Below are 114,742 nucleotides of genomic sequence, written 5' to 3'. Positions count from 1 at the left end.
CCTCCTCTCCAGTCAAGTTACTCTGCTTTCTTTTTCTGGAACTTCTGTTATTTGGATAGAAGCTTCTTTGTTAATTTGGTGTTATTAAAAATAGCTATTTTGCATCTTATTTTCATCTCTCTTTTTTTTGCTTTGCTTTCTTGTGTGTTTTTTGTTGTTTTTTGTTTTGGATTTTTTTTTAACATTATTCTCTATGCCTTCTTTTGAGCTTTTCATTTACTGTATTTTATTCTTAATCTCTCAGCTTCCTTTTATTATCTGATTGTTTTCTCTTATGGCACCTTGCCAGTTTTCACAGATGCTATATTATTTCTTAGCTCTCTGAGGATATTAAAGACAAAGTTTTATTTTATTTTGTTTTCTGAGGATAGCTTCCATTTCCTCAAGTTGCATTTTTTTGATGATTTGTTTTCTGTTTTTCTCCCTCTCTGACTTTCGTTTTAGAACAGTAGAGAATTTCCTCAAATACCTTGTGATCTTTTGCAGTTCATTCATACTGAAAGTTGGGGAGTGAATGGGAAGTTCTAGGGTCTAGTGGGACATGTATACTGTGGGGTGACCTGACTCGGCAGTTTTATTGGGAAGCGCCCAACATCAACATCCACATCCTTAGGCTGAGTAGATTCTCCAGTGAATGATCTTCTGTCTGGTGAGTTTAAGTCAGCTCTCAGGGTTCTAGAAGCTAGTGGAGACAAAACTGTAATCTGACAGTCTGTACTTTATGTATTCCCCATCTTCCCTTCCAGGGCTGTTGCCCTCAGTGCTGCCTGGTCCCCTCACCTCCTTCCCCGATTCGAGTTGCTCTGTTACCCTTTCTGGAGAATAAACCTTCAGTTTGGGGCTGGAACAGATGAGGGTCATTGACGCAGGTGAGTAGAAGAGAGGGGATTTTTTTATCCAACTACTTCCTAAATTTTCAGAATCTTGCTATTTTCACTGTACTCCCCAGCCCATCACCTTCACTTGCAGAGGTATGTGGAATTCACTGGCTTGGTCATTTGGAGATGCTTAGATTCAAGTCACTTTTCTCCTTTCAATAGAGAAATAGACTTTCTCTATTGCCAGGTTAGGATTTAGTTTTTTCAGATTTGCTAAATTGGTTACCATCGATCCATATGCGTTATGGTTTCCAAAAGTACGCTGTTCTTTTCTCCCCTAACATTCTCTTTTTCTGTGCGTTTAAGGCTTTGAAAAACCATGTTAGTGCATTTCAGGAGAGAGAGACGTCGGGCAAATCAAGTGTTCAGTTAACCATCTTTACTTAAATGTGTGTTATATTATTCTTTATGTCTTTTTGTGCCAGAAAGTTTTCATAATTTAAATTAATTAGAAGAATTTTCTGCTCTGAAATAGGTACATTCAGAATAAAGCTGGTGGTTGATTATAGCTAAGGGGATTGATCCCAAGAATGACAGGCACTGTATTGTCCGCAGAACCCTAAGGAACCAGCTTTCTCTACTACACAGAGAAATTACATTTCTCCTGACCTCAAAGGAAATTGCTATCCCTTTCTTGGTAAATGTAAATAAAAAAATACTTCTGGCTTGTTTCTTGCTACATATTGTACTTTTTTTTTTTTTAGCATAGATTTGAATAGTGATTTAGTAAATTGGAAATTAAGGAACAATAAAAAAATAACCCCCAAAACTCACATTTTAAATTTCCAGAATTAATGACTGGTTCAAAACGATTTCCTAGGCCCACAGATTTGTATTTTAACTTTCCTACAAATGAATAGCTATCTCAGAACACTTTCAGGCACTAGATCTTTCCATCAGGTCAGAGGGCAACATGACGCAGCTCATAGAAAGCGAGTGCTTGTGGGGTGATGTCAAAAGCCTCAGGGAGAGTCTGCAAGTCTGAGAGGGGCTTTATTCATCCCAGTCAAACTCAAGGGTCCCAAGCAGTCACCACTCAAGAGACAAGGGAATGCAAGGTCTAATTTCAGTGTGCTCCTTGATCTTCAAGAGTAACTGCCGGTAACTCCACTTAGAGGCTCATCTGCCAGATTTGGTGAAAATTTGCACTTACGGTCAAAGCTGCTGGTTTGGTTAGTCTGCTGGACGACGTTAAACCCAGCCTGTCCTGGGAGGTTGGGTGGGGCCCCTTCGCACTAGCTCATTCCCTTTGCCTTTGATGTGATTTGCCCTGGAGCTCTTCACCTCTGTATTTATGGTTAAGAGCAGACCACTTCTCTTGGAACTGTGTTTTTGGAGTCAGCCAAGGGCAACAGGACTCTTTGCATGCTTTTAATTATAGGCTGTTTTTAATGTTTTCTTCTGCACTCCTATATTTCACTGTTAGTCAGTTTTGCTATACTTTTCTCTCTTTCCCCTCTGCTGCTCTAAAGTCATTTAATTTCAGAAGGAATCCTGCCTTATATTAATGACCAGTGGAGTGAAAACAATAACTTCTGGAATTTTTATTTACAAATGTGAATTAAATGGACAAGAAGGAATCAATTTCAGTTGCTTGAAATAGAATATATTTGTTGGGAAAGGTTGGTGCGATGGAGGAGGTAAACAAAAACTGGGTGGCTTGACTAACTTTCCATAGTTTTCTTCTAGAGAAGTTATTTCTAAGTGAAGAGCAGTTTTGTCTTTAGGCTTATTCATTTATTTTATTTAACATGTACTTAAATAAGACCTCCTAGTGCCAAGCTTTAAGGAATTTATAAGTATGAGCTCATTTAATCCTAACAATCTTATGAGATATCTTTAATTTTATCCACATTTTATAAAGGATAAAAAATGAGGCACAGAGAAGTTAACTAATGTCCTTAAGGTTGCACAGCTGGCAAGTGGCAGGGCTGAGATTTAGCTCCAGGTGGTCCTCTGCTCCAAAGTCTGTGCTCTTCTTTTTCTAAAATACTGAAACCATACCTTGTTACCTACAGGTGTGTTCTGCTTGTAGAAATTAAACAAGGAAGGAAGAAAGGAAGGGAGAGAGGGGGAGACAAAAGGTGTGGAGAAGGAGGAAGGACAGAGTGAAAAAGAATCATAAATGACAATGATTAGTCACTTTCATCACTACATCACAAGCTGGGTTTATTTAATTCAGTACCATACATTTAGAGTACATGCCATTTGAAAATGCTTCCAAGGTAATCTTCTATATGCTGCGAAGCCAAGTGTACCTGTACTTGAAAACACTGAAATAGTGCATTCCAATCTGAATCTGCTTTAAATCAAACGTTTCAATTTTCTAAGTAGACAAGGATTGTAGGGGAATAAAGAGATTATTTCATCATACTTTTCAGAGTATTCAGAAGATTCACAATAACTGGCTAGGGAGAATATGGGTATCAAAAGGAAGATTTCAATTTCTACTGTGTTCCTAAAAATTGTATTTTCAAATGTAGATTCAATAACTGAGTTTTAACTTTTGCATAAATTGATTAGATAGATATTAGAAAGATGTATGTTTTTTGGGCAAATACAGCTCTCCCACAGCATACAGATATTCTTAAGCATGTGATTATGAAATATATGATGAAATTGGAGATGTATTTTAATCGCGCGCGCGTGTGTGTGTGTGTGTGTGTGTGTGTTGCAGGGGCAGAAGTCTAGAGGGTGATGTCAGGACACAGAGGAAATAAGACTTCAGAAGTGAGCTGAAAGAGTGGGATCCAAAGAGTGATTGTGTGTCAAGCAATCTGAGGAAATATAAGACAGGAGGAGATAAAAATATTTACATTACACAGTTAATGATTCAAAATGTCATACCTAAACATTCATTTGGTTGACTGAATTTGCTTCCTAGTAAATTAATTTGATGAGTTGAAACAGCTCTGCTTTGGAGCATCACATAATGAAATGCATTGGCCTTTCACCCTCTCTCTGCTCTAGTCCTGCTCAGAATGGCACATCTCCATTTGTTTCTTTAGAGCCTGGATGCATTATTTCTTTACGGTGGTTTAAACTTTGTGTCTTGGCTCCACTAAGAGTATCTTGATGCAGTTCTCTCTTATATAAATACTCTTCCCCCCAATTTTTGCTTTGTTTTAGTTACTCTCCATGTTCCTATAATTCTTACCACATGGAGCAAAACATTTCAACACTATTTATTCAGAATGGAGGCCCTCATTTTGTTCTTTCTTTTGTTGGAGCTCAAAATAAGAAAGTGACAATATTTCAAAAATGGTTTTATATTAAAGAAAAATGTGTGCTGTATCCAGCTCAAAAGAGGAAATCTTGTCAGGTTTTTGACTAACTTAATTTGATTCTTCTTCTAATGCTCCCTGAGTTACTTAAATCACTAAAATGCAAGCTCCATGAGGGAATGGATTTTTTTTTTTTTAAATGGGGCTTTTTCAGCAATATCTCCAGCATCTAGAAGTGTAGGCACACAATAGGTTCTCAAAAGTATAATGAATAAATGAATAAAATAACATCCTGGAATGCAATCTAAATAAAAAATTCACAAATTTCAAATTAAAAAAATATTTAAAGGGATTAATCCCAACAAACTAAGGACATATTCTTTCATAGGGTTGTGTAACCATGATGATTTCTTAGAAAGGTTTTGTTTCACAATACATGTGAAAATTTTATGTGTGCTTGTTTAGACGTTCTCATGAACACCAGCTGCTCTGATAATTTTTAATCATTGCTAAAAATCCAGAAACTTGTAAATTCTAGTGACTATTGACAAAAGGCTGAGTAAAAAAAAACCAAACTTCTCCATTAGAGAATGTATGCTGTGAACATTTCTTTCTATTAAATATTTGAGTAGCATTTCTTAATTTTAAAATGTTCCTTCCGTAAAAATCACAATATTCTTTTTTTTTTTTTTTTTGCGGTCCGCGAACCTCTCACTGTTGTGGCCTCTCCCGTTACAGAGCACAGGCTCCGGACGCGCAGGCTCAGCGTCCATGGCTCACGGGCCTAGCCGCTCCGCGGCATGTTAGGTTCTTTTTTTTTTTAAATCACAATATTCTTAAACTTTCTGATTTTTCTGGTGCTCCCCAACCTAAAATTTCTCCTATAGATGGAAATCTTTCTTCTAACCAAAACTTCATAGAAGACTCTTCACAAGTCTGATGTCATATATCATATATACCTTAAATTTTGTCTTCATCTTTAACTTTCCTTTTCAGGCCGGGTCTTTAAATAAACTCAACTCCTACAATCATCTCTTTGCACCAGCTCATGTTAGCTGGGCAGAGCTGTCTTGCATCATCTAGTTAAGTTTCTGTTTTCTGTTGGAACATTCCAAGCTTCGGCTCTCCTGGTTTAGAAGCTCTGTTGTGAAATACCGCCAACTAGCCAAGTCGGGGAAATGGCTCTAACTGATGGAGAGTCACCTTAAAATGGGTGATCCAACAGAGGTGGCGATCATGTGGGCTGAAGCCATGAGACTGATGTTGGCAGGACTCTGGTATGCCCCTTGTCACCCTTGTCCTTTTTTACACATTTCTCACTCTTCTGACTCACTCAGTGGGATTCGGTCTGTTGCTTTTTCTAATTTCTCTTTTTGCATTCTTGGCCACCAAAGAAACATACAGCATTCACACCACCTTAGACAAACACTTTTCAGGTAATTCCTTCATATAAAAGGTAATTCAGAATTGACAATAAATATGCTTTAAGAAGTGGCTACCGTATAGTCTAACAGTTTGCCTAACTTTGCCCCCCTCAGATAACATGCATTTTATCACATGGTGTTTGCTGTTGTTCACAGTGAATCAAATTAAAATTAATATTCTTTACTTGGGAGTACTTATTATTTCCTTGGGGGAATATATTGTTACAGGAATATCTGCAAGACTGAATAAAAACATCATTTTTAAATAGGAATGGGGACTTCCCTGGTGGTCCAGTGGTTAAGACTTTGCCTTCCAATGCAGGGGGTGCGGGTTCGATCCCTGGTCCGGGAGTTAAGATCCCACATGCCTCATGGCCAAAAAACCAAAACATAAAACAGAAGCAGTATTGTGACAAATTCAATAAAAGCTTTAAAAATGGTCCACATCAAAAAAAAAAACTTAAAAAAAAATAAAAGAGGAAGAGGAAGGAAAAATAGAGCAGGAGATGGTCTGTCTGGATGATATTTGGCCTCTTCTCTGTAGGAGGCAGATCAAATTGATCCCACAGGTCAGGTCAAACCCCTTTCCGGGAATATTTAGGCCTCCTAAATATTCTTCACACAAAAAAACCTACCTTACAAAGGAATATTTTAAAAAATATTTTCAAATCAAAACATTGGTTATGCTAGTGAAAAAAGATTTTTAACAATATTGGAGATATAGAAATGACACTTTGATTTCTCTGGTTTATATCCCAAATCATGATTTTTTTAAAAACTCCCTTAGGTTTTTTTCCCCTGACTTAACAGTCCTGCAGTATAAGTAGCAATAATAAAACATTATTTGTCAGTTCTTCCTTAAAAAGAAAATAAATTTTCTTTTTAAAATTAGGTTTTCAAACTATTTTACACCCACTAACTGGTTAATGTTTGTATCATGGTCTAAATTACCTAAAAGCCTTCACTCCCTAATGTCACTAGGGGTCATAGAATTAACCTACAATTTGAAAAACAAAATGTGATCATGGCAATTTTCTCTATAACTTTTTGCTGCTGTGAATTCTAAACACTGATTATATACTTGAGGAAGAGAGATTACTCATTTTTTTTCTAAGTTATTCCCTACAAGACACCAACTCTCATTTTATATCACATGAAGTTTAAATTTGCAACATGTTTAGTTTTTCTCTCCTAACACCTGAAAAGTGGAGGAAAAAAATGGATTGACAATTACCATTCTGCCTAACAAGATTAACTGAGTGACTTTAAGTTGTGTCTGAGTGTACGTGTGGAGAGAGAGAGAGGAGAGAGTATAAAAGAGAAATACTATTTTAAAAAGATGACTTACTTTCTTCAATTTCATTCAAAATTTCACTTCCCCTCTTCACCCTCACCATGAATTTTTAACATTAAATTTTTATATGTTCCATTGCCATTGAACCAATCTTAGTATATAGACACTCCTCAAGGAACTCAGTAACCACATACAGTTTTAGAAACTTGTGTCAAGAAAGCTCCAAATATTTGTAGCAAATTGATTACCTGTGAGTTTTTGTTTATTTTATTTATATTCAATAAAAATACTACCAGTAGAGTTGTTTGATAAGAGATGTAAAAAAAATACATACCTGGCAGGGGAGGTACCATGATCTCGAAGGTAGTTTTCCCAGGGGGAGGTTTATCCATTGCCCTTTGGATGTGCTGACCCGTGTGATTTCCCCAAGTGTGGGAAACTTGACTGCATAATTTGTAGCATTTGGGGGACTGTGTTTATGGTTTCCACAGAAAAACAAAGAGGTGTAAAGAAGTTTCTAAGACATGTAACAGTTTATGGTTATTAATAAATATTTAATATTATAAGAAATTTCTTCCTTTACAGTTGAGAGAAGATCCTGTTGTCTTTGCTTTTATAGAAGTTGAAAAACGTTTTTCCCCCAGTTTCCTTCAAATAGGGAGAAAAAAAACACTGACTTCATAAAGTTACTCTAAAGATTAAATGTGACAATTCATGTAACATGCCTGCGTCACTTTAATAAACATATTGGTATTATTGTGATGATCGTTATGATTATTATGATTTTACTTCTAAGGCTATCAATACTTGGCTCTCCCCATATCCTCATTTTAACAGTTATTCTTTATTCTTTTGGTGTGTCAAGCTCACTGTTGGCATTAGTTTTACCAAATATTAACTTCCATAAACACATGGGAAGGTGAAGAGTAGAGATGAAGAGGTCGTGAATACAGGGAAATTCTCCTCAAGTGTAGGGCTCCCTAGAAATTACCCTCTGGTCATACTCCTGTGTTCTCATTAATATTAATGGTTTTACTCCTAAGGCTTTTGTGTAATGGCCTGGGGTTTTGATAGGCTCTTTTTGGGCAAACTCTGCTGTAAGTGAGGTGATTGACCAGCAGTTATCTAGTCAATTAACAGTGACAGTCAACCTGATTATTTGTTTTATTTGTTTAATTACCTAAAGAAAAAAAAGATGCCTTTTGAAGACCAAATTGTGTTTATGTAAGGCTAAGTCGATTAATCTTTAATTTCTAAGTTAATTAATCTTTAATTTCTTTAACTTCTAATTTGGATATTTAAATGTGGAAATTTCCAAAGAACTGAGACTAGAGCTTAGATTTAAAAATGAAAAGAAATAAAATCTTGCAGCATAGGAAATAAACACACACATTTTTCCTTTTTTATTCAAGAATTGATTAGAGAGCTTCAAAACCTAGTTTAACACTCATTCCCAGACTATGTCTTATATTTGCCAGTTTCCACATGGAAAAATAATTGCTAATTATTCCAGTTTTGCGTTTAAGGGAACCTCTTTTCATTATTTATTATGCTTAGTAATGATTGTAATTACTTTCATTATTTTTTTATTTATTATGTTTTAGGCTGCTTTGGGTCTTATTTGCAGCACGCGGGGTCTTCATTGTGGCATGCAGGATCTTTCGTCGCGGTGGCACCCAGGCTTCTCTTTAGCTGTGGCTTGCGGGCTCCAGGGCGCGTGAGCTCAGTAGTTGTGGCGCGCGGGCTTGGGATCTTAGTTCCCCTACCAGGGATGGAACCCGAGTCCCCTGCATTGGAAGGTGGATTCTTTACCACTGGACCACCAGGGAAGTCCCCCATTATGTTTTTTAATAATTACATTTTTATATTTCTAGTCTTTATGTTTTTTCATTATAGTATAGATTTCTTTAATTTTTTTCCAAAACCTCATATGGAATTTTGGAATCAAGTAGTACTCAATCGTCTCATTCATATTCAGTTTTTGAACTTGATGCTGGTTGCTCATTTCGACTAAGTACGTAGACTTTTCTTGAAATTGATGGTTATAGAAGCATAAGCCCATAGAAGCACAAGCATTTAAAATACCAAATCTACTGTATAACCAGAAGGGTAATATCTAAGGAGAATATTACTGTACTCACAATGACTTCTTTCTCCCAACATGTTCACAGAGGTTAAAATTTGGTAAACCAATACCAGTGGTGGACATGAGACATCCAAAAGAATAACTGTTAAGAGGAGGATGTGGGAAGAGCCAAACATTGTTAATTTTGTCAGGCAACCACCTTTCCTGCTTGTATCTATTAAAAAATTGTAACTTTGAATAACAATTCACTTCTCTCTAGGACTTGCTAGCTGCAGCTGCAAGATGAGAGTATGGACTGCAGGGTCCTTGAGGTTCCTTTCAAGGCAAGTCCTAGGATATTCCTAGGACTAACTCAGCACATTTTAGCACCCCTCATTTCTCCTCCCATAATCACTGACAGCTTCAGTTGCTTCACTGCCACAGAAACTAAATTTAGAGAACATGGTTATTTTTCTTCCTCTAAAGATCACTCTGATAAAGAGCACAATTCCGGGGTCTATTGCTCTCATCAACGCCCAAACAACTTTTTAAAAAGGCTTTACAATGCTATAGGCTGAGTGCTGGTATAAATCAATTTCTTCCCTACCACGGTATTGATACACATCGTAGTTACGGAAATTCTAACTAGTGATAAAAAATAAAACAGTATTATTTTTTTCCTCTAAGAAAATTTTACTACTTTTTCTAGTTGAAACAGTTTGATTTCAGAGCACGGTTTATAGATAATACCGAAGTGCAGGTTTTACACAGAGAAAGTGGTTTGCTTGTTGTTATCTTCATATGGAGGGATTTTCAAGGCCAACTGGCACATATTTTCAAAGTAACCTCAAGAACTCAGTTAAGCCCATTTCAGTTTTTTAATAATAAAAATAAATGCACTTCTTCGTCTGTGCCACCATCATCATTGGTATCATCCGTTATTAAAATAAGGAGTATAATATTGGACTAATAGCGGATCACGGCATCTGGCTCGTGTGAAAATTAACAGCCCAGCTGAAAGTTTCATGATGATGATCTGGTAGCTTTAAAAATTACTTTTTTTTTTAGTGGATATGAGGTGAGAGCTAAGGAAAGTATGTAGTCAAAAAAAAAAAAGAAGAAAGTAACCAAAGTTCTATTTTTGGCTTTTCTGCCACTGACTCACAGTATTAACTTGAACCAGTGGCCAACTTTCGTCTACTAACTAAGCCTATCCACACAAGAGGCTTAGTTAACAGATGAAATGAGAAATGCTTCAGCTTCCCTCTTTGAATGCTGGAGAACTGCTGAGATCACTTATATAAATATTTTTCTTTGAGCTCCCTAGAAGACAGGAACTTTATAAATATTTAGTTTTATTGTTGCACCTTAGGTACAAGTAGACTGGAAATTATACTCCCATACTTAAGTAAGAAATAACCTATTTCAGATAATCCTGGTTCATACCAAGGACTTTGCATTGGCTTGTTAGGGTCTCTTGAGCTTTCTTTTTTTCCAACCTCCTCCGCCCTTGCAGTTGACAAACGTGGAAATATAAATAAACCTTCCACAGCAGCGAGGGTTCCAAGGTAAGGAAGCCCAGCATGGATGCAGACACGCTGGCTGATGGCAAGCTGTGTATCAGAATGGGTAAGGATTCAAAATACACATCACATTTAGAATTCCTGATTGAAAAGTGTGAAAAAATGATTCATTTTTTTAAGAATGAGTAATTTGGTTGAATGTTCTGAACTCAAGAAGGACCTCACTGAATCTCTAGTTTTGTATTTTGTTTCTTTTTTAGATACATGTGTAGAGAAGAAACCTAAAAAATGTGATTGTAACCAGCAGGTTTAGAGTCACTCTGTTTATTTCAAGAGGAGTTTTACAAAAGTAATTCACCTGTTACTTTGCAAATTCTTATTCAACAGGCTCTTCCTTCAAGGTTTTAATGGCACTAGGTTCTGGAATGATGTTCTCGGAATTCATACAAGTGTTATTTTTGGATGGTGGAATTTCAGGTGATTTTTTAAGTTTACTTTCTTATTCATACTTTTTGCATTTCCTGATCATTTGCTTTAAATAAGGAGCAACTATCATTTTTACAAAAACAATAGTTAAAAAAGTAAATTTGAAACCTCTTGCCACTGATATCATTCTCTTCTCGGCTCTATACCCTGAGTTTTTAATGGACCTGTGATTTCTTCCTGCTTTCCTTACAGATTTAAGACAAGCAGTTGTACAGTAATTAATTTCCCAGCTGGGAAACTGCGACTTGATGCAACTGAGAGGGGAGATGGTATTGATCTAGGAAACTCAGGCAGCTTGTAAAGCACACTTAGATAAAATTGTCTCTTTTGTCTTCATTTACTGGGGTGATTCAAGCCAAGGCAGAATGGGTCTCTTGAGGATGAATTATGCTAATGATGTTCTGTTTGTTGACCTAATCTCAATACGATTATATTAGTTTTAATAGTTCTTAAGCACTCAGGGTGTTTTGGATGCAATGCCAGTTACAGATAAGCAAAGGGCAATAACTTCACCCTCAACATGCTGACTTTATGAAAGAATAAAGACCATTTAAGACTTTCTCTTTTGTGTATCCATGTATGGTCTCCTTTTCTATTTTTGCCTCAATACCAGGGCAGAGCAGAACATTCAATCATATCTGGGGGCCAAGCTTTCCCTTCACAGCCCATCTTTGTTAAGAGGATGCTTCCGGGAGGATCTGAAAATGCATCTATTTATTCTTCCTACAAGTATTTATTAAGCACTATTGCATGTTCAGCCATATTCTAGGCAATGTGCTAGAACAAGGAACCAGAATCTGTTCCTGACTTAAAAGGCTCCTGGAGGAAAACAAGCATATGGACAGACACTGAAATGTTAGGGGCGCCATCATGAGGTCTGGACAGAACATTCCATGGGCATGGGTACCACTGTGGAGGGGTCAGTGCAATCTGACGGACACGTGGGAAGAAGGATCAGAAAATACTTCGAAGAATGGAGGGAAGAAAAGGCAAGTGTGGCAGAGTGTGAGCAATCTGAAAAGGCACAGTGATGGGAAACAGCAGGGCTCTCTTTTGAGGATTCTAGAGGCAGCTTTTATGTGTCCGGTTGGAAGTGGGTGAGTGACATGGCAGTGATGGAAGGTAAAGCTAGAACAGTAAACAGGGGTCAGATTCCAGATGTGAATTTGGGATTTATATAACAAACCCCAGGAAGCAGATGTAACCATGTATTCCAGGCTCCTCTATGCTAGGGATAAAAGTGGGGTCACAAAACAGGACGTTTGCCTTTGATCACTCTGCAGTAATGTAACTCCCCTGAAATGCCTGTGCCTCACATGGTATCAAGACCCACTCTTCTTGGCCTCCATGTCCACCATTTTGTTCCCCTCTCTCCACATTCCCTTTCTCTTCCTGGCCAGAGCAACAGCAGTAGCCATGCCCCTGTGCTTGTATAAATGCAGTTCTAAGGATGCGATTCTTAGTTTGCTGAAGTTGATGTCTGCCCAGGGAGCCCTGTGGTGGCTGGTAGTTCATACTCTCAATGCCTCAGTTCTTTAAAGGCTTCACAGGCTCTTTTATTTCTTGCCTTATCCCAAGGTTTCAACATTGCTCTACTCTGATGGTGGTCTGTTGTCATTGACTAAACCTGTAGACTTCAGTCCCCTCTCTGCTTGGGATGAGTCCCTTCTCAAGCAACTCCCTGAACTCCCTGGTAAACAGATCCGGTGGAAGGTTGCTTTCCAGAATTAGTCAAATATGCCCGAATCTTTGGGAGAGCACAGTTTTGATGCATGGTGGCAACTCTGGAAAAGTTATGGGAAAAGGAATGGCAAGAGAAAATAGGAGCAGGAAAAAACAGGCTGAAACGTGACTCGAAGAGAGAGAATTAATATAAGCAGCTTGTGTGGAGCCTCCAAATCCAAAGGAAATAGTACATATTTGTAGTATTCTTCTTACCCATATTTTTTTAATCTGATATCCTCTTATTTTTATATTTTGTATTATTTGTATTTTATAAGCCACCTTAGAACTCTTTTGAAACATGGCAAAATATAAATAAATGAATAAATAAAGAAGGTAATTTGCAGTTGCCACACGGGATCATTAGCATTCTGAAGACAGGAGTGATGTGGGCAAAGGTAGAGACAAAAACACTTTTTGATAAACATGACTAGGGCCAGAACTTGAAAGAGCAGGAAACGAGGATATCAAATTAAAATCTAACTCCCAAATGATGCTTCAACCCTGACCTATTTGCTGATGGCAGAGTGGTTTGGCAGAATTTTGTCCCCTCAAGACCAAACCAAATCAAACAAAAACTAGGCAGAAGGAGGCAAGCCTGAAGGTGCTGACTCCTGCCGTCAGGAACCAGATCTCCCCAGACTCAATGAAAGGGTGAGAGAGATGCGCTAGACGAGGTGAACCGTGTTGCCGGCGGGGTAGAGGCATCGCTGTGTACAATGGTTTCGGAAAATCGACAGCAGCGAATACCGAAATATTAAGCGGTTAACCCTGGACGGGACTTTCTCTTACTTGCCCTCCAGCAAACCCAGCGTTATCCCTTTGATTACTCGGGTCCTCCCCTCCTCGGTTAAGCTAAACTTACCCTGTGTCGGCAATTCCTTATTCTTTCCCCTGGGATCCCCACCCCCTGGTCCCCAAGACGTGCTCACTCTTCCCGCTCCTTTTCCCTCTGCCCCCGACCCCCTTGCCTCGGCTTCCACCTCCTTCTTTCTCCTTCCAGGACATCCGTCGCTCCGCTCCCCACTGAATCCCACCTCGGGGACCAAAGCAGGGGCGCGGGGTGGCAGATGGATGGGCGGCAAGGGCGGGACGCAGCTGGAATCGGCGGGACCCGGGCCGACGGGCTGGCGGGCCGCCCGGGCCTGGGAGGGAGAGCGGGACGGTCCGGCCCCTCCCGGCGGGCGGGACGGGGGGCGGTGCCCAGCCGCCGGCTCTCGGCCGCCGCTCGGCGTGCGCCCACCGCGTTCCAGGCGGCGGGAACCCAGGTGCCGCCAGGCGGGACGCGCCCGAGGATGTGCCGCTGGCCGCTGCTCCTGCTGTGCGGCCTGCTGCCCGGCGCGGCGGCGGGGGGCTCGGGCCGGCCCTTCCCGCACTGCACCCTCCTCGACTCGGAGGGCAAGTACTGGCTGAGCTGGGGCCCGCGGGGCAGCCGGCTAGCCTTCCGCCTCGAGGTGCGCACCGCCGGCTACGTGGGCTTCGGCTTCTCGCCCACCGGGACCATGGCCGCGGCCGACATCGTCGTGGGCGGCGTGCTCCGCGGGCGGCCCTACCTCCAGGTAAGCGCGTCCCCTCTCGGAGCCGCCCCGCCGCGCCCCGGCCGGTCCCGACCCCGGGCCACCCGGCTTTCCCTCCGTCCGAGACTGGACGCCGTCGCGCCCCGCCGCCCCGCCGCCCCGCCGCCCCTGCCCGGCACCCGTTTGCCTTCGCCGTCCGCTCCTGTAGCCTCCGGCGCCCAGGTTTCACCGCTGAGCACGGTGACCCCCAGCTTTTCGTCTCTGAGCACTTTCCTGTCCCCAGCGCCCCATTTAATACATCCCCCAGGTACACACCTGCCACGCACCCCCCCTTCATCCCTCACAGGAAAGGAGAGGGACCCCGGCTTTGGGGGCCTAACGAGACAGCTCTCAGGGTTGAAGGGACCAGAGAGCCGTAGCATTTGCTGTCTTGCTATCGAGGGTCGGGGATCTCAGAACTTCCCACATCTCGGCTATTCTGAAGCCTCCTGGCTCGCGGGCTGGGTCAGCTACCTTACCCGAGAGATGAATGAAAGGTCCCCAAGAATCTCTAGGAGTTTGCTATTCTGAGAGCCGTTTAGGAAGCCGCAAAACCTCCAAAACCTGGAGTCCCCAGGCAAAACCCCCTATTAAGTGGCAAAACTTTTCACTTACTTTAATAGCAAACAAAATCAATTTGACAGCTACAGTTTTGCTTTGAAAGAGCCCGAGTAGAGTCGTTGCCTGTTCACAGATGTTTTTATGAATAGGAAATTTTTTTTTTTAAATTATGAGATGACCAGAATGATTAGGTAGGTAAGTTTTCTGGACATCTTTGTTCGATCTTGACCGACATTTGGACACTTCTCCACGACGACATAACATCGTGGTAAATATAGTGTTGCTTATCAAAGTTCATCCAAAAATGCTGACCATTGCCAAAAGTCTCTTGATGCAGATGAAAACTAGTTGCTCTGGCATTGTGTTAAGGTTTTGATGATGTTAAAATCGATGTGCACGATGGATTTCAAAGAGCATTTCTCAGTAATTTTATTTCTGACTTCTAAGTTTGATTTCCACAACATTCTGCAATTGATTTTGAACGCTAATTTTGGCATTGGCCTTTTAACTCCGGCTAGAAATTAAAAAAAAATGACAGCAATAAAAACTTTAAAACCATTCTGTTGTCTATATTTTCATAAATTAGTCCTTTCCTCCCCAAAATAAGGACAACTCCAAGAAAGTAAAGTTATATGAGGATTACACTCTGTTGAAGTCATTGATGTATAAATTTTCTCCTTCTGGAGCATCTCAGACATTAAATTTGTAAACCAAGAATTTGACCCCAAACACAGGCCTCACTAGCTGAATAACTTAGCTCTCTTCTGATATGAAGTAGACAATACCTTATTTAAACACCTGTTGAGCCACATCTTTTTGTTCGTTTGTCTGTTTGGTTTTTTAGGGTGGGGAGAGTCAAATGCCCCTTAACTATCCTTGCAAGTTTTGTTGAAGGGCGCAAGTCTTACTATAGTGATATCATAAAACAGAGCATGTATACTTTAAAAGATAACTTGATATTGATTTCCCCAGAAGAGTAGCAGTTCTAGAAAGCCCATCCAATTTGATATCAAATGAAAGACTAAGAGTAGAATTGTTTCAACATGCCATAATGGGCACACCACTAACACAGGGTTTGTTAACTACAGTATTTTCACACTGCTGGTGGTTCTTCATAAAGATCACATAAGAATTAATTAAGTGCTCTTTAGATGGGTTTTGAAACATAGAACTTTTCTTAAAGTGATTACTGAACACATATCACTATGAAATAAGCCTTGGAAATGGATCCTTTCCCAACATATTTAATGAGCACGAAGTAGGACTTTCCCCTGTTTTTATTCCTAAGGAGATGAAATCTTTATTTTCATGTATGAAGGATCACCATTTTCATAGTTGACTGACATCCTTTACTATTCCATGTTTTTAAGCATCCCATTCATTTTAGGACATATAATATACAATAAAAATTATGCTTATCAGTTAAGGAGAAAGAAAATTTATTAAAAACTTCTTCAATAAAATGAAAGACCCCAGACACTAAAAATAAAAAGAAATGTATCAGTTCCAGCTGGATAATCCAGGCTGGGTGATTCCATTTCCCAACTCTTGAAATTGTATCTTCCCCCTAGAAACTATTGATTTGAGATTCTTCATGCAATGGTGTGATAAGGGTATCCTCAGCAACTATACCAAAAAGTAAATAGGGTTGTTAAACATTGTGTATGTGATTCCACTAGTAGACTGAATTTTGTGTAATTTTACTCCCAATAAGAACAAATTTTGGGGCTTCCCTGGTGGCGCAGTGGTTGAGAGTCCGCCTGCCGATGCAGGGGACACGGGTTCGTGCCCCGGTCCGGGAAGATCCCGCATGCTGCAGAGCGGCTGGGCCCGTGAGCCATGGCCGCTGAGCCTGCGCGTCCGGAGCCTGTGCTCCGCAACGGGAGAGGCCACAACAGTGAGAGGCCCACGTACCGCAAAAAAAAAAAAAAAAACAAATTTTGCATGAAACAATACAACAAAAAGCATTGGCTTCTGGGGCACAATGTAGGATGGCATCAGAGTGTATGATAACAACCTAAGTTGACATCCTAGTCACCTCCCCTTGTGGCTATTTTCTATATATTTTATTTCATCCTTTATTATTTAATTAAAAAAAACTTGACCTTTACATATTTTTTATTCTTTTAGTATTATGACTTTTAATAATGATGATTATTAAACTCAGTTTATTATTAAACTGGTGACCTTAAACTCCTCTTTTCAATAGAATGTTAACTCCTGGATAACTATTTAAGAATAAATCCTAACCAGCCAGGCAGAGAATTGTCGTTGAAACAGATGTCATAAACCCAAACTCATGTAGAGGTCAAGCAGCAAATGTAAGAGTGACAAGTCTTGAGTGGAACAGGCAGGATTGTAATGCAGCAGAGTAGAGGGGAGAGAAGAAACCCAAGTTTTTGCATGTGAATTACTGTTATGTAGAAATGCAAATCGAGTACTGCCAGATCTTCCGTTTGTTTTTGTTTTTTTGAGAGAAGAAACTTTTTTAAAAAATTTATTTATTTAACTTATTTATTCTTGGCTGCGGTCTTCATTGCTGCGCGTGGACTTTCTCTAGTTGCAGTGAGCGGGGGCTGCTCTTCCTTGAGGTACGCAGGCTTCTTATTGTGGTGGCTTTTCTTGTTGCGCAACCCGGGCTCTAGGCGCGCGGGCTTCAGTAGTTGTAGCATGCAGACTCAGTTGTTGTGGCTCACGGGCTCTAGAGCGCAGGTTCAGTAGTTGTGGCGCATGGGCTTAGCTGCTCCGCGGCATGTGGGATCTTCCCGGACCACGGCTTGAACCTGTGTCCCCTGCATTGGCAGGCAGATTCTTAACCCCTGCACCACCAGGGAAGTCCCAAGAGAAGAAAGATTTTTAGTCTGTGTGTGTGTATAAGTAAAACCTTCTGATTGGTAAATAGCCACAATTCAAAGTTGTACAAAGCACCCTGTAGTGCGCACGTACATACACAATTTCAGTTGAGATATATCCCATGGACAGCTTCATCTGGGACCAAGAGGAAAAGAAGCTAAAGTGAATAAAGAATCAACCCAAATTATGAAAATCCAGAAAAGGCAGAGAGGCAGGTCCCATTTCTCTTCAGGCCAGATTTATTCTGTGTCAAGAAACGTCCAGCGGGGACCTTGCCCCTTCTTTTGGTTGTCTGTCATTGTGTAACGAAGCACCCCGTACCACAGTGGCTTATTTTGCTCACAAAGCTGCAATCCGAGCAGGACTTGGTGGTGACAGGTCTTCTTTGCTCCACATGGTGTCAGCTCCAAGGTGAGTGCTTGAGTCACCTGGAGGCTCTCTCACTGGTTTGTCTGACAGGCAATGGATGCTGGCTATTGGCTGGACCTCCGCCGGTACTGTGTCGGGAACGTGGCCTCTCCATGTAGCTGCCTGGCTTCCTCCCAGCAGAGTGGCTGGGTCCCAAGAGTGAACATCTGGAGAGGCCCAGGTGGAAACTGGATGGCCCTTTATAATTTAGCCATGGAATGACGGACTGTGTCTTCTGCTGTAGTCACAGCCCCACTGGATTGAAGAGAGAATGTAGATGCCACCTCAACCTCATGCTGGGAGGAGGTCACATGGGAGGGGAAGATATTAGTGTGGCCATCTTCGGAAAGTCCACGCAGCCACACCCATCATCACCAACTTGCCAGTTCCCTTCCACCACCGCTTCTGAGTACCTGTCACCATGTAGTCACCCTCTCTTGACACTGCTCGGTTTGGGAGGCAAGTGCTTACTTTTTCACCTCTTTCCTTACCCCCCCCTTCACACACACACACACACACACACGCGCGCGTGCGTGACTCACAAGAAGTTAGTGAATGGTTAGCCTCCCAGTCTCCATTCCTCCCACTCCTCCCCCCAGAAAAAGAGTTCTAAACCTCCACAAACCCACATTTTTCAGTGGTTGCCCATCACTAATTCAGGGCTGGACCCAATGAGACTGTCTCCGGAGGGCAGCGCGACATTTGCTTGTAGAGTCGTGGAGTGAAAAATCAGATTTTGATTTCCTTGCCTCAAGGCAGTATACTGGCTTGGACATCCTTAAAACCACACCCAGAGATGAGGTATTGTGGAAATTTGCCCTGCCCGTTTTGTAACCCTCCGACCCCGTCTGGAGATATTTCTTCAAATGTTGTATAACCAGGTACCATCAAAATGGTAAAGAAAAGAGAGAAACGCGGTTGTGAAGTAGAGCCCGTCCCAGTGTGCCCTGTTGGGTAAGTTGCTCTGGATCGGGTTACACTTGGGGACACATTACCCCTGGGATGCTGCTGAGGTCAGTTTCAGAGACAGTGTGTTTCACAGAACAGCCAGGGCTGGGGGTGGGAAGCGGTCTTTCCTCTTGCCTCGGCTTTGGAAAGCCTCACTATTTTGTCTCAATGAATTAACTCAACTCTCACTTCCCTGATGCACTCAGATTCGTGTCCTTTCCTTGTACTTTGCCCCTTTTTGACACAGAGTGATCCCACCCCGACCCAAGCCACTTAGCAACTGTGAGTCTCCATTTGGGGGAAGTAATCCGGGTTGATGAATGCCTAGCTTGTGTGAGTTGGAGAAGAGGGCAGCATTGTCAGATGTGCCTGTTGAATTTGCACAAAAATGGATTCACTCTTCCTTTGGGGGTGTAAATCGCTGGGGAATGGAGGCTGAAACCTATGTCATCATTTGTTACAGCCTTGCTGGTTGGCCCTCGCTAGGACTGAAACTTTTCTGTGATGAGAAGGAAGTCTTCAGCAGCGGGGTAATTGCTGCAGGGCTGCTCCCTGAGGAAATGTTCGGAAATTATGCTGTGATTTGAAATCACAGAGAACAGTGAGCATTCTTTGTGGTTAAGGATGTGCTCCTTTTAAGTGCACCGGGGCCAACGGCAACAAAGAAATGTTTGGAAAGCAAATTGAAAAGCTGTAAGGGAAAGGCGAAGAGAGTGTGCAACCCTGACACAGCTCAGCTGGAGCTTTGTTAAGAGATATTTATAAATCTTCAAATTATGTCCTCTCCCCCCCCACCATCAATTTCCAGATGATGAAGGGACCTCTCCAAGCTTCATGCTTTGTGCATTAGTAATAAGTACACATGCACCAATGTAAGCTGGAACAGCAACACACCAGGATACTCTTCAGCTGTGTGGTTCTCCCTGGAAGAGCAGATGATTTCATAGCGCCAGCCTGAGGAAAGGGCAGAGTAAGAGCGAAGAGAACAGTGCACCTGAATTGACCATCAAGGTTTAAGACTTCAGGCAACCAACAGCCTATTTCTGGATTCTTGGAAGGAGAGGCAAGAATCCACTTCAAAGAAAGTGAACGGTGGTTTATTAATTCATCATTTGTAATAGAGCCTTATTAAAATAAAGTTGCTGGCAAAAGGAATGAATTCATTATATATCATGTTTCTGGAAATGTTTGATCCATATGTAAAAACAAAAAACAAAAAACACCTCTGTCTATGGATGCCTCACAATGCTGCTTATTGTAACTTTTTTTTCTTTCTTTTCTTTTCTTTTCTTTTCTTTTATTTTTTTTTGGCAGTACGCGGGCCTCTCCCGTTGCGGAGCACAGGCTCCGGACGCGCAAGCTCAGCGGCCATGGCTCACGGGCCCAGCCGCTCCGCGGCACGTGGGATCTTCCCGGACCGGGACACGAATCCGTGTCCCCTGCATCGGCAGGCGGACTCTCAACCACTGCGCCACAGGGGAAGCCCTGCTTATTGTAACTTTTAAAAAATAATTAGTACAGAACTTTTTTTTTGTGGTAAATATTTTTTGTTTATTGAAGTATAGTTGATTTACAATATTGTGTTAGTTTCAGGTGTAAAGGGATGCAGTTATATATACATTCTTTTTTTATATTCTTTTCCATTATGGTTTATCACAGGATATTGAATATGGTTCCCTGTGCTCTACAGTAGGACCTTGTTGTTTATCCATCCTGTCTATAATGGTTTACACCTGCTGACCCCAGCCTCCCACTCCATCCCTCCCTGCAACCCCCCCCCACCTTGGCAACCATAAGTCTGTTCTCTGTGTCCATGAGTCTGTTTCTGTTTTGTAGGTAAGTTCGTTTGTGTCATATTTTAGATGCCACATAAAAGTGGTATCATATGGTATTTGTCTTTGTCTGACTTACTTTACTTTGTATGATAATCTCTGGGTTCATCCATGTTGCTGCAGTTGGCATTATTTCATTCATTTTTAAGGCCGAGTAATATTCCATTGTATCTGTATATACCACATTTTCTTTATCCATTCATCTGTCAATGGATATTTAGGTTGCTTCCATGTCTTGGCTATTGTAAATGGTGCTGCTATGAACACAGGGGCGCATGTATCTTTTCAAATTATAGTTTTGTCCGGGTATATGCTCAGGAGTGGGATTGCTGGATCATATGGTAGTTCTATTTTTAGTTGTTTAAGGATCCTCCGTACTGTTCTCCATAATGGCTGCACCAACTTACATCCCCACCAACAGTGTAGGAGGGTTCCCTTTTCTCCACACCCTCTCCAGCATGTTATTTGTAGACGTTTTAACGATGGCCATTCTGACGGGTGTGAGGTGGTAGCTCATGGTAGTTTTGATTTGCATTTCTCTAGGAATTAGTGACGTTGAGCATCTTTTCACGTGCCTGTTGGCCATCTGTATGTCTTCTTTGGAGAAATGTCTATTTAGGTCTTCTGCCCATTTTTTGATTGGGATGTTTGTTTTGTTGTTGGTGGCAGTATGATTAAAAATTGAGCTGTAACCCAAGTGAACTCTTTGGGGTCCTCAAAAAAATGTTCAGATTGTACAGGGGTCCCGAGATGGAAATGCTGGCATGTCACTGGTGTCTGTCAGTCAGGCAAGGGATGCGTGATGAGCCGAGTGGCTCATCCAGTGAAAGTGCCCCACGCACAGTTCAGTTCAACCTCTTTTTCCCCTATTGTTATTTTTTTCCTTTGTGTGGGTTCCCGGGAGTGGAGTTTCCAGATTAAGAAGCAAAAAGGCTTTGGAAGCTCCCCACTCCAACTTATAATTACATATTTAAACATTTTTAAATTTTATTTTAATTTTTTTCTGGCCATGCTGCAGAGCTTATGGGATCTTAGTTCCCCAATCGGGGATTGAATCCGGGCCCTCAGCAGTGAAAGCACCGAGTCCTAACCACTGGACCGCCAGGGAATTCCCTAAACATTTTTTTTTAAACTGTGGTAAATTATATGTAACATAAAATTTACTGTCTTAACCATTTTTAATCGTATCTTCCCAAACTGAAACTCTGTCCCCATTAACCACTCAGCCCCCCATCCCCCTCCCCAGCCCCAGGCAACCACGAACCCATGCTCTGTGTCTGTGGATCTGCCAGTTCTGGACGTTTCCCATCAATGGGATCACACACTCTGTGTCTGGCTTCTCTCACTGAGCATCGTGTTCTCAGGGTCCATCCGTGTGGTAGCAAGGGTCAGGGCTTCACCCTTTTCGTGGCTGAGGGACGTCCCCGTGTGTGGAGGGACATGGTGTGTTTCTCCATCATCTGGTGATGGACACTAAGGCTGTTTCCACCTTCTGTGCTGCTGTGCACACACACGTACAGGTTCGCTTTGGACGTTTGTAGGTTTGTGTTGCTAAGCCCCTTCCCCTGGCTGGTCCCCACTGGCATGCTCTTCAGCAAAACTGCCTCATCGATCCCAGGTCCCGAGGATGATCGTGTTGCTGAACGAGCGGGAAGGGCTGCATGTGTTTGGGTTCCTGTAGGTTCTTTCCCTTCTGCTCCCGCTGACCACTTACTCTTCCAGGGCCACGGTGGTGAAGACTAGGTCCTCGGCGGGTGCCCCCCGCACGTCTTCCAGGATCTGCTCCACCGTGGGGGGCGCCAGGCGGGTGGGCAGCACCACGCGCTTCTTGGCCTTGGGGCCCATCCCTGGCGGCAAGACTTCAGCCACAACCGCGGCCCAGTGGCCACTAGTACAGAACTTTTAAACACAGAATATTTCTCCAGGAAACCTCGTCCCAATCTATGTCTTTTTAACTTGTTAAATTTTAAAATAGACTGGGAAAAAAAAGCTTCACATTAGGACAACATACAGCACACACATAAGCAGAGAATTCTACAAAAATAAAAATAACTTCAAATATATCACTTTTTGTTAACTGTAAAAATGGGATTATATATGGGCGCTGTGCAAATAATGTATAGACCAAATTTAATTTCCTACTGAGGTCTTTTGTCGTCATCGAATGTAGCCAAAAATTATGAGAAAATCTTTAAACAATGTTTGCTTTTACAAGTTAAATGTTGATGTTTTGGGCATTTACTTGCTGCTCGTAAGAGCTCAGAGTTCAGTTGATTCCCCTTAAATTTCCTAAACCACCCCCGCCCCAATTTTACGGTTAAGAAACTAGGCCTTAGGTACCTATTAAACGACTTGTTGGAGGCCATACAGATCAGTAGCCTGGATTCATTTCCTCTCAGTCCTGGTTTGGTGGTCTTTCTTCTCCTACAAGCAACTGGTAGCTTACATAAAAACATATTAACAGTTTTCTTCCTCAATAGTGAAAAACATGTTAATAAAATGCATTTTTAAGAAGTGATAAAATCATAGTATCTCTCTCACTACTTTTGTTGTACTATGAATGTCATAGATATACATTTCTATGATGTGATTTTTCATTCATGGAGTTCTTGGGTTGTTTTTCGGCTGTGTAGGGTCTCAGTTGCGGCATGCGGAGTCTTCGTTGAGGTGTGTGGGATCTTTCGTTGGGGTAGCGGGCTTCTCTCTAGTTGTGACGTGCGGGTTTTCTCTTCTCTAGTTGTGGCGCACAGGCTCCAGGGTGCGTGGGCTCTGTAGTTGGTGGCACGTGGGCTCTAGTTGAGGTGCACGGGCTTAGTTGGCCCGCAGCGTGTGGGATATTAGTTCCCTGACCAGGGATGGAACCCTTGTCCCCTGCACTGGAAGGCGGATTCTTTACCACTGGACCACCAGGGAAGTCCCTCGTGGAGTTCTTAATATATGCCATACCTTATGATAAGTCCTTAAAGTGTGTTATCTCATGTAATTCTCACAATAGCCCTATAAGGTCAATATCTTATTTCTCCCATTTTGTAGATGTATAAGCCTGAGGCTCCAGGCCACACAGCATGAGAATCATTTGGGACTTGCATATGACTGTTTTAGTAAAGTACTCACTGATAGGCAGAGAATGTTAGAATGTTCATTCGTTCACTTGACCAATATTTATGGAAGGTTTATTGAACAGTTCTAGATGCTGGGGATATAGCATTTAGTGGGAGGAAATCAGTGGTATCAGGGGGTTCACATTTTGATGGGGGATAAACAAATAAACAAGCAACAAAAATATCAGAAAGTGGTAACTGCTGTGCAGAGAATTAAAATAGGGTGATGTGATAAGGAACAACAGTGTGGCTGTTTTAGACTGGGATGCTTAGAATCAAAACACGAAGGAAAACAAATATCCCAAGTTTAAAGGTTGTCTTTCAAGATTAACCATAGTGTTTACAATTCAAAATATCATATACTACGAAGAAGATTATCTGGCATGGGCATCAAAGGACTCAGTAGACCTTGAATATAGGAGACTGCCTACCTGGAGGAAATATAATTAACGTGTCTGAACCGCATGAGCTCTCTTTTCCATTTCTGTGGCATTGTCACACAGATGTTTAGTAAGCTCAACTAGAGTCTTTCAGGCTTTGATCTAGAGACTCGGTGATTTTATTTTATTTTATTATTTTTTTTTGCGGTACGCGGGCCTCTCACTGCCGTGGCCTCTTCCGTTGCGGAGCACAGGCTCCGGACGCGCAAGCTCAGCGGCCATGGCTCACGGGCCCAGCCGCTCTGCGGCATGTGGGATCTTCCCGGACCGGGGCACGAACCCGTGTCCCCTGCATCGGCAGGCGGACTCTCAACCACTGCGCCACCAGGGAAGCCCAGACTCAGTGATTTTATAGGAGTTTCTTTCTTAATACCAGGTATGAATGTTTTTCTCTTATACTCTGTGTTCTTTCTCGTCTTCAATAATACGAGAGAGCTAAAGGACTTTGAGAAGCTAGAGCAACAAAACCACACGCGTCTGGGGAAGATTTCCATCTTTCAGGCAATTTTTAGACTAAAACTTGGAAGTCTCAGTTTCTTAGATACAACTAAATTGCTACCATTTTTCCCCCTGCAAACTTCGTGCACAGAAACCCACTCATACAAGGAAGTTCTTGGTAGATGAAACCGTGTAGAAGCAAGGCCTCTGGTACTTTGGACATCCAGATCCCTTTGGGCAGGGCCAAGTTGGATCTGTGCTACGGTGGACTGGAATCCAGTGGTGAGCAGCCAGAGCTAATGGAAGACTGAGAACTGGGAAAGACACTTCCTTCATCAGAAATTCCCAAATTTGCGCATTAGAATCACCAGGGCATCTTTTAAAACTTTCACCATCCAGGCAACCCCCATCCCTCCTAATACCCATTAAATCACAATCTCTGTGGGGTGGTGGACACAGGCATTAATATATTTTAAAGTTTCTTAATTGACTCTGTGAAGGCAATTCTGAAATGTGCAGACGAGTTCGGGAACTACTGACCTTATGTGGTTAGGCTCTTTGATCAGAATCGGGTGACCCCTGTGTGGTCCACCTATAGAAGCTTGGAAGGTTCCAGGCACCGGGCATGGGGACGCATAGCAGGATTCTGGACAAAGCAATTCAGAGTGACCACTTGATGTTTGAAGCAAGGGCAAACATATGCTTAGATAGTTAAGATGATTTTGTAAAGTAGAAAAATAAAGTGGGTTTTTCTAGAATTGAAACACTTCTGAAATGTTCAACAGATTTGGTGATACTCCTAAGTATTTTCTCGAAAGTACATGCTGAAACGAGAGCAGCAATGGAAGAACTGTGGGTAGTGGTGTATTTTAAAACATGCTGAGCCAGAAATCTCCCTCCTCCTCATAGCCCTCTACCATTCCTACACACCTTTTGTCAGTCGGTACTAGCTGCTGTATTTCTAAGCAACAGGAATATCTGCCCACACAGAGTCTAAAATTCATAAGTTATATATGGCCACAGGGCATTAAAGGAATATTAATAAATGAAAGTCTTAGATAATTTCTCAGCCTGTTCAAGAGGCGTGTTCTGCTCTAAAATCTTTTTTTAGAATTACCAGTGACAAAATGGACTCCCTTTGTATTTGGAAAAATTCTGAAGTGTCTTTCTAGTTACGTAAATAGATCTTCTTTTCCTTCCCTCCTTCATTTTCCACGGTTGCTAATAAGAAGTGAAATGCCCTAAAGCTATAGTTGCAGTAGGGGGAGGAGGAGAAGAAGCAGGAGTGGTGGATGATTCGTGTTTTATTAGGGTGGGGCTGCAACAGTTACAGGTGGGTGAGAATGGCCGTGCTGCCGCAGGCTTCCTGAGGGACCAGGAAAGAGTCCATGTGCCTGGCGGGCCCTCAAGAAATACCTGCTGAGCAGCTAAAAGCAGGAAGCCCTGCTCTGAATCCCAGCACTGCTCGCTACTTACTCCTTGTGTGGCCCTTGGCAAACTCCTTAACATCTCTAAAGTGACAGTTCCCTTTATGAAGAAGGGAATTATATCTAACGCATGGGGCTTTTGTGAGGATTAAATGAAATAGGCATGTAAAGCTCTTAGCAGAGTATGTGGCACATTAAAAGTACTCAATAAATACAAGGTATTATTATAATGAGTCGCTCAGTGAAATATCAGAATTGTCAGATGATTACATGGAGAGAAACGTCCCAGATTTTCAACTTGGGGAAAAATATCTACTGAAGGAGTAGATGGGGGAGATTCATAGTAATTTTTTTTTTTTTTTGTGGTACACGGGCCTCTCACTGTTGTGGCCTCTCCCGTTGCGGAGCACAGGCTCCGGACGCGCAGGCTCAGCGGCCATGGCTCACGGGCCCAGCCGCTCTGCGGCATGTGGGATCTTCCCAGACCGGGGCACGAACCCGTGTCCCCTGCATCGGCAGGCGGACTCTCAACCACTGCGCCACCAGGGAAGCCCGATAGTAATTTTTGAGGAAATTCAAGGACAAACTTTAAGCAACTGGTTTGTGAATGCTTGGCCCTAAGCAATTGGTTTGTGACTAGAGGTCAGCATGGTTTCAATAAACACAAGTTATACTCACAAGACTGCATTTGCTTTTGCATTTGGTTTGCTGAACCAACCTGTAGTTGTGGTAATAAATCAATGGTGTGTCTGAATGATTCTAAAGTAATTGGCAGGTCTCTTAGGATGTCACAACATGTTGATAACAGACTGCCTACATTAGTCCACAGAATAAGGACTCAAAAGATAGTGATATATGGGGAGGGGGAAGGGTGAGCTGTGACAGGGCGAGAGAGAGGCATGGACATATATACACTACCAAACGTAAGGTAGATAGCTAGTGGGAAGCAGCCGCATGACACAGGGATATCGGCTTGGTGCTTTGTAACCTCCTGGAGGGGTGGGATAGGGAGGGTGGGAGGGAGGGAGACGCAAGAGGGAAGAGATATGGGAACATATGTATATGTATAACTGATTCACTTTGTTATAAAGCAGAAACTAACACACCATTGTAAAGTAATTATACCCCAATAAAGATGTTTAAAAAATTAATTTAAAAATTCAACTACAAAAAAAAAAGAAAAAGACAGACCTACTAGAGAATGGACTTGAGGATATGGGGAGGGGGAAGGGTAAGCTGTGACAAATCGAGAGAGAGGCATGGACATATATACACTACGAAACATAGGGTAGATAGGTAGTGGGAAGCAGCCGCATGGCACAGGGATATCGGCTCGGTGCTTTGTGACCGCCTGGAGGGGTGGGATAGGGAGGGTGGGAGGGAAGGAGACGCAAGAGGGAAGAGATATGGGAACATATGTATATGTATAACTGATTCACTTTGTTATAAAGCAGAAACTAACACACCATTGTAAAGTAATTATACCCCAATAAAGATGTTTAAAAAATTAATTTAAAAATTCAACTACAAAAAAAAAAGAAAAAGACAGACCTACTAGAGAATGGACTTGAGGATATGGGGAGGGGGAAGGGTAAGCTGTGACAAATCGAGAGAGAGGCATGGACATATATACACTACGAAACATAGGGTAGATAGGTAGTGGGAAGCAGCCGCATGGCACAGGGATATCGGCTCGGTGCTTTGTGACCGCCTGGAGGGGTGGGATAGGGAGGGTGGGAGGGAAGGAGACGCAAGAGGGAAGAGATATGGGAACATATGTATATGTATAATTCACTGATTCACTTTGTTATAAAGCAGAAACTAACACACCATTGTAAAGCAATTATACTCCAATAAACTTGTAAAAAATAAAAGGATAGTGGTATATTAAAATAACGGAAGGAAACTAAAAGTTAAAAATTCACTGAGAATACAAATAAAGTTAAACGCTTGGTTTAAAGATTAGTTGTGTATGTACAAAATGTGTAAAATTGGACTTAATTGGAATTCATATGAAAAAGGTCTAAATACTAGTTCTTCTTAAGCTCAAAAGATGTGCTTGTTGAACACAAATATGCAATATTAGCCTATAAACTCTACGTTTACATCAAGGGAAGTAATACTGACATTGTAATCTGTACTAGGTTAACCGTAACAGAAGATACCTTCTTGAATAACTTCTTTAAAGGATGTGTGGGTGAACTGGATCATTCTAAAGGAGAAGTCCAAGGATGATTGAAATCTCTGGAAATTGGGGTACTTGAGTAATGGGAGACCACTGGCAATGTTTGCTTGGAAAAAGAACAATTAGAAAAGACATGATCATTGCCCGTGAAATAGTGGACAGTCTTCCTCAAGAAATATGGATTAGATGCTACCTATTAGGTTCCAGAAGGAAGAAAAAAGACCCAATTAGTATACTCTATTTTAGGTTAGTGTAAGAAATACATTTCTGACCATCAGAGGTGTTAAAATTGAATGAGTTGCCTTGTGAGATTGTAAACTCATGAGCTTTGTCACTGGAGATATTGAATACTGTGTGATCCTCTCTTAAAAACATTTTTGAGAGAAATCCTCTCGATAGGAGCTAGGCTTAGGTATCCTTCAGGCTGTCTTCCAACTTGAGTGTGATGCTGAAAAGAAATTTACTCCACAATCTTGCTTTTAGGTTATTCTAGAAATTAACAGAAGGGAAGACATTAGCAACTATGAAACTGTCTATGTTGTTTTTTAACCTGCCTCAAGAAGGTCTGCTGTCTCTGCAGATAGCTATGCATTGAATCTTTATATTAGTTGTGAGAGTATTTCATTTCTTTCCCTACTATATATTTCAGTATATTTGAATTATATTAGTGAATATATGTTAATCATATATAGTGAATATGTATTAGTTTTGAAATGTCTTATGACTTGTATATACTCAAAAGAATTTGGAGGGCTTCAGGAGCCTTTATATTCAAGGCTGAATAAAAGTTGGTAAGTTTCGGAAGCTTGGTTGATGCATTTTTTTGATCTAAGAGCAGTCTACATATTCTCTGCCTCCTGACCTTCTCACCTGGATGTCTAGGTAGCATCTTAAATCTGCTTCTTCCCCAGCCTTCCCCATCTCAGTAAACGACACCTCTGGGTACCTCCGGTCAAAAATTAGGGGTCATCCTTGTTTCTTCTCCTTCCTTCTTCCCACATATAAAACCCACCTCTTCAGATTCTATTGACTCTTCCTCCAAACTAAATCTAAAACCTCCCACATCCCTTCAGTTTTACTACTACCACTCAAGCTTGAACCCCTGGGACCACTGTGTGACTCCTGTCTTCTGATCATGGCTCTTCGTTTTTCTTCTTTTCATTCTCCACACGGTAGCCACAGTAATACACACACACACACACACACACACACACACACACGTATATATATATTTTCATATCAATCAGAATATGTCTCTTTCTGCTTCAAGCTCAAATAACTTCTATATAAGTTTAGTATTAAATCTGAACTCCCTATACTGACCCATAAGGCGTTCACAGCATCTGGGGCCTCATGTGATCTCTGTTGACCTCATTTTTCTGTTCCGGGCACTACAGTTCAGTCACCCTGGTTTTTATTTGCTTCACCAAACTGGATAAACCTCGCCTTGCCCCCTTCTAGGTCCTTTCCAATAGCTGCCCTCTCTTCCTGGACCTACTTCCTCCTCACTTTCCATGGCTGGCTCCTAGCTGTAGTTTATTTCTCAAAGTAAGTTTGTGTCTCAGTGGTGACTTTTCTGATCCCTCAACCCAAAGGCTTTCGAATCTGTGTCTAGAATCTCTGTTTTATTTTCCTATAAGCACTTATCAAAATATTTTTGGTTATATTGTTATTTAAGTTTAAAAAATTGTCTGCTTATCCTGCAACTCCACTATCAGTTTGATTATAATAAGGACTTTGTCTTATACTGTCTGTACTGTACAATTGTGTGCTCTCAGCCCTACATCAGGGATGAGGAATAGTAATGCAATGAAATATGTGTTGGAAAAAGGAGAGGAAGAAGGAAGGGAGGAAGGGACAGAGGAGGGAAGGCAGGAAGGAAGGGGCCTTCTCTTCAAAATTTATTCCTTTCATAAACTGGTCATGGAAAATTAAGAGAAGTCATCTAAATTTTTTAAAAAATTAAAGTGATGGAATACGGTGAAAGTAAAGTAACATCTTATGTCAATGGTAAGATTTGGAATTGTTTTTTCCATTGAAGCCTATTGTTAGAGATCGAGTCAAAGTTTTCATTTTACACTTTATCTGATAATTCTGTAATTATCGCAAAGTCTTAAATGACCTATATGAAAACTAAAATGAGATGATTGGCTGTGGGAGAAAATTCAGGATGTGTATTTCCAGAAGGTGGCACTTAAAGGACAGATTGCTCAGGTGGGCCCCCCATGGAACGCAAGCCAATAGGGCGCACATTTAGGCGTTCTGGCAGCATTTAACAGATCCCTTCTCAGAGCTAGAGAGTTTCAGTTTTATCTGAAGTGGTTTCTGGAAGGCAAGCCCCTTCTGTTTTGACATTCCTCTCAAATTTCCAAGATTAGCGAAGAAATAACATTAAAATCAGCTTATTCTGAAATCTGAAGATTATGTTTATATAGTTTGTTTATACGGTTTTATGGTTTTTTAGGATCAAGGATTCTCTTGAACACAAAAATATCTATTATTATACTATCGATATTATTAAACTACCATAACACTTATTATAGAAATGGATATTACAAACAGGAATGTTGGAAGTAACAAGGCTTTTGTAATTTAGAAAAAGAAAAACTACAAGCACCTGTTGAAGAAAATGATGACGGATGGTAACATTTTTCTCAAGGGTCCCTCTGCAGCTGTGCTTACATTCAGTTCCCCAAGCTGAACCGGGGTTTATTCATATCTTTTATTACACCCATAAAGAGTTTTCACTTCATCCTGTTTAACACAGCACCGGTCAAAGCTCTTTTCTGTTAACAGAGATTTTATTCAAGAGAGGAAAAAAAAGACTGACAATGAGTGAGAACCAGTTTCACATCTGTGTAATCATGTTTTTTAACGAGAGGTCATAGCAATCTTGTGGATTATCAAAGCTAGTGTTTTTGGTTTGTTATCTTAGTCTGAAGGTGGCAGTCCGTACTCTGGCTACCATGCGAAATGCTAATGCCAACTTCTGCTGATGCTGTCTTTACTATTGCCACACAGCGTTTTGAAACCTCAGTAATACACTTTATCATTTATTTCAAAGCATAACATGTTCAAAAGGAAAAATATCTTGTGAGAATATGCTTCAGAAGTAATATTTTATTTATTTTGAATTTTATTTAGTTATTTATTTATTTATACAGCAGGTTCTTATTAGTTATCCATTTTATACACATCAGTGTATACATGTCAATCCCAATCTCCCGGTTCATCCCACCACCACCACCACCCCAACTTTCCCCCTGGTGTCCATCATTTGTTCTCTACATCTGTGTCTCTATTTCTGCTTTGCAAACTGGTTCATCTAGAAGTATTATTTTTATGACACAACTGCAGGTTAATTTTATTACCAGAGTCTAATTATCAACTCAGTTTTCAAAGGTAAAAGCTAATATTTTATCTTTAAAAAGTATAAACAAGGTTAATACACGATTAATATAATAATCCGCAATAAAAACAAAAAATAATACCTCAATGACAATTCATATTGAAGCTGATATTTATGCAGATATTTGAGTTAGAATATGATTGGAATCCACATAAAGCCATTTATCTAGGGAAATGTTACCTCACATTTCACTTCATAGAACATTAAAAATGAATAAGTACAAAGAAGAATGACTTCTGCATACCAGCTTTTATATTTACACAATTAAAACATCTACATATTTTTATTCTTAAATACTTACAAAATCTCTATAGGATCATGATTCTCTGAATCCTCCTCAACCCTCTTGCCCTCATAAAGTCAATTTTTAATGATACTTAATCGGAACCTACTTTTATTTATCAGCATTTTATGTTACATTTATAATTTATAAATATATTTAATACATATACAATGAGATTTTTATAATGGCTGTTATTTTTATAATGAGACCATGACAATGAGAGTACACTGTGATCAATATTTCTATTTTTATTTTTTTTATTTTTATTTATTTTTTATTTTTTTTGCGGTACGCGGGCCTCTCACTGTTGTGGCCTCTCCCGTTGCGGAGCACAGGCTCCGGACACGCAGGCTCAGCGGCCATGGCTCACGGGCCCAGCCGCTCCGCGGCATGTGGGATCTTCCCGGACCAGGACACGAACCCACGTCCCCTGCATCGGCAGGCGGACTCTCAACCACTGCGCCACCAGGGAAGCCCTCTATTTTTATTTTATAAGTCCTGGAATATCAAACACTACAGCAAGGTGGCTGAGGAATGGCCTTCACCACGGATGTACAGTGAAGCTGCATCTGGCCCCACTTGCTAAATGGGATGTGGAGTGGGAGAGAGGGGCACCATTTTGTTCGAATTCTAAAGGTGAAAATCTGATAGTAAAACTGATCTGGAAAATTTCCTTAAATAGCCCATAAGTACTATACTGTATGGTTTTGTGAATATAAATTTCTAGGTGATGTTATCAGTATTCAAATTCTTAATTGGTCAATGTTTTGCTGTTAATTTCATTCTCCATTTTTTTTCCCCTAGAAGATGATAGTAACAAAATAAGTATTCCATTTAATTATCCCCTTGTATAACATTTATCTCTTTGTCAGACTGTCAGGAAACCCTTAAACTCGCTAAATATACTTTTTTTTGGTTTGGCCAATCCGCAGGATAAATTCTCAAGATTGTTCTCTGAGTGACTCGCTTTATTTTCCTCCTTCCTTCTTCCTTTTTTCCTCCCTCCCGTCTCTCCTTCCTCCCAGGGAGAATAATTGAATGATAAGAAATTTGAGACCCAGATTTTTTTTGCCTTTTTCTCTCCTCTTGCCTCATTTAATTGTGCTTTTAAGGTTTGCCAATATGCCATTTCTTACGGTATAATATTGACACCATCAGTCCTGTGTTTGATTATAGTTCATGTATCTTCTTAATACAGGCTGAAGGAAGAAAGTAGGTGCTACTGCGGGATATTTTGCTCCCACCAAGTTAAACTGTTCCTTTACCACAAAGATGTGAATATCGGAGGATAGGTTATGGGTCCTTATCTTTTAGTTTCAAGATTATCCCCGCATTTAGATTTAGCAAAAGGAAAGGCAGGATTCTTCTTTCAAAATTGCACATATTTAATGAGGCTCTGAATATGCAAGTCCCTCCATTAGGCACTGAGGATATAAATTAACATCAGAAAACATTCTAAAATAGGATTTCCCTTTCTCAGATATGTTTTTTAAAAAAATTTCTTTAAAGTAGGTAGGGAATACCATCCTAGTGTTAAAGGATTTCAGAGAGCTGTGGCATGTATAAACTCTTTTTCTAAATGTTGATGTCAGTTTCATAAGATTCATGTCCATTTAGGGGCTAAAAGGTCATAACAGCGTTCCCAAATTTCAGTGCCAGATGTGTCTGCATCACACGTCATGCAGACCCAAACTCATTCTAGCATCTGGTTAAACACCTTCCACACCAGGTCTTAACCATATGTAAATATAATTGAGAGCAAATGGGAAAATAATCTATTTTTCCCTTTTTTTGTTCCATTTACAATGTAAACAACTTTTCTAAAGGTATAAATTTATAACTGGATTAACAGGACTTGCTATTTCTAGGCAATTACCACTGGTTGAGAAGATAATGTTGTGTGTAGAATATATTGCAGGCAACACGGGAATGGAAATAGAGGAATAATAATTCAGAGAGGGAATGATCACTTCCAGTTGGAATGCTCAAAGAAAACTTCGTAGAGGAGAGAGAATCATGAGTCTTGGAGAGAAGGAAGCATTTCAGTGGAGTTGTTTCAGTGCGTGGAGGTAGTGGAGTGGATATCTCAGTGGGGTGAAGAGAGTGGGGGATAAAGAGGAAGAATGAACAAAAGCAAAGGGCTTGAAGAAGATAGATTATTTGAGGGGAATAATAAATAGATAATAGAGATCATGTGGTGAGATTTTTTTTTAAGTCTTTATTGAATTTGTTACAATATATCTTCTGTTTTTATGTTTTTGGTTTTTTGGCCACAAGGCATATGGGATCCTAGCTCCCCAACCAGGGATCGAACCTGCATCCCCTGCATTGGAAGGTGAGGTCTTAACCACTGGACCACCAGGGAAGTCCCATGTGATGAGATTAATGATAGACACTCTGGAAAACCAGGTTAGGCTAAATTCTAGAGAAACTTGAATCTAAATTATAGAACTTTTCACTCTATACTGTTGAATAAAATGTAATGACACGTTGAGAGTGATTTTCAAGGAAGACCTTGACAAAAGTATGAGATGATAGAATCTGAACTGAGATAGGAGAAGCTGAATGGAGCAGAAGTAAAAGCTGGTTATTTTTTTAAAGGAGGAACTGATAGGAGCAGAGATTATCTGTGGAGGTGTGAGTAGTAAATGAAGAAGTTAATAAAACTGTGGTTTTGAATTTGGATGGTTGGGAGAATAGCAGTACCAGGAAATAAAAATCCTTATAGATAAAGGGTGAATACAATTTTGGATACATTGCACGTGAAAAGACGGTAAGACTTCCAAGTGAGGGTATCCAATGGACTTTTTGGGTATGTAATCCTGAATAAAGGTGATGATGGGAAACTCCTGGAGTAGATGAGATTCCCAAAGGATGAAAGATGAAGACAGTGTAGTATAATGTCAAGGACAGAAGTTCCATGACTGTAATTAGGGAATGGGAATAACAGACAAACTGTTACAGGCGGACAACCAACGATGGAACCTTCTGGAAGTGGGGAGTAGGGCCATCCTTGCCTTATTTCCAGGACTTACTTGTTCCCAAACTTAGTGGGGAAGAATTCAGCCTTTCATTGTTAAGTGTAATATTAGCTATAGGTTTTTATAGATTCCTTTTATAAGGTTAAGGAAGTACCTTCTGTTGCTAGTTTACTGACAGATTTTGCCATGAATAAATGTTTTAAATGGATTTTTTGAGATGATTGTATGATTTTTTTCCTTTTTAGACTTTAGTATAATGAATTGCATTGATTGATTTTCTAAATCAACTGTGCATGGTCATAATATCTTTATTTCTTTTTTTTTTTTTAACATTATTGGGTTCTATTTGCTACTACGTGTTTTTAAGAAAATTTGCAGTTAGGCCCATGAGAGATATTGATCTTTTTTGTAGTGTCTTTGATTTTGGTATCAGATTAATGCTGGCATCAAAAAATGAGTTAGGAAGTATTCCCTCCTCTTTTATCTTCTGGAAGTTTGTGAAGAATTGATATTACCTCTTCCTTAAATATTTGGTGAAATTCCAAGTGAAAACACTTTGACTTAGAATTTTCTTTGTAGGAAGATTTTTACCCATAGGGAGACTATAGGGCTATTCAAAGTATCTGTTTCACTAAGTTTTGCTGGTTTGTGTCCTTCCGGTATTTTGCCCATTTCTCATCTAATTTATTCAAGCTTTTTACATCAAAGTGTGCATAAAATTGTTAACCTCTTAATGTTTGTAGGATCTGTTGTAATATTTCTTGTTCATTTCAACTACATCTATTTGTTTTCTGCTGGTCCCATTTAGTCTTTGTTTTATATTTCTCTTTTCCTGCCTTATTTTTTTAATTTATTTTTTTTAACATCTTTATTGGGGTATAATTGCTTTACAATGGTGTGTTAGTTTCTGCTTTATAACAAAGTGAATCAGTTATACATGTACATATGTTCCCATATCTCTTCCCTCTTGCGTCTCCCTCCCTCCCACCCTCCCTATCCCACCCCTCCAGGCAGTCACAAAGCACCGAGCTGATATCCCTGTGCTATGCGGCTGCTTCCCACTAGCTATCTACCTTACGTTTGGTAGTGTATATATGTCCATGCCTCTCTCTCGCTTTGTCACAGCTCACCCTTACCCCTCCCCATATCCTCAAGTCCATTTTCTAGTAGGTCTGTGTCTTTATTCCTGTCTTACCCCTAGGTTCTTCATGACATTTTTTTTTCTTAAATTCCATATATATGTGTTAGCATACAGTATTTGTCTTTCTCTTTCTGACTTACTTCACTCTGTATGACAGACTCTAGGTCTATCCACCTCATTACAAATAGCTCAATTTCATTTCTTTTTATGGCTGAGTAATATTCCATTGTATATATGTGCCACATCTTCTTTATTCATTCATCCGATGATGGGCACTTAGGTTGCTTCCATGTCCTGGCTATTGTAAATAGAGCTGCAATGACCATTTTGGTACCTGACTCTTTTTGAATTATTCCTGCCTTATTTTAGATTGATTTTTTAATGATTCCATTAAGTAATATTATTTATACTAGAAAGAAGGCAAGATGTGAGCTGTCATGTATCATAACTGAAATTCTCTCATGTATCAATTTTCTGAATATTGAAGACTCAGTGGTTTACATGAGGCAGATGAGCTCAAGGGATTTTCAGTAAGTCCTGAATGAAGTTTCTCCTGCTTTGTCATAGCTAAGTTATCTGAAAAGCCAGAAAAAGGTGGAATAGCTGAAAGGGATTGGTTTTGGTGAGTGGAAATAAAACAAATGGAAAATTGGCAAGTCAGCTGGATATTTTGTGGGACTAAGGTTTTGGAAACATATTTGCAAGACTGGGATAATTATTGTACTCTTTGAACTGATTACATTTTGTACTGTATTCCTTCTGTTTGCAAAAACTGTGACTACTTGAATCACGTAATGAAATGTGAGCTTGGTGTAAAGGCACAGTCAGTTTATCTAAATCCCTCGTTGTCCACAGGCATTGTTATTTCATTTACATACTGAAATCTATGTGATCAAAAGTGGGAAAACCATAGTATCATAGGAATATTTCATTTGAATTGCTTCCACAATTACAGCTGGTTCTCAGGAAAAAATGTTGGACAAACCCTGACTTCAGCAGTAGAAGAAGTAACATTTTATGTGAAAAAAACTTGATAAGATGATTTTGTAGCCAGAAAGATAGAAACTAACCCGTCCTTTTCCAGCAGTGGCCACTATGATGTAGAACAGTAAAGAAGGATAACCTAGGATCTGACTGCCTCGGTTTCAATACTGGCTTTACCACTTACCAGCTGTGTGACCCTGGGCAAGATGCTAACCTCTTTATGCTTCATTTTATCTCATACACTTGATCTGAAGATTAAATGAGTTAATACGTGTAACATGATTAAACTATAGAATGTACACAGTAAGTTGTAGTTGTTACCAGAGTGAAAGAGGTTAGTTAGGCTCTGTGCATTACTGATAATGTGGGGTCTGAACAGTATCTAGATCTGGTACCCTGGGTATCAAATTTACACACACTTGATAGCTAATTTAAAAAGGTGCTAGGAGGGAATTCTCTGGTGGTCCAGCAGTTAGGATTCTGTGCTTCCACTGCAGGGGGCACGGGTATGATCCCTGGTTGGGGAACTAAGATCCCGCATGCCGCACGGCCAAAAAGAAGAAAATAGATGCTAGGAATAGAAATGCCAAATACCATCCATTTGAGTATGACAGTTATAGACAATTTAAGGTTCTTCTCTTGTACACTGTATTTTCTCTGTCAAGCATGCAATCGTTTCTTCAAATGTTAATTTTAGTGTTAGAAAAACTAATTATAATTATGTTTCAACATGTTTATTCTAAATCAAGTCTTTGTGATCATCAAAAATAAAATATCCTTATGTACTGAAAAACCAGTATAATTACGGCAAATTTTGTGTCTTCTGTTAGTGATAAAAATTAACAACGTGATTTTTATAACTCTAAACATAGAAAGCTAATGGTAAAAAGCATGGAGAATATTTTCGGGAAAAACCAAACTCTAATTGCAGAAGAGGGAAGGATATTGGCATTGAATGAGCTCTAACCATGGTTGGCAGTTTTTTCCCTCATATACTATTTCACTTATTTATCTTTCAAAATCCACAAAATAAGTATGTGTCATCTCAATTTTATTAATGTTAGAACAGAAGTTCAGAGTTTGACTTCAACAATTCGTCAAGACATTTCAGAGTAGAGCTGTGGGTCAGATCCTAGTCATTTGATCTCAAAGCCCACACCCTCTCCATTGCATCTGTCTGCCTCCCAGAAGTGGTCTTACACCACTGAACAAGCTTAGTATGAAAATTATAGCTGAACCACCAAAACAAAACGTCCCTAGCTTTTCAATAGCTTATAATTCAACTAGTGTCATTTCTTTCCATATTTTCCCATTGCATTTCATTTTAATAAACCACCAAAACAAAACGTCCCTTCAATATCTTATAATTCAACTAGTGTCATTTCTTTCCATATTTTCTCATTGCATTTCATTTTAATAAACATATGCCATTGAAGCTCCTACTAAAACAACCTATAATCTCAGGATGGGTCTCCTTGCTTTTAGGAGTGCAGAAGGGAAGCATCACAAGGTATAACAGTGGAAAAGTGCTGACCCTGGCCCTGGTCCTGGTGTTGCCATGAGCTAGTTATTTCATTTGGAGCAAGCCATTTCACAGTGTTGAAGTTCTTTTCATTTGCAGAATGAGGAAAAAGTACTCAGCAATTGTGAATATTCATTCATTCCATCTCTTTCAATGCTCTGTGATACTATAAATCCATTACTGCCTTTTCCTGAAAGGCCAGAAGTTCAAAATATGGACCAGTTTCCTAGGGAACTGTCCCTAGTCCCAACTATGGAGTATCCCATACTCCAGCCCCTTGGAAATTCCCAGGACTTAAAAAATGACTATAAATACAGGGTTTTGTAATAAGCAAACTGAGAATTAATTTTTTAAGGTGATATATGTATACTCTTAATCTAAATTATTTTCACCCTGAATTTAGGACATCCTAATTTTTCTTTTTCATATTTTCCACAGGATTATTTCACAAATGCAAATAGAGAATTGAAAAAAGATGTTCAGCAAGATTACCACCTAGAATATGCCATGGAAAATAGTACACACACAATAATTGAATTTACCAGAGAACTGCATACATGTGACATAAATGACAAGAGTATAACGGTAAGGAGTCTATCAGTGAATGCAGGCATGAATAGAGTGTACATTTGCAATTGGGAAACACTTTACAGAATAAAAAGAAACAAATATTTTAAAATAACCGTTAACAACAAAGTCACATAGTCTTTGGAATATTTTTGAATTCTCTTTAGAAGCCACAAAAAAACCTAAGGCTATAAATTTCAGTGAAGGCAATTTTTGTGTGAATCTAAAATTTTGAAGAGCTGTTTAAAGTGTGTGAGATTTTTACCTATAAAAGGTTTTAGCTTCTTTATAAAGTTTTAAAATAGGTAATAGATAAAGGTTGGGAAAATTGTATTACACAAGAGAGAATTATGATACTGAATATTAAGCTGTAATTCATCTGAATTGTAACTGATTCATTTTTGTAAATTTCTAAAGTCAAGATGAATAGTAGACTGTTGAAAATTGCCTGTCAACATATTATACAAGATTTCTTATTGTCAGACATCATGTAAAAATTAACATCTTTGTGCATATGCAAATTAGGTATTTAGAGGATCTAAAATTCATGTGGTACTTTGAAGGTTTCCATGAATTTCTTGAATCAATTTCATTTTGTATAGACCAACAAAATTATCGTTTTTATTTGCTAAGTCAAAGCTTTAAAAATGGGAATGTAAAAATCTGAAGCAAATTTGATTAACATTCAGCATAAAGGGTAAAAGAGGAAGAAAAAAAACACATGCAAAGACATGGGCCACTTTTTTATGTAATATACAGTGCAATTATACTTTAATTGGAGTAACAATTATAGTTGTTTGACTTAAGAAAGAATATAGCTTTTAAAATAAATAGCTTTTGTTTTATTATTTATTTTCAGAGTTCTTATTACAAAGATCTGGCAAAGTCATCTTTATCTGTGGGGGCACTGAACTGTTTATACCCCAGCAAACCCTCCCCACTGCCCCGCTGCCCTTTGGGCAATCTCTCATTTACTAAATGGAAACCGATTTCACTTGACAGTGCTTTCCCTAGTTGGGATACCCCAGTCCCTAGGAAATTCCCAGGATTCATAAAATGACCATAGATAGATTCTAGGATAATAAACAAACCTAAAATCAGAAGTTCCTGCTGTATTTCCACTTTCTGTAAATACATACATGTGAGTGGGCTAGTGTCTGGGAAAAATCTATTGTGAAAATAAAAATCCTGACCTGGGAAGTCATTTTAATTTTCATTTTATTTATTTGTTTTCCCTAAAATGTTCCATTGCATAAAAATAGGTTGTAATTTTCCCAAACCCCTGCTGCTTAACAAGAGTATTTGCTCGGTAACTACTAGTTTGATAGTTTGGAGGTTTAGCGTGACAATGATTTACCGTTGCCGTAAGCATGAAAGCATAACTACTAAATCAGTTGTCCTTCATTCTGTTTTGGAACACATAATCTTGCATGGGGGAGATGATTTCTTCCAAAAAGGAACTCATCTATTTGGATTGTTAATGACTTAATCAGATTTACACAGTTCATGTGAGAGACCATATTGATAACTCCAAATGTCATTATTCTCTTTTTTGAGCTTCTGTATCCTGCTTTGAATAGAGTTCTTTAAACTCAATTCAATGGTAAGGAAAGTGCTCTCATGAGACATAATCATGCCCCTGTCTGATCACCAGGAGAGCACGGTGAGGGTGATCTGGGCCTACCACCACGAAGATGTGGGAGAAGCGGGTCCTAAGTACCACGAATCCAGTCGTGGTACCAAGAGTCTGCGGTTATTGAATCCTGAGAAAACCAATGTGTTGTCTACAGCCGTACCATACTTTGACCTGGTAAATCAGGACGTAAGTATTTTTTCAGGTTTTTATGGTTCTAGGGGTGGGTTTATTGAAAATGTTTTATTGTTTTATTGTTTTTAATAGAATGTCAAGAGAATGTGACTTTTGTCCCCCTCTCCTTTTTTTTGAAGACAGGTCCCCATCCCAAACAAAGGTACAACATATTGGTGCCAAATGTTTAAGATTCCTACGCTTCAGGAAAAGCATCATGTAGTAAAGGTATGTGACTTACTCACAGGCTAAACTTAGTTCGTATGAACAGAGGAGAAATTGTTGTTCTTAAAACGAAAATAATATCAAATTTATAGAAGTGATTTTCAGTTATTTAAAAGTTACCTAGAGAACAAGGAACTGGCTTATCTGACCCACACACTGTCCTAAAAGTCACCGAATTTAGTGAGAAACTCGGATTGTAGCTAGTATTTTGTGTTTTGTCTCCTAATTTTATATGTTTAAAGGTTAAAGTTTTGGGATGCATTTGTACACCTCTGGTTATTTCGTAGGCAACAATTCAACATTTGGAATGATTGGAATTGCAATTTAAAATCATATATTTATGTATCAATAAATTCTATCTGGGACGTTCACATTCCCCAATATTGTTTGAGAGTATCTGCTTCATTGAAAATACTGGATATTGTCATAAAAATAACTGTTACAGTATGTTTTTGAAAACAGGAAAACAAGAAAATTGTAGTGAATTTCTACAGAGTTGTAAAACACAGAATGGGGAATAAATAAAGCCTAATTTGCCGGTGGCATCTAATCCCCTCCCACCTCCTCTAGGGATAGGTCTCCCAAAACTTTTGCGTCTAGTTAGTGACTGAACAAGTATTTTTAAAAATTTACAAGTCCTTGGCTCTGTGCTAGGAATTGTTTGGGCAGTTCCACGGAGGCTGAATACATGTTTCATGCTTTCAAAGAACCTACAGTGAGATTGTAGGAGACGTGACCAAGACACAAGAAAGAATAAGATAGAATTAAATAGTGCACACAAAATACTGCAGACATTCAGAAGACCAGACATTGCCGACTTTTTGTCCTCCCCCAGACTATGTAATGAAGTAGTGTGGACGTGAGAAAGGGAGAAACTTCTAGATTCTGAAATCTAGAGGGAAATATGAGGGTTCAAATAGCAAGTTGGCTCTTTAACTGTGTGGTCTCAGATAAGTCACTCTGGGGTAGCGCTGCAGGCCCCATTTCCTCATCTGTAAAAGAGGGTTATTCGTCCCACTTTTCCTACCAACCTCAAACCATTCTGGCAAAGATGGAAACACTGAGCACATTCTATAAAGTGATTTAAATTTGTTAATTTCTAATGTATTTCTCCAGTGGCACAGATCTGCCTTTTGTTTACAGAATGATTCATAACTACTTAGAGAAGCAAGAGGGGTAGGTTGAGGAAATGTTTATTGAATTAATAAGTAGTCCTAAATATTTGTAGGTTATTTTTACAATCAGAAGACTTACCAACAGTGTGACCTCTATGCAATGTTAGTTTCTATTTCTTGCGTGTGAAAGGGGAATGCAAATTCTATTCTTACATACTTAGTATAGTGCCTGAGTCCTTCCCTTAAACTAATGAAAAGTCTTTCTCAGAAAAGAGAATGGTATATTTATACATACTGTGTGTCATACATTACTATGTGTCATTTGCAGTAAATTTAACTGGAACCTGGCTTAAGGGTCAAATGTAAAACTATAGGTTAAGCAAATGTTTCACAAACCAGGTCCTTGATTCATTTTTCAGCAAATGTTAATTGACAGGATGTAAAGTCCTCAACCACTTACATGAATGCATTTTTATTCTTGTTTTTATTAATGCTAATAATTAAGTTGAATGAAATAAAAACAGTTGTCTACACTTAAGGGATGGCAGTATATGTTCTGACCCTCTATGTAGGGTATTTGCTTAGTACCTCATCCAAGAAGTCTTAGCTAGCTTTCCCGTCACAAGCATATCATAGTAAAACTCAGATATGTGTGCATCTATTATCTAAGGGTGTGCTTTGAATTAAGTACTTTCGGGTTCACATTGCTGTCTTCATAGGTATCAAGAGGGATCTCAGTGACTGGAAAGGCTTTGGAGCAGTTTTTTTTGTTTTGTTTTGCTTTGGGTTTTTTTGCAGTGGTTGGAGATGTGTAAGATGACAAAAATTCTTTACCCTGAACAAGAGGGGATTTGAGGGAGGGGCGGCAGGTTGGAGAGCAAGGCTTATACAGACTTTCGTTGTTTCCGGGCAGAGGGTTGGTAGCTAAAATTTTAAACTCTTATTACTCATGAATACCGCTTATAGACCAGATTCCTGAGCTTGTTGGTAATCCCTAAAATATTTTAAGTCATTAAGTATTATGAAACATTTAAGTCGCAAATGAACTCAAATAGGATAATATACAAAAAACAACAAACACAAAAACAAGAGAGAGCTCTATTGGGAAAATAAATTGAAAATATTTAGGTTGTATAAATTTTGAGATAGTCTTTCAAAAACGGTTTTAATTTGCAGTTTACAACAAAATTTTAATAAATATTTAAAGTAGAATTCATAGATTTCTAATTTACCTTAAGAAGTTATCTAATTTCCATTCTCTTTTCCTTAGCAGAGATGATTTCTAAGAATTTAGGAAAAGTGTATCTTCTTTTCATAGAACCAAAGACTCCTGTATTTCAAAAATCCATTGGCTAAGTGCTTCTCCTTATTCCTTATTTTATATCCCACACATTGGCTGCATGAAAAAGCCTCAGTCCTTCTCTGATACAAACAAAAAGTGCTTTCTCAGAAAAAAGAACATTGCTTTTATATCGTATTATGTTGTGTGTCATTTGCAATGAGTTTTAAGAACATATTGATTACACTAGTATTATGAGAAATCAGTTGTATTCTCTGGACTCTATTTCAAAGCAAATGTTTATAATTGAAGTTTAAACATTGATAGTATTGCCTAGTATACATTTAGTAGTTGTAATAACTATAAAACTAAGCAGATAAATAAAATATATCGGTGATTTGATCAGTGAATACATTTAATAGAAATAACTAAAATTCAAAATACTAATTACAGCTTAAATTTTAATCATATAATGATAAAAATGATTTACTACTAAAGTACAAAATAATAAGGTAAATAATTTCTAAAATTATAACAAAGATAAATAATTTTATCCATAGGAAAGGTGGGATTATGATATAAATTATTGGTCGTTCCAATTTACTTGTGACTCCAGTTTATTGATTTGTATTTTTTTTTTTTTTTTTTTGCGGTACACGGGCCTCTCACTGTTGGCGGCCTCTCCCGTTGCGGAGCACAGGCTCCGGACGCGCAGGCCCAGCGGCCATGGCCCACGGGCCCAGCCGCTCCGCGGCATGTGGGATCCTCCCGGACCGGGCCACGAACCCGCGTCCTCCGCATCGGCAGGCAGACTCTCAACCACTGCGCCACCAGGGAAGCCCTATTGATTTGTATTTTGATGCTTGCAAAAAATGTCTAAAATTATGACCTGAAAATGTTGATGTTGTCAGATGACAGATATGGAGATTGTGAAAAAGAAAATTCTTGGTAAATTATATTAAAACCACACTTCTCACATGAGATCATCTCTGTGAGTCCCTCTTGAGACCTACCCTCCAGCCCATCTCCTCATATTTAAGCATGACCCTATTTGAGCTTTGCCAAATATGTGATATTACCCCAAATTTAAAATTTTTAGCGAAAGTGATTCTTTCCACTCCCTTTAGTCAATATACTATCATTATCCCAACTTACAGTAACGCTTGGATATACTCTGCTAGAAGCTGGGGCTGTCAGTTGGTTTAACACACTTTTTATTTTTCTTGAGGCGCTTTCAGCGTCAGGGGATTTTCCCCACAGATGAACTAAACTTCTAATTCATCTGTTTAAATCGGATGTGTCTTAATCAGTTTAATAAATAGTTGTTGATGGCTTATTATGTTAAAGAGGAGGAAAAAGAAAAACAACCAGGTTGAATCACCATCCTTAGTCATCTCCGCTTAAAAGAGATGACTCCCTAATAGGGAGGCAGTAGGGCGGGTTCCAGGCTTTGTTGGGCCAGGGTTGAATTCCTTCTTTCTACTAGTCACTGAACGGCGAGAAAGTTATTAATCACGTACAACTCAGTTTTACATGGGAATGATACTTTCCTGATGGGATTGTTTAGACTAAAGATTAAATAGCAGGTTTAAAAAAAATTTTATTAGCTCTTAGTACAGTATCTAACACAGAAGAGTCTTAATAAATTCAACTACTCTTATCAGTCCATTTATTTTCAGTTTTGCTCTCTGAATGACTTTTCACTGAAAACTACTATTTTGTGTGAAGGCCCAGAAAAGGACAAACATCATGCTAGAAGGTTGACTATTGCTGAGTTTTAAGAGAGGATTACTTTGACTAGTTGTGTGATCATGGGCAAAGAATTTACTGTCCTGTACTTCGGTTTCCTCATCTGGAAAAATGGGTATAATAGTTCTCACCTAATAAGGTTGTTATGACCATTAAATGAATCAAAAGCATTTAATATCTGTAATTTAGAACAGGACCTGGCACATAGTGTTTGTTAAATAAAGTAACTAAATAAAATTCTGTTGATCACTAGTGATACACAGTTGCTAATCTGTTAAACATCTTGTTAGGCTTCTGGGTTTCTGAGGGATTCCAAAACAGCCAACCCTTTCTACACAGTCAGAGTTCCAAATAAAACAGAGATTGTTGCTCATTTCATTTAGGAAGGCCACCTTGAGAACTCTCTGCTCAGGAGAAACGTGAAGTTGAGTGGAAAAAACACTCATCATTCTCCTCTTCAGCAATCTACACAAGAAGTGAAATGCTGTGCTTTATACTTGTGGACAGAACATCTTTCTTGCCATGAAATTAGATGCCGCTGTTCTTTTCCATTGCTGGCATTCATAAATCTGAGTGATTTAATTTGGGGAATGTTTCCTAGGATAAGAAAATCTAAGCACAATTGACACCGAATAACCATGAAATGTCCTTGAAGCCAGAGTACTGTATAGCCATGCAATAGTCACTCAAAAATTGATTTTCCTATGCTAGACACACGGCATGAAACTTTGACTTTATATACTAAATTAAATGAACACTGCCATCCAGTTTCCCTATTATCTTCATTCCTTCTTCTTTTTGAAATAGAAAGACGCCATCAACTGGAGAAACTTAGCATTAGCACATTCTGAAACGTCAAGTGTGATAGTGGGTTTCTATTTCTGAAAATGTGTAAGACTTCAGGATTAAATTTAGTAAAACTTGGAAATTCTCAGTGTCAAACTACATGATTTGACAACTATTAGAATGATCTCTTCTCAGTCAGTGTATCTTCCTTTTTTCCCTGAAATGATATTTCAAAATATATTTTCGTTCATGTGATCTTTTGCCCCCTGATGGAAATAGCATTTTGGTTTGTCATCACGATGCATTTTCACAGACTCCATGCTTTAGTTCTCATTCTTTCATTGTGTGTTTCACTTTACTCTGTGGCAGACTAGAAGGTGTTTGTTATTGACTGTTGACTGAACAGTTGTTTGTATTTTCACCCATTTTCAGTCCAACTCTATAGTACTTTTTTGGGTTTCCTGATGTTTCCCTTTTATCTTTTCCTAATTCAACCATATTTCCTAAAGGCAAACTTTAGCTCTTCAGATAGATCTGTTTAGTATGTTGAAAGAAATTAGCTTTCAAAGTATGCTTCACGTACAAATACTTTCCATTCCTTTTAAATACTTTGCAACACTATATGTGGTTATTAAATTCTTAATACCAATGCATGACCACTGGCACCTGTGGATTTCATCACTGATTGACAAAACAGATGATTTTTGACCTTCTAGAAAAAAATCATGCTGTAAAAATATAAGAATCTTCTTCTTGGGGAATTTGTCATCCAAAATTTGTAAATACCAAAATAATTTTACCCTTATGTCCAAGTATATCTAAGAATATCTGAAATGTTGTACAGCTTTTATCTACCAGAGAAGAGACAAAATTACTTGGGCATTTACTGTGGCTAAAACTATAACTTTGAACAGAAGAGAAGTTGGTAAGAGCACCGCCCCTAGCAATAATGAGTTGACTCAAATTAGCACATTTAAAAAATTGCTGACTTAGATTGTTCAGTGCTGCCAAGTTCTTTCTAGATCCTCGTGGGTTATACTGACTTCACGGAAACATTGGAGATTGCCGAGCTACATGGGTGTTCTTAATAGCCACTTGAAAGTGGAGGTAATTGAACTCACTTTGAAAGCATGTCTTTTCATGGAAGTGATTTATTGCTAACTCTGTCTCTAATTAGCTTTCTGACCCTAGAGAAAGTGCTTAACCTCACCATGATCCTCAAATTCCTTGTCTGTAAGATAAATGGATTGGAGCAGATGATTTCAATTGGCTCTTTTTTACTTCTAAATATCTACGACCTGCTGAAAACTAAAAGTGAAATCTGTGCTGGGGTTTGGATGCCCTGTGGTGTGACTTCCTGATACACTTCATTCTCACTATCCCTGGGCATGCCAGGGTGACAGTGCTTAGGACCCCACTGCCTCCCTTAAAGTTAAAAGCCCTCCTTCTTGAAGTTAAAAGTCTCCTTCTTTAGTCCCTCGGTCATAGGCTCTCTTAGCATACATTCTGAGGCTTAGGTTTCCATCTGTAAATGGGGATAATAATAGTACTCGTCTCAAATGGTAACTGTCGTTATCAAATGAGATAATATCTGTAGAGTTCTTATATGTTTGGCATATATTAGAGAGCTCAATAAGTACTAGCTATATTCCCAATTTACATTGGTTTTCAGGTACCTCTAAATCTTGGATATAATCCAAATAAAATAACTCTAAATAAACAGACAAACAACTAAATAACTCTAAATCTTGGGAATAATGTCCTTTTAAAATAAGGATAGAATCAAAAGTGCCAGGGTGAGGAAGGCTTATAGGTTGGCACAGTGCACAGGATGGACTCTAGAGACAGGTAGGGGTTGTGTTCTAACTCTGCTTTTCATTAGCTCAATGACCCTGGGCAAACTAAACTCTCAGTGTGCATCTTCCCTTGTGAGGTAGGAAAAACAATTTCCAGTGAAGATGAAATGGTTACAAGTGAAGACACCTGTTGCATAATCGGCTCATAATTGCTTGTTTTCTTCTCTTGATGGGGATTATAGAGATGGATGACTATAAATTCATCTAGTATTTTCTCATACTTAAAGTCAGGACCGCACTGAAACCACGGTAGGCAGTAAGTCTCTATTTTATTTTGACGAAAAGATTCCCTGGGAATTAGATTTCATAGCTTGTTTCCATTATTCTAAACCGAAGGAAATTTAAGCTAATTTCCTCCTGTTCTGGCTAAGTAAGGATAAAAACCAGCTGGTGACTAACCTCTGGGAAATATTCTTTCACATTCTTAGGTCACCCATTAGCCTTCCACTCTATGGCCTTAAGTAATCTTCAGCCGACATTAAAAGATAGTTGTTATTCTTTGTTGCTCTTCTACCACCCAACTCTGCCCCCAATCTAGTACATCTATTTTTTTTTAAGTAGTTCAAAAGGTTGGATGACAAAATTGAAAAGCATTAGCCCATCTGTTGATAATTATTGGCTATAAAAATTGGTAAATAATTAACAGCACTTCTATTGAAAGAGTACTAAGATGTTTAGGTTGGATTCTAGATGTTGATGGCACTATAGGATTGAGAAGTGTGGTAATACTAAGATACGAATGACTTTTACTTACATAAAGCTAAGTATGTAAGCAAAATACTTACCTATGTTTTTGCTACTTTAAATACATTATCTTGTTGAATTTTTCACAGCCTCCCTTGAGGTAAGTTGAATTACCACCACTTTCCAGATGAACGCAGTGAGGCATGACAGGCATAAGTAACTTGCTTAACATTGCACAAATTCTGTGAAGCAGAGCGAAGATCTGAACACAGATCTTCATAGCAAAACTAGTGGGTCTTTCTCTCTACAATACTACTAGCCCAGGACTTAGGATTTTTCTAGGTGATATATATCAAGGAAACATAATGTGAATAAGTTACTCAGTACCCAGGCTACTTTTATGTCCTATAGCATCAGTGCATAGACAGAGGGCTACATGAGCAGATCCCACTGGAACCTTCCAGAAATATCAGTATAAAGATCCTGGGAACTGACTTAGACCTGGTTGGATGGCATTTGAGTACACAGAGGCCTACTGTTTTCACTCTTGGGGATTGGAAATGCTCACGAACAAGAGATGACACCTATAAAGTTTCATTTGTGATTTAGGAAGTCATTTAGATACAATTCGATTTAGGCTGATTAGGTGAAAGATTAGGCATATGGATACCAAAGGGCACGGAACGTTAGATCTCAGAGATGATGTTAGGGAGACAGGAACTTCAGTGGAAAGAAGGTAGCTTGCTAATCTGATTGGGCATGTCTTGTAGCATAAGGATCATTGGAAACAAGCCCGTAGCCTTCTCTATAAGCTGAGTTACAGTCCTCTTTGGAGTTAAGTGAAAATAATGGCAACGACCTATTTTATTGCCCTTCACTGGCAATGTGAGAAAAAATACTAACATCTCCATTTGGAAGTTAAATGTATGGCAAAGTGCCTAGAGAAAAGTACCCTAAAAACGAGAAGAGCCATGTTGTTGGAGAGAGGTCTTGAAGTGTTGATATCTCCGAGTGGCCTAAGAACCAGACTGAGTGTGGGTTCTAATCCTGCAGTAACCATTGGTCAGGTGATCACTCATGTGGCTGCACCACAGTGCTTCTCAAGAGATTGAATTCATGTTAAAAACACAGTCCAAAGACTACAAATCTGTATAACCAAGAGGTTGTTCTAAGTGATCTTTAACCCTTAAAATTCTATGCCTTTAGTGAAATATTGAAATTGATAAAACTGGAAGTGTATAAAATAAATCGACACATTCATACAATTTATAAAATAAACTGTAATAAAAAGTTATACTAAAAATTATAAAAGGAATGAAGATAATTTGTGTGTGTGTGTGTGTGTGTGTGTGTGTGTGTGTGTGTTCTCATGGGATATAACATGCCAATTTTATTTTGATGTCTATTTTCAATGTAAAAAATTCTGTACTTTTCAAAACAGGATGACATCCATTATTTCCTTTTTAATGCAACACTGAAATTTTTTATAGTTGTTATGAATGGAGCTTTTAGTAATTAGTAGAGAAAAGTATATATGTGGTAGAAACTTAGTTTAAATAAATCAGTTATTTACTATTCAAGTTTATAAGACTGCACAGTTGTGTTCTTTAAAATATCAAGCCTCTCAGTGCATTTAAAATGAATGTATTTCTACATCAAAAATTCAGATTATACCTAAGAGTTTAAAAATATATCTGTTTTATGAAGAAGAATATTACATTCACATATCAAAAAAGTTATGGCTGAGTGTTGCTTCATTGAATAATTATATTTTTCTTGACTCCTAACCTAGGGTACACATTAGAACCATGTGGATAGAATCTTTAGGATGAAGTCCAGGCCCTTACGTTAGTGGTAGTTGTTGCTGTCATTTGGAAAAGTTCCTTAAGTGATCTTGATATGAACTCTGTGGTTGAGAATCACTGTTTTATATGTATTAAAATTTCCCAGGAGACCATACTTAAATTATATTTTATAGCACCTAGTAAAACGCTATTCATATTACATAGCATCGGTGCATATCTTCATAGTAATACACTGTTTTATTCAACAAATGTTGTAAAAATTGAACACGCATCAAACATCTACTATTGAAACGCACTGTTAGTTGTCTGCACATGAAGATTTAAGCAATTTATGGTTTGGAGATAGTTTATTCCTGATGCATTGCACATTTTTTGTGCAAGTGGAGAGGCGAAAACACCAGCTGTTTCCTGGAGCCACAGCTGACATTCATTATAAAATTTCAACATGAACTAATTCAGATATATGGGATACTTTCTCCTAGGAAGGAAAAAAGACTTATGTTCTAGGGAAATGTACACCTTGAAGTTAACTCTATACATTAATGCTTATAATGTAACGGATCCATTTTAGAAACTGTATACGGAAGACCACCTTCCTGACTTTTGAATGCATTCCATTACCAACAAAGAGACATCTTTTCATCACTGAAATCCCACTGAATTGCTCTATGTGGAATCTTAAATATTGACTGATGGTCAGACCATGTAAATAACTGTTATTGAGTACATAAGTGTTAGAGCCTTTCAGCCTTTTAGCTTAGCGTGAGAAGTCCTGAGAATGTAGGAGAGCCACTTTGTGATATGTTTCAGAAATCAGACGTGTACTTAATACACAATATGCTTAATCAGCTAGAAATATACCTTCATACTATCCTCTAAATCGCAAAGAAGAATCAATGAGTGTCTAGTGAGTGTCCACTTCAGAAAATTCTCTGTCTTTTGTCAGATACAAGGCAATATAAGACATAACCTTTCGCCCCAATGACGTTCCAGTCTAGATGAGGAGAAGAGATGCACACATGCATAACAGAGAAACCCCAGAGCCGGCAAGCGAACATGGTGTCAAACTACAAAGTACGGGCAGCTGAGGCAAAAAGAAGGGAGAGAGCAGTAAAGTTTTGGGCACAGTCCCATGCTGTATGGAAAGAATCATTTGGGGGAAAGTACAACCAGATGGATCTTAGGTAAGGATCCAGGTGTGGTGAGGATGACCAGGAGGCAACCTCCCTGTCTATGTGCTTCAGTGCCAACATAAAACGAGATGAAAGACAACATTTACTGAGAACACTGTACATTCTGTGAGGCATCCATCCTCATAAAAAAACTCTAGGAAAGTAGGTAGTAGTATTATCCTCATTTTAGGAAACTGAAGCCTAGAGAAGTTACATAACTTACTCATTGCTGATAATTCTCCTGTTCGTATACTTTTCCCTGAGGAAGAAATGTCTCAAAGAATCCTTGATGCTCCGGCCAACATCTGCCTGTGCTAGAGCTAACCAGCAGGGCTGGCTGAACTTTAAATTCATAGTCATGTCAGATTAGAATGCAGAATCCCTGCAGTTACTTGTTGTCAGGGTAACTGCATTTTTTGATCAGAGAATGCCTTGGGCATACTACGCCAAAGCCCCTAGTGTCCAATATTGAAAGGGACTGTAGACTGTGGCCTTCACTACCTAAATGGGGTCACTGATTTTATCTTGAATGGTACCATTGTGTAGCTTTATCCCCAGTCATGAACTTATAGTTTTACTTAATGTTAGACCTCTGGCAAGTTGCATCATACACTCTAAAATAGAAACCAAGGCTACCTCTTAATTGCACACATATGCGTATAACCATTTAGTTCTTTAAAGAAAAGCTGCAGACAGTGCCTCAGAAGAGAGTGATGGCCTTTCGGTTCTTATGGAAGTGAGAGGTCTTCCCTAGAGCTCCAGTCACTGTAGGGTGACTTGACTATTGAGTTTGTTGGACATCCACTCGCATTGTCAACATCAGTCGAGTTTTCTCAGTAGTTTACAAGTATGTAATGTGTGTGGGCTTCTTTATACAAGAGGTTTGTATCACTTAGCTGTTCATTTTGTTGAATCATGGACCTAGAAGATCTCGAGATAGTTTATTTATTTATTGCCTGAGCTTTGAAGAAATATTTCTTTAAAACCACCCTCCAAAGATGAATGTTTCTCATAATTATTAAAATATTCCATAGACTTTCCAAATTTATCTTTATTAATGAAATTGGATATTTTCTCCATAATAGCCGATTTTAACTTCATGACTTCAAGGCAAATTAGTCCTTTTGAATGGAAACTGAACACAGTTTCATCACAGCAGTAAATACCATGGTCTGTTATTGAATATGCCCCCCTTACCTTTTATGATCTTGGTATCAGTATGTACCCATCTGCAAAATGGAAGTAATAATTCCTGTCTTCTCAAGATTACTCTGAAAGTGCTTTAAGAATATTGAGTTTTCAAAAACAAATATTTGTTGATTGTTCTTTAGGTACCAGGCACTGTGCTTTACTTACTCCTCATGTCATTTTGCAGATGAGGAAACTGAGGCTCAGAAAAATTAGATGACTTTCCGAATGTCACAGAGGATTTAATATTATAAAACATATCCCTGTAGTCTAGCAGTGGGAGCTTACCCAATTTATTGAACTTATATGAACCTAAGTATCGAGGACCTTGTTTTCATGGTCACTTAGAGCTGGTTTCAAATCCTGGCTCTCCCATTTGCCACTTGTGTGACCTTGGGTAACTTAAACATCTCTGGATGTCCCTTTCCTCATTGGCAAAATGGAGACACTACCTATTCACAGATTAATTATTTGAAAATGCTTGTAGAGCATCTGCTCTAAAGGCATATGATATATTTTACTCTGACACTCTAAACCTTCTGTTTGCTTTTGTCATCATTTATTTCATGGTTGCAGAAAATGAAGTCTCATGAAAAACAAAACTGCCTTCCTCATCCAATTAATTAATTGAAACTGTGATTCAAATTTAGGTCATAAATCCCAAATTGCTGTTTTTTATCTGTGTCTTCAGTATATGAAATACGAAACAATTTTAAGGTAAAAAATATACCCTAGAGTTTTATCCCTTTCTACTCGGTCATCTTTTAATAATCTCTAATGAAAGAATTTTTAGAGCTTTTGGAAAAGCTCTAAATTACTTAAATGTAACTATCCAGTAATTTAGAGCAGTTGTGAAACTCACTTTGATTTCATTGACTTTTATGAGACATTAAAAAGAGGGAAACATTGTAATATATTTATATCCAACTGGATTTCATATGGTATATTAGCTCTTTATAATTTGCCGTTCACTCTTTCTACTGTCTTTGCTTTTTGTTTCTATATTCACTTTTTAGCTAAAGCTTGGTTCCTCTAAGAACTAGCCTGCCAAACGTATCTTATTTGTTATGTAAGGCAAGCTCTCATTGCAAGAAGTTGTAGGATTCACAACTGAATTAGATTTACAAGGTTAGAGAACTAAGTTCTTTTTTTAAATGATAAACAGGAAATGTCAGTACTCTGAGTAATATTTTCCACTCATATAGCAAATAATTCCAATGGAGTTTTGGGTTGGTCACTTTATTTCAAAGTGTATTTGTTCCAAGTGCTAAAAGATATTTTAAAGACTACTTTATTTCTTCTTCAGCTTGAATTAATAATCATATGAAATTTGTATATGATATGATGTCCTCCTGGACTGACCTTTAATAATCTTGAAAAGAGATCACAACTGTTGAAATTTTATCCCTCATTAGTTGAAAGATTAAGGAGTTTGTTCTGTGCACTGTTTCTCAAGAGAATGCTTTAGTTTTTTCTTCTTTTTTGGGGTCTATTTTGTATAATGTTTTTGTCTACCTGTGCTGATTGGATATAAAATTTGAAAACTGCATTTAGTGAAGTGACTAGATGTTCTTATTTTTAATTTAAATGCTGGGAGTTTTTTAAAAAAGTATTTTCTAACGTGTGTACATATTTCATTTTCAATGTAATGAAAACTTGTTACAACAAGAAAAAAGTGAACTGTATAAAAGAAACAATAGCGGTGTCCCCCTTCTTCCAAATTCCACTTCTCTGGGGTAACCAATGTTAACAGACTTATTTGTTAATTTCTATAACTTTATACTCAAGGAAAAAATTACAGAATTATATAGGATTTTATTGAGTTAATATCCCTTCTTTTTTGAAACAAAAGTAGGATAACTATATATATATATATATAACTTTGAAATTTGCTTTTTCAAATTACCACCCTTAATCACTGCAGGTCAAACTATAATAATACATACACTTTAATATTTATATAATTAAGTTCCCTATTACGTATAAACCACAATTCTTGCAGCGATCCACAATTGATGTGCATTCAAGGTGATTTAAATTTTTTCTGCTGCTATGAACAGTGCTTCAGTAAATATTCTTGTAAGCATATGCTTATGTATTAGTGATTTCATTTCTGTAGGATAGATTCATAAATGAATGAGTTTATATATTAGTTTATAGATAGATTAAATAGTTATAGATTTTAACTACTTTATAGATTAGTTTATAGATTAAATGAATGAGTTTATAGATTCATAAACTTTAACCTTGAGTAAAGGTTATCTGCATTACAAATTTTAATTTATTCATTAGATTACTTTCTAAAGTTTACACACTAGCAATGTGCCGATATTTCCTCATTCCCTCTCAAGTACTGAATATTTCAGTCTTTTAAGTTCTTACTAATGGATGAAAACTAGTATTTATGAGTGCTTTAACTTGCTTTTTTTCAGTGAGAGACTGATGCTCTTTTTATTTATATTACCTCTTTGGCGAATTTGCTGTTCAATTCCTTACCGATTCCTTTTTAAAAAATCCTTTTACTGAATTAGATATATAAAAGTGTACAAACACTAGTATATGACTCACTGGACTTTCAGAAGGTGAACTGACTCATGGAATCAGAGTCAAGATCAAGAAATCAGAACATGACCACTCCCCTGGAAGTGGCCTTGAGATCCCTTCCAGGTACTGTTTCTCTCCAGATATAACCACTATTCTGACTTCAGTCATTGTTTATTAACTTTGCCTGTTTTGAACTTCATGCAGAGAGAATCAGATATTCAGACTCTTTTGTGTCTGCCTTCTTTTCCTCAACATGCTGTGTGAGTAGCCACGCTTTTGCGTGTAGAAAATCATGTGTTCATTTTCATCTTTGTGTGATATAGCGTTTGTCTGTACATTCCAGATTTTGTATTTGTTTGTCTCAGTTAGCTATTGCTGTGTCCCAAACCACCCCGAAATTCAAAGGCTTTAAATAAATACACATTTATTATAGTTTACAGATCAGCTGGCAGGTGTTCTTCTGTTTATTGCTTTGCTTACTCATAGGTCTGTAACAAGCTTGGGTTGTGTAGGCGGTTCTTTAATGGTGCCTGGGCTGTCGCATGTGGTTGGGAGTCAGCTCTCTGTAGGCTGGTCTAGGCGTCCTCAGCTGGGAAGTGGGCTCTCCTTTATAGTAGCATGTTCTCCAGAAGTCTAGATTGAGCTTGTTCAAGAAGGTGGCAATGTTCCAAACAAGAAGGTAGAAACTCTAAGGCCGTTTGATGTCTGCCCTTGGGATTGGCATACCATTACTCTTGCCCCAAGAATACAGTTTCAACCTAGATACAGGACAGTTTTTCAAAGTGTGCAATGGTTCTAGTTGCTCTGTATCCTTGTAAATACTTGATATTACCAGTGCTTTCCATTTTTAGCCATTCTAGAGGGAGTATAGTGGTGTTGCATGGTGTGATTTTTAACAGGTTTGCTGAGGTATAATTGATGTCCAATGTCTTGAGACACTGCTCAACATCGTTACTCATTAAGGAAGTGCAAATTAAAACCACACTGGGATTAGCTATCACATATAAAGCTACTACGAATACTCTTTTACAAGTCTTCGTATGGACATATGTTTTTATTACTCTTGGATACATATCTAGTAGTGGAATAGCTGGACTACATGGTGTGTATGTTTAATTATTTAAGAAGTAGCCAAATAGCTTTTCAAGGTAGTGGTACCATTTTATATTCCCATCAGCAGTGTATTAGAATTCCAGTTACTTCACATCTTGCCAACTCTTTAATTTTAAGCTATTCATATAGATGTGTGATAGAAAACTGATAAACAACAGAAATTTATTTCTCATAGTTCTGGAGGCTAGGAAATCCAAGATCAAGGTGCCAGTAATGTGGGTTTCATTCCCAGACCTCTTCTTCTCGCTTGTAGGCAGCGGCCATCTCACTGTGTGCCCATATGACCTCTTCTTTGTGCAAGCACAGGAAGAAAGAAAGAGAGAAAGCAAACTCTCTGGTGTTTCTTCTTATAAGCCTTTAATTCCAATATGAGGGTCCTACCCCTGTGACTTTACTTAACCCTAATTACCTCCCCAAAGCCCCATCTTCAAATACCATCACATTGGAGGTTAGGAGTTCAACATATGAATTTGGGGAGGACATATTAACCCAGATTTGTGACAGAAGCAGATTTTCTCATTGGCTGCTTTTGGTAGCATTTAGATTTTTCTAGCGTACATTTCACTAGAGTTGTATCAAATTGAGGGGTCCAGGTTCTATGTGTAAATGGGGGAGGGGGAAGAGATATGTGTCAAGTTCGGTCTCCCCTCTCCTATCATTCAATTAGCCTATCCTGTCACCGTTATTCCTGGAGACTCTAGGATCATAGTATAGACATACATTCTCATAGGAGCCTCAGTTTCTGTTTTTGTTTATCACTTTGATTTCAAACATATATACATATAAATTTACCTTTGAGAAATTTCCCTTAATTTCTTACGGAGCTTATCAGTACATTGAAGGTATGTTTAAGTTTTGAGAATCCAGATGTTTTCCAACTGAGGGGTGTTTAAAACAGCTAGCTATCCTACTGAAAGCTCAAGCTGTGATGGATACATTTCAGTTTTGCCAGATTCAGGATTGAGGAGGCTGGAATGCCATGACTACAGGCGCAGAGAACAGATCTTCCTAGTAATGTTTGAGGGTCTTGTGACATGATCCTATGCAGCATGGGTAGGAGGTTGAAAAGTGAGTTTCTCTTGAGGCAAAGCGGAACTATTGCATTCTGACTAGAGGAATGGCATGATTTGTTGTTGAGATTTTAGGATACAGAAGATTAGAGATAGGAGTTTAGCCTCTAATCTAGGACAAGTATACGTGAGAGGAAAAGACAGCCTCCACTGGGAGAGTGGCTTGGGAAATAAGGAGAGAATACACACAAGTGTTGTTGTAGAGGTGGAAGTTGAAACACTTGGCAGCTCACTTGATATTAGGGTTAAGACTTTAATAAAAATCCACAGGAAGAGATGGTTCATGGGGAAGAGAAGATGACGAGTTCTTTCTTGGAACCATTATCATAATTCGATTTATCAGATCATTTTTAGGTTTCTTCTTTCAACTGCCAAGAAAGGAGATTGGCCACATTTCTGAAACTGCACATTTCTCTCGTAATATGAATACCTATGAAGGTTGTGAATAATGAAGTTTAGACTGAGTGTGGCTTTTATCTGATTGAGAGGAATATGGAATAAATCACCCGTGCTTTTTATGTTTCTCTCATAAATAGATCCATTTTTCTGTGTAATTACTATAACAGCAGACCTAAGAATATTTAAGCTCTGATAAAAAGTATTGATTGCAAAAGTTATTTGAGATTTAATTTAAAGAAGATGGAGACCATGTTTAGGAAAAAGAAGATCAGACCTGTTAAGACTAATGACCCGTGAGTTATTCCTTGAGACTGAATGCCTGAGTTTGCCATTCAGGTCACCATTGAGTGCCTGGTGAGAAGAGAGAAATGTGCTGGATTTAGTGGAGGCAAAGAGGAAAAACAAAGTAAAAATAACAATATGCTAATTAATTCTGGGTGGTTGCTATTATAAATGATGTTATTTTCTATAGGTATAAACTTTTTAAAATCAGAAACAAGCAAATAACTTAAAAGATTAATGAGATACTTGCTTTGCTTTCCAGAAACCTACATCTAGAGGAGAAGACTTATTTATTCAAATAGCTAGAAGGCAGCAGGAGACTGAAGGGCTTTGAAAAGGTGAATTCAGTGTGATCCTGTTTACTAAGCTAAGCAAAGGCTTCGTGGAGGAGGGGTTATCCATCTAGAGTGGAGGTTCACCCACAGAAGAGCAGTGTTAACTCAGCCATAGCCTGAGTGAGACACTCTTCCTTTTGTTGTTTTCCCCTTTTCATGGAATTGCCCTATAAATGAGGACTTCTTTTTATGGAGGCCTCATGTTTAAACATGTAGAGAATAAGAAAGAAACAAAGAGGGGAGCCAGAATTATAAAAGCCATTCGCTGGTATTTGTTTAATTTTCCTGAAATGTAAAGACTATACGTACGTATTTCTTTTAATCTTTAAAAATTTTTTTTTATTTAAAAATTAAAAAAAATTTTTTTTGACCACATGGCATGCGGGATCTTAGTTCCCTGACCAGGGATGGAACCCGTGCCCCCTGCAGTGGAAGCACGGAGTCTCAACCACTGGACCGCCAGGGAAGTCCCCATATGTATTTCTTAATTGTAGTAATGGCTAATCACAAATTCTGTGAGATCACCTTCTTTTTTATTATTTTTATCATCCCTTTTCCAACCAGAGGGCAAAGTTCCATAAATAAAATCAAATGACTCTTTGAAACAGTACTGTAGTGTTAAAGTACAAAATTATTTCTGAGCCTTATTCCAATTCTTTTTCTAACCATAGCTCCCCCTTCAGATCCCCACTGCAGTCTGTGTGGATAAGAAAGGGAGACAAGAACTGTCCCCCAGAGAATGGGACTTAAGCTAGTCAGCCCTGGGTGCAAATTCAAGCCTGCTACTCAGCAGCTGTGTGAGTTTGTTCCATTGACTTAACTGTGCCTCAATTTCCTTGTCTATAAAATGAGGCAATAATCCATGTCTCTGGATGGTATGAAGATGAAATGAAATTAAATGTGATAGTATGTGTAATGTGCTTGGTACACATAAATACAATTAATAGCTATTACTGATGGTATAGCACCTATATATTTCCTATGGGATGCATCTTTTTACCTAACCTTAGAAGTTAAGCCCCAGGACAGTTGTGCCATGCTCATCCTTAGACCTTCAGTTCTGGGTACAGTTCCTGACAATGGTGCTTAATGAATGCTTGTTGGATGAATGACTCAAATCTAAATTCAAGTCAGTGATGGTGAATTATAAACAATGTTCAGTAAAGTATCTCTTATCCCTGAAACAAATGAACTTTGAATGTGTGGCACTGTGGATTATGTATCTAATTTCTGGGCTGAACTGAACAGTTCTGCTCTGTTACTTGTAGACACTTCATAGAAAGGGCCAAAATTCAATGAAGTGAATTATGATTTGGAAACCTGCATTTACTACCAGCTCTAAAGCGACATTATTTTGTATCTTAGAGAAAAATACTTAACATCAGTTTCTCCTACTTTCATTACAGGATAAAAACATAGACTATGCCTTAAACTTAAATTTAATTTAAATTTAAAGAGCAGTGAATTCTACACCTCTGGATAAAAGCCAACATAGAATTCTGCATGAGGCAGTGTTATTCATTTGTATTGCTTACAATTACATCTAATCTTTAAACCATGCGTGAAGGAATAAAAAATGCCATGTAATGTTTATTTCCGTACTCCTAGAGGAAAAAAAAAAGTTGGCCCATCTATTAAATTTCTCCAGGAAAAACAATCCTTAAATTATGATGAATCAATGCTAAAATAATACACTTTACTTAAATGTGCCAAAATTATTATGATAAATTATATATAAACACAGGTACTAGAAGTTTCAGGATGTGGAAACAAGTCTTGAAGAGTTAGTTTTAAAATATGCAGAATTAAATCAGTTATTTTTACATGTAAGTTATATTGGGCTAAATGAAAAACTAAATTTTTTCTTTCCCCTAATTTGGGGCTATGGCATTTTAACTTGTGGATCATCTGTTAGTAATTGAGTTCTGTCCTTTCATGGATGGAATTATTAGGCCTTTAAACCATTAAAAAAAAAACAAAACACACACACAACAACAACAAAAACAAAAAGCAGACCAGCAACTGTAGCTTCAAAGGAGACCAAGAAGCAAAAACAATCCAGGGAGACAGAAAATGTTTGATGCAGAACCAAGGAAAGGTCTCGGTGTCTTTGCCGGGACCCTCCCAGCAGGAGCTGTGTCTGTTCAGAGGTGAAGCCAAGTCAGTGACATCTGCCAGTGGGCTGGAAAGTCTTGACAACAGGTTTGGGGAAGAAAACTCTTTTATTCTAAGGGCTTAGAAATTTGGATGCTATAATTGGGTTTTCAGAGGAACAGAATGTTGTTCCATCCTGGTCAATTATTACTGTAAATAACTAATTTTAAATTAAAAAATCATGAGAGGAAACAGACTATTGTTGCATTGACTCAAGATTAGGGAAATAAACATTTTTTACATTTTTGGGGACTGTATTATATATTCAAGTGTAATAGCATAACACAAATGAGGTATATATGTAACATTCAAGGAAGTATCCTAGATAGATTATGGATAGGAAATATGAGAACTAATATTTGATGATGTTTGTATATACCATGCACTGTTGTAGGAGTTTCTAATATCTCATGTGATTCTCACAATCACCTTATGAGGTAGGAAAAAAAGACTCAATTAATTACCTTGTCAGGGGCCATTCAGCTAATAAGTGATGAACCCAGAATTCTTAAAATATATTATAAAATTAATATTTCTTCAGTGTAAACAACTCAGATACAGAAGGCCATACAATGAAAAGCAAAAAGTTCTAATTTCTGCCATTCAAGTTCTGCTTCTCATAAGCCATCATTAATGTTTTCTTGTATTTTTCTGAAATTTCCTATACATATGCAATCATATACCTTTATGTCTATTTCTGTTTACATTTTAAGTCCTCTCTCTTTACATATATATTTTTTCTTGTTTTTATATTTAGACTTCAAAGGAATTAAACTATATATTTTGACACTTGCTTTTTACATTTAACTATCTCTTGGAAAATGTTTCACTTCAGTATGTACAGATCTATTTAATTCTTTTATGACTGTGTAGTAGTCCATTGTCTGAATATAATATAATTTAATTGATAACATTAAATATTTTCAGTTTTCTGCTATTACATACTTCCTGTCTGTATTAGTTTGCTCAGGCTGCCATAACAAAATATCAGACTAGGGTGGCTTAAACAGCAGATATTTATTTCCCACAGTTCTAGAGGCTACAAGGTCTAAGATCAAGATGCTAGCAAGGTAAGTTTCACTCTGAGGCCTCTCCTCTTGAGTTGTAGATGGCTCTTTTCTCATTGTGTCCTCCCATGGCAGAGAGAGAAAGAAAGAGAAAGAGAAATAGAGCACTCTCCTGTCTCTTCTTATAAAGACACTAATCCTATTAGATTAGGGCCCCACACTTATGACCTCATTTAACCTTAATTACCTCCATAAAGGCTCTCTCTCCAAATATAGTCACTTTGGGGATGGGGACTTCAATGGATGAAATTTTGGGGGATACAGCATTCAATCCACTCTCCGACATTGCCTTTTAACAAACTTCTAACATGTTGCCAATCTGATAGGTGAAAGAGTACGTGTTTTCATTTCCATTTATGTAGTTATGAATGACTTTTAACAACTTTTTCTCTATTTGTAACCACTTGTATCTCTTTGCTATATACTTTTCACTCATGTAACTTTGCCTGTTTCTACTATTGTCTTTTTGTTTGTTTATCAGAGCTTTTTTATATCAAGGGAATTGGTGCTTTGCTTGACATAAATATGAATATTTTCCTCATTATTTTGGTAATTTAATGTTTACTTATCTTTGCTCAGCTGAGTGTTGCTTCCAGTTCTTTCGTCTATTAGTCCACTTCTCCACAGTAGGAGGTTGGGTCACTTTAGATAATGTTGGAGTGTCCATGCATTTTTATTGCACTGTTCTGTCTCCCCTGTCATTCTGTGATGTTGAGCTATGTTCCTATCAGATATCCCCCATTTCTGCAGTTTTTATCCTTCATAAAACATGTTGGTCCACCTGTGTCTCTGTACCCTGCATAGGATTGGCAAAAATCCAGTTATACTCATACCTTTGATATATGTATCGCTACATTGAATAGCATGCACTGACTAATAGCACTGTTGGATAAGTTCTCTGAACCATTTTTCTGCAGTATGAAACAACAAATCATATCTATTTTATATAAACAATATGTACTTTTGATTCCATGAATTGCTAGAATCTAAATGCAAGTTTACCTAAAACTTCAATTCATTGTTTAAAAACAGCTCACACTTACAAGTAAGTTAGAAATTGCATGTCAGAGAATAACTAGCAATAACTAGTCTTGATGTTCTGTTTTCTTAATTAAAGCACAGAAATAATAAAGACTTTGAAGAAGTCTGCTCCGTGTAATGAATTGTCAACAAGTGGTAAGACAATGAGTTGCTACTCCAAGTAGGGAGAAAAAGACTCATGTATGAAATTATGGCATCCAATAAGGAAAAAATGATAGATGTGCTAAGTTATACAGAACTGAGTAGAGTTTTCAACCTCTTACTATGAATTATTATGTGCTAGACACATTTTCTTTTACTTTTATAATGGATTAAAAGTTGGTTTGTATTTACATTTTATAAATAAGAACACTGAGTTTCAGTAAGGTTAAGTAATTTGCCTCAGGTCACACAGCTGATAAGTGCCATACGTTGGCTTCTTTTTTTTAACATCTTTATTGGAGTATAATTGCTTTACAGTGGTGTGTTAGTTTCTGCTTTATAACAAAGTGAATCAGTTATACATATACATATGTTCCCATATCTCTTCCTTCTTGTGTGTCCCTCCCTCCCACCCTCCCTATCCCACCCCTCTAGGTGGTCACAAACCACCTAGCTGATCTCCCTGTGCTATGCAGCTGCTTCCCACTAGCTATCTACCTTACGTTTGGTAGTGTATATATGTCCATGCCTCTCTCTCGCTTTGTCACAGCTTACCCTTCCCCCTCCCCATATCCTCAAGTCCGTTCTCTAGTAGGTCTGTGTCTTTATTCCTGTCTTACCCCTAGGCTCTTCATGACATTTTTTTTTCTTAAATTCCATATATGTGTGTTAGCATACAGTATTTGTTTTTCTCTTTCTGACTTACTTCACTCTGTATGACAGACTCTAGGTCCATCCACCTCACTGCAAATAACTCAATTTTGTTTCTTTTATGGCTGAGTAATATTCCATTGTATATGTGTGCCACATCTTCTTTATCCATGCATCTGTTGAGGGACACTTAGGTTGCTTCCATGTCCTGGCTATTGTAAATAGAGCTGCAATGAACATTTTGGTACATGACTCTTTTTGAATTATGGTTTTCTCAGGGTGTATGCCCAGTAGTGGGATTGCTGGGTCGTATGGTAGTTCTCTTTGTAGTTTTTTAAGGAACTCCATACTGTTCTCCATAGTGGCTGTATCAATTCACATTCCCACCGACAGTGCGAGAGTGCTCCTTTTCTGCACACGCTCTCCAGCATTTATTGTTTCTAGACATTGGCTTCTAAACCAAGTCTTTGGCTTCAAGCTACCACAGAGTATTGCCTCCCAAAAGAAGTTCAGAGAAACAAGGCAAATGTGAGCCAAAATAATCAGAGAAGGAATCCAGGGAAAACAAAAAAGCTGGGCTTTCAAGAATGAGTAAGGTTTTAGCAAGCAAAGTTGAGTAAGGGGAATGTATTGGGTGGAGAAAACAGTGCTAATGAAATCATGGAGGTAAGAACGAACATGATGCATAAAGACAAGTGATTCTTACGGATGGAAATTCATGCATATAGGGCTCTGTAACTAACACGCAGCCAAGGACAGAGCGCCCCGGGTGTCAGAGAAAGTAGTGTGGACTCGATCAGCTACCAGATGGCTGGTATGGAGCTATTGAATAGTATTCAGATTTACAATGTGGAAAGTGGTAATCTGTGAAGATGGTTTGGCTGGGATATGGAGTGTGGTCCAGAAAGCAAGCTCCTAAACATTTAAGAAGATGAGTATGTGGCTATCGGTATAATTCAGGTAGGATGTGTAGGAGGTGTAGAGTGGGATGAATGCTGTGACTGGAAAGTAGCTTGAAGGATATTTTGAAGAGGAGAAATATGAAATAGGATGAGCCGTATTGCTTTGGCATATTCTAAATAGTCAGTGTTCTCATGAAAAAAAATCGGCTTTCAAATGTGTTATAGAACCAGAGACGCAGCCATTAGCTAATATTTGGGGAACTCTTGTTTTTTTTTTTTGAGAAGTCTTAATTAACAAACTTCTAACTTTATCCAGATTTGGGTGCTTATCTCAGTTTGCATTGTTCGTCTAAAGAGAGGGAAGAAGCAAATGAAGGGTAACTGAAGAAAATAATTGTCATTGATAATTACTGTCGACATCAAACCCATTTTTATTTCAACTGAGCATTGCTTGCATTTATTTCAGGCAAATCTGTTAGTCTGGTGGTTTGTGATGTTTCAAGAGCTGCAGCTTCATTTTGAGTTTGACCTTTACCATTGTGTTGTCTTCATGCTTAGGCTGTTTTCCCTCATGGTGGGGAAATGGCAGCCTCAATTCCTGATGTAACACTTTCTCTTTCACATCTTGAGGAAGGGAGAGGACAGCTCTTCTGTCAGCCACCATGGAAAAGTCCCTGTGATTTGACCAATTTAAGTTCATGTCAAGGATAGGATCACATAAATGGGTTTAGGCCACTCAGGGGAAGTAGGAATCATTCTTAGCCCAATGGTGTAGTTAAGCAGTTCAGGATTCTGGTAGGAAAATCAGTGCTGGAAGGCAACCAAAAATGATCATTCTCTGGCCTTTGCTTCTCTACCGTTCTAGAATATGAGCCATATGACTGTCAGATTCATGTACGATGCATCTTTGTTTCCCCCCTTGGCACCTAACAAAGAGCAAACAGTAGAGTAGATATAGGTGTGTGTGTGGGGGGGTTTTGTTGGGTTTTTTTTTTTGTTTTTTAGTTGATTAGTTGAGTGCGTGAATGGAGGGCATTTAAGAGAAAAGATTTTCAGAGCAAAATGATAAGGAACATTTATATTCAAAATTATACATCAACACACATAAGTGTCAATGTAGCTAAGTTTCTTTTGGAGAAAGGAGGGTGGTCGTAATTCAGAAAAAGACCTCTGTCAAGAAAATACGGCTCAGTCTTATGTCTACAAATTTGAAACTCAAATCCTAAATAAATTGACAAGGCACATATAAATTTGTATTTCATATGATGACATATTTTGCAATAAAACATTTGACCATGGTGATATTTTTTGATTGAATATTTATAACATAAAGCCTTAAAATTTGATTTTGAAATACTGGCGTTTGTGAATAAATTATTTGCATAGTTTTGCTTGTTATCTATGTGGGCACAGTGTTAAAAATGTATTTAAAAACCCAGAACCCAATTTATAATAATACATCACTTTTTGAGCACCTACAAGGTGTCTGTTGCTTTATATGTACCAGCCATTTGATTCTCAAGTAATCTTGTGAGTAACTCTCATTATCACTGATTTTCTGATAAAGAAACTGAGATAGAGAAACAGAGCAACGAGGAAACAGATAGAAAGTCACGTAATTATCAATTCCTTTTTTTGTGGTGGGAATAATTAAAATCTAGTCTTTAACAAGTTTGATGCAATTATATTACGGTGTATAAATGTATCTAATCAGCATGTTGTACACCTTAAATTTACACAATGTTATATGTCAAATATATTTCAAGGAAAATAAATAAATATGAAAGTAATGGAGCAAGATTCAAACCCAAGAAAATGTGGTCCAAAAATGCTCTTCCATTATGCTACTTGCTTTAGGTTGGGTTCCCAGATTCAGTCCTTTAAGACAAGGTTTTATGTACAAGGATTGATTAAGGAAGTACCAGGAGAAAACAGTAGGGGGCAGAGTAAGGCTAGGGAAAGGGAAGAAGCCAAGCAAGTGTGTGACTGCCTTGTAGTTCCAGGTTTAATTTAATCCCATTGTCTTAGCCCGTTTGGTCTCCTCTAACAGAATACCATAGACTAGGTGGCTTCTAAACAACAGAAGTTTATTTCTCACAGTTCTGGAGGCTGGGAAGGCCAAGATCAAGGTGCTGGCAGCTTTGCTATCTGACGAGAACCTTTTCCTCAGAGATAGCTGTCTTTTCACTGTGACCTCACATGGAAGAAGGGGCAAGGGAGCTCTCTGGGGTCTCTTATAAGGGCACTAATCCCATTCATGAGGATCTGCCCTCATGACCTGATCACCTCCCGAAGGTCTCACATGTAATACCATCAGCTTGGGGGTTAGGATTTTAATATATCCATCTGGGGGGGGCAGGGGCACCAATACTCAGTCCATAGCACCCATGAAGAATATGAAGTGTGTTTAGAGTTGTCCTATTTAACACAAGATTACCAGACATTCGTATTCTCTTACCTTTCACCTTCCCTAGAGGAAGGTACATTTTCTGGTATTTCTTGCTGTTTGCAAAGTGAATCCAGAATCATGCCTCTGGTGCCTAGAAATTAGGCACCAGAACCTGGGTGATGGGTACACAGTAAAGGCTACAGGGAACTGAAGTGATCTTGGTGGAGTAGACGCTGCCCCATCTACTACCCTGCCAGTAAAGAGGCCAGTACATCAGTGTGGTGGTTAGGAACACGGACTCCCAGTCCAGGCCGCCGGAGGTCAAACCAGGGCTCTGACACTTGGGCAAGTTTCTTAACTTATATGTGTTTTACTTTCCATTTCTATAAAATGTGTGTGAAAATTCTATTACCTAAGCTCATCAGGTTGTTTTGAGGATTAATGAATGTAATATTTATGTTTATATGTCTAGTCTGTATATAGACTAGAGCCTTAGAGCCTGAGGGAAAGTAAGAACTAGTGTGATGGGACTTGCTCAAGGTCATGTCGCACAGCCGGTTAGTGGCACAGCAGGAAGTGAACTTGGTCTCCAAACCTCCAGGTCATTCCACTACTCCTTGCTGGCCATATAGGTGTTAATTTAAATTTTCTTAGAGTAGGTAGGTGATCTCTAGCTTATTAAATATCTCAGTTAACCAAAAATTAATATATAAATATAGGGCCAGAAGCTATCTTAGAGTTCATGAATAGTCTATTAAAAATTCAAAAAACAGTACATACACTGAGCATGCTGTTATGAACTTTCTTAAAGGTAATTTTCTGTTTTTTGGTTTTTTTTAATATGCTTGAAGTGTTTGGCAAAAGTACCTCATTCATTCACATGCAGAAATTAATGACTGTAAATCATAATGTTTTACCTTTCTCAAGGGTATTTGCATGTTCACCAAGTAAAACAGCCTTAGTACTAAGTGCCTATGTGGAATTTCAGAAATCAATAAGCAAGGGAGAGAGACATTTATGTGTGTTAGAGGGGGTGATTTTTTTCCCCCATATTGCCTATTAAGGGCATTTTATTGAAGTAACTTTGTTATTAACTTACCCAGATCCAGTTAAGAATAATAATTAAGATAAAAGAGTAGATAAAATAAAATAAGATAAGATAAAATAGTAGAGTTCCCTAAATGCTAGCATCTTACATTTACTTAGTTTGATTATCATAACCAGGAAATTACCCTTGATACAATATTATTAACTAATCTACAGATCTATTCAAATAAGAGGAAACAATGTATATTTGTGATAAGTTCACATCACAAACAAATGCAGAGCCAACCATGGCCTAGGTACAGGTGTAAAAATCTGAGAATTGTTAGTTTTTTATTTAAAAAAATTGAGATGGGGGGCTGTATTAGATTCTTAGAGCTTCCATAATAAATGACCACAAGCTGGGTAACTTGAAACAGCAGAAATTGATTCTCTCAGAGCTCTGGCAGCCGGAAGTCCAAAATCAAGGTGTTGACCGGGCCATGCTTTCTCAGAAGGCTCTAAGGGAGAAACCTTCCTTGGCCTTTCCAGCTTCTGCTGCTTTCTGGGGTTACTTGGCTTGTGGCAACTTGACTTCAGTCTCTGCCTCTGTCTTCACGTGGCCATCTCCGTGTGTGTGTGTGTGTGTGTGTGTGTGTGTGTGTGTGTCTGAGTCTGAATCTCCTTCTCCTCTCTCTTCTATTAAGAACTAGTCATTGGATTTAGGACCCATCCTAAGCCAGTGGAAACTCATCTTAACTAATTCCATCTGCAAAGACCCCATTTCCAAACAAGGTTACATTCTGAGGTTCCAGGTGGACATGAATTTTGGAGGAACATTGCTCAACCCAGTGTAGGGGAATTAAGCAAAAAATAGGTTTCTTTCTGCAAGTGTTAGTACTAAGGTAATTGATATTTGAAAGTTGAGAAAACATGGTTACATTCAGGCTACCTTTTTTTAAAAAATAAATATATTTATTTTATTTATTTATTTTGGCTGTGTTGGGTCTTCGTTGCTGTGCGCCGGCTCTCTCTAGTTGTGGCGAGCAGGGGCTACTCTTTGTTGTGGTGTGCGGGCTTCTTATTGCAGTGGTTTCTCTCGTTGCGGAGCACGGGCTCTAGGCACGTGGGCTTCAGATGTTGTGGCATGTGGGCTCCAGTAGTTGTGGCACGTGGGCTCAGTAGTTGTGGCTCGCGGGCTCTACAGCGCAGGCTCGGTAGTTGTGGCGCACAGGCTTTGTTTCTCCTTGGCATCAGGTTACCTTTTAAAGGTAGCACTCACTGGACTTGTTGATCGACTGCATCTCTGGGAGATGGTGAGGGAAGTGGGATGCAGCATAAGTCACTGGAGTTGAGATGGTCGGGAAGTTAGGAGGCATTGCATTCGATGACTCAGCCTCCTTAATGTTGGCTTCATGAAAAAGGGAGTAGCCACTTCATTTCCATTCAATAAGTAGTTATTAAGCAGTCTGGGTGTTGCAGGGACTTTGCTTTGACCTGACTAAAGAGGTCAAGAAAAGATGGGGTCATGAGAAACAGTATAAATATCTGGGGCTTTTCAATGTCTAGGTCATTTTACCATCGATGTTAATTTTCGTCTTTGTCTTGCCTATGCTTAGCAGCTTTTATTTCTTCTTCTTCTCTTTTTTACTGCTAAGTCCTCTCAAGAGTATCCCAAAGTTCCAGTTTCTTGAACTAACTGGAGGGGTTGTTTTACCTGCTAAAATCCTTCAGGTTGAAGACTTCCCTCTCTTTTTCATCTGCGTTTTTGCTCTCCGGCTGTGTTTTAGTTTGCACCCATGCTAACAGATAACCCGCGGCTGCCAGGCCATCCTTCCCTGGCTTCTGTTGCATACGAAGGTGGGCGTACCGGCCTATCATCTGCTCTAGGTCTGTAAATTCCAGCTATGTGCAAGAACACAGTAATCAGTCACACAGTTTAATATGTCATGAGGTGGGTGTCATTGCCACCCACTTCCATAGGCACTTTTAAAAAATATTTCTTTTTATTTATTTCTTCTGCTGGCATACAGCCAACTAAAAGCAAAATTCAATTAAATGTTCATGACAGTCTCAGGAATGCCAGTTTATTTATATTTGTGTACTTTATCTTGCCATGGCCTTCTGTGACAATTTCTAACATTGTAATACTTTTCTGAATAGAGGCAACTTTTGGCATTCCCATTTTGATTGTGATAATAATGTGACACCTATGAAGTAGTAATCAAAATAGGAAATCCTTTGTAAGTGCTGCCCCTTATAGCACTGATAGACAAATAAGCCTTACAGCCTTATTTGTCTCCGAAATATTTAAATACAAAAGTATAGCACTCCACCGTTGTTTCAAACGAGGCAGTGATGCCAAAGGAAAATTCTTTCCTGTGGACTGTTACCAAGAGCACGAGAAAGAGTAGCGTTGATGTTTGCATTCAGCCAACAAGCAGTGTGAGTCATGGACCCCTGGTGCACCTCACTCTCCTTCCTCAGATGTACTCACGGGTCTCTGCCTCAGCCTTACTTGGGAGAAAAGAAGGATATCACCAAAGGGGATAAAACTCAAGTGCTGTGACTGCTTCAGGTGTTTGTGGAACAGGTTGCGGCAGCAGAAGATAACGTGCAGCTGTCATTTGGTGATTGGTAGCCATGCACTGGCGTCACTAGGCTCTTAAGCATGACAGGAAGCTTTGTGGGAAATTCTCTCCTGTGCTGGGCACCGTAAGCCAATGGCCCTGTCCCGCTCTCATCAAGGAGCTCACGTTCCCTGGAACTTGGACCCTGCACTGTCGGGTTATTCGCATCCGTGGGGATATTCTTGGTGTCTCACTTATTATCCCCCATGGTCAACTTAAAATTCTCTATCAAGAAATTATCCTCTTTTCAGGAGTTTGCTGACTCGTATTTTTCCTCCGTCCGTGGCCTCTTCATTCAGTAGTTACCCTTATGTGTCATCCTCAGGCACTTCTCTTTCTTTGTCTCTTTCGTCTCACAGTAGAAAAAAATTCTTTTTTTCCAAGGGCTTCACTTCTTCCAGGGCTTCCTATATTTTCTTATGATCAGTACCTAGGTTTGCCTGCAGTAAGTTTCCTTCTTGTTTTATGAGTGTATTTTTCTTAGGAAATCCTCATTTTCTAGGCTGTACTATCCATTTGTAACCTGGGGCTTGGATTGCAATTTAATTCTCCTTAAAGCCTTCACTGAGTTTTGAGGAGAGACCTTGTTATTTGCTCTCCTTAGGAGAGAGCACAGTTAAAGGTCACAGTCTGTCTCCTCTCCCTAGAGGCTAAGGGTACTTGGACTGGGTGGCAAGGAGGGCAGGAGACTCCCCAGGCATGACGCTCCCTCCCAGTCTGGCACTGCTCCCCTGATGGCAGTATGGCATGGGGATTTTCATAGTGGCTCTGAAAGCACCTCCTGGCATTGACATCTGCCTGACAGCTGTCGGCAACTTGCCTTATGTGAAGCCCTTCATCCGCCCGCTCACTGGGAGCAACCTCCAAGGTCATTGGTGCATCTCCAACGCATCTTCCTTCAACAGTGTGTTGCAGCAGAAGAGTACTGACCTTGGGGTCTGACCAGCCTAGTTTCAAATCTCCATCCACCACTTCCTAGCCATGGTACTTTGAACTTGCTGCCTAAACCTCTGAGTCTTAGTTTTCTCATCTGTAAAATGGAGACAATAACATTTACCTTGTAGATTTGTTATAAATAGTAAATGAAATATGTGAAATGGCTCAATAGTGGCTGGTAGTTAGTAGGTGCTAAATAAAAGACAGACGTTACTGTTATTGTTCCTAGAATGCATTGTTAGCTTGGCAACTTGGTGTTGGCTTCAGCACTTCCTTTGTACATACAAAGGCACTTGTTCTTAAAGAATTTTTTTTTTTAAGAAGTTTATTTGAAGCTCCTCTAAGACAGGCACCACCCAGCCTCACACACTCTGCCCCCACCCTCTCTTAGCGCCCTCTTGCTGTGCCATTATGAAGGCCTCTAGTTTATGTAGCTGCCTTGGCATCAGCCAACCCTCATTTGCCCTAAGGGCTCCTATCCAGGACCTACCTTGTAGAGCTCGGTACAACCTATAGGTTCTGCCTGAACTTAGAAGGCACATAACAAAAACCTCACATGTGCCTGAATATTTTACTACGGACATATTAGCAGTTTCCTGTCCCCCTTGGAGTACTGAGGTGCCCAAATAAGTACTCGCAAAACAGCTCAAACTAAATGTGCAAACTGCAATCTCGTAGAAATCCTGGGCTGTCCTTCTGTGTACTTGTTATATATTACGCAATCATGCCTGAACAATAACTGTCATTTTCAAGCAAAATAGAAAATAGTTTCTGTCTTCAGGGCACACGATCCTCTAGAGATGAGGCGAGTGCAAACACAACCACGTGCAGCGTCATTTTCTGTGAATGTGATGTTAAAAATGTACGTGTGGGTTAGGTGTGGCAGGACTCTATGCAACACAAAAGAAAAGCTGGATTTAAAAACTTGAACCTCTGACTGCCCGTTCAGATCTCTACTCACTGCCTACTGCTTCTCTCTTTGGCTGCTGAGATTTTCATATATATATATATATATAAACATATATATATATAAAGAAAACTAGAAAATCAAAATGGAGAGACTTAGGAGAAAATAGCTGAAAACACTTCACCTTTATGACTGTCTAAAGCAAGGATTTTAAAATGAATTTTTTGCATTTGAGTAGTTAGGGCTAAAAGCACAAATGTGGACGAGCTCTAAGACAGCTAAACTCTTGGAAATTTAGGAACACACCAGGCCTTCTTTGGCAGATGAACAGAAGGTTCAAAGAGCCCTGTAACTAATGGCAACACCTATAGCCCAGCTAAGCTAAGTACAGGGCTCGTCCACTTCCTCTGGATATAAGGCTCTTTGGGTTGTTAGAATGTGCTTTTAGCTCATTCTGGGTTCCTGGACAATGTTCTGAAGGGACTTACAGAAGGGACAATGGAAGCAGCATAGTCACCTAAATCACGCTTTCAGGACCAACTTTACCACTCATTCTATTTTCACCAGTTTTCTTCTTCTAATTTCAGCAGTGTCACAGGAGTGCATTGCTACAGTGACTTTTTCTCTCCTAAGTTCTAATGGTAACATTCTTGTTAGAATTTGATTTTAATCACTAAAATAAAAATATCCTTTACTGAGCCCTCCTTTGTGCCTAGCACTATGGTCTGTACCATATAGATAGATGATAGATGATAGAAAGATAGATAGATAGGTGATACATGATCTATTACTGCCAGTAGGGTTGGGTAAAGATAACATTTTGAGGTGGTAGAGAGGGAGACTGAAGGCGTTTATGCCTGTGTGATTTTTTTTTTTCTATGTGAAAAAGAGAGAGACAGAGACAGAGAGATGGAGAGAGAGACAGAGAGAGACAGAGAGTGCCAGGGCAAAGTAAAACCTGGAAGAGAGCAAGCAAGTTTTGAAACAGCTGCTATGCAGAATGTTAAGGGAAACAACAGTGAGTTAAAAAAGCAAACAACAGATTAGTGAAGTCCTAGGATTCTCGGAGGAGTAAATGGTTATCGCATCTTTGCTGTTGCCATTGTCTTTGCCACTGCCATCACTGTCAGCACCATCATCATCATCACTGTCATCGTCTCCAGAACAAATTATGCTTCAGCCACATAACCATTACGTAGATGAGAAAACTATTCCTTTGAAAAACTAATAATCATTTATGCTCATTTCATGCTTATCGTAGGGTGTTGCAGGGTGTTTTCATTCACTGCATTCACCTGTGCTTGCTTAGGTTAAGCCCGTGATACAGAGAGGCCACGAGAGTCTGGTCCATCACATCCTGCTCTATCAGTGCAGCAGCAACTTCAGCGACAGCGTCCTGGACCACGGCCACGAGTGCTACCACCCTAACATGCCCGATGCCTTCCTCACGTGCGAGACTGTCATTTTTGCGTGGGCCATTGGTGGAGAGGTGGGCCAATGATTACTGAGATGTAACGAAGTTAATTGATCATTTTTCCCCCTACGAGTCTAACACTTACATGTAAAACTCTATATACATTTTTTTTAATGTATTTATTTATTTTTGGCTGCGTTGGGTCTTCATTGCTGTGCGTGGGCTTTCTCTGGTTGCTGCAAGCAGGGGGCTACTCTTCATTGCGGTGCACAGGCTTTCTCATTGCGGTGGCTTCTCTTGTCGTGGAGCATGGGCTCTAGGTGCCCGGGCTTCATTAGTTGTGGCACGTGGGCTCAGTAGTTGTGGCTCACGGGCTCTAGAGCACAGGCTTAGTAGTTGTGGTGCACGGGCTTAGTTGCTCCGTGGCATGTGAGATCTTCCCGGACCAGGGCTCGAACCCGTGTCCACTGCATTAGCAGGTGGATTCTTAACTACTGCGCCACCAGGGAGGCCCTATATAGTATTTTTGATATGAGGGTGGTTTATTTTTCTTTCCATAGGAAGTAATTCTTTCCTTAAGCCATTTTATTTGATCAACTATAGATTAATGGAGTTGAAAAACGTTGAAATATCGTTGAGAATGGCTGGCTTTTGGGTGGAACAGAGCTCTGAGGGACTTTCACAGGACAGTATGTCATGGAATTTTGCTTATTTAGGGTTTTTCCTATCCACCTCATGTTGGATTATCCCTCGGTACTCCGTTAGACCCTCATTATGTGCTCCTGGAAGTCCATTACGACAATCCAACATATAAGGAAGGTGAGTGTATTTTTTATACATTTTACCTATGATTTTAAAAGTTTTGTTAACTTTTTATTTTAACAGAGTTAAACAGACTTAAAATAAAATAGCATCCAGTGGTAGAAAGAATTAACCTATACATTTGTCATCCAATTAGGATACTTTTATTAGAATGAAAAAGGGCACTATTAGTAGTTACACTGGGACAACAGTCATTAACCAGCGATGAACCAGGCAAATGGGCGCATGTGATCACTAATTTTAAAAAGCAATTTGCATATTACTTACCAGGAAGTAGAATAATAGACTTTTCCCTTTATGATGTAAATTAGTCCCAAATACATGGTGCTTACAAAATGTTTTCTTTCTAAAAGCATATATAAAAAACTATCATTCATCACACTAGAAAATATTAAGCATTTTGTTGTGTGATAGGCAAACCATAAATATACTCAAAAATATTTATGCAGTGACACTGTGTAATATGATGTTGAAATGAAGAGAGGTAAGTATTTACACCTGAATTTACTATGTAATATTCCAAAGCCAAAAAATTGAAGGATTTAATATGAAATTATCAACAGAAGAAACTTAAAGTTATTATTTTACACTGATTCGTGCAATTTTTCAGCAAATACTGAGCACCAATGATGTGCTGGGTCTGTGTTTAACAACATAATGTCCCCACCCTCATGGACATTATAGTGTAGGGGAAAAGAGAAACAATAAAATAATCACAACAATTAATACAGAATTATATATATGTTAATTGATCAAAGGTCAGTTCGGTAGTCACAGGTAGGTAAGTCACCACTGCAGAGAAGAAGCAGTTAATTTTATAGTGGAACGGATTTATGAAGTGTTGGGGCTCATACTGTCCATCCTTATGATAATTTATGTCACAGAAAGAGATGTGTCTTATTCATCTTTCCTCCCCACTGTGCCTGTTGTTGTGCTGTTCACATGATAGATTCTTAATAACTGTTTGTTGATCGAATGAGTGATGAATTATTAAAAGACTGGTAATAAACTATAAAGAAAGTTAACCATTAATACTTTTCTCCATCACCAGATGGTTTCTAGACCAAGGGGTTTTCACCTCTATGTAAATGGTACTGAACTTCACCTCAAAACAATGTAAAATGAAACTCCTGTTGAGTTATTCTATATTCTAATGAATGACTTTAGAATTTTCGTTCTGTCTTCATATTAGGTAATGGTGGAATATATCAGCTAGTCAACACAAATGTGTCTCCTATGGTATGCTGTGTAAGTCAAGAATGGTTGCAGACCATATGGCGACTCGTCTTTTAATACCTCTTTGTGAAGCTGAATGTTGCCATCCATTAATCTTTGCTTGTACTCCTTTCCCTTGTGAGATTATTAAGAAAAGCCAATGAACCCATTTCAACTGAATCTGGAAAACTTTTTCTTTTTTAAGAACTTAAACTCACTTTTAATTATTCTTGTTTAAACGCTCGTTCCAGGCTTATTAGATAATTCTGGATTGAGGTTATTTCACACGACAGATATAAGGAAATACGACGCTGGGGTGATTGAGGCTGGCCTCTGGGTAAGCCTCTTCCACACAATCCCTCCAGGCCTGCCTGATTTCCGGTCTGAGGGTCACTGCACCCTGGAATGCCTGGAAGAGGTATGCTATGTCTGAGTCTATGAGCTGCTGTTTCCAGATTAATCTATGCTCTTAGAAACTATGTTTGGAAAATTCCAAGTTAGTTTATTATTAATCTTTTTCTTGTTGTCATGCTGTAAAACAATTATTTACAATTTTAGCAAGACCTTTATTGCTTTTTTAAATCTTGAAGACTACAGGTGTAGAATTCTAAAGACAGGAATAATTTTCAGGGTGTTTTCCTTCCTTTCCCCTCCTTTGATTGTTTCATAGTGGATACTTCACTTTCTCTTTTACAATTTTGACCTTTGTTTGTGTAGTCCCCTTTTCCTTTCTCAACTTTATCTTTTATCCATATTTGTTTTCTCCATGATTCATTTTCATTTTTTTCTCATTTTCTCTGATTTGTAGTTGCCTTCCCTTCTTTAACCAAAGAGCCAGAATAACTAATATAAAAATACATATTGGATAAGAGAAAACCATATATAAGTATTTCATAATGGCTGCTTCCATTTATAGTTCTTTTTCCTTGAATTAAAGTATTTCGACATGGTTAGTATTCCTTATGAATTATAGGATATTGTGGTTGTAGACAGTGTGGCAGACTGGTGGAGTGGAAAGATTGTTTTCTTCTGAGTTATTTAAGCCATTTAGACCATGAATTAAATTGCCATGACATCAACCACTAGCTGTAGGACCATGAGCATTTCATTTAATTTCACTCTCCCAGTTCAGTTTTCTTATCTGGAAAAGTGGGAATAGATTCTCCTTTTAAGAGTTTCAATGTGCAAGCTACCAACATACTGGAATCTTTCTGCCAGGAGCTTTGACTGCTTTCTTACCTACTAAAAGAAGAAAGAAGAAAGATAATATTTAGAAGTGGTCCAGTTGGTCCTCAGCAAGCATTAGTTCCTTTTCTTTTCTCCCAGCCAGTATTGCTTCACAAAGATATCACTGCTAGGTATAAGTCAGGAAAAATCCAAATTCAAAATGTCTGGCAGCTCATGCATTCACTCAAATTGTGTAAGCGTTTCTTCTCAGTTGTCTCTACAAGTCTGTTTTAAGGTGAACTGTCTGAGCTTATTTGGGCTAATCAGGCCTCCCCTGTGTCCCCTGTAGGCTTTGGAAGTTGAAAAGCCAAGTGGCATCCACGTGTTTGCTGTTCTGCTCCACGCTCACCTGGCAGGCAGAGGCATCAGGCTGCGTCATTTTCGCAAAGGGGAGGAAATGAGATTACTCGCTTATGATGATGATTTTGACTTCAATTTCCAGGAGTTTCAGTACCTAAAGGAAGAACGAACAATCTTACCAGTATGATTGTTTTGTTCTTTTTCACTGAATGTCATCAAAGTCCTGAGACGTAGGTCTGCTGAGAATTAGCCAGGTTTCTACTGGTGAAATGACTCGCTCATCCATATCTTCAAAGCCACCCACGTGGCTGTCGCACAAGCCACATGGAATGTGTTTGCTCTGTTTTCCCAAACTGAAACTCATTTTTCTTACTATTCCCAGGGGCAACTCAAGTTGTTGATTTACAAAGAAAATAAAAACTTGGGTTTTGTGCGTAAGCATCATTTTTTTTTTTTTTTTTTTTTTACTTGACTCCCCAGTTAACAATCCTTTGGCTTGCAGTTCAGGTAACGGTAAGATCAGAAGTTTGCTTTCACCATAAGATAGTTTTTGGAAGTTTCATTTCAGTAAAAATGAATATAAGGTAATTCTTTCATTTGACAAAGATATTTGGACATAGCTAATTATTCTATTGTGTGTAATCCAGCTTGCAACAGTACTTGGGGTTCTAGTGGAAGGACACAGAAGAGGATTTTATGTTTTATAATAATGAAGAATTTAAAAAATTTTATGATGCTTCATTTTGTCAAATTTTTTGTTTAATGGCCATCAAGCTCAATAGTTATATAAATTCCTACCCTTATTCTCTTCTTAAAAGTCAGATACTTATACTAGTTATGAAGTGAGAGTAATAGCAATATCTTTTCTACATGCAGAAATTCCCTGATACACCCTGAGAGTAGGAAGATGAAATTTGAGAAACAGTGATCTCAAGATTCTTAAGGACTACCCTCCATTTTATGGTGTTGTCTTGTCTTGGGACTCTCCACCCAGTTTTATTGGGTTATCTCAGAACTCCTTGTGACACATAAGTGATGTGCCATAAGTAGGGTATAAATATGTTGAGCTACTGATCTCTGGGCTCTCTGAATATCTAGGCAGGGAGGACAAATCTGGGGGCCATTACCCAGAGCTCACTCCCTCTGATGAATAGCCTGTCCACTCACCTGACTGGGGAGCCATAAAAAATTATTTTCATTATGTGCAGAACTGTTCAAAAGGTTGGAAAGTACAGGAAAAATAAATTACTAGTAATTTGCCTCATAAATCTGTTTTAAGAAAATGAATACCTAAGGACCTTTAAAGAAAATAATGTAAATGAGGAGGTAATCACAATAACTAGTATCTGTGGCTTTTATGAAGTGTTTTATCTGCACTAAGAGCTAAATGTGTGCTCTGTCATGTAATCTCCCAACAGCTGTGCAAGATAAGTGCTATTTTTATCATTATTTTTTAGATGAACAAATTGTGCCCAGTTGAGTCATTTCCTTACCTAGGTCATGCAGCTAGAACATGGTGGAGTCTGGCTTGAACAAAGAGAGCCTTATTTGTTTCTTTGTTTGCTTATTATACGAGCAAACCTAGAATTTAATAGATCAAAGGTCTTCTTATGAATCAAAGTACTTAATGCATGCATTCATATAGCAAATTAAACTGTTGGTCTACAAATGTATTAGATAAATAGAACAACATGAAACTCCAATCTGAAAGCTTCTACTTTTATGTTTTAGGGAGATAATCTAATTACTGAGTGTCGCTACAACACAAAAGATAGAGCCCGGATGACTTGGGTAAGAACAATTTTATTATTATTAAAATTTATTTGTGGAGGAGGAGGAATAAACTTTGATCTTAGAAGAGAAATAAGTGAAAAGCATTCACATTTGGAAGCAAAATTCCTGAACGTCTTGAACATGAATCATCATAAAAGTAAAATCAGAGCTGTTTTAGCATTTTATCAGATTAACTAATGATATTTTGGTAATATTTGCAGTATAATTTAGTGACCCCTTCAGGAAAAGCTATCCTTAGTCTTTCAGTTTTTCCTCATCAAATATTATTATAAAGACCTGTGGTCACTAATGACCATGCGCGTGAGTCTGGACTTAGATGAATCGAGACTTCAAAAGGAAGAATAAATTCCATGACCTTAGCGCTTCTGACCCAAAGAGAAATCTGGTCCCAACAGATTTACTGGGGAGTTCTGCCACACATTCAAGAAATAAATCACTCATGCCTTCCTCGGTCTCATCCAGGGAGCACAAAAAAAGGGGGAACATCTTCTACCAACTCATTTTAGGAAGTTAGCATAAGCTTAATACTGAAACTTGATATGGGCAATACGAGAAAGGTCCACAACATGCACCAGAGGGAAGTAACTTTGACAAAGTATCGACAAACCAAATCCAGCATTATATAAAACTGTAACGTTAGGACTGATTTGGGCTTAACTAAGGAATGTAAAATTCGTTCAAATTAGAAAATACACTAATGCCATTATACATTAAGAGATCGAAGGAAAAAGACTTATGATCACTTCAATAGGGGCAGAAAAAGCATTCATAAAATTTGTCAGTCATGGGGGGAATAAAGGACATTTAGCAAACTAGGAATAGGAGAGAATTACCTTAACCAGATAAACATTAGCTGTGAAAAATCTATAGCAAATATCAAACTAAGTGAAATGCTAGAAGTAATTCTTTAAAGTCAGGAAGAAGACAAGGATGTTTATTATCACTGGTTTTATTCAATATCGTAGTAGAAAAGAAAAAAATGAGATATAAAGATCAGAAAGGAAGAAGCGAAGAAATAAAACATTATTTACAGATATTGTAATTTTCCACATCAAAACCTCCCCCAAACTGATAAATCTAAAGTTAATTGTATTTTAGTGTATGATAAATTATCTCAAGAAAATTCAATTTAAGGCTATAAATCCTATAGAAATAAAATAACATTAGATGTGTTTGATCTCTATGGAGAAAATTATTAGTCATTATGTAAGACATTAAAGATCACCTAAAGAAATTAAGAGATACTGTGTTCATGGATAGAAAAGCTCAGTGAAACAAAGAATCTTTCTTTTTCTTTTTCTTTTTTTTTCTTTTTAAATTGGTTTATAAATTTGATATAATTCCAGTAAAGAAAGATCAGAGATTTTATGATTTGGGGTTTTGGTGTCTAACTAAGAAATCTTCACCTAGCCAAAGGTTTTCTCCTATTTTTTAAAAAAAAATTTCTAAAAATGTTACAGTTTTAGCTTTTACACGGAGCAAGTTGATTGTAAAATCTACATAAAAGAGCAAAGCGTTAAGAATTGGCAAGACACTACTAAAAAGAACAAGACGGGAAACAAGCTACTAGATTTGATGACTTATTTTAAAGCTATGGTGATTAATAGTGTGGTTTGGGTCCAGAGTTGGAAGAGTGGACCGGAATAGGGATCCTGGAAACAGACCTACAAACCCCCTGTATGGAAACTTGGTTTAAGATCGAAATGGCATTCAGATAAGTGGCAAAGGATGGACTTTTTCATTAAAGAATTACTGGCACAGTTGGGTATCCAGATGACAAAAATAAAATTACATCTTTATCTCCCACAATGCACAAAAAAATAATTTCTAGGTAGATTAAACATTAAAATGTGAAAAACAAAATATTAAAACCACTAGGAGAAATATATATAAATATAACTTTAGTACTTTGGGGTAAGAACTTATTAAACAGAACATAAAAAGTGCAAACTATAAATTAGAAGATTGATGAACTTGATTACCTTAACACTTTTGGTTACCCAAAAAACACTATTAAGTGAAAAGATAAGTTCTAAACTGAAAAAAAAAAATTGCAATACACAAAGCATTAATATCCAGCATATAAAATAAATTCTATAAATCCATAACATAAGACAAACATACAATAGAAAAAAAGCAGAAGTGTGTCCCTCACTGGACATTGCCATCGGTGTCAAGGAATGACCCACTTAAAGTTATACTCTCTTCAGTGGGGCAGCCAGCAGCCAATGACTGGTTGATGTGAGAATACAAAAGCCCAATTCCCTTCCTACAATTTGGTATAACTCTGAATAGCCAACCCAGCTCAGGAACAAATTAAATATATTTACTGAGGTGTCAGCTGCACTGAGGAGATCAGCTTCTCCTTTTGCCCAATCCTGCATCAAGTGCAAAGCATTCTGTTTTGCAGTTTGTAAAATCATTGCATATTAACCACTACATTAATGTATAACTGTGAACAACACTACTATGTTTTTCACCTTCACTTTTGAAAGATAGATGATTTGCTGGATACAGAATTTTTGATTAATTTCTTTTTCCCTGGAGCACTTGAAAATGTGATTCCAATATCGTTTTATTACTTCCATCATTTATGATGAAATGTCAGTTGTTCACTGTATTACTGTTCCCTTATATGCAATGTATCGTTTTTCTTTGCCGCTTTCAAGATTTTCTCTTTGTCTTTGGCTTTTAGCAATATGACTATGATGTGTCTAGGTATGGCTGTCTTCATAATTATCTTTGGCATTTATTGAGCTTCTTGGGTCTGTAAGTTAATGTTTTTCACTAAATTTGGGAGGATTTCCACCATTTTTTTCAAATATTTTTTTCTATTCTTTTTTTCTCTTCCCTCTCATTCTGGAATTCAAATTACATACATGGAACATATAATATTATCTTACAGATCTCTGAGGTGTTTTCACTTTCTTTAGTCTTTTTTCCTCTGTTCTTTGGGTTGGGAAATTGCTATTGATTGATCTTCAAGTTCACGGCTTCCTTCCTCTGCCATGTCAAGTTGCTCTCGAGCTCATCCTGTGAATTTTTAACTTAGTTATAGTACTTTCAACTCTAGAATTTCTATTCGGTTCTTTTTTCTAATGTTTTCCTTTGTCTGATGTCATTCCTTATTTGTTCACTCATTTTTCACATATTTACCTTTAATTATTTGAACATCTTTCTTTAGCTCTTTAAATATATTTATGTCTGTTTTTAAGTCTGCTGAATCCAGCATCCATGTCCTCTCACAATTTATTTCTACTAACTTTTTGTCCTGAATACAGATCATAGTTTCCTGTTTCTTTTCATGTTTAATAACTTTTGGTTGAGAATTGGACATTGTTGTAGCAACTCCAGATGCTGTTCTTCTTTTTTAATTAGTACCTAATTTACTACTTAGATTCAAACTGTGAACTGTGCCTCCCCTGTGGTATGCAGCTGCTGATGTTTATACACATGACAGCAAGATTATGGAAAACTCAGTGCAATCAGGCAAAGATTCCATCACACTGACCGATCGGTATCTTGTTACTGAACATCCTCTGAAATGTTCACTGTGGTGAGAAGTTTACATCACATACTCTGAACTTTGAGGACATTATTAAGTTATTTAAGAAAGGCAGCTTTTAAAGAGATGGAAATAACTTTATTAATTTTTAACTGTGCCACTATCTTTTGAAAAACCAAATTGGCCTTTAAGTGATGATTTTTCAGCTTTAAGGTTTATGACGTTTCAATACGGGAAGAAACTGCATAACATTTGCAGCTTGTGTTCTATAAGTGTCAGAGTTGGTGGAACATATACGTTTCTAAATAAAGTATCTCCATTTTCAGGGAGGATTAAGCACCCGGAATGAAATGTGTCTCTCATACCTTCTTTATTACCCACGAATTAACCTGACTCGATGTGCGAGTATCCCAGACATTATGGAGCAACTTCAGTTCATTGGTGTTAAGGAGATCTACAGGCCAGTCACGTAAGTAGTAAACGGATTTCATGGTAGGGGTAAGGATGGGCTTTATTTTCATAGTAGATTCATCACCATGGTATGGGATTCCTTAATGTGCTGTTCTATTTGATTATTTTCAATTGGGGAGTCCAAGGGACCTTCTTGCTTGTTATGTCCAGGGTCCTTGAGACTACTCTTAGGTTCAGTAGTTTTCTAGGAAGACCTAAAGGATTCAGCTTATAGTTGTACTCATGACTAATATTTATTACAGTGAAAGAATATAAAGAAAAATGAACAAAAGGAAAAGGCACATGAGGTAAAGTCCACAGGAAACCAAATGCAAGCTTCCAAGAGACCTCTCCTAGTGGAGTCACACAGAGTGTGCTTAATTCCACCCACGTCAAATTATGACAACATATATGAAGTGTTGTCAACTGGAGAAGCTCATCAGAGACTCAGTGCTGAGAGTTTCTATTGGGGGCTGGTCACATAGGTGCCCTCTGCTTAGCAAATAGCAAAATTCCAGACTCCCAGAAGGAAAGCAAGTGTTCAACATAAACAGCATCATTCATACAGACAGTCTAGGTACAGTAAGTTACTCATCATTTGGAGAAAGTTTTATGTCCTATAGGAAATTGTTTGCTATTTAAGTTCCCTGATGCCAGCCAAAGGTCAGCCTTCCAAGCAGGTGTTCCTAAGGATGGCAGTCTCACGCCTTCTGTGTTAACTCTTTGTGCACAACTGCATATAATAGAAATGACTTAGGATAAAATTATAAACAAGAGAAATATTATTCCTGCTCCCTTGAGATTATGTGCAAGAGTCGGGAAGAGGTAATAAGCAAATAAACAACATAATATAAAATTTCAGATATTAAAAGATGTTACGAAAATAATCAAGACAGTGAAGGAAGTGTATAGTTGTTCTCAGTAGGGTGGTGAGAGCTTCTCTTGGGAGGTGTCTTAGTCCATTTGGACTCATTACTGCCATAGACGGGGTAGCTTATAAACAACAGAAAATGTATCTGTCACTGTTCCAGAGGCTGAGAAGTCCAAGATCAAGATTCTGGCAGATTCAGCATCTGGTGAGGACCCACTTCCTCACAGACAGCCATCTTCTCACAGTGACCTCATGTGGCAGAGGGTCAAGGGAGCTTTCTCAAGCTGCTTCTATAAGGGCACTAATCCCATTTATGAGGACAGAGTCTCCCAAAGGCCCCACCTCCTAATAATGTCACCCTGGACATTAAGATTTCAACATGTGAATTTCGGAGGGTGGCGGAACACAGATATTCAGACCATAGCAGGAGGTGATGTTTGAGCAGAGACCTCAGCGATCAGGAGCCAGTCAAAGAAAGATATGCAAGTATACTCTTCAGGGAGAAAAGCCAGTATAATGGATGTTGGGTATGAGGTTAGCATGTTCAAAGAACAGCAAGAAGGTGAGTTTGGCTGAAGCAGAGTGAAATCTGGCAGAGAGTAGGTGACGAGGTCTAAGAGCAAGTGGGACCATATAGTGTAGAACTTTTCAGGCAACATAAGGACTTTGGGTTTTAAGTTTGAAGAGAAGCTATTATAGGGTATAGGGTATTATGAATGTTATTTAGCTACTGCATTGAGAAGGGACTCTAGGAGGGCAAGATTGGAAAGAATCATATCTACCTGGAGATATGATTGTCCAGTTGAGAGGTGAGGGTGCCTTGGACCAGGATGGTGCCAATAGTGTTTATGAGAAATGGTTCCAATCAGGTTAGCTTTTGAAGGTAGCACTCTCTGGACTTGTCGATTGACTGCATCTCTGGGAGATGGTGAGGGAAAGAGAAGAGTAAAGGGAAAGTAAGGATATGTGAATGGTGCAGGGAAACATGTTTGAAGAAGAAATGGAGAACTATTATTAATTAATTATTATTATTGATATTAAGGTTGATGTAGAATAAAAGGGTTTTATCCATTCTTAGTGCCGCAAAGAATTAGGGCGGCTGGTAGAAATTTTGAAGTGTAGATTTTATTTTAATATAAGGAAGTATTTTCTAATGATTAGGATTTTTCAAAATGAAAAGGACTGATGTAATTAGGCAAAAGATACACATAGAGTTTTGAGGGGGTGTATTTAAGGAGAGCTTAAATAAACTCTTAATGAGGATGTGGTAAAATGCAGATCTGAAGGAGAATATAATTATGGTCTCCTTTTTTTTTTTTTTTTTGCGGTACGCGGGCCTCTCACTGCTGTGGTCTCTCCCGTTGCGGAGCACAGGCTCCGGACGCGCAGGCTCAGCGGCCATGGCTCAGGGGCCCAGCCGCTCCGCAGCATGTGGGAACTTCCCAGACCGGGGCACGAACCCGTGTCCCCTGCATCGGCAGGCGGGCTCTCAACCACTGCGCCACCAGGGAAGCCCTGGTCTCCTTTTTGTTCCAAAACTTTATAGGGATTATAAATTAGGAACTAAAAACACTTTTATTTTTAATTTAAACCTGCTAGTCATAGATATGTTCTACTGAGTTCTTATCCAGACAACCCAACGACCACTAGACAATAAGTCTGTATCTACTAAAATACAAATAACAAAATGCTGGTGTAAATTAGGTTGTAGGTTATGAAGTATTTTCACATACATGAGTTCATTTAATATATTTTCACACAATTCCAATAGGTAGAGCAGTATTTGCAATCCCAGTTTAGAGGAGGAAATGGAAGCTATGAGATTAAAAATCTGTTCAACCTCATAGAGTACATACTAAATGGGGGAGCTGGGGTTTGTATTGTGGTTGCTGATATGTGCCTTTTTGTTCACAATCAATAACTACATTGCAAATAAGTAAATAAAATATCAATAAAAATCAAAACAGCACATAAAACATCATTCTAAAAACAATAGGATGTAGTCTTGTCTTTAAAATATTGAGATTATATTGTTTCTTACTAAGACTTAAGTAGTTTTTTTTTCCCTTTAGAATATTTTTAACGTATTGACTAGAAACTTCTCCTAATCAAGCGAATGTTGGAGTGAATGTTGGATGAACATTCAAAACCGTGTATTTACAAGATGAGTGAAATGTGTTCTGTGGTCCAGTTATTTTCTCTTGTGTTCAACTTGTGTGAAGTCTCTGAAACACTCAGCTCCTGTGTCCCAACGAGCTCTGTCAGTGTCCGCACGTTTGGTCTCCTTCAGGAAATATTGAAGTTGGGGTTTTCATCACTTCTCAAGACAGGGAGGGTTGCTTCAAAGAACAAGGCCAGTTTTGAGATGTTATTGCCCACATAAAACCATTTAACTACATGTTTAAATATAGTTATTCTCCAAAAATATGAGTGAAAAAGAGCCTCTGTTATAAAATACATGTTTGGACTTTAAATCAGACTTTCAAGTCTAGTTCGTCATCACACTGACATAAATATCATTAAAGGCCAAACCAACAAGGTTCTGGTGAAAAGATCAGAAAGAGAGAAATGGTTTGAGTGCTTTTTTTCTGTTTTGCTTATAAGAATATCGCTAATTTGGTTTTAGGACACAATACTAAACAGGGATATTATATAACATATAACCTAGAATCTCCTATTTTTGCTTTTAATATAAGGACTATTTAGGTGTCCAGTTTTTTTTTAAACATTCTGTAGCAATTCTAGGATTAAAGGATGCATTGGTGGAAAGATAGAGACAAGTACATCCTGTCTCAGGAATTGTCTGTTTTGGGGGATGCAGTTTTTCTCTGCCTCCTACAGATCTGGCAAGACTTAAGGAAAAACAAAAAACTCCCAAAGATCAGATAACAGAGTAGACAATGAGCTCAGATAAATTTGTATTCTCTGCTGCACCATACATCACCACTGTCTGTGTGGTTCCAGTGAGGTTTATGTGATGGAAAGTTCCTGCCTTATTTGTTCTATTTCTTAAAATAAAAAAATCAAGAGAGGTGTTTGTATTTTTCTTTGCAGGAAAAAAATTACTTTATGTTGATAAGGTGTAAAAGTCACACAGGCTTTATTATAGAGTTTAGGTAATGCGGAAAAAGGTTTTAAAAAAGAGGACGGGGCTTCCCTGGTGGCGCAGTGGTTGAGAATCCACCTGCCAGGGCAGGGGACAGGGGTTCAAGCCCTGGTCCGGGAAGATCCCACATGCTGTGGAGCAACTAAGCCCATGCACCACAACTACTGAGCCAGCACTCTAGAGCCCGCGAGCCACAACTAGTGAGCCCACATGCCACAACTACTGAAGCCCACGCACCTAGAGCCCATGCTCCACAGCAACAGAAGCCACCGCAGTGAGAAACCCGCACACCTCAACGAAGAGTAGCCCTCGCTCACCGCAACTAGAGAAAGCCCACGCACAGCAAAGACCCAACGCAGCCAAAAATAAATAAATTGAAAAAAAAAAAGAGGACGAAAGCAATCACCCCAAATTCTGTTAGAAATAAGCAACACTAACATTAATGGAATGTCATTACAGACATTTTTCTATGTAGGTATTGATATGAAGATGAATAGAGTAGCATTAGAAAGATTATAATTTGTGCACTGCTTTAAACAAAAATATTAAAATTTAATTTTGTTTCAATTTATCAGAAGAAAAAGAAACTAAATCAAAATTGAATAACTGTTGAACAAATAAACATTGCTATTGTTTTTAACTACAAGAGATAATATTGTATAAAGGAGTTCTCAAATGTTGAGAAAATAGATCATAAAAGATATTAACACATTTTTTTAAAAAACATGTTTCAGTTTTAGATCATAAAGATGAGGACATTCACATTTTCTCCCAACCTCCCTTTTGTACCTCCAAATATGTATTATTTATATTAGAATTTTTGTATTCTCAAGATTTTAAATTTTCACATTTAATTCTAAAACATAATTTCCACAATATTTAATGCAACTTTTATAGATTCAGTGATAATCCCTAATCTTTATATGATGTCTGCATTTCTGAGTTCTTTAATTTGATTCCTCAGGGTTTTGTCCTCAAGTTGCTTAATCAAGAAGGGCTTCCATGTGCCCTGAGTTCCTTTATATTTGAAAATTTCTGCATTTGTATTTGGGCAGCATATAATATTTTGGGGTCTTAGGGTTTTTTCCCCCTTTGGAGATGTCTTTGGATGAATGGGCTCATTCTTCCTCTACCTGGAGAATTCATAAGTTAAATTGAACATATTTCAGTGTTGAGCATATGAATCAAATTTTCCCGAAACACAAAGTGTTCTTTCAGTACATATATTCACTTCTTTTTTTTTCATTTCAAGGGAATTTTATCTTATATCTACAGACTTTTTTCTAATCTATTTGGGATTTTTCTCAAGCTTCTTCCCATAATTTTTCAGAAGTGCTCTTCTGCTCTCTGTTTTTTCTCACTTATTTGGTACTAATTTTTTTGTCTTAAGTTTATTTCCTTTAGTCTGCTATCCCTCTTTTCATCTCATTGTGTTGTTTTATCATCTTGTATTTGAGCTCTTGTTTAATTGAATTCATGTTCTTATTAAATAAACTTACAGCGTGAAACACTTGAGGGAATTCTCTCCAGTATAATTGATTTATATCTTCCTCTAGAGTTGATTTTTTCTGTCTCCTTATATGAAATGTGATTTCCTTTCACCCTAAGTTTGCATGGTTGTTTGTCATTTCTTGCTTACGCTGAGCCAGTTCTGTTTAAAACTTCTCTTTGCTCTGGTAAAACATAGGTGAATTTTTACTACCTTCCAAGCAAATCTGAGAGAGCTTTCTTTCTCTCCACACCACAGTTTGACGTTTGGGTGGTGTGTTTTTATGTACTTCCTTTTCTGTATTTTGAGGGTAAAGCGCTGTGTGTGTAGAGGTGGGACTCTATATCACAATGCATGGGTTATTCCTTCCTCAGATTTTATTAAAAATCTATTAGAGGATGTTTACTAAGTGGTTAGGGCTGAATGCCTTTCCATAAGGGAATGTCCCAGGCCTTATATCATGCTGTCAAATCTGTTGCAGCTCTCAAGCTTTTGCTTCCATCAGGGAGATTCAGCTTTACTGGGTGCTTCCCAGCATTCACTGGCTCAGGGAGTGTCCAGAGGATTAGGAGTTGTGCCTCATTGAGTCAGATTTCCTGGTTTCCTTCTGTAGCAATTTGATTGGTAAAGTATATACTGTGTCTTTTCTGTTGGTTTGTTATGTTTTTATTTTTTTTTAAGTCAAATTGCTTGAGGTAGAACATACATACAATAAAATGCCCCTATGGTTAAATATACTGTTCTAAAGTTTTCTCAGATGTGTACCCCTGTTTAACCACATCACAAATGAGACACAGAGCATTTTCATCACCGCCAAAACGTCTCTCGCACCTCTGGAGACAATCCCCCTCCACACAAAGCTCCAGGGAACCAGGAAACTGCTTTGTCACTATCTATTGGCTTTGATCTTTTCTAGATTTTATGGAAATAGGATAAGATGGTATATACTATTTTGTGCCTGGCTTCTTTAGCTTACAGTGTTTCTGAGATTCACCTACACTGATGAATGTATACTGAGATTCATATATACACATGAATATATACGTATGTATGTAGCAGCACTCCTTTCCTTTTTATTGCTGAGTAGTATTCTCCAGTGTGTATATACCCAAATTCATTTATCGATTCACCAGTTGAAAGACATTTGGATTCTTTCCAGTTTGTGGCTATTATGAAGAAAGTTGCTATGAACATGATTGTGTTCATCCTTGTAGGGACATATGTTTTCAATTTCTGCGTTAACACCTAGTGGTGGAATCCCTGGATTGTACACTAAGTTTATGTTTACTGCATAAGACTCTCAAAATGTTCTCCAGAAGAGCGTACCTTCTTACATTCTCACCAGGTTAATAAGATCTCTTACTGCTTAACAATCTTCCCAATGTATTTTGTATTTTCCAGATTTTAAATTTTATCTATTTTAATGTGTATGCAGTGGTATCTTATTGTAGTTTTATCTTCCATTTCCCCGTGACGCATGATACAGAGCCTCTTTTCACATGGTTATTAGTCATTTATATATGTTCCTTCATAATGGTTCAAGTTCTTGTCCATTTAATTGGGTTACTTTTTTAAAAATTATTGAGTTGTAAGAGTCCTTCATAATTTTAAAGAGTTCTTTATACTTTGGATATAGATCTTTGTCAGGTATACGTTTGCAAATAATTTTTCCCAGTCTGGCTTGATTTTACTTTTTCAACTGTATTTTTTGAAGTCTGTTTTATCATTTTTGGTTTGTTTTGTGCTTTTGATATCCCACGTAAGAAATTGCTGCCTGCCCAAGGTTGTGAAGATTTTCTCCTGTTTTTCTTCCTAAAAACTTTGTAGTTTTAGCTTTAGGTTGATGATCCATTTTGAATAATTTTTTGTGTGTTGTATATGCTGAGGTTCATTGTATTTCACACAGATATCAAGTTGTACAAGAACCATTTGATGAAAAAAACTACCCTTTTCCTATATAATTACTCTGGAAGGTTTGCTGAAAATCATTTCACCATATACTAACAATTTCTAGACTCTGAGTTCTGTTTCATTGTGGTACATGTTTAGCTTTACTATAATACCACACTCGATTATTATTATAGTTTTATAGTAAATCTTGAAATAAGAGTGTGTAACATGTAAGTCTCCAAACTTGTCATTTTTTTCTTTTTCCAAAATTATTTTGGATAGTCTAAGTTTATTCCATATTTGTGTATTTTTAAATCAACTAGTCAATTAAATTAAGCTTACAAAGGAAAATTACTCATCAATATTAAATCCTTCCTTTTTATCAACTATAGTGATATATAAATAATACCCTTCTATTTATATGTATATCTGGGTAGTCATTTGGACACTGCCCAGATGTGCAGAAATGTAACTGTTTTACTTTCTAGAACATTCCTAATGTTTCTAATAACTAAGTCCCAGTCCCAGTGAGAGCAGAAGAACTTGCTACTTCAGCATTACCTGTTTCTGGTTTACAGCTTAGTCTTTTAAGGAAAAATACTCAGGATAAATATTTACTTTTTCAGGATTTCTCCTCATTCTATCTTTTCCTTCTCTTTTCTCCAGTGGTAATCTGGAAGTGTGGTGTAGGACAGGCTGGAAACGTTAGGAACTTAGTTGGTGTGATGTTACAGAGTAGGAGCCTGAACAAATTTAGTAGGAAGGGAAAGGAGACAATAAAAATGAGACAAGATGCCAGGTCAGGGAGGTTGTGACGTGCTTCTCCTCACCCAGCCTGTCATGCTGGCTCCAACACAGGATTCATTGGGTCTACCCTTTCCTACATCCTTTTCCATATATTTATAGTAAGTAAATAAATGTGTTTATACCTCTTCTGTCATTTTATACTGTGAAATCTCAAACAGATACTAGTTTACTAATTTGTTTTAGCAGTAAAACTTTTTAAGATTTCATCTACGTATGTAATACACTATTCACTCTTACCAGCAAGGCTGCGGAAAATTTAGGGCACTTCGTCCACCTTAGTGCTTTAGGAGAGATTCCATTGCCACCTTGTGGTGTTTTAGGTGATTACAGGCTGATGATCTCCACAGCCCCCCGCCCCCCCCCCCCGACTCCCACCCCGCTAACCCCCAGCATTTCCCTGGTGATGAAGTTGATTTTCCTTTTTTCAAGACAAATACCTTAGCTCTTTGAAAAGTAAATTTGATTTTTAATATTTGATTTAAAGTTATTTTATATTTAATGAAATATAAAGCTTTTAGTGTATAGGACATTGTATGTGAATATAATGGGCCTCTTTCAAGTCAAATTTTTACTTTATGCAAGTTTTTACATGTACAAGTTTTATTTTATACTAATTCTGGATTGTTTCTCTGCAGGTCTTCACAGTGTATTTAATTTACAGTGTTATAGATCTAAGGTCATTGCTAGATATGTTTAATGTAGTATGATGGTGATTGCTATCTATGGTACTTTAAGGTCTCTGTGCAAAATAGTACATTTAAAACTCACCAAAGATATATTGACTTTAATTAAAGGAAAAAGAAGGTTAGGAATAAAGAATATAAAGATTCTCATATATGACCTATTGTATTATTCATTGTCTTATTAGAGTACAGAGGAAATGATTTTGTTTTAAACATGAAAAATTTATCTTCGTAACTGTAAAAGATTAATAAAGGATGTTTAATTTAATTAAAAAGATAATATTCAATGTGCCTGAGTAGGTTATGTGTGTAAGAGAGAGAGTCGGTAGTGACATAATTAAATGAAGAAATTGTGAAGATCAAATATTAAAAATAGAGATTCCTCAGCTGGAGGTTAATTCATTGTTAATTACTGAAAATCACTGGAACTTCCTCTTGGGGTGTCAAGGGAGCCAAATACCTACTGGTTACCCATGATAATCTCCTGGAAGGTCCATGGAGTAGTTTATATAAATTTCTGAGCTATGCCAACACTTACACTTTTCCTTCTTTCAAGAATCAATAATATCAAACTTATATTTAATGAAAGACGTCACCTGAAGAGCACCTCTTGAAGCTGGTCATGTCATTCTTCTGTGATTTCGTCCTTCTTTCTTGGACATTTAACATATGTTTTTTTAGAGCAGCAAGTAGAAGCAGAAGGTATCATCTGTAGAGTATTTTTTTCTCAGTGGAATATTAAAAACACTGGTTCCAAAAAATAAAAATAAAAATAATAAAAAATAAAAACACTGGTTCCATTTCAAATTTTTCAAAACTTTTTGTCACTTAGGCAAGCTAAAACAGGGCAGCCAGCAGCGGTCAGGCTTTTCAACATCATGGAATTGAAATTTCCAACGTTGTTCAGTACCTTTTGAGATTCTGTACGTTTCTTCATTACACCATTAGCATTATACTTGTCAGAACTGAATGCTTACCAGCTATATTGTTAACTAGAACCAAAACAAGTACGTGAGGAATTAGGAGGCTCTGGGGAAGCTTTCTAAGCCAAAACGATTTGTTTAAAAGTAATACCCATCTGTTACTAAACCGAGGAATTTTGTTTTTTTTTTTAAAGACTCCTTATTTTATATGTATTTCTTCTAGCAACTGCTTAAGAGTTCATCAGTGCTTTGCATTAGGTTATCTGTGTGTGTAAAAATGAACAAGTATGAAGTCTATTTTAGAATGTTGAAAAGTGACGGAAACATGTAATGCTTTTGTTCTGAATATGACTAATTATGGTTATTTATTTTAAATTCAGGACCTGGCCTTTCATTATTAAAAGCCCCAAGCAGTATAAAAACCTTTCTTTCATGGATGCAATGAATAAGTTTAAATGGACTAAAAAGGAAGGTCTTGCCTTCAATAAGATTGTCCTTAACCTGCCGGTGAACGTGAGGTGTTCCAAGACAGACAACGCAGAGTGGTCGGTAAGGCCCACTTTGTTTTCATCTTACCTGAATCCGCAACAGGTACAATCAAAGGAACAGACAGATATCCGTAAACCCAGTGGTCCAGCTCTTGTCACCGTTTTTGGTTCTCTTGGTATAGTATAGATTAACCAAATCTTGTCTTTTGATATGTGTGCAAATTTATTCAGTGATTACTTAGATTGGCCCCAAACTCCTGATTCCACTTCCTTTGAAGAAGGCAATCTATTCTAAAACTAAAGTTGGAGTGAAGAAGGAATAAAATGGGATGAGAGCTTCAAAAAAAGACAGAGCGTGTTTCCTATCTCTTCTTTCCCACGGGCGTGCCCGGCCCTCTTCGCCCCCTCGCTGGGAATCCTTAAGGTTCTGACACCCGGACGGTGCACAGCTTCAGCATCCGTACCGCCACCCCTTTAAGCCCTGCAGAAGCGCAAAGGCTGAGCAAGCTTGGCCGCAGTCCTGCTCTTAAATCACACACTCAGTGGCAATGTCTGCTCTTTCCTTTGCAGATTCAAGGGATGACAGCATTACCTCCAAATATAGAAAGACCCTATAAAGCGGAGCCTTTGATGTGTGGAGCTTCTTCCACTTCTCTGCGTGGAAATGTGTCTCTCGAGCTGCTCCTGTGCTTCATGGTTCTGGGCGGCACACTAAGCACCGCGAGCTTGTAATTACGTGTACCGCTAAGTACGTAATCCTGTTGTGCTCCGTCACCATGGTTTTCCGAGATCCGAACGTGCAGGTTAAAAACACTTTGGGCGTGAAGGGTGAGGGTGAAGCTCTTGGAGACTTTCCTTTCACATGTTCCCTTCCTCCCCTCCCCCTCTTCCCAGGCTGCCTGAGAGATGTCAGTCGGGTTCTCGTCTTTTCCTCAGAAACATCTGATAAAATGTATCGACCCCCAAATAGAGCAAAGCTGGCCTGACTTAATATAACCTCTTAAAAACTATGGATAAAGTCAAGTGGAAGTAAAAGAATTCTTTATCTCCTTCTGTATTTCATTTTATTGAAATACTCCTTGTTATTTTACTTTTTAAAATTGTTGATTCGGTTTCTATATTCCTTTTTTTTTTTTTTTTTTAATGTTTTCTTCTTAAAGGTGTAAAAGGAAGTACTCTCCTTTCCAGTTGTCTTCCTCTTTATTGCTCTCTGGTGTGACTTCCCAGATGTAACAGTGGTCCTTCCTACCTTTCCGCGTTACCTGGTTCTGTCCTTTTCTGTGCGTTACCCACGGACCTCAATGCTTTCTGATGGTGCCCATTCTGAGTCTGAGTCCCAAACTACCCTGAATCCATCTCAAAGTACTTTTTTTTCCCCCTTCCCTGCTCAGCACTGGCCAGGTGAGTTTTTTCCTTGAGCTCTGTCACTATCTAAAAAGAAAGAGGCTATGGGAGACATAGAAATGGTACATAACTGATTGTAGGCTGAGGAGAAAATGTAATTGGCCGCAAACTCTGTGCTGTGAGGGGTGTTTTGTGGGGCTCCAGGGCAAAGGCCAGATAGTGTGAACCAGCTGAGGAGGGTGTGAGGTCCCTCCCTGACCATGGTGGGTGTCACACATGTTGCATACTGGCTCAATCTGAGTCACAGTTGCTATTGTAGATGTATTTTTATATTAGATAATAAACTAACTTTCCATCGTAAAATTGTCACCAACTGAAAATCTTGTCACCTTTTTTGGTTCTCTTGGTATAGTATAGATTAGCCAAATCTTGTTTTGTGTCTTTTGCTCATTTCTTAAACTAAGTCTGTTTGGATCATATTAATAAAGTAAATAAAATTAAATTTTTGTGTGGTATCTTGCGTACTCCTTGAGAGAATCAAGTGGTTCAATACCACTTGATTTGCCAGTCCAATCAATTAAGAATGTTGCATTTTTCCATTCCATTTTTAAGCCATTTCTCCTTAGCAAACAATGTCTTCAACACAAACTGTATTGTCTTTTAAATAAATATTATGTTTTGGAGTTTTTCCTTCTTGATTCTCAGAGTTTGTCCATCTAATGAAATACTTGTAATGTTTTTGAGGAATATTTTATTGTTAACTTTAATTCTTTTTATTTCATAAGTGTTATATCAGATTCTATGATTTTCCTTCTAAATATTTATGTAAGAAATATGATCATCTCAAACACTCCCTATTTGAAATTTCATGTTTATTTTTACTTCAGAATTTCTGAATCTGAGATATCAAAGTAAAATGATTTCCTTTGGAAATTGTGTAATATTATATTTGTTTTCATTGTTCTTAGTTAGGAAGGTGCACATACCGGCTAGAAAAGGATACACAGCTTTTGGAAACTCAAATCTTTGGAGCCAGGGGAATCTATTTTTCTACTTAATGTTGCTAAGAATAAAGCTGACATTCTTCTGGTAGGAATTCTCATGAATATATATAATTTTGAGGCATTGACTCTTTCTTTGAAATTGGGATAGGTTATCTGTTGAATATTTGGTAGGATTCTGATTATATTCTAAGTTAGTTTGCTCTTTAGTTGAGCAGACCTTCCTGAACAGCCCAGGCTTTTAACTGCTGCCCTGGATCAGGTCACAGTACCTGTTTCCTAGGCCGTCAGGGAGGAGTGCCTGAGACTCAAGGGAGGACAGAGTCTCCATGTACAATGGTCCCTGGTTTGAGCCTCCGTGTGATAAAGCCAAAATTCATCAAGGCCATGTGAGGTTGAAAGTATCTTGGGTGATCATTTTCTCTGGAGTAGTCTCAGGCAGGGTCAAGGGTGAAAAGAGTGATTCGAGTGATGCAGTCAACAGAGACAGATGAATTAAGAGCTCTGGACTTTATCTTAACGGCTACAGAGGCCAATGATGAATAGCAAATAGCAGGACATTTGGAAGCAGGATATAACTGCACTGTACAATTTGCTCAACTAAACTCTTATTGTTGGACGTACAGGCCATTTCCAGTTTTTCAGTATGATAAACATTGCTGTGATTAATGTTCTTATAATTAAAACTCTCATTTCTATAAGTATTGCCTTATAAGTTACTAGAAGTGGAATTACATATTAATAATTGCATATTTTTGAGAATTTTGATGAATACTGCCAGATGCCTTCAACTTGTTCAAATTATTCTCAAATGGTTCAAAGAAGAATCCTATCTATCTATCTATCGCTCTATCTATCATCTATCTATCTATTTATCATCTGTCCACAGAGAGAGAATAATAATTCAATATGGTAAAATGATACCAATTGAGGACTGTGGGTGAAAGATATAGGAGTTTTTTAATACTATTCTTGCAACTTTTTTAAATTTGAAATTATTTCAGAATAAAAAGTTACAAATGCAATAATGAAAGATCCACTATAGTAAAGTGATCCAGGCAGGTGACCTTCCCTAGACAGTGGCAAAGAGAGAAGTTGGAATGTGATTATGCCTCAGATGCCCATGGGTAAGTGCAGGGATGACTGGCAATTTGCCAGTTCTGACAAAGGATGGAATATATTCCCAGTTTAGAGGTCCAGAACAAAGGGCTTGAAAAATTTAGGGATTTGGAAAGGATCCCAGAACAAAAAAGGAAGAGGTTTTGGAGCTGGAAATCATTAAAAATATGTATCATTTATTTCATGTTTTTTCCCCTGATTATAAATCTAATGTGTAGTAATGCCTATTCACTGAAGAAAATTTAGAAAATATGGTAACTTAAAAAATAGACAAAACCCAAATCTGTTAATCCTATTACCTAGAGACTACCAACTCTAACTTTTTGGTTCATATGCTTCTAGTATATGTCTGTGAAAGTATATATTTATGTGAATCCATATTTAATATTAGATAACACTAGCTTCCGAAACAAATTCCAAAATATCAATGGCTTAACATAATAAAGTTTATTCATATTCATTTACTAGTTTGATGTGTGTGGTTCATTTGCTAATTGGCTTTCCTTTTTTTTTTTTTTTAAACGTCTTTATGGGAGTATAATTGCTTTACAATGGCTTGTTAGTTTCTGCTTTATAACAAAATGAATCAGCTATACATATACATATATCCCCATATCTCCTCCCTCTTGTGTCTCCCTCCCTCCCACCCTCCCTATCCCACTCAGGTGGTCACAAAGCACTGAGCAGATCTCCCTGGGCTTTCCTTTTTGTGGTGATTCAGGGACCCAAGATCCTACGGTTCCATCATTCCTAGAGCCTAGGGGTCTATGCGTTCAGCCAGCTAACAGAGAAAGACCTGAACGAGAGTGACATAAATGACCACTTTCACTTTGCTGATTAAAATTAGTCACGTGGCTTCACTGGAATGTGAAAGGGGCTGGGAACGTAATGTCTGTTTGGATAGCTGCCTCCTAATGATAGCACTACAGAAGAGAAGCTCTGATGCAATAGATATTTTTAGCAAAATTGACTTCCATCTAATCCAGTAAATTCCAAGAGTTTTGAGTTTTAGAGACAATTATCAGACCAGTATAGTGTTGTCAACTATATATATATTTGTCAAGTAGGTCACTAAACAGGATAATTAGTATTTATTTAACAAGTTTTTTGAAAGCCTACTTGGAACCAGGCTCTTACTAGAATGTTGAGCTTATGATTGTGAGTAAAAACAGATATTGTCTCTGCCATGATGGAGATTATAGCCGCATGGTAAAGCTCACAGCTGAGCCAAATATAATCTCCTATCTTTCTTTATTTATTTTTTAAATGGAAGGATTCAGAATAAGTGTCAGTCCTTCAAACTGAATAAATTTAGCTTTATGAAATGCTTATTCACCATCCTGAACCATCCCTTTTCCATAGATTATTTGGACCACAAACATAGTTTATATAGTTTTATCTATTTTGGTCATCTTAGCCTTACAAGATCTTGATTGACAGTTGTATCCAAATCCAGCATAGTCAAACTGGTAGTTTATGAGAAGAAAATGGTCAATTGAATAGACTTATGGCAGCATCCCCTACCCCCCTGGCGAGAGGTGTGTTCCATGGAAAATATGAATAGCGGTGGAAAATTGATACAAAGTTAAAGAGGGTTACTGTTGCACTTTTCAGAGTTTCAAATATATGAATGTACATTTGAAAGTCCAAGCTATATAGAATGAAACATTTCCCGAACTCATTGACCACTCTACCACGTTGTAGTGGAGCAATGTTCCCTAAGGAACAAACTTTGGGGCACACACTTTTCCCCACAGAGCATGTCCAGGTTTATGGAACAATTTTTCTGAAGATTGCAACGTGTTCATGGCTAGCTGCAAAGCATAGCCCAGAAGACACGGGCCTTCCACGTGTGTTCATTGGTCTATTCCTTATTTGCTGTTCTTTTTGCCAACAAACACTATTTTTTTATTAATCTAGAGTTAGTACAATTTACGGAGAACAAAGAAAAGGGAATTTACTTTTTTTAATTAAAAAAATACACTAAAATGAATTACATGGCATGAATAAGGTATCTGAGAAGTGTTGACAAGACTATATTTTTGGAAAGTTTCAGACCTATAGACACAGACTAATGGTGTGGAATTGATGTAATGAAAAACAATTAAAATTGGGAATAACCATCTACAAATGTAGAATGCAATCCTGAATTGAACCAATTTCTCCCTTAATATTTTTAAATAAGCCCATTAAATCTTGACAACCAAAATAATTCCATATATTTATACAATGCTTTGGAATTTGCAAAGTGCTTTCACATTTCTCAGTGTTTAAAACTGCTTTTACAAGTGAGTATTTGTATTCAGAAAAGCTAAGCAGACAGCGCGTTGTACTGCAGTAATCATAGCAGACCTAAGTTTCAATCACTTTACAAACTACACGTGTATAAATTAGATCCAAATTACTTGGATTTACTAAGCTTCTGTTTCCCATTGGTAAAGTAGGGATAATAATTTCTAACCTAATAAAATTGCTTGTGGATTAAATGTGATAATGAAGGTATAGCACCTGGCACAATGAGTTGTCAATATTAGTTTTTGTCCTCGCTTTGCAAGATCTCACATTTCAGGTGCACAGTATCTGATAACAAATGCAGATTTTCTCTCCTACCTTACAGACATAATCAACTGAAATTTGACTTTAACCAAACCACTTTTGCTGAGTGAATGATACGTAATCAAATGAACATTAGTCTGAGTGAATTTGGCAATCACGCCCTCAAAAAAAAAAATCTTTAATGACTGTCTACTTGTTATGTTTTATGTTTCGAAAGAGGTAAAATACTGTTTTGCTCTTTTATTTCCTCTTGAAAATAATCTGTTCTCATTGAAACTAATGATATTTCAGAGTTCAGATGAACTGTTTCTTGTCTTTTATGTGATTAGTTTTTATGTGAATAGCTTTAAAGTTCTCTATTTTTTATTGCTTCATGAGACTTTTTCTTCCACATTTGATTACAGTAACTTCACCTCACCTTGAGAAATTATTTTATAAGTTGTATTCTCTTATTAAGATATTTCTGGAAAAATGGACTCTTCTAAATAATCCTACTAAATATAATGATACTCTGTTAACCAAAAATAAGGAAAGATGGGGGAAATAAAAGAGTGGGGTGAGAGAGAGATCCATAGTAAACAAGGAACGTGTTTCTATTCGCCACTAGAGGGCGCTTTGTGTATCGCTCGTCAATCCTGTCAGCTCTGGAGCAGGATTTAAACATGCTGGATTCGTCCAGCTGCTCTGAGGCTTCACATGTTGGACTCTTCCTACTTCCTTCCATATTACCTTTATTCTTGCTAATTCTAAATTCAGTTACCTAAAGTTTAAGCTTTCTTTCTGAGGGTTTAGCTCGAAGGTCAATCTTAAGTTTCTTAACCTTTTACTGTGATGATTCTAAGCCTCTTTCTAAAATTTCCAAATTGTCATTTTACTGTAGCTTGTGTTTTATACTTTCACCTTCGATTTTGGGATTATTTAGATCTTCAACTTTCTGTTATCTTATCTCTCACTGTTTTCTTTTCGTTTTTTAAATTTAATTCCCAGTTTCAATTCTGATCTAACCATCTTAATCATTTCTTCCCAATCTCTTTATTATTAAGTCCATTAGTTCTCCATCAAAAAAAAAATATATAGAGAGAGAGACTTCTTTAATAATAGCTTGATGCCCTTAAGTGGGATTGTGAGCAGTAGCGAGAACACACTCTATAAACAAGGAAAAGTGGAGGAAATTTTGCCCCAAACTCTCTGCATCTACATCACTGGCTCCCTGTACAGGGTTTCCCAGGGCAGATGAGGCTGTCTTCAGTGCTTGAAGTCATTGGTTAATCTTTCTAGAGTCATAAACCCTATTGCTCAGATGACACACCGGATTTGCAAGGATAGTGTTACTTTTTACAGACCATTTAGTGCTCGAATGAAATACTCTGTTCTTTACAACTCCATAGTCTCCAAATTATAAAAGCACAGGATTTGGAGTAAACTATGACACTTTCATTCCCCTAGCCAGGAGCCGTATATGGGCAGTGCACTTGGAGAAATGAGCAAATATGGTAACTAGGCCTACTCTTGGGGTTGCCTGTTTTCTTCTGTCACTTTTTGTGATTGTTAATGAGCTGGAGAAATTTTCTTTTTTTCTTTATTAAAATCGTCCATTTTTACAATTAACAAAGATTTCCTGCAGTCTGTCCTTTGCATAATTGAGATGTGGTTGTACATATGAGCTCTGCAGGAAGTCCGTGTGCAGCCTTTAAACAATTTTAACTTTTCATCCATCATTTACCCTTCAGCCAGACATGCTGCTACAGACTTGAAATACACTGGTGAACAAGAAAGCTCAAGTTCAAATCTCAGGAGAAAAAGATTGTAGGTACGGCTTTAAACAGATCTTTTCTTTTTAACTTTTCTTTACATAGCTAATACAGCATCAATTCTGATAGCCATGGGACATAGGTTTTTTTTTACATATAGTTCACAGCTTTACTTATCGTAATGTTTGACCTATATATTGCTTACAATTAAGTGTTGTATTTACCGTCAATGTTAGTGATATTTTTAGGACTGTTAGCTTATTTTCTGTATTATTTACAGATGAGTTTATTTAACAGTTAAGAGGGTTTCCTTTAAGTAAGGTATGCCTGCATCTCTAATATGAATATTACTTTTCATGTGATGTGGATTCATTCAGCTTTAATTTATAAATTATACTTGTGAGCACTCTGCTTACAAGAGTAAGAAGGGTAGGAGGAGTGAGCAGAGAGCTCTCAGAGGAGGAGAGCGCGGGTTGTGTTCTGTGGCTCATATTCCACATCTACAGAAAAACACTTTTGCTTGGAACTGTTACAGAATGCTTAGTCTCCGGGTCATAGCAGCTTTTAGTACTTATTCTGATGTGATGACTTGACATTAAATCTTTGCCTTACTTCATTACAATGAACATAAGATTGATTTAAAGTTGACCCAAGTACAATGAAGAAGCTAGAATAAGATATTAAATTTTCTAAAATCCTCTTTAAATCATCATTTTAAAATTCATGTCCATTAGACTGTCTAATGGGATTTAACTGAAAATTTTTCATTTTCCTTTGTAACCCCGATACAGTTTAGCACAGTGAACTGCCTATAGTAATTTCATTATAAGTATTAGTTAAAGAATTCTGAAATATGTAGTTTTAGAGTATCTCCAATTATGCTTTTAAAGTTTTTTAAAAGTAGGTTGGGCTTCCCTGGTGGCTCACTGGTTGAGAATCTGCCTGCCAATGCAGCGGACACGGGTTCGAGCACTGGACTGGGAAGATCTCACAGGCCGCGGAGCAACTAGGCCCGTGAGCCACAACTGCTGAGCCTGCGCGTCTGGAGCCTGTGCTCCGCAACAAGAGAGGCCACGACAGTGAGGGGCCCGCGCACCGTGATGAAGAATGGCCCCCACTCCCCACAACTAGAGAAAGTCCTCGCACAGAAACGAAGACCCAACACAACGATAAATAAATAAATAAATAAATAAAATTGAAAGAAAAAAGTAGGTTGCTAATTTCCAGTAGGCTAAATATGTTTAATATTTAAAACTTAAAAAATTTTGAATTTTTTTGTACCAGAAGTGACATAAAGCACGTAATGTCAGACTAAGTAAATCAAACTTTTTCATATAAAGTTCTTTTATGGGATATCTTACTGTTGGTAGAAAAACACAGTAACCAGAACTATGAGACTAGCTTAAGGCCATGTCTGGTACGCAGGGCTTGCTTTGTAAATGGGCAAAAGGATAACCATCATGTGATCTAGCTTTATGAATTCAGATACTTAGAGGATGAATAGAAAAACTCTGCCTAGCAGGCTACTGCCTAAAATTTCAAAAATAGAACGTTATTCTTTGGTCATTGGAAAGCTAATACATTAAATATTATTCCTTCCTAAGAAAGAAGGAACTTTTTTTTTTTTTTTTTGCGGTCCGCGGGCCTCTCACTGTTGTGGCCTCTCCCGTTGCGGAGCACAGGCTCCGGACGCGCAGGCTCAGCGGCCATGGCTCATGGGCCCAGCCGCTCCGCGGCATGTGGGATCTTCCCAGACCGGGGCACGAACCCATGTCCCCTGCATTGGCAGGCGGACTCTCAACCATTGCGCCACCAGGGAAGCCCAGAAAGAAGGAACTTAATGGAATGTGGTGGAGGTAAGAAGGTTGGAGGAGATGAAGTGGGTCGAGTATTCAGATGAAAGAATGAACAAGACTACCTGCAAAAAAAATAATGGCCACTAAACAGAATCTAAGACAACCTTCTGTCCAATTTCTGTAGTTAGCACTATATGTGTGCCTAAGCCACACAACCAGGGTTTGTCAAGGTAATTTGCATTTAATGCATTCTCTCCTGTCATCCGTAAAAGCAGCAAGATATTTACTTCAGTATAAAATAGGAGCCTGTGGTTTAACATGAGGAAAAGTCTAAGGCAAAGTTTAAAATGGGTCCCCATACACAACAGCTACATTTTCTTTCAGTCTTCTGTGAGTAGAAATGGCCTTAATTAATCAAGAAAAAACGTTATGGGGTGAAATGTCAAAGGATAACAGTGTTCCTTCTCCCCTTTTTGTGGTAGGTGTGACCTTCCCAAAGAATAGAAGGAATAACACATCGTTGAAGTCTCCATTTGGTTTTAAAGGACATGGGTGCCACTGTGGGGACAGATGCCCAGGCAGCTACAGAAATATTCTCGATCCTGGAGGGTCCAGCAGTCCGCTCTTGCAGACAGAACAATAGTCTGAGGTTTGAGCAGACACTGTGGTCCCGCAGATTTCTCATCTTTCTTCTTCCTTTCCTCCGTGTTCTCTCCCCACCCTCCCTTCCACCTTCCATTTCTCCCTCCTGTCTTCATTCTGTCTTGCAAACTCTCAGCTAGACGGCACACATTTACTGAGCACCAAACTTGGCCGGGTTATCGACAAGACAAATTTCCTGATTTTGTGGAATTGACAGCCTCAAGGGAAAGCAGTACCATGAACAACCATCACGCAAATGCCACTGTTCATATATTAGAATGGCTAAAGTCAAAAACACAGAAAAAAATGCTGATGAGGATCTGAAACAAAAATATATAAACTTACACATTGCTGGTGGGAATGTAAAGTGGTACAGCCACTTTGATCAAAGGTTGCAGTTTCTTATAAAGAAAAGCATTCATTTAGCCTACAACTCATTCATGGAGCCATCACATTCCTGGGTGTTTACACTAGAGAAAGGAAACCTCATGTTCACATAAAGCCCTACATGAATGTTTGTAGAAGCTTTATTTATAATAACTAAAAGCTGGAAACAAACCAAATGTTCTTAAATGGGCGAATGGAAAAATAAACTGGGTACATGCAACTTATGAATTACCACTCCAACAGTAAAAAGGAGTGAACTATTGATACAAGGACTTGGATACTTCTCAATGTCATATGCCAAGTGAAAAAGAAAATCTCAAAAGATTACATAATGTATGATTCCATTTATAAAATATTATCAAAATGACACAATTATAGCGATGGAGGACAGACCAGTGGTTGCCGGAAATTAGGGCTGGGTGTAGGATTTGACTGTAAAGGGGTAAAACGAGGAAGTTTCTTTGTGATGATGGAATAGTTCTGTCCCTTAATTGTGATAGTTACACAAATACGTACCGGTAATAAGATTTCATAGAACTATGCACCCCTCTCCTTAAAAAAAAGAAAAGTACATGCAAATACTGGTGAAATGTAAACATTGTCTATAGTTGAGTTAATTGTATTGTAACAGTATTGATTTACCACTTTTGACAATATACTATGATTATATAAGATGTCATCATTGGGGGATTTATTGTTCCTTATATATTTTTCTATGTCCTCTGGCCTATGAATTCCATGAAGACAAGAATTATAACTTTGTTGTCTCACTTGTTCCTAACATACTACCAGGTACGGAGAAAATGCTCAATAAACATTTGTTGCATAAATGCATTCTATCATAAATTATCAGATGAAAAGTCTGGTTGCTTCTGAGATCAATCTCATCTAACGTCTCTGCTGTATTTAACACAGTGATCTCCTTCTGTCTTCTTCATATTCCGCCCCCCCCCCCCCCCCCGGCTGTGCATTACAATTCTCTCTCTGTTCTTTCCTGGACTTTTATCTTTTCTTAAACCCTACACAGTCCTTGAATCGAGGAGGGAAATGCCATAACTATGGTGACGAAGTGGGTAATTTAAATAAGGATTTTACTTGATGATCGTAAGAAAATGTGGAATGAAGAGGTCTGTGTCCAAATCGGAGAACACAAAACTCAACTGAAGGTTTTGATTTTTTTTTTTAATTAAAAAAGTGTTGAGCAGACCTTACAAAATATACTTATATGACTTAGCACCTTCCTGCTCTCTAGGGTTCTGTCTTCCCTGGTGTTCACGAGTGTTATGATAATTCCTGGCCTCAAACATATTGGACTAGACATAGCAACAGAAATATATGTACACAATTATGTTATACAATTATAATTATATATAATATCTACATATTATCTATATGCTAATTATATATAATATATATTATGGTATATGTAATTATATATCTCTAATTTCAAATCTCAAATTTATTATACCCCAGATAGAACTCCTCTTGCCCCAAAACGTCTATGTTCTTATCTATCTCCTTTTTTATGAATTGGCCACACAGTCCTCTCATTCACCTGAACTGGAATTTGAACTCATCATCAATTTCACCCATTTCTTCAGTCCTCACGGTCTGTCTGTCCCTATGTCTTGTAGACCCTTGAATGCTCTCTGCCATTCTCACTGTTAGGAGTTTAACTCAAGTCCTTATTATCTCTCATTTGATCTTTTTGCCATAGTCTCCTTGTCAGTGATTCCAAAACCTGGATGTGTGTCAGAATCACCTGCGGAATTTTGTAAAAATAAAGAACCCTAGTCCCAGTCGCCACGTCATACCTACTGAAGCATAATCTAAGGGATGGGCCTAGAACATTCACAGTTGGTTCATTAAAGCAATGCAGTGACTTAAAAATGCTCATCAATATTCTTACTGTTATATCATCAGTCTATACTTCTTACTGAAACCATTGGCAGCCATGCTGCTCTCTTTATTCCTCTTCCTAAAGAGCAGGCAGCACCCTAATGTGACAAAGAGAAACCATAGTCCCAGGTGCTGCTGTAGAGCCCAGAAGTGCCTCAGGCTTGAGGAGTTTAATAATGGACCCTGCAAGTCAAAAGGCACAATGAAGGCAGACATTCCAGCTAGAAAATTACCCAGCTAAACTCAGAAGAATTGAAAACCTAATTGTAACACTGAATAATGAAATCATTTTCCTCAAAAAATAATTTATCTTTTTCATGGATGAATTGCTATTGTTTAAACAAAGTATTTCTGTTGGTTTTGGTGAGAGGGTTTTAACCTTGTACTGGAAGCTAAGGACCATGTGAAACCCAGCATTACCTGTATTAAATGAGGCTGTGCTCGGGGGCTGGAGAAAATCCCTCAAGTAGAGTGAAAATATCTCTTCATTTCATTGTTCTAACATTTAATCATCTTTGACAGAAACCCATCCTTGAAAAATAGAAAATTTTCATAAGTAGATGAAAAAAAATTCTAAAGTTTCTTAATTAAGCTTCTACTTACAAGAAATATTCTTTCTTCAAAATGACAGCGCTGATTGCCAACCCAGAGTTTTGAAAAAGAAACTGACTGGCTCAGGGCTGGCAGCACAGCTGTGATGGGGGAAGAGGCGCCCTCTTGTAGCATGAATAAAAATGACCAGAAGTGCTGACAAACCAACAGTTCTCATTCCACTTGTTTTCTTGCCTTTGGAACTATTGAGCTAATAATGACTTCTCTCTTTTATCTCCATTCAAATACAATAGACACATGCAAGTGTTTCTTTTGCAACAGCTGAAACCTTCTCCGGTAACCTAGGACAGAGTGCTGTTTCGAATTTTAGCTTCTTTTAGATTGAATTAGAAGGACACTGCCCTCTTGTGGTAGATATGTCACTTTGCAAAGAGAGTGATAAATTTCTCCGGACGGACTCCCAACGTAAGAATTTACATATTGCCAAAAGGGCGGGTGGGCATTTGAGCAAATGCATAGATACCTTGAATGCAATCCTAATAGAATTTCACATTTCCTATTAGCATTACGTAAGAAGAACAAGAAAGTTCATCTTAATACAGCCTGTTAAAAAACATTTGTTATAAAGTATTGGTTTTGAACTCAATGTTTCCTTCCCTTGTCTTCTCTCATCTGGTGTTCATTAAAAATAGTGACATGGCTAAGTGTTTCTAGCTACTTCAAATAGAAACAAACAATAAAACTTCCCCAAATTTATTGTCAATATTTATTTGTGAGAAATGCTACTAAATTAAAATTTTCTATCTCAAGAACCTGAATGTTTAGCAGGGGTGTGGCATAATAAAAACATACTGGTTTCATTGAATTTTGTTTAATGAATAAATGGAAAGCCTCACATTATATTACCTGTCTGCTAGAATTCAGATGCCATCTTTCTCATGAAATAGATGGGTTGGGCAAAGAAAGCTGTGTAAATTAACTTTTATATTTTAAATGCACTTGAAAGGAGTTTATTGTGTTAAACATGTATTTAGTGCCTGCTACGTGTCAGTATTGTACTGCATACAAGTTGTATAGAGAGAAAAGTATAGTGAGAAAAGAAAGTCCTTACTTTTTAAGGAGTGCACTGACCAATGAAGCAAATAACTACCCACTATGTTTTACTTTTTAAAAAATGAATGTTTAGGTGGTAGATTTGTTTAAAAATAAGCTATATATTAATTTAGTTTCTCCCCCCAAAAAGTATAATTTTATGGCTGATTTTTCTATTTTTTAAACTTCCAAAATAGAGTGAAAATAAAATTTTAATATGAAACTGTTTGCACAATATGGCCATCCTATGAGGCCTGTATAAGTCAAGGTTCTCCAGAGTAACAGAACGAATAAGATATATATAGATATTTATAAGAGGAAATTTATTATAGGAAATGGCTCACAGGGTTATGGGAGTGGAGAGGACTGTCTGCAGGCTAGAGAAGCCGGAAAGCTGCTGGTGTAATTCAGTCTGAGTCTGAAGGCCTGAGAATTGGAGGTTGGTGTAAGTCCCTATCTGAATCCAAGGCCCAAGAACCAGAAACATCGATGGCCCAAGGGCAGAAGAAGATGGAGGTCTTAGCTGAGAGAGAGGTAGAGATAGAGAGAGAGAGAGAGAGAGAGAGAGAGGAACAGAGAGAGACAGACATAAAGAGAGACAGAGACATAGACAGAGATCAAGTTCATCCTTCCTTTGCCTTTTTGTTCTATTCAGGCCCTCAGTGGATTGGATGACCTGCAGCATTGGTGAAGAAAACGTGCTTTACTCAGTTCACCGATTCAAATGCTAATCTCCTCCCTACACACCCTCACGGACACGCCCAGAAATACAAAATGTTTTAGCAGCTGTCTGGATATCCCTTAGCCCAGTCACGTTGACACATAAAATGAACAAGGCCCATTCTTGCCTTTTGAATAGTTATAGAACACAGAAACTTGAGATCACAAGACATTCAGATAGAAGAGTTTCCCTTTTCCATATAATTACCTTAGCACAAACCCTTCAGAACAAAGTAGGGGCCACTGACTCTACCCTAGGGGTAACCATTCTGCAGCCTTCTGGAAGCTGCAGAGGGCCTGGAAATTAGCAGACTAGTTCTGGGAAGATAGGATTCTGCGGAATAAAATGCTTACCAGATTTTTTTTCTCTCAACTTGGGGACTCTGCGACTGAACTTAAGGCATATCCAACATAATAATACTTTAATTCAGGAAGAATAAAGTACACCAAGAGTTGTTTGCTCTTTTCCACAGGAGAGGTGATGCCTGTTCACTTTGGAACACAAAACTAGAAAAGGTGTTTTCTCCTTGGTTTTGATTTGCAGTGTTCCAAAAAGATGCTACTTTGAAAAATTCTTCCACACTGGTCTGGTTTAATGCCTGACATTCCATTATTCCTTTCACACAGAGAATCACAGACACTTTCCTATATGCTTAGCACTTTCTAAGCACTTAGAAAAGAGTAGAGTGAGGGGAGAGAATTTACAATTTGCTTTTCAGGATCTATAGTCTGGTCAAAAAAAAAAAAAGTCTCAATATAAGAAAAAATGGGGGGCTTCCCTGGTGGCGCAGTGGTTGAGAGTCTGCCTGCCGATTCAGGGTACATGGGTTCGTGCCCCGGTCCGGGAAGATCCCACATGCCGCGGAGCGGCTAGGGCTGTGAGCCATGGCTGCTGAGCCTGCGCGTCCGAAGCCTGTGCTCAGCAACGGGAGAGGTCACAACAGCGAAAGGCCCGAGTACCGCAAAAAAAAAAAAAAAAGAAACAATGGAGACCAGCAGAAAATGAAAATCAGTGTCACAGGAAGGTACAGGCAGGGGGAAGGATCAGAGTTATAGTCAGTACTTTCCCAGTGCCACTGTCTTCATGCACATTTTCTCACTTAACCCTCAAAAGTCAACACATAAAAGTGTTATAGAAAGGGGGACCAAGAGAGTGGGCTCTTGTCTAACACTTGGAAATGAAATGTCTGAGGAGACACACATACTGACAAAGCAAAAGACTTTATTGGGAAGGGGTGCCCATGGCGGAGAGCAGCAAAGTAAGGGAACCCAGGAGAGCTGCTCTGCCTCGTGGCTTGCATTCTCAGGTTTATGGTGATGAGGTTAGTTTCTGGGTTGTCTCTGGCCAGTCATCCTGCTTGGTCCATATTTGGTCTGACTTAGGGTCCTTCCCAGTGGCACATGCATCTCTCAGACAAGATGGATTCCAGTGCGAAGGGTTCTGGGAGGTTGGTAGGACGTATTATGGGCTGGTGTCTCCTCTCTCCTTTTGGCCCCTCCTGAAATCTCCTGATTAGTTTTCGGCAGCACCGTGTTCCTTCTCAGGACCTCCTGCTGTGAGACAACTCAGGCAAGTAGTTATCATCATGCCTGGCCAAGGCAGGCAGTTTTGGTGAATGGTTCCCTAACAAAAATATTTCATGCCAAAGGTCATACACTAGCTCTGTAGAGAACCTGGGGTACAAATAACAAAGATAAAAATAATACAATTTTTATAACAAGAAGATATAGTTGTGTTTTTTTAAATACATTTATTTATTCTATTTTATTTATTTTTCGCTGTGTTGGGTCTTTGTTGCTGAGCCCAGGCTTTCTCTAGTTGTGGCGAGTGGGGCTACTGTTCATTGTGGTGCACGGGCTTCTCACTGCGGTGGCTTCTCTTGTTGCAGAGCACGGGCTCTGGGCATGCAAGCTTCAGTAGTTGGGGCACACGGGCTCAGTAGTTGTGGCTCGCGGGCTTAGTTGCTCCGCAGCATGTGGGATTTTCCCCAACCAGGGCTCGAACCCGTGTCCCCTGCATTGGCAGGTGGATTCTTAACCACTGCACCACCAGGGAAGCCAAAGATATAGTTTTTTTGAGGTTCAGTTATATATCATTTATTATACTAGATAACAGGTCTGTGAAGTAGGCACAATCATTCTTATTTTGCAGGTGAGAAAACTGAAGTTTAGGGAGATTAAGTAATTCCCCTTTATTACTCCCAAAAGAATAAAAAATGGCTCACTGAGGATTTAGAGTCAGTTCCAGCTGAGTCATAGGCTCATGCTCCTGGCACTCTGCTGGGATGCTCTCACATCTGGGCTCTGAAGCTCATAATTTTGCCACTACTGTGCCCTCTTCAACATTTCTCCTTCTGCAGCATGAACCATCCATGCCAAGAAGAGTTCAGTGAATATTACTGTAGCCTGAAATGTTCTTTGGGTCCAGAGGTTCTTGTTGAAAACCACACATGTCTAAAGGGTTCAGTTCTTTAGCCTGTGTTTTCTACTTGTCACCAGAAAGAAGATCCATGTGGTCAAGTAAGTTTGGGAAACACTTGGTTCAACAACATATACAAGTTGTTCTGTTTTTTTTTAACTTGAGGAATTCTCAGTATCATTAAATAGTTGTAGTAATAGTAATAATTTTAATATTCCCTGTTAACATGTATTGAGCACATATGATTTGTCAAGTATTTTGCTAAATGTTTAATATATGGCCCCTGATTTCATGCTAACAAAATAATAGGAAGAAGAGACTATTACTGGCCCCATTTTATGGAAGCAGAGCAGTTAAGAAACTTATCCAGGCTCCTCTGTGGAAGAACTGACTCTGAAATTTACAAATCTCCCTTGACCTTGGGTAAGTTTCAGTTCATACCATTTCCCAGGCATATTTGAACTTGGAACATGTTTTGGTGTGGCCAATCACAAGACTGCTTTCTTTAGGAGATGCATTGGTAAATACCCCTGTAATAATAAAAACTAATATGGAGAGGCACCAGGTACCAAGCCAGGACTCAAGGCTTTGAAGAGATTGTTTAATTCATCCTTGCCTGTTAGTAAGGTCACGTTTTTAGGATGTAAAAGCCAAGCCGCAGAGCAGGTAAGAGACCTGCATACGGTTGGGAGCCAAGGAGTTCATGCTCTCCAGGCCGTGCTCATCACCCAGCACCATACTCCTCCCTGGCCCCTCACCCCATGAGCAGCCATTCTTCTGGGCTCTGTCCCAACTTCCTGCTTTCTGGGAAGCAGAATCTTGATTTAAAGGTTCCAGACAGACACTAGAGACCTGGAGAGAAAGAGCCCTGGAACAGAGGTCTATCTTGTTAGCAGGAAGGCAGGACTGTAGGTCTGTGAGGGACACAGAAGAGAAGCTAGTCATGGCGAGGTGAGGGCACCAAGCAGGCTGGAGCGGAGGGTGGGCAGAAACGTCAGGCCGAAGTGAGAGTTAGAGGGGGTGGGGTGAGCAATCCAACAAGTGTTTGTGTTGGGGTGTGGAGTCAGCCTGGGATAGGTAGGGGAAGCCCTCAGCTGTCTCCCTTGGCCTGGACCACCTCCGTGAGGCTATAATAGGAAACAGCAAATCTGACTCCATATTAGATCTGTTGCTTTGACTTCAGCCTTTGTTTTCTATTGCCTTTGCTGCAAGTGAATCCCTGAAGAAAGTTTGCCTGTAGCTTAAAACATACATAATAATCCATCTCCAGGAACCCTGCCCACCATGCCTGAACGTTAAGCTAAAATGCCTTTGTTTAGCTCACAGGAAACATCCTGACCAGGTCCACCTGTGAAGAACTGCAGGAAAGAAGAATTTTAACACATTCCCTCTGGAGTCTGGCCAGAACCAGGAAATAGCTGCAGCAACTTATGGCCTTTTTTACTTTACCTCCTTACTTCCATCTTTCTGTATCATAAAAGAAAGTAGTATCCAAACCCAGGCAAGATGGTTCTTTAGGACATTAGTCCACCATCTTCTGGGTCTGCTGGCTTTCTGAATAAAGTTGCCATTCCTTGCCTCCACACCTTGTCTCTCCATTGATTGGCCTGTTGTGGGGTAAGGGCTTAGACTCAGTAACAAGGAGACTAGGTGACGTTCACTTGGAGGGCTTGGGGGCTGGCACAAGCATGGCTGCTCTCACAGGGAGCAGGCTCCCTGCCTCAGCTGCATGAGGCCACGTTGTGTGTGATGCCTCTGACTTGGTCTTAGAGGAGCAGGCCCCCTCACCCTTCACCCCCAGATGGTTTATTAGAAAGAATGGCACCTTTGTCCCAAAGAGACAATACTAAAGGGGTGGCCCAATAGATAACACATGTGACCATCAGGAGCTTTTATTTCATGAGGTTTCCTTGGACTCAGGCTTCAAACGCCAGGTAGGGCCTGTGGAGGAAAAATCCACAAACAGAATCCAGCAGCTCATGCCTGGAATTCATATAGTCAAAAATTGTGTTCACTGAAATTTCCACTATTTGGTCATTACTGGAGAGTTCCAAGTTTAAGACCAACAATGATAAATCCTCCAAAATGCCAAAGGTAACTTGCTCCAGAAATAGCAAGGAAAACAGTGCTGAAGAGGAGAAGGGAGTGATGCTGATTGTGTGGCATCCTCTGAGCCAGGACTTGAGGAACTTCTGGGTAATTTTAGCACATTTCTTAGTTGGAAACACCGTGTGTCAGGGGCACCTCTCCAGTTCACACTGGAACGCGTTGCAGAGATGAGGGGAGCCCTGCTCTAGTTTAATCTGGCTGATCAAGGAAAGGAACGGAATGTGCTCCTTCCACAGCTGTAGGACCCTCCTGTCGTGGCACTTGCTGCTCCAGGAGAAGGTCTTGTCTAGCATTATTAATATTCTGGAAAGTTCTCTGACTCGTAACATTGGAGAGGTCAGAAACCCTTTTCTATCCATTACAGTACTGTAGAAAAGCTGTAGGTAATCATAATATGACCATATTTCTCAAATTGGCCATGAGGAATGCCCAGAGTGATCATAAGAGATAAGAAACCACAATGACAGGCCGACCTTGGAGACATCATGGGTTTGGTTCCAGATCACCGCAATAAAGCAGCTATCACAGTAAAGTGAGTCACATCAATTCTTTTGTGGTTTATTTATATTTTTTGCTTTTTATTTTATTTGAAAATTTTAATTTTATGTTAGAGTATAGCTGATTAGCAATGTTGGGTTAGTTTCAGGTGTAGAGCAAAGTGATTCAGTTATACAAATACAAGTATTTATTCTTTTTAAAATTCTTTTCCCATTTAGGTTATTACAGAATATTAAGCAGAGTTCCCTAAGCTATAGAGTAGGTCTTTATTGGTTACATATTTAAATATAGTAGGAGTCGCACCAAATTTTTGGCTTCCCAATGTATATAAAAGCTCTGTTGACACTATACTGTAGTCTGTTAAGTGTGTGATAGTATTATGTCTAACAAAATGATGCATACACTTTAATTAAAAAATAATGCTGTTGGGAAATCTCTTGCATTCCTATACACTAATGATGAAAAATCTGAAAGACAAATTAAAGAAAGACTCTCATTTACCACTGCAAAAAAAAGAATAAAATACCTAGGAATAAACGTACCTAAGGAGACAAAAGACTCCTTATGCAGAAAACTATAAGACACTGATGAAAGAAATTAAAGATGATACAAACAAATCCCAGAGATATACCATGTTCTGGGATTGGAAGAATCAACATTGTGAAAATGACTATACTACCCAAAGCGATCTACAGATTCAATGCAATCCCTATCAAACTACCACTGGCATTTTTCACAGAACTAGAACAAAAAGTTGCACAATTTGTATGGAAACATAAAAGACCCTGAATAGCCAAAGCAATCTTGAGAAAGAAAAATGGAGCCGGAGGAATCAGGCTCCCAGAATTCAGACTATACTACAAAGCTACAGTAATCAAGACAGTATGGTACTGGCACAAAAACAGAAATATAGATCAATGGAACAGTATAGAAAGCCCAGAGATAAACCCATGCACATATGGTCACCTTATTTTTGATAAAGGAGGCAAGAATATACAGTGGAGAAAAGACAGCCTCTTCATTAAGTGGTGCTGGGTAAACTGGACAGCTACATGTAAAAGAATGAAATTAGAACACTCCCTAACACCATACAGAAAAATAAACTCAAAATGGATTAAAGACCTAAATGTAAGGCCAGACACTATAAAACTCTTAGAGGAAAACATAGGCAGAACACTCTATGACATAAATCACAGCAAGATCCTTTTTGACCCACCTCCTAGAGAAATAGAAATAAAAACAAAAATAAACAAATGGGACCTAATGAAACTGAAATCTTTTGCACAGCAAAGGAAACCGTAAACATGATGAAAAGACAACCTTCAGGATGGGAGAAAATATTTGTAAATGAAGCAACTGGCAAAGGATTAA

General features: G+C 38.4%; 1 protein-coding gene across 1 annotated transcript; it reads left to right on the top strand.

Moving 5' to 3' along the window:
• Window positions 1-13,911: 13,911 nt before the first annotated feature.
• MOXD1 (monooxygenase DBH like 1) lies at window positions 13,912-95,546 on the top strand (the record flags this gene model as incomplete). The annotated part of the gene is made up of 12 exons (XM_082668981.1): window positions 13,912-14,175; window positions 39,124-39,270; window positions 40,907-41,074; window positions 41,204-41,287; window positions 73,812-73,991; window positions 74,633-74,735; window positions 76,205-76,371; window positions 77,470-77,661; window positions 79,212-79,271; window positions 83,106-83,248; window positions 93,379-93,547; window positions 94,057-95,546. The coding sequence occupies 12 exons, from the start codon at window positions 13,912-13,914 to the stop codon at window positions 94,216-94,218; spliced, it is 1,839 nt and encodes a 612-aa protein (XP_082525107.1). The 3' UTR covers window positions 94,219-95,546.
• Window positions 95,547-114,742: the final 19,196 nt, after the last annotated feature.

This window comes from Grampus griseus (genome assembly GCF_964374135.1).
Source record: "Grampus griseus genome assembly, chromosome: 13".
Classification (NCBI taxonomy): Eukaryota; Metazoa; Chordata; class Mammalia; order Artiodactyla; family Delphinidae; genus Grampus; species Grampus griseus.
The sequence above is the reverse complement of the archived record's forward strand: the minus strand, read 5'-3'. Positions and strand labels throughout refer to the sequence as shown.